Source organism: Salvia miltiorrhiza, chromosome 3 (genome assembly GCF_028751815.1).
Source record: "Salvia miltiorrhiza cultivar Shanhuang (shh) chromosome 3, IMPLAD_Smil_shh, whole genome shotgun sequence".
Lineage (NCBI taxonomy): Eukaryota > Viridiplantae > Streptophyta > Magnoliopsida > Lamiales > Lamiaceae > Salvia > Salvia miltiorrhiza.
Window position 1 is genome coordinate 16516784 of NC_080389.1, and position 138792 is coordinate 16655575.

At 39.9% G+C, this 138792-nt stretch overlaps 12 protein-coding genes, 1 non-coding gene and 1 pseudogene across 20 annotated transcripts; 5 read left to right on the forward strand and 9 right to left on the reverse strand.

The window, feature by feature from the left end:
* Nucleotides 1-9079: 9079 nt before the first annotated feature.
* Nucleotides 9080-9186, reverse strand: LOC131019263 (small nucleolar RNA R71). The gene has a single exon (XR_009100183.1). It is a non-coding gene; the product is annotated as a small nucleolar RNA R71 (small nucleolar RNA).
* Nucleotides 9187-22789: 13603 nt separating this feature from the next.
* LOC131017855 (uncharacterized) lies at nucleotides 22790-28487 on the forward strand. 2 transcript variants are annotated; one of them, XR_009099882.1, is made up of 3 exons: nucleotides 22790-24447; nucleotides 26647-26715; nucleotides 27518-28487. XR_009099882.1 is itself a non-coding variant. In XM_057946599.1 (2 exons), exons 1-2 carry the CDS (start codon nucleotides 23007-23009, stop codon nucleotides 26658-26660), a joined length of 1455 nt encoding a protein of 484 aa, XP_057802582.1. In that variant the 5' UTR covers nucleotides 22790-23006; the 3' UTR covers nucleotides 26661-27404. The 2 variants fall into 2 exon arrangements, 1 of the variants encoding a protein (XP_057802582.1); XM_057946599.1 differs by lacking the exon at nucleotides 27518-28487 and having other exon boundaries at nucleotides 26647-27404.
* Nucleotides 28488-28686: 199 nt separating this feature from the next.
* On the reverse strand, nucleotides 28687-30534 carry LOC131017853 (berberine bridge enzyme-like 18). The gene has a single exon (XM_057946596.1). The coding sequence runs from the start codon at nucleotides 30429-30431 to the stop codon at nucleotides 28812-28814; it is 1620 nt and encodes a 539-aa protein (XP_057802579.1). The 5' UTR covers nucleotides 30432-30534; the 3' UTR covers nucleotides 28687-28811.
* A 34524-nt stretch (nucleotides 30535-65058) lies between these two features.
* LOC131017842 (receptor kinase-like protein Xa21) lies at nucleotides 65059-72430 on the forward strand. 5 transcript variants are annotated; one of them, XM_057946582.1, is made up of 6 exons: nucleotides 65059-65709; nucleotides 66255-66649; nucleotides 67363-69381; nucleotides 69474-69875; nucleotides 70691-70885; nucleotides 72175-72430. In XM_057946582.1, the coding sequence occupies exons 2-5, from the start codon at nucleotides 66349-66351 to the stop codon at nucleotides 70834-70836; spliced, it is 2868 nt and encodes a 955-aa protein (XP_057802565.1). In that variant the 5' UTR covers nucleotides 65059-65709; nucleotides 66255-66348; the 3' UTR covers nucleotides 70837-70885; nucleotides 72175-72430. The 5 variants fall into 5 exon arrangements, with proteins under 5 accessions (XP_057802565.1, XP_057802566.1, XP_057802562.1 ...); XM_057946579.1 differs by lacking the exon at nucleotides 65059-65709 and having other exon boundaries at nucleotides 65994-66649; XM_057946580.1 differs by lacking the exons at nucleotides 65059-65709; nucleotides 72175-72430 and adding an exon at nucleotides 71157-71476 and having other exon boundaries at nucleotides 65994-66649.
* Nucleotides 72431-72552: 122 nt separating this feature from the next.
* LOC131017847 (putative late blight resistance protein homolog R1B-16) lies at nucleotides 72553-78454 on the forward strand. The gene is made up of 2 exons (XM_057946588.1): nucleotides 72553-75987; nucleotides 78180-78454. The coding sequence occupies exon 1, from the start codon at nucleotides 73396-73398 to the stop codon at nucleotides 75952-75954; it is 2559 nt and encodes an 852-aa protein (XP_057802571.1). The 5' UTR covers nucleotides 72553-73395; the 3' UTR covers nucleotides 75955-75987; nucleotides 78180-78454.
* A 6099-nt stretch (nucleotides 78455-84553) lies between these two features.
* On the forward strand, nucleotides 84554-87323 carry LOC131017852 (putative late blight resistance protein homolog R1B-16). Its single transcript, XM_057946595.1, has 2 exons — nucleotides 84554-86338; nucleotides 86749-87323. Exon 1 carries the CDS (start codon nucleotides 84601-84603, stop codon nucleotides 86329-86331), a length of 1731 nt encoding a protein of 576 aa, XP_057802578.1. The 5' UTR covers nucleotides 84554-84600; the 3' UTR covers nucleotides 86332-86338; nucleotides 86749-87323.
* Nucleotides 87324-87632: 309 nt separating this feature from the next.
* Nucleotides 87633-89578, reverse strand: LOC131017857 (putative late blight resistance protein homolog R1B-16). The gene is made up of 2 exons (XM_057946601.1): nucleotides 87986-89578; nucleotides 87633-87800 (listed from the first exon to the last, which is right to left on the reverse strand). Exon 1 carries the CDS (start codon nucleotides 89378-89380, stop codon nucleotides 88040-88042), a length of 1341 nt encoding a protein of 446 aa, XP_057802584.1. The 5' UTR covers nucleotides 89381-89578; the 3' UTR covers nucleotides 87633-87800; nucleotides 87986-88039.
* Nucleotides 89579-89913: 335 nt separating this feature from the next.
* On the forward strand, nucleotides 89914-92325 carry LOC131018464 (uncharacterized). The gene has a single exon (XM_057947183.1). It carries the CDS (start codon nucleotides 89914-89916, stop codon nucleotides 92323-92325), a length of 2412 nt encoding a protein of 803 aa, XP_057803166.1.
* A 2255-nt stretch (nucleotides 92326-94580) lies between these two features.
* On the reverse strand, nucleotides 94581-95442 carry LOC131018465 (putative late blight resistance protein homolog R1A-3). The gene is made up of 2 exons (XM_057947185.1): nucleotides 95286-95442; nucleotides 94581-95197 (listed from the first exon to the last, which is right to left on the reverse strand). The coding sequence occupies exons 1-2, from the start codon at nucleotides 95347-95349 to the stop codon at nucleotides 94581-94583; spliced, it is 681 nt and encodes a 226-aa protein (XP_057803168.1). The 5' UTR covers nucleotides 95350-95442.
* Nucleotides 95443-97432: 1990 nt separating this feature from the next.
* LOC131017856 (uncharacterized) lies at nucleotides 97433-99589 on the reverse strand. The gene is made up of 2 exons (XM_057946600.1): nucleotides 98270-99589; nucleotides 97433-98167 (listed from the first exon to the last, which is right to left on the reverse strand). Exons 1-2 carry the CDS (start codon nucleotides 99071-99073, stop codon nucleotides 97592-97594), a joined length of 1380 nt encoding a protein of 459 aa, XP_057802583.1. The 5' UTR covers nucleotides 99074-99589; the 3' UTR covers nucleotides 97433-97591.
* A 1060-nt stretch (nucleotides 99590-100649) lies between these two features.
* LOC131017854 (probable LRR receptor-like serine/threonine-protein kinase At3g47570) lies at nucleotides 100650-103835 on the reverse strand. 3 transcript variants are annotated; one of them, XM_057946598.1, is made up of 3 exons: nucleotides 103677-103835; nucleotides 101469-103509; nucleotides 100650-101366 (listed from the first exon to the last, which is right to left on the reverse strand). In XM_057946598.1, the coding sequence occupies exons 2-3, from the start codon at nucleotides 101569-101571 to the stop codon at nucleotides 100864-100866; spliced, it is 606 nt and encodes a 201-aa protein (XP_057802581.1). In that variant the 5' UTR covers nucleotides 101572-103509; nucleotides 103677-103835; the 3' UTR covers nucleotides 100650-100863. The 3 variants fall into 2 exon arrangements, 1 of the variants encoding a protein (XP_057802581.1); XR_009099881.1 differs by having other exon boundaries at nucleotides 100650-101333.
* Nucleotides 103836-104568: 733 nt separating this feature from the next.
* On the reverse strand, nucleotides 104569-106852 carry LOC131018466 (LRR receptor-like serine/threonine-protein kinase EFR). The gene is made up of 3 exons (XM_057947186.1): nucleotides 106840-106852; nucleotides 106517-106718; nucleotides 104569-104911 (listed from the first exon to the last, which is right to left on the reverse strand). Exons 1-3 carry the CDS (start codon nucleotides 106850-106852, stop codon nucleotides 104569-104571), a joined length of 558 nt encoding a protein of 185 aa, XP_057803169.1.
* Nucleotides 106853-118088: 11236 nt separating this feature from the next.
* Nucleotides 118089-121309, reverse strand: LOC131017863 (uncharacterized). Its single transcript, XM_057946610.1, has 8 exons — nucleotides 120696-121309; nucleotides 120531-120628; nucleotides 119915-120034; nucleotides 119810-119858; nucleotides 119485-119584; nucleotides 119318-119379; nucleotides 118853-119157; nucleotides 118089-118367 (listed from the first exon to the last, which is right to left on the reverse strand). The coding sequence occupies exons 3-7, from the start codon at nucleotides 119978-119980 to the stop codon at nucleotides 119048-119050; spliced, it is 387 nt and encodes a 128-aa protein (XP_057802593.1). The 5' UTR covers nucleotides 119981-120034; nucleotides 120531-120628; nucleotides 120696-121309; the 3' UTR covers nucleotides 118089-118367; nucleotides 118853-119047.
* A 15696-nt stretch (nucleotides 121310-137005) lies between these two features.
* Nucleotides 137006-137709, reverse strand: LOC131018467 (probable transcription factor At5g28040; annotated as a pseudogene).
* Nucleotides 137710-138792: the final 1083 nt, after the last annotated feature.

Consider the following 138792-nt stretch of genomic DNA (forward strand, 5'->3'; position numbering starts at 1 on the left):
AAATTTGTCATCTTTTCCTGATAAAAAAAAAAAAAAAGAAGTATTTTTTACATGAAAAAATTGAGATTCCAACTTCTAACCACTGCAAACATGATAATTTAGTAAAAAAAACATAAATTTAGCTTCTAATTTCAGGTCTCACAGCTTCTGCACAAATTTCAACCCTTTAAGAAAAGAGAATGTAGCATTTTTTATATTTTGTTGCCTTTTTTTTCCTTCATTTTCTTTTCTTTTTAACTTTTGTTTATTTTTTGTTTTTATTGTTTAATTATTTTTTAAAGAAATGGATAATTACATGAAAAAATACCAACTTTGATCAAAATCCAAATTTAATGCGAACTTAGGATTTTCCAATTTAATACACCAACTTTCGTTGTTGTCCAAATTTGACACGGCTCAATTCTTAAAAATTCAAAAAATAATCTCTTTTTGAAACTAATTGCACAAAGACCCACTTATGTTATAATTTGGGACATAAAACTCATTCTAAACCAAAGACTTATATTTCCTTATGATGTTTTCTTTTTATATAGATCTGCACCTAAAATGGTATCAGAGCAGGTTTTTATTGATGAATTATATTATATTTAATTTATTTAGTAATTAATCTTATTGCGAGGAGACTCCAAAGAAAATTATGGATCCGGACACTTGTCCGAGATGTATTATATACATGAATTCTCTGCAACAACTGGAGAGAGAAACTACTCGTCTACTAGACGACCTCAACTGGAACAATTGAGTCTTCATAACTAATATTCGTCGAGGAGAAGATGGAGAGATTATTTGTGATATCATCACGAGTATTCAGTTCTACCATGAACGCCTTATAGGAATCACCGAGACCAGAACGGCGATTGAACGAGCAAGAAATGGCGCCCATCAGTCACACAACTAATGGAACAGAAGGACAAGGCTGGAACAGCTTATCAAAAAATCGAGCTAAATTCTTACGACAATATCAACTTGCAGGAGATTCAAAGAACGGTGAAATATTATGGCAACAAGCGATATGATCTACCAATGGAGATAAGCCAAATGTCACTCAAACAAGAGGAAATCTTAAAACTCTTGCTTGATATTCAGAAAAAAGGTGGAGGATATCGAAAGGCGGAAACCATGTTCCTGAAAAATTCGGAATACATGGTCCAAAGACCCAACGTATCCGCTACCACTTGATGCAGCGCCCAAGGAACTGCAGCCAGAGGACATAATTCGAATCGTGAAGGGAAAAAACCATGAATAACCTTGATCGAATCGGATTAGAGGATCTACAAGAGTTAGCAGAATCATTTGCTAACCTAAATATGGTTGATCTAAAGATGAACCAAGAAGGTGAGATGCCCAAAGCAAAGCATCCACAAGAAGAATCATCCAGGAAAGGTGAGGCCAGAAGAAATGATGGTCGTGAAGGATCGAGTTCCTACCAACGAACCAGAAGACACCGACCCAAGATGCAGGATACTCTTGTAGGGAAGGTTATACTTGAGCCAATCCACCCATACGGATTGATTCTCAACCTTGACGAAGCCAGCTTTAAAGATTGGAAAATTTTCATCGATGACTAGGCTTCAGCTATGAAAGTCGTGATTGCCACGATGGAGTATGATAAAAATGAATTTATCAAAATCTTCGAGGCAAGTTTTGCGGGAATGGAAAAACAATTCTGGGACAAAGCATCAACAAAGGATAAGAATGAGTTGTTCACCAAAAAATCAGCTTTGGAAATCCTTGAAAATGCTACCCACCAGATTAAAATCCATTTTCTTGGAATGGATTTTTTCGAAGAATCAAGAGAAGAAAAGCGTCAAAAATATCGACAAGCACTTTACAATCTAAGATTGATAGTGCTCGAGCCAAAAGCCCTTGATGAATTTTTGCACTTGTATGCCCTATATGTCCATATGGGGTTAGTTGATGATAAAACACCCAGGGACCTCTTTTTTACAAAGTTTTCAAGTCCATGGAGGGAAATGCTCATCAACGAGTACGTGTCACCAGGGGAATATCCACTTGATAGTGCATCAAGAAGGATGTCACATGTTCACAAGAAGCTATCTGAATGGTGCCAGAAGGCGTCGGACCAGAGAAACCTCAAGAGATTGAGAAGGCTCAACAAAGGATCTCCATTGATATGCAACGATCTGGATATTCCAACAGAGATTGGAGCGGAATTGCTGTATCAACGGAGGAGAAAGAAGAAACATAGGTATCAACCCTATGAAAGAGAACCAAGAACAAGGCGAAGTTCTTGGAGGCCCAGAACAATGTGGACCAGACAGAAGGCACGATCCTACAAATCAGGCCAACGGAGCGGACCATCAAGGAGCCGATTTTCATCTAAAAAATGAACCCCGACAAGAAAAACTTTCAGGCGTACCCAAGCCAAAATAAATGAAAATTTCAAGGATTGCAACTTCTGGATATGCAGTGCAAAGGGGCACATTTCTACCAACTGCCCCGACAACGAGAAAAGAATGATGAAGAGATTCGAATTTACACCAGATATCGAAGATGCCATCTACAACCAGGAACTGATACCGGTATATCAGTTCACAGATATATCCTCTGATGAGAGTATATATGAACAAGAAGAAATTTTCAGTTCTGAAGATTCAGACATGACTGATGGATCTTCCGGAGACGAGTTAGACTGAGTTGGAAGAAGTTATCCACTTCTAAAAAGAAGATCAGGAGGGATATACTAGTCATTCCTTGATCCCGTAGCAAAAGATGGTGGATAAAATTAAGAACAAAACCCAGAATATACAATCATATCAGGGGTTCTCAAGAGGAAGGTTGGACCAAGTTACACAAAGCTTGAGTCCATTTAAAAGGAAGCATCATATTTATTTCGGCACAATTAGTCGAGAAATGTTGCTTCCAATAGAGTTGACTGGAAACCAACTGGAGATCCAATTAATTCCAACCGAAGACGTGCGGAGGGATCTCATGAAAATGAAGACAGAAGTCGCAGCAGCGATGAAATGGATTCATACCGGAGCAATCCAGCTGGTAATCAAATCCTCACTTTCAACGGGAATTGATTTACCAATTGATATTGCAATATGCGATAAGAGAATTACAAATCCAATAGATGCAGTGCTGGGAGCTTTCTCAGACAATCTCTATGCCAAGCAGATTATAACCGAATTATACCCACATATCGCTTATAATCTTCAAGATGCAGACTTCAGCAGAGCCCTGACACTCTATCAGGACTACAAGATGAAGGATCTGTTGACATGGGGAAATAGGCCGTACTCGATTACATATCAAGTATCGTATGCCCTATCAAATTCCATCATACGGATTTATTTGTGGAATTTTTTTTTATTGAGATACCAGAAATATTCAAAGAGGTGGCCAAGGCAATTAGCCCGGATCGAGTTGAAATCCCAGCAATTAGAGAAATCGACATCTAGGTCAGAGACAAACAGGTGCTGAAGCATAATCAAAGTCTCAGATTGGGAGCATCAAGGTTGTCATTCCAAGGAGAAGGGCTTATATCAAGGCCTTTAGAGAGAAGTTTCTCTCATTCCCACAAGAGAAAGACAATCCAGGAAGTACCGGCCCAAGGCATAAGGGTAAAACTCAAGTGCCCCGAAGATTGGAGAAGTGTCTCCACAAGATTTGATACAACTGAAAAGAAAAATCAGTTTCCTTGCAACACGTTGTATTATTTAAGAAATCCAAAGAGCAACCGATATATCGAATTTCTGGAGATTGGAGGCTTTGAGATCGAGATCGAAGGCAAAGCCGGACAAGAAGCTGACGTCCTAATCTTAAGACAAAATTTCCTTGACAAATATCAACCATGCTCAAGGAAAGGAAGATGAATGGAGATCACAATCGGTGAGAAAATGAGCAGAAATCTGTACAGCAAAATGGGGAGTCTTTCCAACAGACGTTGAAGAAGAACTGCCTCGGATTGCGGGAAGATTTTCTCAAAGAAGATTTTGCTCTTATCAAAAGGAGTAAAATAGACAGAAATTTTGATCGGCGGAGCAGGAAAATACCTTGGTACACGGTCAAGACTCCACCAATCTATTTCCATGATACGGGAGCGGATATATTGTTCGGGAATAATTTTCTGTAAATCTTCAAAAGGTATACACGGGATAATGAAGCGAGGAGGCTTGAAGGAGCTTTTAATCGCGCTATGCCAGTCAACTTTCACAATAAGCGTGGTGATGAAGGCAGACTCCGACGACCACAAATGAAGGATCAACGGAGGTTCAGAGATGTTCTGCTCAAATGCAGAGCCGAGGGATTTCCAGATCTATCCGAGGAAGAAACTCAAATCCTCAAAGTCTCCTTAATATCACACAAAGATATTAGGGAAGAAGAACAGGTGTCCATAGCCGATGTCAAAAGAAGAATCTAGAAATATTATCATGAGGATCATTTAGCATGGTGGGACAAGAACCAACTCAAAGCTACCTTGAAAGTTAAAACTGGAAATGAGCATGAGTTTGTGCAGTTCAGGCCAATCCTGATGAATGCTCAAGATCAGCAGGATATAAGGAGCATAATCAGGGAGCATCTTGATTTGCGATTGATCGAACCAGGGAATTCGCCTTACAATAGTCCAAGATTTATAGTAAGGAATCATGGGGAGATCAAACGAGGAAAACCAAGATTGGTTATTAATTACAAATGAATTAATGACATTATTGAGTTCGATAGATATTTCATCCCAAGCAGAGAACACCTTATCAACTGCATTAGAAGTGCAAAGGTATTCTCGAAATTCGATTGCAAATCAGGGTTTTACCAGATTCGCATGAAGGAATGGAGTAAGAAGTTTACAGCTTTCTCAACTCCACAGGGACATTATGTCTGGAATGTCATGCCAATGGGGCTAGCCAATGCACCCCAGATATTCCAAAGGAAAATGGATAATCTTTTTAAAGATTATTCTTCATTCATGTTTGTTTATATTGATGATATCCTTATTGCATCAAAGAACATTCATGAACATGTCAAGCATCTGGAGATCTTTGCAGATGTTTGCCAACATGAATGATTGGTACTGTCTGAAAAGAAGGCAGTCGTGGCAACCCAGAAGATGAAATTTCTAGGTATTGAGATAGATGAGACATGGATAATTCTGCAGGAACATATTGTTGAAAAGGTCCTAAATTTTCCAGAAGATCTCAAGGAGAAGAAGCAGCTTCAAAGCTTTCTTGGAATTGTCAACTTTGCAGGGATGTTCATTAAGAACCTTGCAGAACACAGGAAGATCTTTAGTCTTTTACTAAAGAAGGATGTTCCATTCATCTAGAAGGAGGAACATCGGGAGGGTATTAGGAAGCTGAAAGAGATTTGTAAGAATCTCCCAAAACTTTCAATACCACAAGATGATGACGATCTAGTCCTTTACACAAATGCGAGTGATTTTTGGTGGGCGGCCGTGCTTACTAAAATCACCCCCTATGGAGAGGAATCGTGCAGATACTGTAGTGGCCTCTTCTCTAACAGTGAAGCTGTGCGCTGGCACATCAACGAAAAAGAATTTTATGCAGTTACAAAGGAGTTCAAAAAATGGCCGTTATTTCTACTTGCCAAGAAATTTGTCTTGAAAGTCGATAACACTGACGTTAAGGCTTTCTTAACCAAGAAAACTGAATCTAAACCTGAAAAGGCTAGCTTACTAAGATGGCAAGTTGAATGTCAATATTATGATTTTGATATTGTCATTTTGAAATCTGATGATAACGTTCTTGCAGATTTCCTAACAAGGGATGCAGCCAACTGAGATTGACGCCATCATTATAAACCAGAGGCAGCTCCAGGAAAATATGGAGATGCTACAACAGGAATGGCAAGAGTGTATACTCCATGTCAAACAAGCAGGAAGGATACAGTCGGCTGATGAAGCCAAAGTGTCTGACCGCATACGAGAATGCCTTAAGAAGATGATAAATCTTCATAAAGCAACCCAATGACCGCTCATTCGCGCAATCAGAGAACCTCTAATTAAATAAGGCATTACCATACAGGGCGGATTACCTGTAGTAGGGGATTCAAGTACCCCTAGCGCAAGTCCTGAGGTTATGGCATCCGAGCCGGAAACTCAAGGAAAAAAGGATGTTAAGGATTCACACCCTGAAGCATCATGGCAACCCACCACCTCTGGGGTAAAAGATGGAGAGATTAGCCTTAGGCCAACGATAGGTAAATCTAAGGCTGATACTGACTTTCTTGAAGTATCTCCAAGTTGGCAGGTTTATTAGTCCAGATGGGAGAAACTCAACACAAGAAGGGGCATTAATCCGAGAAATAACCAAGTTGATGTCGAGGGAAAATATCCTCAAGTGTGGATGACTACTGGAGCCAATCCACAAGATGTCAAGGAATGGTATGAATTTGGGGTACTGGCCTTAGTTTATACTATTTCTCCGGCGTTCAACGAAATTAAGGGTCTACCGAGGTGGATCCAAAAACCAGTCTACGACGCCTAAGCACACAACGAGTCCCTCAAACGAGGGGATGTTTTGGAATTGTATTTCTTTAGTGCAGCACCAGAGCCTGCAGAAAAGAGCAACCATGAGGCTTTCCATTTCATAAAGTTTTGACGGCCCGACAATCAAGCCTTGAACCGGATCAAAGCTCCTGACCATCAGTCCTCTATTGTCGCCACATTTACGAAAGATCAGATTTCCACGAGGCGAGCATGGGGATTATGGGTCTGTCTCACGGAGATGGACAAAGTTAAGTCCAGATTGAAGTTCTCTCAGAATTCGAATTTGGGATCATTCCTGTTAAACACCATGACATGAACTACCACCAAGTATGTGATTTATGTTTAATTTACACTATTTTTAAGGGTTTGAATGTGCGTGTTTAAAGATAATCTTCTGGAATTTGGTGCGTTTATGGTGTATTTTATGCTTTGTAGGAGATTTAGGCTCTCGAGATGGAAGAATGCAGTTTTGGATGAATCTAGCGTTTTCCAGAGGAACCGACATCTCCAGAGCAGAGAAATCACCATTTCACTGGAGTCAGAGGAATCGAAGCGAGTGCGGAATCGCCAGAGAAATCAATCAGAGGAGTCGCTAGTCAGAGGAATAGAGAAACCAGAGCAGAGGAAGCTGCCAGAGAAGTCAAGACCTCAATTTCAGAGGAGTCACCATTCCTCTGAAGAAAGCCAGAGCGGAAAATGTCAGAGGAGTTGATTCCCCGCTGACCAGAGCTGACAAAGTACCAGAGAATTCACCGTTCCTCTGGCAAATGCAGAGAGATCATCATTCCGCTGGCGACCAAATTTCTCTGGCGAGGTCAGGGAAATCATCCATTCCTCTGGCGAGAGCTGCGAAGTCGGCGCAAGTGGGAGAGTTTCTTCGGAGTGCGCATCTAGCTGGAGAATTGCCTTAATTCATACGATTCTATTGCCATTAGAATTCTACTTTGCATGGCAACTTCTATGGTGATCCAAAGGAAATCTGAAGCTTATAAATAGGCCTTCATTTGACCTATTAAAAAAAGAACCCCGAACCCTAGTATTCATACTTTAGTTTTTAGCTTTAGAATTTTATTGCTCTCTAGTTTTCAAGGCTTGGATCAAGATTGAAGATTCAAGCCGCTACTTCAGTTTTTGTTTTATTCTGTTTTTACAATTGCGTTCAATTTAATTATGCTATTGTTTTCTTTTGCTATGTCTGTCTAGTTCCCTTTAGCTGATTCTAGGGTTTGTAAATAGTTGATTGAATTTATGTGATTTATTTGTTAATACCTTTGTGCCTTCCAGTTTATGATTCATAATTCCTGGTGCTTGATTTCTTGTGGATTATTTGGCCAATAGTTTGCATGTTTAGCTATTCGGTTTGAGACCTAGCGGAGATAACTGTCTAGCAGATTCAGGAATGTATGATATGATTTTAACCTTGAGACCTAGCGGAGATAGGTGGATCATAGGGAGCTATTCTTAGGAGCTATTGGGAGTTAGTAGATTTTCTTGAGACCTAACGGAGATAGATAATTTACTAATCTACGATCGTTGATGCTCTAGCGAGAGTGATTGATTAATTAAGTGATCTCTCATCATAACTGGATTAAACTGCTACATAGGATTAATAGATTTATTACGTAGATTTAATTGATGAATTTACTACCCTAGGATCAGTTGTCTTTTATACTTGATATTTCCTAAGTGATTTTAATTATTGTTATTTGCGTTTTAATTAATTAAACCGTCCTTCTTTTGTTTGCCTGAATATTACTAGAGTTCAATTAGGATTACTTAGAGTGATTCGTTGTAATAGTCCCTGTGGATACGATACTCGGTTACTTGTTATATGTGCTACAACTACACCGTGTTAGTTGCGGTAATTTGTTGCTAATAAATTAGTGATCAACTTTTTGGCGCCGTTGCCGGGTACTATTTAGAATTGACTTTAATATTTCTGATTAGACTTAAGCATTATTTCAGGCGTTATAAGTTTTTATTTTATTTTATTTTTAGTTTTTAAATTTCTGTTCTTGTTTGTTGTCTCAGGCGTGTATGATCACGAGATCCAAAGGAAAGGAACATCTAGTACCTTTGAACTTGGAAATCGAAAAGCAATACAAAAGAGACAACCGCGAAAAGAAGAAGCAAGCAATGGCAGAACAACAGAATAACATGGACTTTGAAACTCTTGTGCGAGCCGTGACACACCTTATGAGGCAGCTAGACGAAGAGAGAGAGCGCAACCGGGCTCCTCCACCAGAGCCACCACTGAATCATATGTATCAACCTCGGGTTGATCAATTTCAAGGAGGCAAATGGGGACCAACTGTGCAGGCCAACACATTCGAGCTGAAGCCGGGATTGATAAACATGGTGCAAGCTGAGCAGTTTAGTGGAGCGGCTTCTGAAAATCCGCATGCTCACATTACCCAGTTCCTAGATATCTGCGACACCATTAAGCAGAATGGAGTGCCACCTGATGCCATCAGAATGAAGATGTTTGGATTCTCTCTTAGAGACAGAGCGAAGGAGTGGTTCAAGAGTTTGGACAGAGGTGCCATTACTGGATGGGAGGATTTGTGTAGAGCTTTCCTAGCAAAATACTTTCCTGCCTCTAAAGCTCAGAAAATCATTGCAGAGATTTCTCACTTTTCCCAGCTAGGAGATGAGACCATTCATGATGCCTGGGAAAGATTTCGTGAGCTGCTCAGGAACTGTCCACAACATGGTTTCACGGAGGATCAACAAATCATTCACTTTTATAATGGTTTGACTGGTCTGACAAAAACTATGGTGGATGCTACTGCAGGTGGATGTCTTCTCCATAGAAATACAAAGGAGGCTTATCGTGTGATAGAAGAGATGGCCTCCAACAGTTATCAATGGCCGAATGACAGAAATTCCACGAGAAGAATTGCAGCTGTGAATGAGGAAAGAGATGATTTTAAGGATAAATATGAAGCTCTTCAAAAGCAGTATGAGTTGGAGAGAAAGGCACTGCTAGCTAAAATTCCTCAGCAGCCGAGTTTACCTGATGTGTCGCAGTTTGAAGATGCTAATTATGTCCAGCGGCAGTACCAATTCAATAGACCAAACTATCAAGGACATCAGGGCGGAAATCCACCGTATCATCCAAATAATAGGAATCATCCAAATTTTTCCTATTCAAATCCCAACAATGCTTTGCAGCCTCCACCTGGATTTTCTGTTTCTAGTGGGGGAGTCATCAATGAGCCAAAGAAAGATTCAATGGAGGAAATGATGAAGCAAGTATTGGTGAAGGTCACCGGGATGGAGACAAACTCAGCAACTTTGGGAACCAAAATGTTCAACATGGAGCAAAATGTGTCGGCACTTTCTAAACAGGTGCAGATGTTAGAAAATCAAGTTGGTCAGATGGCTAACCAAGCAACTGCACAGCACAAGCCGGGCCACTTTCCCAGCAACACTGAAATTAATCCCAAAAATCAGTGTAATGCAATTCACTTAAGAAGCGGGACCCAGTATCAGAATCATCCGGAGCAGCGGGATCAAGAAGGCCAGAGGGATCGACCAGAACAGAGGAATCAGCCAGAATAGAGGAATCACCATTCCTCTGCAGAGCAGCGGGACGGCAAGAATGGAAAGGAGACAAATGTCGAGATTGTTGAGGAGGATGACTTGGAGACGATTGTGCGCGAGTCACCGTCAACTTCTAAGGCATCGTCGAAAACCTCTGATGCTAAGAAGCCTAATCTTACTCCTACGTTTCCCAGGCCAGAGTATAAACCTGTAGCACCCTTCCCGAATAGCCTGGCAAAGCCGAAGATGGATCAGAAATTAGCCAAGTTCATGGAGATGTTTTCAAAGCTTCACATCAACATTCCTTTACTTGATGCTTTGAGAGATATGCCAGGCTATGCCAAGTTCCTCAAGGATGCAGTCTCCAACAAGCGGAAGTTGGGGAAATATGAGACGATCAATCTTTCCGAGGAATGCAGTGCAGTGCTACAAAGGAAACTACCATTGAAACAAAAGGATCCAGGGAGCTTCACTATCGCTTGTGTGATTGGAGGGCAGAACTTTTCCCGTGTTCTTTGTGACTTAGGGGCAATCATCAATCTGATGCCTCTCTCTATTTTCAACCGGTTGGAGATTGGAGATATCAAGCCTACCTCTATTGCATTGCAGATGGCAGATCGTTCCATAACATATCCCAAGGGAGTTGTGGAGGATGTTCTAGTGCAGGTCGAGCAGTTTATTTTTCCTGCAGATTTTGTAGTCTTGGACATGCCGGAGGACAAGAATACTCCATTGATTTTAGGACGTCCGTTCCTGGCTACGGGACGTGCGTTGATAGACGTTCAAGAGGGAGATCTTACTTTCCGCGTCAATGATGAAAAGATGACACTATCCATCTATGATGCAATGAAGAAGCCAGCTGAACTAAAAATCGAGGATTGCAACTTAATCGAGTCTGTAGTGGATTCCACTGCAACCGTGAAGGATCCTTTGGAGGAGTTCATCACACAGTCATTATACCCTTATTCCAATCTAGACGAGGCGTGTGATGAGATTTTAGATTATATTGCAGAGCTGGAGGCTGTAGAGAGACATCCCATCGATCATGTACCTTACATGGATATTCGCAAACCTGTGGATGGGGGAAGGAAGTTGGTGGAACAAGAATTCTCTGCGCCAGAAAGATCAGCCGGGCTAGAGGAATCAAGAAGGCCAGAGGAATCAGCCGGGCCAGAGGAATCAAGAAGGCCAGAGAAATGTGTCGGGCCAGAGGAATCAAGAAGGCCAGAGGAATCAGCCAGGTCAGAGGAACCAAGAAGGCCAGAGGGATTAGCCGGGCCAGCGGCCGCACCCAAAATTGAGCTGAAACAACTTCCAGAGCACTTGAAGTACCAATTTTTGGGTGAAAATGAAACTTTTCCTGTTATTGTGTCTGCCTATCTATCTCCGTTGGAATTGGAAAAGTTGATGCGAGTTTTGAGGAAATACAAGTCTGCTATAGGATGGTCTATTTCTGACATCAAATGAATTAGTCATTCTATTTGCATGCATCGTATTCTTTTAGAGCAGGAATACAAGCCTAAGGTGCAGCCGCAGAGGCGTCTGAATCCGGCTATGCAAGAAGTGGTGAGAAAAGAGGTGCTGAAGTGGTTGGATGCCGGCATTATCTATGCCATCTCTGATAGTGAGTGGGTGAGTCCCACTCAAGTTGTCTCCAAGAAGGGAGGCATGACAGTAGTTAAAGATGAAAAAGATGAGCTCATAGCTATGAGGCTGGTCACAGGATGACGCGTGTGCATTGACTACCGAGCATTGAATGCAGCCACACGAAAGGATCACTTCCCTTTGCCGTTTATTGATCAGATGCTTGACCGTTTGGCAGGGTATGAGTACTATTGTTTCTTGGATGGGTACTCGGGCTACAATCAAATCATGATAGCCCCGGAGGATCAGCATAAGACCGCGTTTACTTGTCCCTATGGCATCTTTGCTTTTAGGCGAATTTCTTTTGGTCTTTGCAATGCTCCTGCCACTTTCCAGCGTTGCATGATGGCAATTTTCCATGGGTTGATTGAAAATATCATGGAGGTATTCATGGAAGATTTCTCTGTCTTTGGATCTTCTTTCGATAATTGCTTGGACAATCTAGCTCAAGTGTTGCAGCGATGTGAAGAGACAGCACTCGTGCTCAATTGGGAAAAGTGCCACTTCATGGTCCGTGAGGGAATTGTTTTGGGGCATAGAGTCTCTGCCCAAGGATTGGAGGTGGATCGTGCTAAGATCGTGGCCATTGAAAAGTTACCGCCTCCTACTTCTGTGAAATCAGTGCGGAGCTTTCTTGGGCATGCAGGATTTTACAGGCGCTTCATCAAAGACTTCTCCAAACTGTCCAAGCCACTTTGTGCGTTACTAGAGAAGGATGTGAAGTTTGTCTTCACCGACGAATGCCGCGTATCCTTTGAGAAGTTGAAAGCCGCACTGATTTCTACGCCAGTGTTGATCACGCCGGATTGGAGTGCTCCGTTTGAATTGATGTGCGATGCTAGCGACTGGGCCGTGGGAGCTGTGTTGGGGCAAAAGAGGGATAAGATATTCAAGGTAATTTACTACACTAGTAAAACTTTGGATTCTGCTCAGAGGAATTACACAACCACGGAGAAGGAGCTGCTAGCTGTGGTGTATGCCTTTGATAAGTTCCGTTCTTATTTGATTGGAACTCATTCCATTGTGTACATTGATCATGCCGCCATCCGCTACTTGTTCACGAAGAAGGACTCCAAACCTCGATTGATTCGTTGGATTTTATTGCTGCAAGAATTTGATATGGAGATCCGAGATCGAAAGGGATGTGAGAATGTGGTGGCCGACCACTTGTCTCGCTTGGAGAATCCGATCGAAGGGGATGATCCAAAGATGGACATCAATGAATCTTTTCCCGATGAGCAAATATGGGCTCTGTTATTTAAGGATCCTTGGTATGCTAAGTATAGCAATTACTTGGTTATTGGAGCTCTTCCCGAAGGATTGTCGCACTATCAAAAGAAGAAGTTCCTCCATGATGTCAAGTTCTACTATTGGGAGGATCCTTACCTATACAAGAGATGCGCCGATGGTTTTATTCGGCGATGTGTTAGAGAGCATGAATGGCCCAAGATCATTGAAGAATGCCATAGCTCACCTAGTGGAGGCCACTTTGCTGCCAACCGCACTGCCATGAAGGTAAATCATAGTGGATTCTATTGGCCTTCAATTTTCGCAGACTGTCATGCTTTCGTGAAGTCTTGTGATCGATGCCAGCGCATGGGCAACATTACAAAGAGGGATGAGATGCCACAGAATGTCATTGTTGAGGTGGAGCTGTTTGATGTTTGGGGAATTGACTTCATGGGTCCTTTCCCTGCTTCTTGCGGTTTTTCCTATATATTGCTTGCTGTAGAGTATGTGTCTCGGTGGGTGGAGGCGATCCCAACTACCACCAATGATTCCAAGGTAGTCATTAAATTCTTGCAAAAGAATATTTTGACTCGGTTCGGAGCACCGAGAGCGTTGCTAAGTGATGGGGGGTCGCACTTCAACAACAAGCTACTAGCGAGCGTGTTGGCAAAGTACGGAGTAAAGCACAAGGTGACGACTCCATATCATCCTCAAGCTAATGGACAGGCGGAGTTGGCTAATCGGGAGATCAAGCAAATCTTGGAAAAAAGCGTGGCCAACAAGAAGGATTGGGCGAAACACTTGGATGATGCTCTTTGGGCTTATCGCACTGCCTACAAAACTCCGATTGGTATGTCTCCCTATCAACTCGTCTTCGGCAAGTCATGTCATTTACCTGTGGAGATTGAGCACAAGGCATATTGGGCGACGAGGAGAATCAATCTGGAGTTCAAGGAGGCTGGCCATACAAGGCGCGATTTATTGACAGAGCTTGATGAATGGAGGAATGAGGCCTATGAAAGTTCCCGCATCTACAAAGAGAGGGCCAAGAAATTCCATGATTTAAGCATCCGCACCAAGGAAATCAAGCCAGGAGATGAGGTACTCCTATACAACTCGAAATTACGTTTGTTTCCTGGCAAGCTACAATCAAGATGGACAGGGCCATATGTGGTGCATAAGAGCAATTGGAATAGGACGTATGAGTTGTTTGCCGCTGATGGCACTACCTTCACTGTCAATGGTCATCGTCTCAAACCATACTTCAAGTCAAACGTGGATCGTGATCTTGAAGTTGTCAAATTCAATGACCCATGAGTTTGAGGTATCGTCGAGCTCTAGACGTTAAATTAAGCACTTGTTGGGAGGTAACCCAATTATTTTTCTTTGTTCTGTTTTCCTTTCTTTTCGTTTTATTTCGTTTTGTTTCTCTTTGTTTTGTTGTTTTGTTTGGGGCAGGTATTTCTCTGCCAGATTTCTGGAGGTCTGCACATGTCCAGCGGAGCCACTCAATTCGCTGCCCCGTTAAGCGCTGCTCTGCCAGCGATACACTCACTTCGCTGCTCTGTCCAGTGCAGCCACTCTCTACTCTGACCAAGGCCGCAAAACCCACCTTTTCACCGCCACCCACGATGGTTCAGTGTTCCAATGCCAATAATCAGGGATGTTTTCTATACTCTTTGTATTTCTTTTATGCCCTGAGGACATGGCATACTTTAAGTGTGGGGGGGGGGTGTTTCTATGCTTATATTTTTCAAAAATTGTGCGAAATTGATTTTTCTATGCTTAGTTTTTGGTCTCGAATCTGGCTAATTTTTATGAATTTGTGGAAGAGAAGATGGTTTTCGATGTGAATTTCGGGTTTGTGAATGAATGGAGGATATTCTTGTTTTACCTTTGATATATGTTTCTTGATTGTGCAAAGAATTATGAGTTTTGTTGCAACACTTTTGTAAGTTAGTAAAACGTGATTTGTTCGGTAGATGCTAGAAGGAGTGTTGTCATTGTGATTGCCTACGATCGTATCTTATCTGTGAAAAATGTTGGATGAATTGCCAACTTCAAAATCGCCAGCTCTGAAACATCTGGCCTGTTCTAAAAACGTGATAGCTCTGAGTCTCTGCTCCTCTAGTTTAACTATGAGCATGAGAAACCACGTGAAAAGACTTTGGATTACATCCAAATAGTTTTATTTCATGAATTATGGCTCAACTGTCGAAAAAATCTCAAGCACACAAAGTGTGAAAAATGGTGATATTGATTATAAAGGTGATCACATTAGGGAAATCACTTCTAGCGGAGAATTGGGTCTGATCGAATTACTTGCATTACTCTTGTGTTGTTGCTTAAACTTTGAGTTACTTGCATGATCGAGAGATGTATGTTGATTGTAAAGTTTTGAATTGACTTTGTGAATGATTGAATGGGAATTTACATTGTTGAAATCAATTTCTTCCTAGGATTCATATAGATTTTGCTTGAGGACAAGCAAAAGACTAAGTGTGGGGGAGTTGATTTATGTTTAATTTACACTATTTTTAAGGGTTTGAATGTGCGTGTTTAAAGATAATCTTCTGGAATTTGGTGCGTTTATGGTGTATTTTATGCTTTGCAGGAGATTTAGGCTCTCGAGATGGAAGAATGCAGTTTTGGATGAATCTAGCGTTTTCCAGAGGAACCGACATCTCCAGAGCAGAGAAATCACCATTTCACTGGAGTCAGAGGAATCGAAGCGAGTGCGGAATCGCCAGAGAAATCAATCAGAGGAGTCGCTAGTCAGAGGAATAGAGAAGCCAGAGCAGAGGAAGCTGCCAGAGAAGTCAAGACCTCAATTTCAGAGGAGTCACCATTCCTCTGAAGAAAGCCAGAGCGGAAAATGTCAGAGGAGTTGATTCCCCGCTGACCAGAGCTGACAAAGTACCAGAGAATTCACCGTTCCTCTGGCAAATGCAGAGAGATCATCATTCCGCTGGCGACCCATTTCTCTGGCGAGGTCAGGGAAATCATCCATTCCTCTGGCGAGAGCTGCGAAGTCGGCGCAAGTGGGAGAGTTTCTTCGGAGTGCGCATCTAGTTGGAGAATTGCCTTAATTCACACGATTCTATTGCCATTAGAATTCTACTTTGCATGGCAACTTCTATGGTGATCCAAAGGAAATCTGAAGCTTATAAATAGGCCTTCATTTGACCTATTAAAAAAAGAACCCCGAACCCTAGTATTCATACTTTAGTTTTTAGCTTTAGAATTTTATTGCTTTCTAGTTTTCAAGGCTTGGATCAAGATTGAAGATTCAAGCCGCTACTTCAGTTTTTATTTAATTCGGTTTTTATTTTATTCTGTTTTTACAATTGCGTTCAATTTAATTATGCTATTGTTTTCTTTTGCTATGTCTGGGTAGTTCCCTTTAGCTGATTCTAGGGTTTGTAAATAGTTGATTGAATTTATGTGATTTATTTGTTAATACCTTTGTGCCTTCCAGTTTATGATTCATAATTCCTGGTGCTTGATTTCTTGTGGATTATTTGGCCAATAGTTTGCATGTTTAGCTATTCGGTTTGAGACCTAGCGGAGATAACTGTCTAGCAGATTCAGGAATGTATGATATGATTTTAACCTTGAGACCTAGCGGAGATAGGTGGATCATAGGGAGCTATTCTTAGGAGCTATTGGGAGTTAGTAGATTTTCTTGAGACCTAACGGAGATAGATAATTTACTAATCTACGATCATTGCTGCTCTAGCGAGAGTGATTGATTAATTAAGTGATCTCTCATCATAACTGGATTAAACTGGTACATAGGATTAATAGATTTATTACGTAGATTTAATTGATGAATTTACTACCCTAGGATCAGTTGTCTTTTATACTTGATATTTCCTAAGTGATTTTAATTATTGTTATTTGCGTTTTAATTAATTAAACCGTCCTTCTTTTGTTTGCCTGAATATTACTAGAGTTCAATTAGGATTACTTAGAGTGATTCGTTGTAATAGTCCCTGTGGATACGATACTCGGTTACTTGTTATATGTGCTACAACTACACCGTGTTAGTTGCGGTAATTTGTTGCTAATAAATTAGTGATCAGTATGTCGAGAAAGCCTTTGAAGAAAAAAGGCTAACACTTTGGCAAAACAAGATCGTGGGGAGCAAAGAGGTTCGTCGCAAGTTCTATAATATGGCTCACTTGGGCCATTGGAATAAGCACGTCTGCATGGAATGTTCCACGCAGAAAGAACCAGAGTTTTCCAAGGGTTTCCTTCTGAAACTCGATAAGAAAAAGTTCCGATCCGACGAGTATGAGGAGCACAAGACTCCGCGTGGAAAAGCACCTCGTGCACCAAAAAAGTAAGAGGCCCGGCAAAGTAAAGAGAACCATATGACTCGCAACAGGAGATCCACTCACTAAAAAGAAGACAACAAGGGTGGGTGGAAGATAAAGTAGACGGATCACCCCACTAAAAGAAAATGACAAAAGGGGGGTAAAACAACATGAAGACTACTCACCAAAAGCAAACAACAAAAGTAGGTAGAAGATAAAAGCAGTCGGCCCTACCAGCATTATCACAAGATGATAAAGGAAGGGATCAGCCCCATGTGAAGGTATCAATTGGTGTTGGCAATGATGGCCGACAAATAAAGATGGCAGTCACATTTAACAAGAGCTGGCCACCCAAGGCCAATAATGCAAGCATATAGAGGGTCTCAACCTCTATAAAACCAGAGCTCTGGAGAGGAAGAAATCAATCCGAAAATCCCACACCTCAAACACTACACCATCTTCTCTCCAAAACCTATTTTTGTAATATTTTCAGCTTTTTTAGTTTAGTTTTCATTTCCTGGTGTATTTAGTAAAAGCTGCTCAATGAGTAGCTAAACAAGTTTGTCTTCTCGCTACAGGAGATATTACTTAAATGTGTTAGATATTATATAATTCCTCAATAAACGCTTTGCTCTGGCTTAAACTTCCGGCTAAGTAGATATTTTCTTTCATTTACAAATCAAATATTATACGTTGGAACTCAGTGAAGGAGGAAGGTTGTAACCATCCCTTGCGAGCGCATGGTTGGACGGAGCCTTGGGGGCAGACGGTCCGTAAAACGCAACATGAACTGACTCTTAAAGAAGACCATTCGACTAAAGGTATGAAGTTGGTTTATGATTTTGTTAATATTGAAGTGATACGGAAGCATGCTGGGCCCGACAATTTGATTTGATTTTGACCTTAAAAACTCATAAGGATTATTTAGTCTAAAGAAAGAGACATTTGGGGGTATTTGTGATATTTTGTTTAAAGGAGGGGTAGGTTTATAATTAAAGAAAGATTGACGTGTCAAAAATGGACAAACCTATAAGTTCATGTATTTTATTGGACTTTCCTAAGTTCGCGTTAAAAATGAATTTTTTTCATAGTTGGTATATTTTCACGCAAATTTCCCTTAAAAAAAGTCTGTTATATTTTATTTTCTCTTTTGTTTTTGTGTATAATATAATTCTAATAATCAATACTACTTACTTCCTCCATTTCATTTATAATGACTCACTTGAATTGGGCACGAGAATTAAGGAAAAATTATTTAGAGTGTAAAGTAAGTAAGGTCTACTTGTAAGGATGAGATGTAAAGTAAGTTTATAATGTAAAATAAGTGTTATTTTTGGACTAGGTCATTATCAATGGGACGGACGGAAAAAGCAAGTGAGTCATTATCAATGGAACGGAGGGAGTATTTTTTTAAATAATTTACTTTTTATTTTTGTCCTTTGAATTATGTAATATTAAAATTTAATATTGAATTAAATTAAATAGATAAACAAATATTTTTAACATACGTATCTAACATTGAAAAATACTACCATACTAATATGGTGGGACCATTGTGTCAAACTGTGTGTGACATTATTAATTTTACTATTTTATTATTAATTATTATAAATTTAAAAACGTTAGTATTATACAATAAATTTTAATTAATATCTATCGTTAAAACTTAAAATTTAAAAAATTTATATACTCTAATTCTAAATTAATTAACCTTAATAATTTATTATTAATTAAAAAATAAATATAAATTTTATTTGGATTAGTTTAATAGTACTTGTTAATTATCTTAATATTATAACAAACTAAAATTAAATAAAAATTAGACAAAAATGAAAATTATCCAGAGAGATTGGGATTCTGTAGGATTTTAAAGGACTTTAAAAAGTCAAAGGATTTTAAAGGACTTCCGAAATTCATAGACTCCGCGTGGAGTTTAGAGGAATCTATTGAAAGCTCAAGTCTGAAGCTCGGATTTCGTCCTTTGTATTTTTTTTTTTGACAAATCCATCAGAATCCATGAATTGTTAAAATCCACGAAATGTTGAATACCACCTGATTTTAAAAGACTTTAAAAAGTCTGGTTTGAATACCTCTAGATTTTAAAAGACTTTAAAAAATCTGAATTGAATACCTCTGGATTTTAAAGGATTTTTAAAAGTTTGGATTGAATACACCCAGACTTTCGAAATCTTTTAAAATCCTACAGAATCTCAATTCAATACAGCCCCCTTATGAGGGTGTATTAGTTCAAGATTTATGTAGATTTTAAAAGTCCGTGGATTTTAAAAGTCTATAGAATTCTCACGGACTCTTCATGATTTTGAATGAATTCTTGGTCGGATTTGTAATGAATTAGCAAGAATTTGGCGTGATATTTTCGGACTTGAAATCCACAAACCCAGCGAGCGCGGGAATTGAACAAGCGATAGACCCACTTCCAGCGGCCGTTAGGGGTCCATGAGCGCTGGATACCCAACGAGCACTGGACACCCAGCGACCGCTGGCTTTGTTGTATATATATATATATATATATATATATATATATATATATATATATATATATATATATATATATATTTGAGCGGGTTGCTAGCCCTAATTTTCTTATTTCCTCCCACTCCAAGCGCCGCTGCCTCCCATTTCCTCCCTCTTTCCACCCAGCTCAGCGACCGCTTGCTTTCATTTCCTCCACCGCTTGGACGCTGCCACCCCACGCCTCTACCGCCGTCGCTCACCTCCAACGACCGCTGACAACATGGTTCGAACAAAAAATGCCAACATCAAGGGAGACGAAGATTGGGAAGATGAATATTCAGAGCAGGAAGATTCGGAGCAGGAGGAGGAGGAAGATCTCACGGAAAGGTACATGTGTCCCTTTCAATTGATTTCTGAATGGGAGGGCACAATATTTAAGAAATTTAACGAATCAGAGATTACTAGTCCTCATTATTTAGATTGAGATTTGATTAAGGATCTTCGAATTGAGGGTAGAGTAATGAGATTTTTGAAGAATGTGGGAATGGATACTTATGCTAAGAATATTAAATTTTTTGGATATGATCCTCTGTGTTATGAATTCTTGATTACTATGTCTGTGAGTGGTGATAAGAAGAGGATTAAAGTTAGGATGAATGGGAGGGATTATCAAGTTAGTTTAGCAAGAATGAAAGTTGTATTTGGATTTTCCTCTAGTGGGGTATCTGAGAGACCTCGGTCATTTAATGCTAATCAAGTTTGGACTGAATTGACGGGGTTTGATAATTGGAATTCATCTGGTATGCCGAATGGATACATTAAAGATCCGGCATTGGTCATTGTGCACAAATTTCTTGCATATAATGTGTCTGGAAAGGAACATTCAAATAAAGTGAATGCAAATGAAGTGTATCTGTTGTCTTGTACTTTAAATGGCACAAAAGTTTGCATTTCACACTTTATTTGGACGGCTATGACTTAGATGCAGAAACGGTCTTTTGCCCATGCTTATTTTTGTCTCATTGTCATTAGTTTGTCATATGCATTCGGTGTTTTAACTGACACAACGGGCGCTCAGGATGGTCATGAGGAACTCGGGCCTGAATTCATTGATTTTAGTGAGCTAAAATGAGCTCAGTTAATTTCTGATCGATTCACTATAGTTCCTCATACAAAAAGGCAGTGTGTTAGGTCGTTCATTCACTTCGAGATTGCAGCGGGCCGTCGTCCTCCCACTTTTAGTGATTCTAGGGCCGGCACATCATCCGCTGCTGGTGGCAATGAATAAGAGGATAACGAAGATGAAGATCAAGAGGAAGATGAATGGGGGAATGAAGATCAACAAGCTGGTGGTTCAATGTCGGGAGATTACTATCAGCGATTTCATAATGATTTGACTTCATTCCGTACTCACATTAACTCTTCATTAGGAGCATTCCAAAATCATTTCGACGCTTCAATTGGATCATTGAGGCAAGAGATGAATGCTCGATTTGATGCACATGACCAGCAGATGGCCGAGTTACAGCGTCAGTGGGAGACGTGGAGACCTCGTGGGTGATCTTTTTAAATTTTAAATTTGGATAAATGTTTGGATTGTTTTATTTGGATGATTTTTTTTTTTTAAATTTGGGTTTGTATTTGAATTTGGATTTCGACTAAGAATTTGTTTTATGAAGGAATCTGCTATTTGTTTTATGAATGTTTGTTTGGAGTTCATTGTACTGATAATATATTATTGTGATAGATGATATAGGATTGGGGAGATGTGTAGAAATTGAAATGAACAAACGCAGGCATTGCGGAGCATTCTGGACTGCTAGGACCAGCGATCGCTGAGTCCCAGCGAGCGCGACATCTGTATAACAATCCATCAAAACACCTCCCTAAACATTATCTTCGGTCTCATCATCTATGTTTCCATCATTTCCATACATTGACCTATTTTCCCACATAGCATTAGCAATACTTGCTCTCCATGCATTAGCTTCATTCATTTGAGACAGTTGGCTTTGAGAAAGATATTCCAAATTATCTGCATCGTTCTCAACATCTGGTGCAGCATTCTCTTCTTCATCTTCGACTGAAAATTCATCAGTACGACACTCCTTTCGAAGAAAGTTATGTAATCCAGCACAAGCCAATACTAACTCTGCTTATGTTTGAAATGAAAACGGAGGAGCCGTTTTAAAAATTGTGAATCGTGATTTGAAGATACCAAAAATTCGTTCAGTCACGTTTCGCAATAATGCATGTCGAAGATTGAACAACTCATCTGCATTTCTGGGGTGGCGACCTTGACCACCAAAATCTTTGAGATGATATCGAACACCATGTAACGGAGCCAAAAACTGACGGCGATAGCAAATCCATAATCCACTAGGAAATATTTACCTTGAGGCACATGAAGTCCATTTGGTCTCTATAATGCGTCACTTAAAAGTTTTGAATCATGGGCCGAGCCTTCCCATCCACTAAGCACATAGATGAATTGCAAATCAAAGTTGCATGCTGCCAAAACATTTTGCGATATATCCGCTCCCGTATCATGAAAATAGATTGGTGGAATAAAATCAAGAATCGAGCTGCTATTTATAAAAATCATCGCTGGGCCCAGCGACCGCTGGCTTTTTCGAGCGGCCGCGGCACCCCAACAATCGCTGGAATCTTTGGCAACGAGCGCTAGGGTCCAGCGGCCGCTGGCTTCTTGGCCGCGGACGCTGGCACCCAGTGAGCGCGGGGATTTTGCAGTATTTGTGAATTCTCGTGGTCTGTATGCGGATTTGTTCATGCCTATTTTCTCAACGAAATCAATGAAAGTCATTATAACTTTAAAGTCCATAGATTAACGAATACACCCAGATTTTCATAGATTTTTAAAAGTCTTGAACGAATACATCCAAATTTTTATAGACTTTTAAAAGTCTTAAACGAATACACCCAAATTTTCATAAACTTTTAAAAGTCTTGAACTAATACATCCAAACTTTAAAAATCTGCAGAAATCTATTAAAGTTTTGAACTAATACAGCTCCTATATAACCAACGGAGTTAGATCCGTCAAGACACAGACCCCCAACGATTAGGTGTCTGTCGGAAAGTTCCAAGCTGGCCACCCCCAACCAAACGGTGAGAAAGCGAAAATCAAAACCAGAGAGACTCCTTCTTCCGCGGGCCCCTCATCAATTGAAACATTCTTCACTCTTTCTCCGCCTAACAGTTGACTTAAAATTTGGAAGTGTTGGAAATCAGGGGAAGGATTGGTAATTCCAATCCAATCCGATAAGCATTCAGTTTGACAAAATTGTTTGCGTATACCTGATATGGCTTCTGAAGCTCTCGATTCTCTGCTACAAACTTTACGCCAAATCCTTAACCGCAAGGATGATATCATCACTCCTCGTGTAAAACAACGAATTATATCCATCCACGACAAAGCTGTTCTCTTGCAACTGAATCTCAAACATTTTCCAAAAGAAGCAACAATCAGGGAGGTAGTAAATACAACACAAGAGATTATTGAGTATATTTTCTCCCCAGAAAATATCTCAGATTGTGCGTCCACAGAGGCGAGTGTGAGACTTTCAATCCAGTTGGGGGAATTGGCAGAGGAGCTCGCCTCAACTGCCGGAGATGTGGTGGACTACTGCAAGAGTCCCGACGACCTAGTCAACAACGTAAGAAGGCGGAGTGACTCATCATCAAGATCTGCGATAGAGCTGATTGTTAACCTTATATACCTGTTGGTGAGAGTGGTGAGAATTATGTCGACTGCTAGATACTTTGTAGACTATTATTTCGGTCTTGATGATTTGGTGGCTGGTAGATACTTTGTAAACTACTCTCGTTTTGTTGGTTATTTTGATTACTCGAAGCATCTTAATGATTTGAAGGATTTTGATGTTGATTTGAGAGTAGCAACAGAGCTGACTGTCAGCATTTCAATCCGGTTTCTGAGCTTAGCGGAGAGAATTATGTCAACAACTAGTGACTCACTTGACAACGTAGGACGACTGAGTGATTCTCCCGCATCATCAAGATTTGAATTCAAGAGTGAAGATTTTGATGGTCTTGATGAAGATCTGATATTAGCAACAGCGCTGTTTGTCAGTTCAAACCGTTTGGCGAGATTAGGGGAGAGAATTAAGTGGACTGCTCGAGACTTAGTAGACAACTCTAACCCTGTTGATTCATCACCAACATCTGCTCTCAAGATTGAAGATTTTGATGGTTTTGGTGAAGATCTGGATTCAGTGAGCATGCGGACTCTCGACATTTCACACCTGTTGGGGAGATTTGTGGAGAGAATTATGTCAACTGCTAAAGATTCGGTTGCTAACACAGGAAGATTTAGTGATTCTCTAGCTGTTGCAACAGAGCTGATTGACAGCATTTCAAACCGGTTGGAGAGATTAGCGGAGAGAATTATGTCAACTGCTGAAGATTCAGTGAACAACTTAGGACGACTGAGTGATTCTCCAGCTGTTGATTCATCATCAAGATCTGCACTCAGGAGTGAAGATTTTGGTGGTTTTGATGAAGATCTCACTGTAGCAACAGAGTTGACTGTCAGCATTTCAAACCGGTTGGGGAGATTAGCGGAGAGAATTAAGTGGACTGCTGTTGGTTCATCATCAAGATCTTTACCGACAAGCAAGGATGTTGTGGTTGGTTTTGATGAAGATAGGTTGCAGATTATGTCATGGCTTACAAGCTATTCATCCGAGCTGCAAGTCCTCCCTATTGTGGGAATGGGAGGCATTGGTAAGTCCACACTCGCTAGAATTGTTTATGATGATACATTCATTACTTATCATTTTAATTTTCACGCTTGGGTCACAATATCGAAAGATTACAATGTAGAAATTATTCTTTCAAATCTGTTTGCTTCGATGAAAGGAAATGGAATCCAAGCAAAGAGTGATTTACAATGGGAGGAGAAGGAGTCTGAAATTTACAAATATTTAAAAGGTAGGAGGTATCTCATAGTAATGGACGATATGTGGAGTACGGTAGCTTGGGATCAGGTACAGAGGCTATTACCTGACGATAATAATGGAAGCCGGATCATATTAACAACAAGGCTAAAGAATGTGGCTACTTATGCTAGCTATATGAGCCCAATTCATATGATGCGTTTCTTGGATGACCAACAAAGTTGGTGTTTGTTCCAGAAGAAGGTCTTCGGAGATCAAGATTGTTCTGTTGAGCTACAAGATGTTGGGGGAAAATATGTAAAACGTTGCGAAGGACTGCCCCTTTCAATTGTTACTGTGGCAGGACTTTTATCCAAGATTGATAGAACTCCAAAGTCGTGGAAGCAAATTGGGGCAAATGATGGACAGTTGGAAACAATATTATTATCTTTGAGTTACAAACACTTGCCTCGACATTTGAGGGAGTGTTTCTTGTATATGGCAGGCTTCCCTGAAGATTATGAGATCCGTGTCTCAGAACTCATCAAACTTTGGGTAGCTGAGGGCTTTTTGGAAGGTCGGGATGAATCTAAAACGTTGGAAGAGGTGGCGGAAGATGTTTTGGAGGTGCTGGTCGAGCAAAGTCTAGTTTTGGTTACTAGCAAGAAGATTGATGGCAAAATCAAAAGTTGCAAGCTCCATAGTATGGTTCGGGACTTTTGTTCAAGACAGGCTGGGGAAGAGAAGTTCCTTCTACCTATTATGGATTACTTTCCTAATCCTATCTTGAGAAGGCATTTTCTTCCACAAGTGCTACAAAATCATCGACACATAAGTGTTAGTTGGTGTGATCTGGATCTTAAGGACTCTATGCATAGCTCATGCACCCGTTCTATTGTATGTATCCCACAGAGAGGGTATAGGCCCAAAGGCTCTGTAGAGAATTTTAGGTTTCTTGAGGTCCTTCATGTTTTACGTAGAAATGATCATGCAATTTGGGAGTTAGGTCAAGTGTTTGATTTGATTTTTCTCACTTACCTTGCTTCCAACATTCCTAGCAATATTGTTCCTTCAACTATATATAGCCTTTATAGACTTCAGACTTTAATTATTTATAGATCTGAGGTTAGCTTGCCTAGGGAGATTTGGTGGCTGCGGCAATTAAGGCATCTTATCGCCTTTTCATTTCTTCCTTTACCTCTTCCCGATCCAGATGATCGAATGAATCATCTAGAAAACTTCCAAACACTTTCTCTGGCAACAAACTTTGCATTTAGTGATAGTATCGTGGATAAAATTCCAAACATCAGAAAGTTGGAAATATTCTACTCGTTAGGGAAGTTAGGTTCAAACTATGCTTTTGTCAATCTTAGATGTCTGCATCGACTGGAGAAATTGAAGTTGGAGACTCTGCGTAGTTCATTTCAACCGTGTCTGAATTTTGATTTTCCTGGATCGCTGAAAAAGTTGGAATTGAGTGGATGGCGGCTTCCTTGGACAGATATGATGGTTTTTTGCCGGTTGCCTTCTCTTCAAGTGTTGAAACTAAAGAACCATGCTTGCTACGGGGAACACTGGAAAACTATTGAGGGGGGATTTGTGAATCTGAGACTTTTGCATATTGATGAATCAAATCTGCAGAACTGGACAACTGAATGTAGCCACTTTCCGAGGCTTCAGCGCCTAATGCTTCATCGTTGTCCATATTTGTCTGAGATCCCAGTTGATATTGGAAAAATTACAACACTTGAACTGATTGAGATCGATGATCTTAACCCATCTCTTCAGTACTCGGCGACAGAGATAAGAGAGAAACGGGATGCCCTACAAGTTAGTTTGAAGCATTTTTGATATGATCTTTCAAACTTGACTCTGTGCTTCATACCAGGTTAGAAATTTTTAAAAGTAGAATGATTTGACACCATTTTTAGCAGCCATGCTTTATAGAAATAAGATTAGTATGCTAATTGCATCTTCCTCTCTTTTGAACATTTCTCTGTTGGTAGAATGTCAGTTGATTCTTGTCACTTTTTCTTTTCTTTTTCAGATGCAGAGTATTGATGGAGCTAGCCAGCTTATAAGATATTCGACTTATGAATGAAGCAGAGAGTTAAAGGTGAAATGGTTGGTGATGTTTGTTTAAGCATGAATAGTTGATAAGCTCCTACTCTTTTGCATGCTAGCTAGTTTAAAATAAATCTAAATGCTATATACTGTGTTATCATGTATTTCTCAAAGTTGAATGTATGTGTGGATTGACATTCTTGTTTACATTATTTTACTTATAGTTGTCATTGTGGCAAAGTCAGCCTCTCAACAATCAATTCGGATATTCTATTGCAATATAGTGTGACATCTCTCCTATTACATTTATAGATGATTGACATGTTTGGGTTCTTGTACCCTTAAGATTGCCACATGTTGTTCATCTATATATGCAATAGATAATGCCACACAAATTTGCAATAGAAGATCTTAAATGCTCAATAATAAGCCCAAAGTGATAGAGTCTATTCACTTTCTCCCTTAACTATTTTAATGAATTGACTATGGGCTTATTTGGCCCATAGTTATTGCTGATGAGCCCAATTGGGTTTGGGCTTTCTATTTGCTCCAAAAGCTATTCTTCATAAGTCTGGGGCTGAGCCCACTTAGGTTTGGGCTTTTTGTTTGTACCAAATTGTACTTCTTAGTATTTACAAGCCTTGCACTCTTTTTTTAGCTCTGTAATTTTTTTTACGGCTTTCGTTTTTAGCTTCCGATATACACAGAAACTGTCTTCATCATATTATGCAATTGTGCACTTTTTTCCTTGAGCTCTATGTAGGCATAGAAAGATTATTACTTTGATAGATCAACTCATTCGTCAATTTGATTTTATAATATCTGAAGTAATAAGTTTTCCTATTAATATATAGATCACCCTGAAGAGACCGATTACAGTAATTGGAGAAAGTGTTCAAAATCTTGAAAGGCAAGAGGTATTTCCTTGTAATATATGATGTTTGATGTACAGAGGCTTCGGATGATGTAAGAAATATACTTCCCGATGATGGTAATGGAAGCCGAGTCATGTTAACGACAAGAGAAACTGATGTGGCTGCTTATGCTGATCGTTTGAGCGGTTTCCACAAGATGTGTTTGATGAATGAAGCTTAAAGTTGGAATCTATTTCAACAGAAGGTGTTTGCGCATCAAGATTGTCCTCCGAAATTCGAGAAGATTGGAAATGAGATTGCAAGAAGCTGCAAAGGGCTGCCCCTTGCATTCGTGGTGGTTGCAGGGCTTCTATCCGTGGTTAGCAACAATGTAGCTTCATGGAGCAAAATTGCACGAAACGTAAATTCAGTACTAAAAATATTTGATCGTCGGCGGCTACGCTGCCGCTGCTATTTATGCCGCACATTTAAAAAAAACGGGTCGACTACTCCACCGTCGGAGAGCCGCCGGGAATCGCCGTCGGCCATGCCGCCGGTGATTTTCGCTGGGAATCATGCGTTTTTTTGTAGTGTCAAATCTCACCCTTTTTTTAAAAGGTCAAATTATTATGCTCTCAAGATAGGCTATCTTCACGAGATAAGCACTTTTGGGGATGACCCAAAATTTTCCCGCGTGGTTTCCCATGCTCATGATGCACAACAGAAACATCAAAGGAGCATAGACCCATAACAATCAAAACCAATAGCCAACCAAACGATACAAACCAGAGAAAAGATATTAGGCAAAAGCATTGAAAACACTCCGCATAGCATCTACCGGACAAATCACGGCGAAAATTGCTCACCAAGGTGTTGCATCCAAAACATTAAGCAAATAACACAACCCGGGCAACATCGTATCAAGAAGAAACAAATAGCAGCCCGAAACAAACATAACCCAAGAAACAACTAGCAAAGCAACCTCAACGGGAGGGGAGCACCCGAAACCAGCATCCGAACAAGAAAGGAGGGTTAAAACCCCACAACACACCCAAACAAGCAAAAAGCAAAAACAAAAAAGGCAAAAAGAAAAGAAAAAGAGGAAGAGAACCACCCAGAAGAGAGGAGCGCCCAAGAGAAACGAAGGCGCCTAAGCCACAATCCGAACATAACAAATAAATGTATATCAAATATAAATATATAGTATAAAATATATTGCACAAAGGTAAAATAGGCAATTCAGAAGTTGTGCCTTAGGTTCCTTAGGCTTTTTTTCTATTAGTATATAGATAGATTATATCGATGAACTGTTGAATCTATTTTCTAAATACGATACCAAGGGTGGAATACTTTGCTCGTTTCTGAAAAAGTTTGAGGGGTCAATTTTGGTCTTCACACGAACTAATCTTCTGAAATTGTTCTTAAAATATTTGAGGCCCCAAACACTAGCCTGATCGTAACTGGTAATACTGCTGTCTTGAGTGTTGCTCCCAATATCAAGATCTCTGTAGTTGAAGTAAGCAGCCCTAGGATTTTGGGTGACATACCGTGCCATGAAGCTGTAGAAGCCTCTGATCCAATCAAGATGCGTTTGTGATTCTGATGGGTTGTCCCATACCACGACGTAGTAGATCATGAATATATTTCCGTTACGATGAGGGAACGGCGTTTCGGAGTCGGAGATTGTATTGAAAACTCCCCCGTAAGGACTGAACTGCAGCTGAGCCTGAGAACCTTCTTCTTCTAGAAGGAACCGCCATATCTCTCTCAGACCCTTAACCGGGATGGGAGCACTCACGTAGTCTGATTTCCCTTTGAAGTAGGATGGGCCGTAGATGCCCTGCGGCGTGCGGTCCAGCAAAACGTCTACTGTCCTATTCTCAAGTCCGGCGAAGAAGAGATGAGATTCTACCCACCTCATCTCGATGCAATCTTTCTCGGTTAATCCCAGCTCTGGAAACTGCTCCTCCATTATTGGCATGAGGTCGCCAATCCTTCCCAGATACAGCGTCGTGAACGAAGCTGAGATTGTACGAGAGTTGCTGGGAGCCAAGAAAAGCCTGAGCAGAAGATTCTCGTCGACCTTGTCGGCGATATATTGCCATTTATTTACTATATCAGTCGCGTTTTCTTCTAAAGTTCGTGTCACGTTGAAAACGGTGACCGTTTCCGGGACACTGACTAGCGTCACCTTGAATTCTAGAACAATCCCGAAGCTTGTGCCGCCGCCACCTCGGATGGCCCAAAACAGATCTTCTCCCATGCTGCTCCTGTCCAGGATTTCGCCGTCGGCGTTGATCAGTTTGGCGTCTACGATGTGGTCTGATGCGATGGAATGCTTGCGTGACATCATACTGTACCCTCCGCCACTGAAGTGGCCGCCCACGCCCACCGTCGGGCAAGCCCCGGCTGGGAAACCAAGAGTCTTGCTTTTAAGGGAGATTGTGTAGTAGAGTTCGCCGAGGGTTGCACCGGCCTGCACCCATGCTGTTTTCGCCTTGTCGTTGACGGTTACAGATCGGAAGTTTCTCATGTCGATGATCATGAAAGGCGTTGATGCAGAGGTGTAGGAAAGGCCTTCGTAGTCGTGGCCGCCACTCTTGACTCTGATCTGCAGGCCGAGTTTCCGGGAGCAGAAGACTGCTGCCTGGATTTCGGACACATAGAATGGAGTGACGATGAGATCAGGTTTCTCCGGTGAGGTGGTAGCTGCCCGTAGATTTTGGGTTAGCAGAAGAGATGCATATGTTGCATTTTGAGGGGTGTAGATTATATCAGTATCTAAGTTTGAGAGTTGAAATTCATGGATTAGACATTCCAGAAAATCATGATTGTTAGATGTAGAAGCTCCCACAAGTAACAAGTTTGCGAAAATTAACAAAAGGAATGTAAAAGTGGAATTAAGAGACGACATTATCACTACAAGAAATAGTAGTATTAATTGTGAGAAACTTATGTTTATATTTATAGTTTTTATGTGTGAGGAAATTTAATGTCTTGTGTGTGTTGTGTGATCCTAGGCTCCCCTGTTTTATTTGTTGCTTGGAGCTTCTTCTTTCGGGGCTTAGTCGGTAGGGCTTGGAAAGGCTCAAATCTTACAGTCAGTACTCTTTTTTTTTTATCGGTACTTTTCATTTTGGATTTTTGTTTTTTTTTTTACTTGGGGGAGTTGGGAGGGGGAGCAGTGGGGTTTGAACTCGGGACCTCATTGTTCACACACATGATATTATGATGAGGCTTGATTCTTAGAGCACTCCCAGCAGATCACCTAAATGCATCACTAACTCTAAATTTAGGCTAAAATAATTGAAAATGAGATAAAAAAAATGCATCCAGCAAATCCCCTAAATTAGATGGGGCCTACAAAAAATTTTACACCTACCTAAATTCAATTTTAAATTTACACTCATCCTAAATTTATTTTAAGCTTATAATTAGTAGGGCTCACACATAATTATTGTTTTTATGTAGAAAATAGGAGATCTGGTGTATGCATTTATAAAATCGAGATCCTAAAATTAAATAGGGAAACTTTAGGGAGGAATATAGGAGCATAATTTTGGAATTTTCGCTGAGAGTGCTCTTACTCTGTGTTCTTGTGCTTTCAAGGGTGATATTTTTGTTTTAACTAAAATTTCTATTTTAACAAGTAATAAAGCGAAAATAAAATAATGTTAGATAATACGCCTGCAAATCCTAATTTTAAGATTACATGATCTCAAGAAATGGGACCAATTTGCAAATTGGTTATGAAAAAATTGGTCCCAACCCCATGTGATGTGACATTTCGGTATGGACCATTTGATGAATTGAATATCAAAATTATGATTTTATATGATACCAAACACCAATTCCAATTAAAAATTGCACAATATAAACGTTGGTGAAATATATGGTGTTTAATGGATCCCAAAGCCAACTTGCATGAAAATGCCTTATCATAAGATCAAGAGGTGTCGAAACAAGGAGAAACCACCTCCATTCATTTCTGACAGAGAGTGGGCAAATTGGAAGGAGTATTGGGGTCGGGATGATGTGAAAGCAAAAGCAGAAAAGACGCGAAGTAATAGGATGTCTGAACCAAATAGAGTAGGAACATGAAACATAAAGCATAGAGGTGGCTCAAAATATACTTTGGATTACACCATGGAAATAATAAGGGCATGGCTGGTATAAAGGAATTGAATGAGAATGGAATGGTGATTACTGCATCCATTCCCAATCCTATGGCTGGTACTGTTTTTGTAATGGGAATCACCATTCCCGATGGATTGCCTATTCCCATGCATATGGGATTAGCCATTCCTCCCCTCCCCCATGGTATTATGTATTCTCACGGATATGAGATTACTATATAATAAAAGTTTATTTGTTTAATTAAATAATTAATAATAATAATTGCAAAAATAATATAATAATATAATAAAATTAATAATAATAATAATAATAGTAAAAATAATAAAATAATTTTAATAATAATAGTAATAAATAAATAATATTATTAATATAATAAATAATGATTGTAAAAATAATAAAACAACTTTAGTAATAATATAATATAATAAAATTATTAATAATAATAAATAATAATAGTAAAAATAATAAAATAATTTTAATAATAATAATAAATAATAATACTAATATTATTAATATAATAAATAATAATTGTAAAAATAATAAAACAAATTTAGTAATGTTAGGTCCGGAGGGTCTCGAATAGGTGTATGGGGGGATACACCTATAGGCTATTTTTCTTTCCTCTAAAAACAGAGGGATCTCAAGATAGAGATCAAAACGAAACTTTACACGCAAACTATGACACCTGTTGACTGAAAACAGTTTTGACCAAACAGGGTTGACGACTGATACTGAAAACTCTTCAGTAAGGAGTTATCAGTTAAGTTGCTGGAACTTAACTAGATGCACGTAAGGGCTTCAGTCTAGTTTGCTAAAACAGAGATGATATAAGTCTTCCTGACTATCAGAGAATAGATCAGTCAGACTGATATCACACGCAGCGGAAAATATCTTTGTTTCGTAATAGCCTCGGTTGAGCACGTTGTTAGTCTTAGGTTTCTCTTTGCAGTTATTCAGTATTCAGTTTATCAAAGATAAGAACACAGGTAAGTATGTAAAGACTGAAAGCTGTAAATAACACAAAGACTTTTACGTGGTTCGGAAAATACTTTCCTACTGTAACACCCCGTACTTTTATGAGTAGTAGTAGTGTCGAGACACTACAGAGAGTACTACGGTACTAAGATATGAGATTATAATTAAGATGAGATGGAGTTATGATGATAAATAGAGGTATTGAGAATTAGAGTTACATTATTTTGATGAGATAAGTTATTATTTTAGATGGAGATATGAGTCTGATAAAATCAATGATGAAGATAGAGAGTAAGCAGTTTGAGGAAACAAGTTGAGATAAAGATGCTAATTGAATTGAGGAAAGAGCATAATTTATTTTTCCCGATGACGGATACAAAAGTATCTGTGAGATTAATTGTCCGATCATAAAAGTCTCAAATACTTCTTTGAGCAAAAAGATCTAAACATGCGACAGAGAAGATGGTTAGAGTTAGTGAAGGATTACGATTGTGGAATAAATTATCACCCCGGAAAAGCTAACGTTGTCACTGATGTGTTGAGTAGAAAGAATCAAGGAGAGTTAAGATTTATCCTTACTCAAGAAGAAAACTTGACCAAAGAATTCGAGATATTGAGATTGGAGGTAGTGATACCACCTCAAATGATGGAAATAGTGATTGCTACACTGAACATTACATCTGACCTACGGTCAAGGATAATCACAGCTCAAAGAGAGGATGAAAAGATGGACAGGTTACGAATGAAGATTCGAACCGAGAAGATGGAGAATTATCAAGAAGCGGCAGACAATGCCATATTATTTGATGGAAGAATGTGTGTGCTTGATAGAGAAGAGCTGAAAAAAAATGAAAACATGAGTAAAGCTCATGACACCGCTTACACAGCACACCCAGGAGGTACGAGGAAGTACCAAGATTTAAAAACGAAATTTTGGTGGGAAGTAATGAAACGAGAAATAGCAGCCTTGTATGGACGAAAATGTAGATCCCCGCTTTTTTTGGGATGACGTTGGAGAGAGAAAAGTGCTTGGACCAGAAGCCTTTGAAGAAGATGATCGCCATTGTGCGACAGATTCGACAGAAAATTTAAAAGAAGCACAAGACGCCAAAAGTCTTATGCAGACACCAGGCGAACAGAGATTCATTTTGATGTAGGAGACAAAGTCTTTCTTAAAGTTTCCCCATCCAGGGGAATACATCGTTTTGGAGTTAGAGGAAAACTCAAACCGAGATATATTAGACCCTACAATATACTCGAGAAAGTAGGCCCGGTTGCCTATAGACTTGCGTTGCCTTCGAGCTTCGCGAACGTTCATAACGTTTTCCATGTTTCCCAATTAAGAAAATATGTGTTTGATCCAAAACAAGTCATTCATCGAGAAAAAGTGTCCCTAGAGCCGGACTTGAGCTACGAAGAGAGGTCCGATGCTATTCTGGACCGGAAGATCCAGCAATTGAGAAACAAGTCAATTCCTTTGGTGAAAATCCAATGGAGACATCATGGGCAAAATGAAGCAACATGGGAACTTGAAGAGAAGATGAAAGAGAAATATCCCGAGCTTTTTCCCGAAGGTGAATAACTCAAATTTTGGGACGAATTTTTTTTTAAGGGGGGTAGGATGTAACACCCCATACTTTTATGAGTAGTAGTAGTGTCGAGACACTACAGAGAGTACTACGGTACTAAGATATGAAATTGTAATTAAGATGAGATGGAGTTATGATGATAAATAGAGGTATTGAGAATTAGAGTTACATTATTTTGATGAGATAAGTTATTATTTTAGATGGAGATATGAGTCTGATAAAATCAATGATGAAGATAGAGAGTGAGCAGTTTGAGGAAAAGATGCTAATTGAATTGAGGAAAGAGCATAATTTATTTTTCCCGATGACGGATACAGAAGTATCTGTGAGATTAATTGTCCTATTATTAATAGGAACATCTGATTAAGAATAAAGTTGAGATAAGTGAGTGAGAAACCCTATAGAAGGGAGAGTCGATCCGAGAGATGATCTAATTGAGAGATGATTGTTGATTACTTTGATGTGTTATGTATCTGTGTTTTATCTGAGATTTGTTTGAGTGAGTGCGCTAATATTAGTGCTATATTTTTTTATTTTTTTTAGATCGCAAGAGTTTTATACTCTAGGATTTTAATTAATTGATGATTAGTCTTCCATGATTTTTTTTTATACATGGATTATCTACACCACACAATATTACACGTACATGATTTTTTTTAATCCAATTGTGCATGTGCTAATTACCTAGCCTTGCAAGTGGACGTGTGGATGAGTGAAGAAAGGGATTAGTATGTAAAGTTATGAGGGAACCATGCATTAAATGAGGAATAGTTATTTGTCCCTAATCATCCTTCCTAAGCAAGCCAAATTCATTTCACTCCCTCACACTTCATCACTCTCGGCACTCTCCAATTCCTCTCCCTCTCTACCGATGTTGCTCCAAAAGATCACCAAAGATGAATCACCAAATCTCCTAAGTTCACATCAAGAACAAAATCATCCACCAAATCAAGCTTAAACACTTCCAAATCTTTGAACTACAAGAGAACCGTGGAGCTTGATCACGAGGATTGAAATAGGAAAACTTTGTTCTTTGATTGATCTTGGGTAAGTGATCTTTAATTACATAAATCTAGCTTCTATGATGTTTTATATGTGTATAGAAAGATGATTGAAGCATGAGAAACTCCCCCTCCTCCTTTTTCTTCATTTTCGAAAATTAGGGTTCATGCCCTTTAAAAATCTTTCTGGTTCTTTTCTTAAATTGGGGTGAGAAATATGTTATATGTGATGATTTGAGGTGATTAAGGTGTGTTTTGCAAAGCTTAGTCTTGAGACATGATTTTTATAAAATTCAGTTTGATATATATAAAAATTTGGAAAATCCTGGAGGTTATATCTTGAATGATGATTTGATGATGAGCATGAGTATATGAAAGGATTAACGTGATGTTTGATGAATTTTGGGAATGAAAAGTTGATGAATTTTCGAGTTTGCTTTTGTCTGCAATGTTCTGTCTTGAGTCTGTCAGAGAGTTCTCCATTCCTCTGCTCTGGCAGCGAAGTCATTCCTATGCTCTGATATATGTTGATTCCTCTGACGAGTGATTCCTCTGACTATTGATTCCTCTGACGAGTGATTCCTCTGACGAGTGATTCCTCTGACTAGTGATTTCTCTGCTCTGATATGTTGATTTCTCTGGCTTCCCATTTCTCTGCTCTGACCGAGAATTCATTTCTCTGCCCTGACCCGAGAAGTCATTCCTCTGCTATGACAGAGAGTTCGTTAACTCTCTGTCTTAAACTAAAACGCAAATAACGATAATCAAAATCACATAGAAAAATCAAATATGAAAGACAACTGATCCTAGGGTAGTAAATTCATTAACTAAATCTACGTAATTAATCTATTAATCCTATGTACCAATTTAATCCAGTTATGATGAGAGATCACTTAATTAATCAATTACTCTCGCTAGAGCAGCAACGATCGTAGATTAGTAAATTCTCTATCTCCGTTAGGTCTCAAGAAAATCTACTAACTCCCAATAGATCCTAAGAATAGCTCCCTATGATCCACCTATCTCCGCTAGGTCTCAAGGTTAAAATCATATCATACATTCCTGAATCCGCTAAACAGTTATCTCCGCTAGGTCTCAAACCGAATAGCTAAACATGCAAACTATTGGCCAAATAATTCACAAGAAAATAAGCACCAGGAATTATGAATCATAAACTGGAAGGCACAAAGGTATTAACAAATAAATCACATAAATTCAATCAACTATTTACAAACCCTAGAATCAGCTAAAGGAAACTAGCTAGACATAGCAAAATAAAACAAAAGCATAATTAAAAAGAAAGCAATTATAAAAACTGAATTGTATAAAAATCGAATAAAAACTGAAGTAGCAACTTGAATCTTCAATCTTGATCCAAGCCTTGAAAACTGGAAAACAATAAAATTCTAAAGCTAGAAAATTGAATATATGAATGCTAGGGTTCGGGTTTTTTTTTAATAGGTCAAAAGAGGACCTATTTATAGATTTCAGATTTCCTTCGGATCACCATGGAAGTTGCCATGCAAAGTAGAATTCTAAAGATAATAGAATCGTGTGAAATAAGGCAACTCTCCAGCTGGATGCGCGCTCCGGAAAATACTCCTACTCTCGCCGAATTCGCAGCTCTCGCCAGAGGAATTGTGATTTCTCTGGTCTCGCCAGAGGAACGGCTATCGTCAGGGTAACGGCTATCGCGCTAGAGAAATGGGTCGCCAGCGGAATGGGTCGCCAGCGGAATGGTGATTTCTCTGCAATCTCAAGAGGAACGGTGATTTCTCTGACTTCTCGATTCCGCTGTAATGGACATTGCGATTCCGCTGTAATGGCTTCTCTCCCCTCTGCTCTGACTTATTTCTCTGCTCTGACTCTCACTTGGCTGCTCTGATTATTGACTCCTCTGGTGATGACTTCGCTACACTGGCTTCTTGATTTCGCTGACTCCAGAGAAATGGTGATTTCTCTGGCGATTGATTCTGCTGCACTGGAGACTTGAGGTCTTTGATTTCTCTGACTCCAGAGGAATGATGATTTCTCTGCTCTGGAGACTTCGGTTCGTCTGTTCTGGAGACCAGAACACCTAGAAAACGCCAAATTCATCCAAAATTCTCCAAACCTGCATTCTTCTATCTCGAAAGCCTAAATCTCCTGCAAAGCATAAAATACACCATAAACGTACCAATTTCCAGAAGATTATCTTAAAACATGCACAAACAAACCCTTAAAAATAGAGTAAATTAAGCATAAATCAACTCCCCCACACTTAGCCTTTTGCTTGTCCTCAAGCAAAATCTATATGAATCCTAGGAAGAGATTGATTTCAACAATGTTCATTTCCATCCAAACATTCACAAAGTCAATTCAACACTTTACAATCAACATACATCTCTCGGTCATGCAAGTAACTCAAAGTTTAAGAAGCAACAAAAGAGTAATGCAAGTAATTCGATCAGACCCAATTCTCCGCTAGAAGTGAATTCCCTAATGTGATCGCCTTTATAATCAATATCACCAATTTTCACACTTTGTGTGCTTGAGATTTTCGACAGTTGAGCCATAATTCATGAAATAAAACCATTTGGATGTAATCCAAAGTCTTTTCACGTGGTTTCCCATGCTCATAGTTAGACTAGAGGAGCAGAGACTCAGAGCTATCATATTTCAGAACAGGCCAGATGTTTCAGAGCTGGCAATTTTTTAAGTTGGCAATTCGTCCAATATTTTTCCACATTTCACAGATAAGATACGATCGTAGGCAATCACAATGACAACACTCCTTCTAGCATCTACCGGACAAATCACGTTTTACTTACTTACAAAAGTGTTGCAACAAAACTCATAATTCTTTGCACAAGAAACATATATTAAAAGTAAAATAAGAATAACCACCAAACAAACACAAACCCGAAATGCACATTGAAAACCATCTTCTCTTCCACAAATTCATAAAAATTAGCCAGATTTGAGACTAAAAACTAAGCATAGAAAAATCAATTTCGCCCATTTTTTGAAAAATATAAGCTCCAAAACACTCTCCAAAACACCCCCCACACTTAAAGCATGCCATGTCCTCAGGGCATAAAAGAAATAAGAAGAGTGTAGAAAACATCCCTGATTATTGGCATTGACAAACTGAATCATCGTGAAAGGCGGTGAAGAGGGGGATTTGCGGTCTGTTGCAGTGGGAGAGTGGCGGCGCTGGGTAGGGCAGCGAAGAGTAGAAAAGGCTGCGCTGGACAGGGCAGCGAAGCGAGCGGCTTCTCTGGACAGGAAGACCTCCAGAAATCTGGCAGAGAAACACCTGTTCCTCTGGCGGTGGTAAAGCGCGAGTTCTCGCGACTTCCAAACACCGCACTAAAAAAAAACCCAAACAAAACAAAGAAACAAAGAAAAACAAAACGAAACTGAAAGAAAAACAAAACAAAAACAAACAGTTGGGTTACCTCCCAACAAGTGCTTAATTTAACGTCTAGAGCTCGACGATACCTCAAACTCATGGGTCATTGAATTTGACAACTTCAAGACCACGATCCACGTTTGACTTGAAGTATGGTTTGAGACGATGACCATTGACAGTAAAGGTAGTGCCATCAGCGGCAAACAACTCATACGTCCCATTTCAATTGCTCTTATGCACCACATATGGCCCTGTCCATCTTGATTGCAGCTTGCCAGGAAACAAACGTAATTTCAAATTGTATAAAAGTACCTCATCTCCTGGCTTAATTTCCTTGGTGCAGATGCTCAGATCATGGAATTTCTTGGCCATCTCTTTGTAGATGCGGGAACTCTCATAGGCCTCATTCCTCCATTCATCTAACTCCGTCAATAAATCATGCCTTATATGACCAGTCTCCTTGAACTCCAAATTGATTCTCCTCGTCGCCCAATATGCCTTGTGCTCTATCTCAACAGGTAAATGACATGACTTGCCGAAGACAAGTTGATAGGGAGACATACCAATCGGAGTTTTGTAGGCAGTGCGATACGCCCAAAGAGCATAATTTAAGTGCTTTGCCCAATCTTTCTTGTTGGCCACACTTTTCTCCAAGATTTGCTTGATCTCTCGATTAGCCAACTCCGCCTGTCCATTAGCTTGAGGATGATATGGAGTCGTCACCTTGTGCTTTACTCCATACTTCGCCAACACGCTTGCTAGTAACTTGTTGTTGAAGTGCGACCCCCCATCACTAAGCAACGCTCTCGGTGCTCCGAACCGAGTCAAAATATTCTTTTGCAAGAATTTAATGACTACCTTGGAATCATTAGTGGTAGTTGGGATCGCCTCCACCCATCGAGACACATACTCCACAGCAAGCAATATGTAGGAAAACCCGCAAGAAGCAAGGAAAGGACCCATGAAGTCAATTCCCCAAACATCAAACAGCTCCACCTCAACAATGATATTCTGCGGCATCTCATCCTTCTTGGTGATATTGCCCATGCATTGACAACGATCACACGACTTCACAAAAGCATGGCAGTCTGCGAAAATTGAAGGCCAATAGAATCCACTATGATTTACCTTCATGGCAGTGCAGTTGGCAGCAAAGTGGCCTCCACTAGGTGAGCTATGGCACTCTTCAATGATCTTTGGCCATTCATGTTCTCTAACGCATCGCCGAATAAAGCCATCGGCGCACCTCCGATATAGGTAAGGATCCTCCCAATAATAAAACTTGACATCATGGAGGAACTTCTTCTTTTGATAGTGCGACAACCCCTCGGGAAGAGCTCCAATAACCAAGTAATTGCTATACTTTGCATACCAAGGATCCTTAAATAGCATAGCCCAAATCTGCTCATCGGGAAACGACTCATTGATGGCCATTTTTGGATCATCTCCTTCGATCGAATTCTCCAATCGAGATAAGTGGTCAGCTACCACATTCTCACATCCCTTTCGATCACGAATCTCCATATCAAATTCTTGAAGCAACAAGATCCATCGAATCAATCGGGGTTTGGAGTCCTTCTTCGTGAATAAGTAGCGGATGTCGGCATGATCAATGTAAACAATTGAATGAGTTCCAATCAAATAAGAACGGAACTTATCAAAGGCATACACCACTGCTAGCAGCTCCTTCTCCGTGGTTGTGTAATTCCTCTGAGCAGAATCCAAAGTTTTACTAGTGTAGTAAATTACCCTGAATAACTTATCTCGCTTTTGCCCCAACACAGCTCCCACGGCCCAATTGCTAGCATCGCACATCAACTCAAACGGAGCACTCCAATCCGGCGTGATCAACATTGGCGTAGAGATCAGCGCGGCTTTCAACTTCTCAAAGGAGACGCAACATTCATCGGTGAAGACAAACTTCACATCCTTCTCTAGTAAAGCACAAAGTGGCTTGGACAGCTTGGAGAAATATTTGATGAAACGCCTATAAAATCCTGCATGCCCAAGAAAGCTCCGCACTGATTTCACAAAAGTTGGCGGCGGCAACTTTTCAATGGCCACGATCTTAGCACGATCCACCTCCAAACCTTGGGCAGAGACCTTATGCCCCAAAACAATGCCCTCACGAACCATGAAGTGGCACATTTCCCAATTAAGCACTAGAGACGTCTCCTCACAACGCTGCAATACTTGCGACAAATTGTCCAAGCAATTATCAAAAGAAGATCCAAAGACAGAGAAATCGTCCATAAATACCTCCATGATATTTTCAATCATCCCATGAAAGATCGCCATCATGCAGCGCTGGAAAGTGACAGGAGCATTGCAAAGACCAAAAGAAATCCTCCTAAAAGCAAAGATGCCATAGGGACAAGTAAACGCGGTCTTATGCTGATCCTCCGGGGCTATCATGATTTGATTGTAGCCCGAGTACCCATACAGAAAGCAGTAGTACTCGTATCCTGCCAATCGGTCAAGCATCTGATCAATAAACGGCAAAGGAAAGTGATCCTTACGTGTGGCTGCATTCAAAGCTCGGTAATCAATGCACACGCGCCATCCTGTGACCAGCCTCGTAGCTATGAGCTCATCTCTCTCATCCTTAACCACAGTCATGCCTCCTTTCTTAGAGACAACTTGAGTTGGGCTCACCCACTCACTATCAGAGATGGCATAAATAATGTCGGCATCCAACCACTTAAGCACCTCCTTTCTCACAACTTCTTGCATCGCCGGATTCAACCGTCGCTGCGGCTGCACCTTAGGCTTGTATTCCTGCTCTAATAAGATACGATGCATGCAAATAGAAGAACTAATTCCTTTGATGTCGGAAATAGACCATCCTATAGCAGACTTGTATTTCCTTAAAACTCGCATCAACTTCTCCAACTCCAACGGAGATAAATAGGCAGATACAATAACAGGAAAAGTTTCATTTTTACCCAAAAATTGATACTTCAAGTGACCAGGAAGCGGTTTCAGCTCAAGTTTGGGTGCGGCTGCAGTTCTGGATGATTCCGCTGGCCCGAATGATTCCGCTGGCCTGGCTGATTCCGGTGGCGTGGCTGATTCCGTTGGCCCGGCTGATTCTGCTGGCGTGGCTGATTCCGCTGGCGCGGCTGATTCCGCTGGCGCAGGAAATTCTTTTTCTTTTTCATTTTCCACCGACTTCTTTTCCCCATCAACAGGTTTGTGAATATCCATGTAAGGCACAGGATCGATGGGATGTCTCTCTACGGCCTCCAGCTCTGCAATATAATCTAAGATCTCATCACACGCCTCGTCTAGATTGGAATATGGATATAAGGACCGTGTGATGCACTCCTGCAAGGGATCGTCTACAGCTTCAGGGAAATCTATCACAGATTCAATCATGTTGCACTCATCCATCTGCAGCTCGGCTAGTTTTCTCATAGCGTCATAGATAGATAGAGTCAGTTTTTCATCATTGACTCTAAATGTGAGATCTCCATCCTGTACATCAATAAGAGCACGGCCGGTAGCTAGGAATGGACGCCCCAAAATTAATGGAGTATTCTTATCCTCCGGCATGTCCAAGACCACAAAGTCCGCAGGAAAAATAAACTGCTCCACCTGCACAAGAACATCCTCCACAACTCCCTTGGGATATGTGATGGAACGATCTGCCATCTGCAAAGCAATAGAGGTAGGCTTGATTTCTCCAATCTCCAACCGGTTGAAAATAAAGAGAGGCATCAGATTGATGCTTGCCCCTAAGTCACAAAGAACGCGAGAGAAATTCTGCCCTCCAATCACACAAGCGATAGTAAAGCTGCCAGGATCCTTTTGCTTCAATGGTAGCTTCCTTTGTAGCACTGCACTGCATTCCTCGGAGAGATTAATCGTCTCATATTTCCCCAACTTCCTCTTGTTGGAGACTGCATCCTTGAGGAACTTGGCATAACCTGGCATATCTCTTAAAGCATCAAGTAAAGGAATGTTGATGTGAAGCTTTGAAAACATCTCCATGAACTTGGCTAACTTCTGATCCATCTTTGGCTTTGCCAGGCTATTCGGGAAGGGTGCTACAGGCTTGTACTCTGGCCTGGGAAACGTAGGAGTAGGAATAGGCTTCTTAACAGCAGAGGTTTTCGACGATCCCTTAGAAGTAGGCGGTGAATCGCACACAATCGTCTCCAGGTCATCCTCCTCCATAATCTCTACATTTTCTTCCTTTCCATTCTTGCCATCCCGCTGTTCTGGCTGATCTCGCTGCTCTGGCTGATCTCGCTGCTCTGCAGAGGAGTGGTGATTCCTCTGCTCTGTAAGATTTTGATATTGAGTTCCGCTCCTTAGATGAATCGCATTACACTGATTTTTAGGATTGATCTCAGTGTTGCTAGGAAACTTTCCTGGTGTGTGCTGCGTAGCTGCTTGGTTGGCAATCTGACCAACTTGAGTCTCCAAAATCTGTACTTGCTTCCACAGTGATGAAAAATTATTCCCAATGTTACCCACTTGAGACTCCAAGTTAGTCATCCTTGAATTAACAGTTGTCTTCATGCTAGACATCTCTGTTAACATCTGCTGCATCATATCCTCCATTGATGCTTTCTTCGGCTCATTTATAACTCCTCCGCTAGATACAGAGAATCCAGGTGGAGGCTGCAAAGCATTGCTCGGATTTCCGTAAGAAAGGTTAGGATGCGGACGTGCTCCTGGCTAGAACTGCTGCTGACCCTGCTGAAATTGTGGACCTCTGCCATACATTCCTGGCTGTCCTCACTGGAAATTCCCATAATTTCTGCCATTCACAAAATTGACATCTTCCATGCCTGACGGGTCTATCACAGCTTGCTCATGACGTCCACCATTCAATTCACCAATTTTTGTAGTCAGCTCTGCCAACTGAGTAGCCATCGCTGCGTGTTGAGTAACCATTGCTGCCATAGGATCAGAACTTGACGCAGCTGCAACCTTCTTCAATTGTACTCGCTCAGATGGCCATTGGTAGCTCGTAGAAGCCATACTATCAATAATGTTCCATGCGTCAGAACTGCTTTTCTGGAGTAGGGAGCCACCTGCAACTGTATCCATGTGCATCCTTGTACGCTCCCCGCAGGCATTATAGAACATTATCACGAGTGTGCCCTCATCAAATCCATGGCCTGGGCACTTTCTGAGCTTCTCCTGATACCGCTCCCAAGTTTCCGCTAGCTTTTCTCCTTTGTACTGTTGAAACTGCATGATGTCCATCTTCAATTTCAATGTAAGGCCAGGCGGATGAAACTTGCGTAGGAACGCATGAGCTAAGTCCTCCCACATAATATTTTCTCCCAGCTGTAGCGTATGATACCACGACTTCGCCTTATCCCGCAGTGAGAAGGGAAAAAGACGAAGACGGATAATGTCATTGGGGACACCATTCATCTTCACCATGCTACACAGCTCCAGGAAATGCGCCAGGTGCGCATTAGGGTCTTCGATCGCTTGTCCACCATATTGGCTCTGTTGGACCATCGCGATCAAGCCCATTTTCAGCTCAAAGTTGTTAGCATTCACTCGTGGAGGCTCCTGATACACATACTGTGGTATGAATGCTTCATTGATGGCTGGTTGCTTCTGACCCTCTTCAGCTTCCGATTTATCAATCAGCTTCTTCAATTGCTCTTGCAGAGCTCGCATTTGAATTTGGATTTGCTCAGGAGTAGCCATCGTATTTGTCTTAACTTGATTGTTCTGCTTCTTAAGATCGCGCAAAGTCTTGTTGATTTCAAGGTCCAACTCAAAAAGAGGATTTCCGTGAGATCTAGTGTTCATGCGCACCCTACGAAACCACACTAAAAAAAATAAAAACAGAAAAAAATAAAAACAAATAAAAGCCTGAAGTACTATAAAGTCCTATCGGAAATATTAAAGCAACTTCTTGACAATCCCCGGCAACGGCGCCAAAAAGTTGATCACTAAATTATTAGCAACAAATTACCGCAACTAACACGGTGCAATTGTAGCACACATTGGTAACCAAGTATCGTATCCACAGGGACTGACGCAACGAAACTACTTTAGCTATCTCCTAAACAAACTTAAGTAGTAGACAGGCAACAGAACGTAGAGATTGATTTACTTAAACTAAAACGCAAATAACGATAATCAAAATCACGTAGAAAAATCAAATATGAAAGATGTTAGGTCCGGGGGTCTCGAATAGGTGTATGGGGGGGGGAATACACCTATAGGCTATTTTTACAACAATCTACTGACCACAATCAGAGGGATCTCAGTCAGAGATCAAAATGAAACTTTACATGCAAACAAGGACTCCTGTTTTTCTGAAATCAGTTTTGACCAACAGGGTTGACGACTGATACTGAAAGCTCTTCAGTAATGAGTTATCAGTTAAGTTGCTGGAACTTAACTGATCCAAGTAAGGGCTTCAGTCGTGTTTGCTAAGATAGAGATGATATCACTCTTCCTTACTATCAGAGGATAGTTCAGTCAAATAGATATCATACGCAGCGGAAATTAAACTTCACTTTGTAATAGCCTCGGTGGAGCAGATAGTTGGATTAAGGTTTCTCTTTGCTATTAGTCAGTGTTCAGTTTTATCAATAGAAATAGCACAAGTAAGAATGTAAAACTGAAAGCTATAAACAACACAGAGACTTTTACGTGGTTCGGAAAAACCCTTTCCTACATCCACGGCTGGTTGATCAGACCAACAATCTACTCCGCAAGTGCTTCACTGGTGCACTGCAAACCGTACCCGTGTGCTTGCCTGGTGCACACAACCGTAAACTGAAGAAAACCCTTCTTCAGCACCCACACACCTCGCGCAGGATTTCCCTGCTAAGCACACCTCGTGCTCAGACTTTTCACTCAGAGTTCAGAGTACCTTCCTGAACTCCAAACCACTCAAACACTCTTATGGGGGAGAGGTTTGAACGAGTGCCAACTATACTTACAAAGAACAAGTTCTTTGAAGCAAGTTTGACCTTTGGCTTCTGGGTAAACAGATATATGCCTAGGGTCTAAGAGAATGTATGTAATCAGCAGTGACTGATTTTGGCTTTGGAATTCTCTTCTTCGATTCAAGCTTTGGGGCGGTTAAGCTTTAGGCTGAGTAGCAATTTCGGCAGAGCTTCAGCTTATGTTGTTGAATCGGTGAAGGTTGAAGTGATCCTCGAGCGCTATTTGTAGGAGAACTCTTGAATAGATCCGTTGGCGTAAATCGTCCTCAAGATTTCTTCCGTTGGAGAGCAATTCGAATTTGGGCTGAGGCTTCAATCTTCGAGGTTCCTTGTCTGTGTGGAAATGGCTCTCTTTGATGGACAGGAGATGTGACATCTCTGAAAAGTAACCACCAGATAGGAATGACCTCTGCAGAGATAAGATATTCTGAGATCTCTGCATTTAATGCGGCTGTACTTGTGCGTACGTGGCTTCCTCTGAACGTTGGAAGATCAGTCCTAGGAGGAATGTTCAACTGATACTTGACTTTAGTATCAGTGCTTTGCGCGCATTAAATAATCAGTCTTCAACTGATTCTTCAACTGATACTTCAGTTGGTAACTGCAGTCTTCAGTCTTCAGTCTTCGTTCTTCAGTCTTCCGTCTTCAGTCTTCGACACCGCAACTAAACTAGAAACGAACTCTAACACTTGAGTTGAAAACGATTCTAGTCTATTACATATAAGTCCTATGAATTTTGGTATCATCAAAACAAGGGTTAGGATATTCCACATGGTTCCCAACAATTTCCCCCTTTTTGATGATGCCAAAACCACACAGCAGTTCTAGACAGCAAAAAGACTGAACTCACAGTACAAGTTCTAAACAAGGGGTGAAAACAGTTCCCCCTTAACAATAGAACCTAAAAACTTGTACTTAGAGTAAGAACGAAAACAGTTCTAAAAACAGAACAAAAAGAAGACAGAAAAACCATAATCAGAGCCTGGACAAAGAGTCATTGTCTTCAGGTTGAGATCAATAAGAAGTTCATTTCATTAAAAAGGACTGATAAGCCATCAGTCGAGGTACAGAGCAAGACTTACATTGGAGTAAAAAGAAAACAAAAACAACATGGGAAACCCATGGACTCCAGCAGTCTGCTTGGCTGCGCCTTGAACTTCTTGATCTTCATCTTCTGTCTTCGTGTTCCTAAGCTTGTTCCACTCTCACTTGTGTTCCGTTGAATTGAGGTCTTTTCCTCTGGAACGTCATCCTTACAACTTCTGGTGATCCTTTGCTGTTCCATCATCACTCAAGATTTAGAGGACATGAGCTACCTTAGAGAAGGTTTCTCTCTGGCTTCCAACTTTCCCCCTTTTTGGCAACATCAAAAAGAGAGTTGACAATGGAGGCTATGATCAGACAGTACCCAACTCCTAGTCTCAGAACCTCGAAAGAAGATTTGAGAACAGGGTGAGTCCAGAGATTCAGAAGAGGAGGACGCCAGTGGGGAGGTGATGAGATGAGGAGACGGAGAAGTGGAGGAGGACAAGAAAACGTAGAAGGCGGAAGATAGAATAAGGCTGCCTTAGAATAAGGAGAGGGCTGCCTTAAGAGGAGAGGGATCAGGTTCGTGAATTGGAAAGAAAGAGAGAAGAGGGATGGGCGTGATAAGGAAGAATCGAAGCGGTGGCAGCTGAGAAGACTAACACCGTCGACTCGCCGACCCAGGGTCTGTGAAGAATAGACCCGGTGCGGCTGAAGATGCCGGCCAACAACAAGAGAGGTCTCGTTGTTTGTTGCAAGCCAGGGAGGAGCACGATATATGCGATAAGGAATATCTCCTCCAGAAGCGGTGAAGCTTCTTGGCGCCAGGCATGAGAATGGAAGACACTCGCTTCACTGGATACAAGTGAGGGTAGAGCAAACTTTGACGCCGGAGAGACGTTGAGATCCAGTGGAAGGGTCCGATGAAGACCAGGTATGTGAGCGTCATTCTTCCACTCCATGACTTTGCAGTCATAGATTTCTCCTTTAGTCGGAACAATTTTTCTCTACAACTTTTGAAACAATTGAAACTTTTTCTCACAGTGAAGGCTGTGGAGAGTTGTTAGTTGATGCAGAAAAATCGTGAAGACAACATGGTATAAATAGACAAGATTTGAACCATGAAGAAGATGAAAGGTTTTTCGAAAACTGTGCCTAAAATGCATTTGAAGAGAAAATTCGCGTCCGCCGTCACTGCGAGGGACTGCGTCTTCAAAAAGTTGTAAGGCATCATTACATACTGTCATGTCAATGAGCTTTTCAAGAAATTTTATTGCAGAGGCACAAAGGTTGGAAAGATTTTTGGCAAAAAAGATCAGGACAAGTTCAATCAAAACAGATTTTCACTTTATAAAAATCTTGTCCTTCTCGGATATTCCATTTTCCAACAATTTCCAACAATCAGTTAAAGTTTTTGAAAGAAACTGATCAGTTAGAGAAAAGATTTTGAACTAAAAACTTAAAGCTCATAACTGAAATAACTGATTTTGAAAGGTAAGCATTTAAAATACTTACTGATCAACTGAACATCGTAGTCAGTTGATACCACGTGATCCTGGTTAATTCATCAGGATGACTTCTTCTTTAGATTAGCATTCGGACTTCATTGCTTTCCACGTCGGCGAACGTAGAAGCAACAGTTGGTTGACCACCAGTCAGCATGACTGTTTGAGAAAATCTTCAAACACAACATCACTCTTCAGGGTTGATGAGGCCAATCTTTGCACATAGATCATTGAACCTCTCTTCTGGAAGAGCCTTGGTCAGCAGGTCCGCTCTCTGAATAGCAGTGGGAATCCATTTCACAGAGACATTCTTCTTTTCGATATGATCACGAATGAAGTGATGTCGAATTTCAATATGCTTTACTCTGGTGTGGTGAACTGGATTCTGGGAGATTGCAATAGCACTGGAGCTGTCGCAATAGATAGGAACTTTCTTTTCGTCGATCCCATAGTCCTTTAGTTGATGGACTAACCACAGGATTTGTGAGCAGCAGCTTCCGGCAGCAACATATTCAGCTTCAGTTGTAGAGGTGGCGACTGAAGTCTGCTTCTTTGAAAACCAAGAGATGAGCTTGTTGCCTAGGAATTGACATGTTCCGGAGGTTGATTTGCGATCAAGCTTGCATCCACTGAAGTCTGAATCTGAAAATCCGGTGAGCTTGATGTCGTCGTCTGCTGGATACCACAATCCTAAATTGGGCGTGCCTTTGAGATATCTCAGAATCCGCTTTGCTGTATCCAAATGAGCGTCCTTAGGATCTGATTGATATCTTGCACATACCCCGACTGCAAATGCGATATCTGGTCTGCTCGCAGTCAAATACAGCAAAGATCCAATGATTTCTCTGTACTTCTTCGAAGAAACAGAGTTTCCTTCTGAACCTGGATCAACTTTCCAGTTTGTGTTCATTGGGATCTTGACTGACTTCATGTGCTGAATACCGAACTTAGCTATCAGCTCCTTTGCGTACTTGGACTGGCTGATCAGTATTCCTTCGTTGGTCTGCTTGACTTGCAATCCGAGAAAGAAATTCATTTCTCTCATCATGGACGTTTGAAACTTGTTGGTCATGATGTCAGCAAACTTCTTGCACATGCGTTCGGATTTGGATCCGAAGATTATGTCATCGACATAAATCTGAACAAGCAAGAGATCTTCTCCTTCTTTGAGAGTGAACAAAGTTCTGTCCACAGATCCCTTTTTGAAGCCTTGTTCAACCAGATACTCCGAGAGAGTATCATACCACGCTCTTGGTGCTTGCTTCAACCCATAGAGCGCTTTCTTCAGCTTGTACACCTTTTCTGGTCCAGCAACCTCAAACCCTGGAGGTTGTTCTACATAGACTTCATCTGTGAGCACTCCATTGAGAAATGCACACTTGACATCCATTTGGTGTACCTTGAAACCTTTGTGAGCTGCGAAGGCTAAGAAGAGTCTGACTGCCTCCAATCTGGCAACTGGGGCGAACGTCTCGTCGTAGTCGATTCCTTCTTCTTGACTGTATCCTTTAGCCACTAGCCTTGCTTTGTTTCTCACAACGTTTCCTTCTTCATCTTCCTTGTTCTTTAAAATCCATTTCAAGCCAATCACATTTGCATCGTCTGGTCGATCCACAAGCTCCCAAACTGAATTCCGGTTGAATTCATTGAGTTCTTCTAGCATTGCGATGACCCATTGAGTAGACTTCAGAGCTTCTTCAATATCCTTGGGCTCTGTAGTTGATAAGAAACAGCTGAAATTCTTATCTTCATTGATGCAGTTCTGATTGATGTCGAAGACGAGGTTGCACATTGATCTCCGAGTCTTGACGCCATCTGATGGTTCTCCAATGATGTTTTCCTTTGAGTGGAGTTCAAACCATCTTCGATACTTCTTGATTTCTTCTGGAGATGGTGGGGTTTCTTCGGTCAAAATGGTTCTGAGGTGTTGAGCACCTTCTAGAGCAGGGGAGAGTTGAGCTGGGGCGGCTTCTGCGCGTTCAACTCGAACTTCAGCAACTGGAGTTCCCCCTTGACTGATGCCATCTGCATTGGCTCCAGTCTGAAATTCAGACCTTTGGTTGATCTTCTGATACTGAAGCATCTCAGCATCTTCATCTTTGCCAGGTCCCCACACCAAGACAGTAGAGGGCTCGATGTTGTGGATTTCAACTTTGGAACCTTCAGCGATCTGAACATACTTTTCAGCATCTTATTTCCTGAAACCATCTGTAGACTCATCAAAGATCACATGAGGTGTTTCTTCAACACAAAGAGTTTGAGTATTAAACACTCGATAGGCTTTGCTTGAACGATCTATTCCAGAGTATCCAAGGAAGACTCCTGGATCAGCCTTGCTATCAAAAGTGTTCAACCTCTTCTTATCATTGTTGTGTATGAAACACTTAGAACCGAAAGCATGAAAGTAGGCAATCGATGGCTTTCTGTTCTTCCATAACTCGTATGGAGTTCTTCCATGTCTCTGAGTGAGGAAGGAGCGATTCTGCGTGTAGCATGCGTTGTTGACTGCTTCGGCCCAAAACTTCAAGGGGAGTTTTGACTCGGCTAGCATCGTCCTTGCTGCTTCCTTTAGAGACCGATTTCTTCTTTCTGCAACTCCGTTCTGCTGTGGAGTTCTTGCTGCAGAAGTTTGATGATTGATTCCTTGTTCATCACAATACTTACGAATGACAGTATTGAGAAACTCAGTCCCACGATCTGATCTGATGCTGATGATGTTGACTTCCTTTTCAACGCTCAGTCTTCTCAGCAGCTTTGGCAATTCCTCCAGTGTCTCTTTCTTCTTGAAGAGAAAGATAACCCAAGTATATCGTGAATAATCATCCACAACTACTAAGGTGTACTTCCTACCGTTGTAGCTTCTTGGCTTCTGATGTTCCTTCCCTGATCTTTGACTGAAATCTGCTTTCCAATCTTCTCAGTAGAATGATCTGGTTGGGGGCCTCCTTAGCTCGTCTGAAGCTTCGTGGAGGAGGAACATTTGATCTAGCCATCAGTCTACGCTTGCGAACTTCATCCATATCATGATCTCTTGATTCTTCTAAGGTTGTGATTTCAGAAGAATCATCCTTTGAGATTATCATGATATCCTTTCCTTTGACAGCTGCAACCTTTCCTCCGATGCTGTTGACCAGTCCTTTCGATGGAAAGTTGCTCATCATGGAAGACTGCATCATGCAGTTCTTGACTGTTTCTTCCAGCTTGTGATTGAGCCTCTTGATTTCATGAGATGCTCTTTCACATTCTGAGTTGGAGATTCTGAGCTCTTCTACCAGTCGGCTGTTCTCCATGATTAGCTGATCAAGACAAGTTTCATCCGAAAAGTAGATGATTGTCTGATTCTTAGCTCGTTCATCATTGATCTCCTTGTCTATTTTCTGATTCTGCTTGAGGAGATCTTCGAACATTTTCCTCAGCTGACAGTGATCAGTCATGAGCTGATCAAACTCGTCAGTTTCATCGGATAAGCTATCTCCAGATTCTGAGTGGTCTCCTGAAAGCATCAGGAAGTTATCAGTAAATGGAGTTTTTGAGTGAGAGTTTACCTCTGAGCTATTCATTCCATTGTCGTAGCTGTTGTCAGCCACGCTTTCTGATTCATTGGCCATCAGGGCTCAGCTCTCATCATCTGAGCTGGAACTGTCGAAGTCGGATGATTCTGATGTGTCTTTGGAAGAGTCAGCATCGTCAGCAACCATCGCTTTCTTCTTCGAAAAGCTACGATCTTTCTTAGCTTTCAGTTCTCTGCGCTCAGCTGGAGTCAGATCAGGGCATTCATGTCGAAAGTGCCCTTTCTTTCTACATCCAAAGCATTCCATATCTTTGATGTCGTAAGCGGCTGACTTCCTTTCTCCGCTTCGATCTATGGAATGTCTGGAGTTCCCTTCTCTTTCTTTTCCTTTGTAGTGCTGCTTGTGGAACCTTCTGTACTTCCGGAACTTGGATTCCATCTTGTTGAATCTTTCAGTCAACAAGGCATATTGACTGAAGAAGTCCTCTGGGTTGAGTTCCGTTGGTTCCTTGATCTGCTTCTTGCCTTCTCTGGTTGAGGCCTTCAGTGCTACTCCTCTTGAGGTGGATGGACCATCTTCGTCTGATCCTCCAGCCTTCTTGTTACCAAGATTTCTCAGAAGGTCGAACTCATTTGCCATGAGATCGGAGAAAAGCTTATTTGTCGGGAGCTGACTGAATCCTGGCTTATGTTGATGAGCGACTGAGTAGATCTGCCATTCTCCACGTGGCAGTGCTCGAAGAATCTTCAGGTTGATTTCTCGTTGAGTGTATTTGTCTTTGGAAATGGATTGAACTTCATTCAAGATGAGATTGAATCTTTGTTCCATTTCCTCGACAGATTCATTCTTGAGCATGAGGAAGGAGTCGAACTTCTGGCAAGCTATCAATAGCTTATTCTCCTTGATTTCCTCGGAACCTACGCACATTCTTTCCAGAATGTCCCACATCTCCTTTGCAGTTCCGCACTTGATGATCTTCATGACATGCTTGTCGGGAACAGTGCCGGAGATGATGCTTTTGGCGAGGTTGTCTAACTCATCTTGCTTCCTTTCTTCTGTGGTGAAGTCTGCCTTTGACTTGGGCTGGACCTCATCGTAAGGACCCTGATGGAGATCATTAGGAATCCTTTTGACAGTTTCGGTGATGGTGATTGGTCCGCTGGTGATGACTTTCCACATTCGGCAATGTTGGGCGGTGAGGAAGCTTTCAAGCCGAAACTTCCATATGTCGTATTTTTCAATACTAAACATAGGTAGAGAAGACAATCTGCTGTGGTTAGTCTCCATCAAAAAAGAGAGAACAAATAACAGCAGATAGAGCAAATAGCAAGCACAAAAAGAAAGAGTAAAATTTTTTCGAGACCTTTAAGAAAAAGGATCTAGTTCAAATAGAACCTAGTCAGATGCAGATAGTTCTTGCGAACAACCTGCTCTGATGCCAATTGTTAGGTCCGGGGGGTCTCGAATAGGTGTATGGGGGGGGAATACACCTATAAGCTATTTTTACAACAATCTACTGACCTCAATCAGAGGGATCTCAGTCAGAGATCAAAACGAAACTTTACATGCAAACAAGGACTCCTGTTTTATTGAAATCAGTTTTGACCAACAGGGTTGACGACTGATACTGAAAGCTCTTCAGTAATGAGTTATCAGTTAAGTTGCTGGAACTTGAATGATCCAAGTAAGGGCTTCAGTCGTGTTTGCTAAGATAGAGATGATATCACTCTTCCTTACTATCAGAGGATAGTTCAGTCAGATAGATATCATACGCAGCGGAAATTAAACTTCGTTTTGTAATAGCCTCGGTGGAGCAGATAGTTGGATTAAGGTTTCTCTTTGCTATTTAGTCAGTGTTCAGTTTTATCAATAGAAATAGCACAAGTAAGAATGTAAAACTGAAAGCTGTAAACAACATAGAGACTTTTACGTGGTTCGGAAAAACCCTTTCCTACATCCATGGCTGGTTGATCAGACCAACAATCCACTCCGCAAGTGCTTCACTGGTGCACTGCAAACCGTACCCGTGTGCTTGCCTGGTGCACACAACCGTAAACTGAAGAAAACCCTTCTTCAGCACCCACACACCTCGCGTAGGATTTCCCTGCTAAGCACACCTCGTGCTCAGACTTTTCACTCAGAGTTCAGAGTACCTTCCTGAACTCCGAACCACTCAAACACTCTTATGGGGGGAGGTTTGAACGAGTGGCAACTATACTTACAAAGAACAAGTTCTTTGAAGCAAGTTTGACCTTTGGCTTCTGGGTAAACAGATATATGCCTAGGGTCTAAGAGAATGTATGTAATCAGCAGTGACTGATTTTGGCTTTGGAATTCTCTTCTTCGATTCAAGCTTTGGGGCGGTTAAGCTTTAGGCTGAGTAGCAATTTCGGCAGAGCTTCAGCTTATGTCGTTGAATCGGTGAAGGTTGAAGTGATCCTCGAGCGCTATTTGTAGGAGAACTCTTGAATAGATCCATTGGTGTAAATCATCCTCAAGATTTCTTCCGTTGGAGAGCAATTCGAATTTGGGCTGAGGCTTCAATCTTCAAGGTTCCTTGTCTGTGTGGAAACGGCTCTCTTTGATGGACAGGAGATGTGACATCTCTGAAAAGTAACCACCAGATAGGAATGACCTCTGCAGAGATAAGATATTCTGAGATCTCTGCATTTAATGCGGCTGTACTTGTGCGTACGTGGCTTCCTCTGAACGTTGGAAGATCAGTCCTAGGAGGAATGTTCAACTGATACTTGAGTTTAGTATCAGTCCTTTGCGCGCATTAAATAATCAGTCTTCAACTGATTCTTCAACTGATACTTTAGTTGGTAACTGCAGTCTTCAGTCTTCAGTCTTCGTTCTTCAGTCTTCAGTCTTCAGTCTTCGACACCGCAACTAAACTAGAAACGAACTCTAACACTTGAGTTCAAAACGATTCTAGTCTATTACATATAAGTCCTATGAATTTTGGTATCATCAAAACAAGGGTTAGGATATTCCACATGGTTCCCAACAAAAGACAACTGATCCTAGGGTAGTAAATTCATTAACTAAATCTACGTAATTAATCTATTAATCCTATGTACTAATTTAATCCAGTTATGATGTGAGATCACTTAATTAATCAATTACTCTCGCTAGAGCAGCAACGATCGTAGATTAGTAAATTCTCTATCTCCATTAGGTCTCAAGAAAATCTACTAACTCCCAATAGCTCCTAAGAATAGCTCCCTATGATCCACTTATCTCCGCTAGGTCTCAAGGTTAAAATCATATCATACATTCCTGAATCCGCTAAACAGTTATCTCCGCTAGGTCTCAAACCGAATAGCTAAACATGCAAACTATTGGCCAAATAATTCACAAGAAAATAAGCACCAGGAATTATGAATCATAAACTGGAAGGCACAAAGGTATTAACAAATAAATCACATAAATTCAATCAACTATTTACAAACCCTAGAATCAGCTAAAGGAAACTAGCTAGACATAGTAAAATAAAACAAAAGCATAATTAAAAAGAAAGCAATTATAAAAACTGAATTGTATAAAAACCGAATAAAAACTGAAGTAGCGACTTGAATCTTCAATCTTGATCCAAGCCTTGAAAACTGGAAAACAATAAAATTCTAAAGCTAGAAAACTGAAAATATGAATGCTAGGGTTCGGGTTTTTTTTTTTGAATAGGTCAAAAGAGGACCTATTTATAGATTTAAGATTTCCTTCGGATCACCATGGAAGTTGCCATGCAATGTAGAATTCTAAAGATAATAGAATCGTGTGAAATAAGGCAACTCTCCAGCTGGATGCGCGCTCCGGAAAATACTCCTACTCTCGCCGAATTCACAGCTCTCGCCAGAGGAATTGTGATTTCTCTGGTCTCGCCAGAGGAACGGCTATCGTCAGGGTAACGGCTATCGCGCCAGAGAAATGGGTCGCCAGCGGAATGGGTCACCAGCGGAATGGTGATTTCTCTACAATCTCAAGAGGAACGGTGATTTCTCTGACTTCTAGATTCCACTGTAATGGACATTGCGATTCCGCTGTAATGGCTTCTCTCCCCTCTGCTCTGACTTATTTCTCTGCTCTGACTCTCACTTGGCTGCTCTGATTATTGACTCCTCTGGTGATGACTTCGCTACACTGGCTTCTTGATTTCGCTGACTCCAGAGAAATGGTGATTTCTCTGGCGATTGATTCTGCTGCACTGGAGACTTGAGGTCTTTGATTTCTCTGACTCCAGAGGAATGATGATTTCTCTGCTCTGGAGACTTCGGTTCCTCTGCTCTGGAGACCAGAACACCTAGAAAACGCCAAATTCATCCAAAATTCTCCAAAACTGCATTCTTCTATCTCGAAAGCCTAAATCTCCTGCAAAGCATAAAATACACCATAAACGTAGCAATTTCCAGAAGATTATCTTAAAACATGCACAAACAAACCCTTAAAAATAGAGTAAATTAAGCATAAATCAGCTAGTCTGCTCTGCTCTGCTGAGTTTTTCCACTCTGACCACTGCGCATTTCTCTGCTCTGGTCACCGAGTCAAACTTATGTTTGCTTGTTTGTGATATGTTTATATGTGAGTTGTATGCTTATGTGTTTGTACATGCCTATGTGCTTGTTTGCTATGAGTATGGTCCGAGTTGAGAGTTAAATCGAGAGTAGGACGTGTGAATCCTTAGAAGTTGAGTATACCTAAGGATTTAGTTTTATTGGGTAAATAGACGTTGAGTGAGAAGTTATCGTTGAGACGAGATTGAATTTTAGTAATGAGTTCTAACTAAGGTTTGTTTTATCACATGAACTTTCGTGATGATGTTGATGATTTATGAAGACCCGAGCGAGACGAAGAACTAAGTCACCTATTCCTTTCCGAGCTTAAGCGAAGGACTACAGGTGGGCAATATTTTGAGTATACGTTTATCGTATGAGCTTTCTAAAATGATTGATGATGATATTTATGAGTTTATCAAATGATTGAGATAAATGATGTTTAAGAACTGTTTGACTTGCCAATTTTTGATGTTGAGCTTGTATGTTACCCTCTACTGATGAGACGAATTCGGTCCTGCCACAAGCGGGATTTTGTGCACAGAGGTGACTGTGAGCCGTCTTCGGGTCGGCCGGTCACGGTACTTGAGAGGGAGGCCTACTTCTCAGTACCTTTAATAATGATGAGTTGTAGACATGGTACATACATGATGAGTATTTTGATAGCGCTATCGTTTCTTTATGATGTTATGATTATTAAAACTGCATGCACAGATTCATTTACGCTAACTTATTTCTGTGTATTGCTGAGATGTGGCAAGTTCCAAACATATAGCTCTAAGAGCGCCTTTCATGTTTTTCGGCGTTTGCCCACTGAGTATTATATACTCACGCCCTGCATATATTTCTAAATGTGCAGGCTAAGCAATGGAGCGAGATTGGACTAGTGCTGGTGGGGATTGTTTCATTGATGATGTTCTTTGCTGCTTTCCTTTGATGTTAGAGTCTTAAGGATGATATACTTTGCTTTCCTTCTGATATTGATAAAACCTTAGCGAGATGATACTTTATTCCTTCCTAATCAAGCAATATACTCGCGGTTATATGTCTTCATACATATAATTGTTACCCCTTTTGTTGTGATACTCTTGATATTATGTTTCCTTATGGAAAATAAGCTGTACCTACTTTGCTTTTCTTCTTGAAATTCCTGATATTCAAGAAGTTATAACGATGTTGACGTATATACCCTTGAGCCGAATTATAATGCTTTGCCTTAGTATGTTTTGATGTGAGCTTTCGCCCGATGTTCAATTTAGTTTTATTGTTCTTTATTCATTTATTTTAGTCGTATCGATACTTGTACCCCGCTATCACTAGCGTTGGGAATTGGGCTGCGACAGAGTGGTATCAGAGCAGGTCGTCTGCTCTGAGTTAATTGCTTGATTGAGTTGAACCTTTGATTGCTTCTACTCTTTTTAGATTGAGTACTAGTCTAATTTGAATTCTTAGGCTAGTTTGAGAGAGAGTCATTTTGAAACGAAACCCCAGCACCCCATCTCCTCCGGCTCAACGAGGTCAGAGGTTGAGGTTGTTTCTTATTGCTTTTCTGTTGAGAGCTGAGTTTGATTCACTAATGAGTTATGTATTGTTTTGATGACGGAATTGTTTGAGATGATGAATCCTGATATGAGGTAGTCGATGTGGAATATGAGGAGAGATGTTGAGGCTAGTGTAGCCGATGCCCCACCGTACCAAACGAGAACGAGATGTAGAGTCGAGAAGAGGCAGCGATACAGAGACGATATAGCGAGGCAATGCGCTGTTGGTTCAGGACTACTGGACCGAGAGAGGGCGATACATTAGGAGAGTTTCTAGCACTTTACCACCGTCGTTGGTTGGAGGCTAGTATCCACGGGATTAACGAGGCTGAGGCCATCACTCACCTGATTCCACAGCTGCCACCCGAGTGGCAAGATTGGGTGGCTTCGCTGGTGCCGCAACATATCTTGAGGACTGAGTTCGGGCGTTTCGTGAGCGCCAATTTTCGTGGCTTCATCGCTACTTTGAGCCACCGCTACTTTGCTTATGGCGAGCCCCTTCACCGCCGTATGGAGAGCCTGAGGGACCAGCCTAGGGAGGAGAGCTAGTTGTTGTGCCCCCACTTTCCGAGGAGCCGTTTCCGATTGCACCTCTACCCCCAGCTGATTCGATTCCAGTTTCTCTTGAGTCTGATGTTTCACAGCCGAATGTTCCTACTGAGCCTCAGATTGAGCGAGTTCCCTTTGATCCTTATCCGAGGGTTGCCCCATTGCCTGAGCCAGGCACTTTGGCTTTTCAGATGTATGTGCACTCGATCCGTGTGCTTGCCAGGTGCACACAACTGTTTCACTGAAGAGTCCACTCTTCAGTACCCACACTTCACTCGTGTCGGATTTCTCACTCCTAGCACGACCTTGCACTAGGATCTCACGGAGTCAGAGTACCTTCCTGAACTCCTTTATCACTCAAACACTCGATTTCTTTCTCTCGAAAGGAGGTTTGAAAAACTTGTCAACTAGACTTCAAAGAACAAGTTCTTTGGAGTAAGTTTTGACCTGGGCTTCTGGGTAAACAGATATTTACCTAAGGTCTAAGAGAATGTGTGTAATCAGCAATGACTGATTTTGGCTTTGGAATTCTCTTCTTCGATTCAAGCTTTGGGGAGTTTAAGCTTTGAGCTGAGTAGCAATTTTGGCGGAGCTTCAGCTTTTGTCGTTGAATCGGTGAAGATTGAAGTTGATCCTCGAGCGCTACTTATAGGAGATATCCTGAATAGATCCGTTGGCGGAGAACGTCTTCAAGATTTCTTCCGTTGGAGAGCTTTTTGAATTTGGGCTGAGGCTTCAATCTTCGAGGTTCCTTGTTTGGTGGGAACGGCTATCTTGATGAACAGTAGATGCGACGTCTCTGATAAAGTAGCCACCAAATAGGAATGACCTCTGCAGAGAGAGATGATCCTGAGATCTCTGCATTTAATGCGGCTGTACTATGTGAGCACGTGGCTTCCTTTGAACGTTGGAAGTTCAGTCCGAGGAAGAATGTTTAACTGATTCTTGACTTTAGTATCAGTTCGCTGAGTCCACGGAGCACGCATTAAGTAATCAGTTCAGAACTGATTCTTCAACTGAAACTTCAGTTGGTAGCTTCAGTCTTCAGTCCTTCGTTATTCAGTCTTCAGTCTTCAATCTTCAGAACCGCAAACTAAACTAGAAACGAACTCTAACACTTGAGGTCAAAACAGTTCTAGTCTATTACAAATTAAACCTAAGGAGTTTGGTATCATCAAAACAAGACATGATATTCCATGGGGTTCCCAACAATTTCCCCCTTTTTGATGATGCCAAAACCTTACAACAGTTCTAAGCAAAACAAAGACTGAACTCAGAGCACAAGTTCTAAAACAGGGTGAATACAGTTCCCCCTTAACAATAGAACCTAATAACTTGTACTTAGAGTTAAGAATATAACAGTTCAAAACAAGAACGAATGAAAAGACATAAAACCGTAATCAGAGCCTAGACAAAAAGTTATTGTCTTCAGGTTGAGATCAATCAGAAGTTCTTTTCATTAAAATAGAAAACTGATAAGCCATCAGTTTGAATTACAGTTTATCTCAGAAAAGAACATCGCAGGTGAATAAAGACAATGAACAGACTCAAGGTTTCTGACCATACAATTTGAAGACGACTCTCTTTATCTCTTCTGCATCAGCTGGATGGGTTTCTGGAGACACATTCCAGATCCTGTAGATGGCTTCGATTTCTGTCTTGATTTTGTCCCTGTTGACTCCGTTCTTGATTCTTGGTGGAGTCACCATCTTCTTCATGGGATCAGGAATGCCGGTTCTGAGTTTTCTTTGAGCATCTTGCATCCTCAAGACTAGTGCTCGTTCAGGCCATTGCACCAGAAAGTATTTCCAGGCTTCATTCCGAAAATCCCTGTTTCCTTGGATGTTGGCAAAGACCATCCACTTGGTGTAGCATTCCTTCAATTTCTCCCACCAGTCATTTAGGTTGGGTGGTATCCATTGATCTTGGTGCTCAAAATTTTCTTTGTATGATACCAGCAGGCCTTCGCTAACATAGTGTTGAAGCTGTTGTCCTTCCTGAAGACTCTGTAAGAAGGGAATTGTCTTGTCTTCATCCAAATGAAGAGCCTTCTTGGCCTTTGGTTCTGAACCGCTTGAGGAGCCTTCTTCTCTGGATCTTTTTCTGCTGAAACCTTCTGTAACAGAGGGAGGAGCTTGAACAGAAGACTTGGCAATCTTTGATATAAGGTCTTTAGACTTTGCAAAGTCCTTTTTCAAAGATGCAGGGATGTCGAAACTCAACTCTCGCTCTCGCTTCTTGAAATCCTCTTCCCCCTTTTTGGCTTCATTAGGAGGGAGTCGGCTTTTGAGTTCTTAAAGATCATCAAACATCTTCTGAAGGAGCGCGGATTTAGGGGACTCTCTGGAAAGTTGAAGTTCGTGTTCCACCTCGGCAAGGTGACCAAGAAGAGGGCGCATCTCTTCTGCAACTAGAAACAGAATTTCTAAGTGTCATTTAACAATAAACGGAGAAAGTATATTTAATGACACATCAGCCTAAGATCAATATATCAGTCGAAATTATCACAAATGAGTTTGTTTGAGAGAAGCTTACACAGTGACTAGCACTAGATTAGTCTTTGACTGTAGTGGAAGTTCCCCCTTGAATGGATGACTGATTCTCCTTCAGTTGTACACCTGTTGACTGTTGCTGCACGTTCTTCTCCAGTTTCGTCATTCTTCTGAACTGAAGTGTTTCTTCATGAATCACTTCTTCAAATACTTCTGACGTCCTTTTGAATTCTGTCTCTGTTTCTTCAAGACGTGCCATAAGTTCTTGTCTCTGAGACTGAAGCAGTTTCAGTCTGTTGATCAGTCTGCGCTCTTGAACATTTCTTCTATCAGCTTCGTCTTCGTCTGATATGTAGCGCATGATGATCCTTCGAGCATCTAGCACATGATCGATCTCTCTGATGATCTGTCTGTGCTCCCTAAGGAAATTTTCAAATCTCGTTCTTAGGTTTTGATACTCTTGTCGAATTTGATCATATATGCTCGTTCCTTCTGACTGTGAGTGGATTGGACTCTGATTTTCTTCTGGAAAGATGAATCTGTCGTCGTGGTCAGAATCCAATGTCCCAATCTCAAGTCCGTTGACTCCTCAAAAGTATGTATAGACATAATCGCTGGAGGAGTCTTTCTTAATCCTGTTCATGATAACACGAAGAGAAGACACACAGGATACAAGAAGGTAACACCAAACATGCAGTCTCAAGAAGAATCTTGAGAGAAGATTTTGATCAAAGATAAATTACCCTCAGTAGGATCTAGTTCAGTTAGAACCTAGTCAGAGACAGACTGTTCTTGCGAACAACCAGCTCTGATACCAATTGTTAGGTCCGGAGGGTCTCGAATAGGTGTATGGGGGGGAATACACTTATGGGCTATTTTTCTTTCCTCTAAAAACAGAGGGATCTCAAGATAGAGATCAAAACGAAACTTTACACGAAAACTATGACACCTGTTGACTGAAAATAGTTTTGACCAAACAGGGTTGACGACTGATACTGAAAACTCTTCAGTAAGGAGTTATCAGTTAAGTTGTTGGAACTTAACTAGATGCACGTAAGGGCTTCAGTCGAGTTTGCTAAAACAGAGATGATATAAGTCTTCCTGACTATCAGAGAATAGATCAGTCAGACTGATATCACACGCAGCAGAAATATCTTTGTTTCGTAATAGCCTCGGTTGAGCACGTTGTTAGTCTTAGGTTTCTCTTTGCAGTTATTCAGTATTCAGTTTATCAAAGAGAAGAACACAGGTAAGTATGTAAAGACTGAAAGCTGTAAATAACACAAAGACTTTTACGTGGTTCGGAAAACACTTTCCTACATCCACGGTCGGTTGATCAAACCAACAATCCACTCTGCAAGTGCTTAACTGGTGCACTACAAATCGAACCGTGTGCTTGCCGGGTGCACACAACTGTTTCACTGAAGAGTCCACTCTTCAGTACCCACACTTCACTCGTGTCGGATTTCTCACTCCTAGCACGACCTTGCACTAGGATCTCACGGAGTCAGAGTACCTTCCTGAACTCCTTTATCACTCAAACACTCGATTTCTTTCTCTCGAAAGGAGGTTTGAAAAACTTGTCAACTAGACTTCAAAGAACAAGTTCTTTGGAGCAAGTTTTGACTTGGGCTTCTGGGTAAACAGATATTTGCCTAAGGTCTAAGAGAATGTGTGTAATCAGCAATGACTGATTTTGGCTTTGGAATTCTCTTCTTCGATTCAAGCTTTAGGGAGTTTAAGCTTTGAGCTAAGTAGCAATTTTGGTAGAGCTTCAGCTTTTGTCGTTGAATCGGTGAAGATTGAAGTTGATCCTCGAGCGCTACTTATAGGAGAGATCCTGAATAGATCCGTTGGCGGAGAACGTCTTCAAGATTTCTTCCGTTGGAGAGCTTTTTGAATTTGGGCTGAGGCTTCAATCTTCGAGGTTCCTTGTTTGGTGGGAACGGCTATCTTGATGAACAGGAGATGCGACGTCTCTGATAAAGTAGCCACCAAATATGAATGACCTCTGCAGAGAGGGATGATCCTGAGATCTCTGCATTTAATGCGGCTGTACTATGTGAGCACGTGGCTTCCTTTGAATGTTGGAAGTTCAGTCCGAGGAAAAATGTTTAACTGATACTTGACTTTAGTATCAGTCCGCTAAGTCCACGGAGCACGCATTAAGTAATCAGTTCAGAACTGATTCTTCAACTGATACTTCAGTTGGTAGCTTCAGTCTTCAGTCTTCAGTCCTTCGTTCTTCAGTCTTCGAAACCGCAAAGTAAACTAGAAACGAACTCTAACACTTGAATTCAAAACAGTTCTAGTCTATTACAAATTAAACCTAAGGATTTTGGTATCATCAAAGCAAGACATGATATTCCATGGGGTTCCCAACAAGTAATGATATAATATAATAAAATTAATAATAATAATAAATAATATTAGTAAAAATAATAAAATATTTTTAATAATAATAATAAATAAATAATATTATTAATATAATAAATAATAATTGTAAAAATAATAAAAAAAATAGTTATAATATATATAATATAATAAAATTAATAATAATAATAATAATAAATGAATAATCTTACATATAAAATAATAAATGATAATACTAGTAAACGATCTATGACTAATAATAATAATATAATACTTTATTATTAATAATAAATTATTATTATTATTATTATTATTATTATTATTATTATTATTATTATTATTATTATTATTATTATTATTATTGTGTTAATTTTATTTCATTTATATCCATTCATTCCTTGTAAATACCAACCATAGGAATCCTATATATCATTCCATTCCAAAATCCATTCCATTCCTTTCTAATTTCATTCCTACATATCAGCCATAACCTAATTACTTTCTAGTTTATTTAAATTATCTCATTTCATATTCACTTTTGAGTCAACTTATCAGATAGCTATATTGAGCAATCAAAATGAATATTTTGCCACTCATCTAAAAAAAAAAAAAATTTAGCCATTTTTTACATTTTAGGACTATTTTGCCCTTAGTAGGCGGGCCGGCGGATCGGGTTAGGCTTACGCGCGCGGGTTGCGCTTCGGATTCGGGTTGGGCTCACGGGTTATGATGGTACAGTTGGTACAATTAGTGACAATTGTGTCATTCATTAGGTACACTTGGCACAATTATGCCCATTTGTGCCAAGAGAAATGGCGCAAGAGAAGGGCGCAACCGCAGCAAGAGGTGTGGCCGCGAGGCAACGCGGCGTGAGCGAGAGCGGGAAAGAGAGGCAACATGGAGCGGGGCAGTGAGTGAGGGAGAGAAGGGGCGCGAGCAAGGGTATTTCGTTCGACAACTTCGTTATCGGTTACTCCTCGTGCCAATTCCTCCATGCGAGTACGGTGCAGGCCTTCTTGGTTGAAATCACGATCAAGATTGCGGTTGATGTCACAAAGCGCATTGAGGTTAGCGTTGGCGTTGGCATTGCTGTTATCGGTGGCATTGTCTTTCTCCATGGTACAGGGCGATAGAGGTCATTGAAAAACACAAACAAAAAAACAGGAAAATCGTCAAACGTCTAGCTCGGGTTCAGATTTCCCACAGACGGCGCCAGTTCTTGTGTCCAAAAATAACAGCTATAACGGAAAGTAGTAAAGAACGTGAGATTTACGTGGTTCGATCATAAAGATCTACGTCCACGGGGTTGCAAGGTGCTTTCACTATGTATCCGGAGAATCTAATAGCTTACAAAAAAAATCAAGCGCTAGATGATCTAACAATGAGGAGATACATCCCTATCTATAGGCAAACTAGTAGAAAATTTAATAGGAAAATGATTCTCTGACCTAATCCTACTCGGAGTAGACTTCTTTGTGTTTATCCGCGTACTAATCATCTTTATCTTGAACTCGAAACCTTCTTGGATTGGGATCCTCTTCATATTCTAATAAGATAAGATAATATCTCCATATTTCAGAGTTAATCGCAGACTAAATAGGTCTGTTCTGGGCTGAGTGTCGCCCTTCGAGTTAAGTCAACCTGTATTTGACTAAATCAACCATGTTCAGCCCGAAATCGAACCTGTTTCATTTACCATCATCCGATAAATAAGGAATGCATATTTTTATCCTCATCAGATATAAATTGAAGAACAAATTTAATTAAAGACTACAAAAAAATAGCTTATTAAAAAAAAAGAACACTTTAACTCAAGGCAATAAAATAATGCATGTCAAATAGTTAGTAAAAGATTAGTAAAAATAATCACAATACATTATCACTATCATTTTAGTCTTTTACACCACATTTTTCAACTTTCTTAATTTTCGTGTCGAACACCAAATAGGAAGTTGATTGGTGGACGGAGGGAGTAATAGAATGCAAAAGAAGAAAATTATTGAATAAAAGAGATGAAAACCCCTAAGACGTAAATTACACACAGAAGACTGCACAAAGATTTTTTTTGAATTCTCTTTGATTGAATATTGTAAATCATATTGAATGCAAACAAAATTCTCCTAGTAAAATTGTGAGAGGGGATTATTTTTAAGTTAAATTTCTGAGAATATGAATAAGTGTAATGCATATCTTTTTCTGTGCTTTCTTTTCCCTTGTACATTGATGGGGCTTTGAATTCTTTTTTTCCTCTGTTAATTAGGATTTCGGAGAGGAAAATATAGTATATCTGTTAATATTTTATTATTTTTTTAACATAAAGGGCTATAGAGAGAAAAAAAAAAAAATGGGCTATGAAAAACGTGTGGCAAAGCAGGCCTTTCTGCAATAAGCCCAGAGTCTACAAACTTTCCCCCTTGACTATTGCCCAGTTGGGTTTGGGCTTTTAGATTACTAGAAAATAATCTTTACAATATGGGTTGAGCCCACTAGAGTAAAAATTTATGCAATCACAGCTTTAGTAGATAAGGTGCTCGACGATTGGTCTCACAGAAATCCTCTCCATTTTCCAAGAACGGCGAACTTCTGCAGCTGAGCTGATAAAGACGCCACTAGGTAATTGTTCATGGTACCAAAATGTTTCTCATAAAAACTTCTGCATTACAAATTCTTTCGTGAATAGCTCCAAATGTTACAAATGTTTGAATGAGGAATAAACTGTGCTGCGGTTTGGACGATCATCAAAGTTGGTCCTCTGTTTCTTAGCTTTAAACTTCTCCTTTTTTTTTTTTTTTTTTTTTTTTACCAAGGATTAATTTGAATATGTTGATGATTGCTAATTCAATGATGTGAACGCAACATGTAGATACAAAACACTTTTTTGAATTTTGAGTGGGCAAATATTTATTGGACACTATCTGGTCCACTTTTAAGCATCAATTTGTCGTATTTGTCGATGCCATCATCATCATCATTATTTATCGACTGGGGCACTCTCTCTCATGATAAGAAATGGGGAAATCAGCCAAAATAGTAATGTTGCTGGGGATATTTTCCTTGAGAATCTGCTTTGCTGCATCTGCATTTATTAACATGTCTACTGTGGATGAGTTGTCTCTCCTGTCCATGAAAGCTAACATAAATTCCGACATCCTGGCTAGGAACTGGTCCAAGGAAACCTCGTTATGCACTTGGACCGGCGTCATTTGTGGCAAGAAGCATCCACGGAGAGTGACAGCTATCAATCTTGCAAATATGGGTTTGGAGGGAACCATCGCAAAGGAAATCGGCAACCTCTCATCTCTGAGATTCGTAGACATCAGCAACAACAGTATCAATGGCCAAATCCCAAGTGAAATTGGATTGTTGGGGAAGCTGCAGGGTTTGAACCTTTCACATAACTACTTGAGTGGAGATATTCCGACAAGTTTATCGCCGTGCGTACAACTGAAGATGTTGGATTTGTCTCATAACAATCTCACTGGAACTGTTCCAGCTGGGTTTGGCAACTGGTCACAACTTCAGGATCTCTCTTTGAGTAGGAATTATTTGACAGGTATGTTCTTGATAACCTGCCTTAATTTTTGCTCCATTCTGCTTCAGTTCCTTTTTGTTTGTCAAATAAGAGCATTAGAGAATTATGTGAAAGCTTTGTTTTCTGATAGAAGATCTTGGCGCATATAGTTCTGATGTTATTCAATGGACGTAGCATGTGGGCGTGCATCAATAGAATAAAAATGTAGTACAATACTATAAGGGGATGTTTACTTTGAGCCAGTGATAGATTAGATTGACAATGATACGAGTGGGCATTTGAAGGGTTAAATGATCAACAAGTCAAACTTATTCAATCCATCAAAGGATGTGGTTGATTTATCTAATCTATCTCCCAAAGTGAACACCTAATAATAGGATGTCTCGTACCTATCTACTGGGTAATGGTGGTTAGACTCTGTTTTTGGAGGAAATAGAGATTGCTGCAATAGAGGTTATGATTTATCTTGTTAGTGTTGTTTTAGCACTAGTTTATGTTATTTCATTAAAACAAAGTACATTTGCAGCCTAGCTTGAAAAGTTAGTTCTTCAAATTATTTGAAACACCATCCCCTTTCTTCTTCTTGTTTTTGTTGGGGGACTCCAACATGAGACCTAGGGCCTTAGGCATTAACTAGTCTACCACTTGGCCAACACACGCACACAACATCATCCCCTTTCACTTTGATGCGTTGTTGTTCTCTCAAAAAGACAGATTCTTGTTGGGATTTACAGGTACAGTTCCAACGACAATTGGCAATTTGTCGAATTTGGAGGTATTGGATTTCAGCAGGAACAGTTTTTATGGGACAGTTGTGTCCGCAATGGGACAACTATCCAGTTTGAGAATATTGAATCTTCAAGCAAACAATCTAAGTGGTGAAGTACCTCAAGCTATCTTCAATCTCTCCATGTTAGAATTCCTTTCCCTTAGAGAAAACAACCTATCCGGAAGTCTTCCATTTTCTATTGACATAGGCCTTCCAAACATTGAGCGTATTTTTCTTGGAAATATCCAACAGAGGTTTGATCTTCGAGCTAATCGCTTCCATGGAGAAATCCCGAGTTCAATCTCAAATCTCTCCAAACTTATCACACTGGATCTTTCTGATAACTCATTCAATCATGTGCCAATGAATCTTGGGAGTTTACATCAACTTCAGATGCTAAGCTTGGAAGCAAATCAGTTGACAAATAATTTGTCCAATCCTGAACAGGACTTTCTCTCTTCCTTGGCAGCTAGCAAGAATCTGAGGTTTATACAGATATCATTTAATCCTATAACTGGTGTTCTCCCAAAATCCTTAGGCTCGAGCAATCTCTCTGTGTCCCTTGAAACATTCAAAGCTTTCTCTTGCAAAATCTTAAGTCCGATCCCTGATGAGATAGGGAACTTAAGCAGCTTGTTGTGGTTAAACCTTGGGTATAATCACTTCACCGGAGCCATTCCCACGATGCTGGGAGGTTTAAGAAGCTTGAGGAATCTGGAAATCTACGGCAATAGATTTCATGGCTCCATCTCCACTTTCTTGTGCAATTTAAATTCTCTTCGCTTGTTAAATTTAGCAATAAACAATCTCTCTGGACTACTACCAAGTTGTTTAGGGAACCTCTCTTTGTTAAGAGAAATCTATATGTCACGCAATGAATTCAGCTTCAACATCGCATCAATTTTATGGTTTGATAAGGGTGCTATCAATGTGAAGAATCTGATAGCGTTGGATCTGTCGTATAATCAGCTCTCCGGGGAGATCCCAAGCACCATTTCACAGCTTGAGAATCTAGTTCGACTATCATTGTCTAGAAACAAACTGAAAGGCCGCATAGTTGAATCGTTTTCTCTTCTAAAGGATTTGGAACACTTGGATTTGTCCCACAACAATCTTTCTGGTCTGATTCCTAAGTCTTTGGAAGCACTTTCACATCTTAATTACTTTGATGTATCATTTAATGAGCTTAGAGGTGAAATTCCAGACACAGGGTGTTTTGTCAATTTCAATGCGGAGTTTTTCGTTGGTAACAAAGGTTTGTGTGGACCAATTCGATTTGAAGTGAAGAAATGTCAATCTTTAAGCATGAGAAAACGTTTACCATATTTATCATTTTTGATAGTTGTTGTGATTGGCCTTATTCTTGTCCTGAGATGGAAATTTTGTGCAAGAACGACATATCCTTTGTCTCATTATTTTCCATATGACATTTATAGGAGAATTTCATATCAAGAAATCCTTCGCGCCACAGGCAACTTTGATGAAGAAAACTTGATTGGCAGGGGTGGCATTGGCTCAGTATATCTGGGAACATTTTCTGATGGAATGAAGTGTGCTATTAAAGTATTTGATTTAGATGTACAAGATGCATTGAAGAGCTTCCAGACAGAGTGCGAAATATTAGGCGGATTACGCCACAGAAATCTTGTCAGGATTATCACTTGTTGTTCCCAGCCTGATTTTAAGGCCTTGTTGATGACATATATGCCCAACGGTGACCTAGAGAAACAGCTCCACTTTGCCAATTGTTCCTTAGACTTGTTTACAAGAATGAGAATAATGACAGAAGTGGCGGAAGTGATAGAGTATTTACATGAATACTGTAGAACGCCCATTGTCCATTGTGATTTAAACCCAAAAAACATCCTTCTTGATGAAGACATGGTTGCACATGTAGGTGACTTTGGCATTTCCAAGATCTTGAGTCAAGAAGAAAGAATGCTACGTTCTAGGACTTTGGGTACTATTGGATACATAGCACCAGGTAACAAATTCTTCAGAAAATTATTATTCCAAGAGTAAATTGAGGGTTATTAGCTAAGTACACTTATTTGTTCACTTACATAAACTTTTCAGAGTATGGATCACAGGGATTAATCTCGACCACAGTGGATGTTTATAGCTACGGGATTTTGCTGATGGAAACATTTTCAAGAAGAAAGCCAACAGATGAGATGTTTTCAGGAGAGTTAACCTTGAGGAGATGGGTCTCTGAATCATTCCCTGATTCAATATTGCAAATTTTGGACAATGAGCTTCTGGATACGGATGGTGAAGAAGCTAGAGCTGTCTTCATAACTTGCTTGACATCAGCTATTGGATTAGCATTAGAATGCACGTCAGCTTTGCCTGAGGAGAGGCCTAGTACGAGATATGTTCTAAAGAGGATGAGAGATGTTCAGAGCAGAATCAGAGAGATCGAAATCAAGTTGAACGACCTGAAAATGTCGTTCTTGCTTACTGATTCTGATCGGGAAGGTAACTATCTACTGTTGTATAGATTTTTACAAGGGATTTATGTTGATATATATATATATATATATATAACTGTTTATTATAATAGTTTTAACAATGGCAATAATAGATGAGTGGTATAGTACCAGCAGATCATAAAGGTTCAGTTGGATTTCACTGTTGATTGTTTCTTGATTTGAATTTGAAGTCTTAAGCAAACATCCTTTTTTTGCCCTAGCTACCTACAAAGTCTAAGGTAAAATGAACATAAAATTCATGTGTTAGGTTTGTAGTTTACTTCACTTCGTAGGATGTTTTGTTTAGTCACGAAAATTACATAACAAATGAATGTATATTAGTTTTCGTTTACCGGTTCAATGAAGGCAAATCTGACTGTTTATCAAAATACTACAAAAGAAAAAAAATAATGGTTAACTTCAAAAGAGTCACCAACTCTGACTTCATTTTGGTTTCAGACGTGCTTTATGAAAGTGTTAGGAAATTTGATTGAGAAACTAGGACAGCTTGGGAAAAAATTCACGCGGTCATTTTTTAAGTGGTAACTTTTTTTTGGGTCTGCAATTGCTACAAATAAAAAAGTGGAATCATTCTTGAGATTATACGTGAATCATGTCTAAAGGCAAAATCAGGCCAAAGTTCATGAATCGACCTAAAGAAAAATCCAAAAGTTCACGTTTTTGGTACATGATTATGGAGAGTTTTAGAGTGTGTTTGATTTTGATTATATATCTAAAATGGACTTTTGGACATTGGACCGAATATGCAAAAGTATTATTTGTTCGTTACATGCCTCACTCTTTTAATGAACTTATCTACAGAGATAAGAAAATCTGCGAGAAGATGGAGACAGATAAGATGGAAGGCAAAACAACGAGTACCCATTCTTGCACGCATACCCGAATCACAAGAAGTTGTAAATTTTGAACCAAGTGAAACAGAGTCATCAAATGGAACTACAAGCTAGATTACTTTCAAAAGGAAAATTTCCTCGTTTGCTGACTCTGATGTAGTAGGTAAGTAAATATATATTGTTTTATAATTGTTTACAAGGGTATTGGCTTTATACTAATATAAGTGGTGTAATACTTACAACATAGAGTCCTGATCAAAAGTTTTCAATTGGATTTAGCTCTTGATTGCTTTTTTATTTAAACACTAACTCGAGCATCCTTTTCCCCTAGCACATGTAAAATGCCCCTATTAATTTATTAATGACCTCCTCTAAATAGTAATTTTTAATTTTATATTAATATTGTTAAGACAATAAATCTAATACTGGGACAGCTGAGATACAGAAAATGTTGGGAGAGACTTGAGAGGGTCCAAACTGGAAGAATTTGTTTTTGGTGCTGTTCGGAATGGAAACCTGGCTTTACATCAAAATGCAAATGGAAATAAAGATATAATAATGCTGGATGTCCAGCCTTTCAGTACGTTTCTATGGAGATAATTAGATCTTGTTTTAAATGTCATGCATAAAATTCGGTCACCAAATGTTACTGCCTTGTCTGTTCAATATTCACACGTTCTTTCATATTGAGTACTAGGTTCAAGGTTGTATCTTGAATTATTGTTTATTATTGCAATAAATACTTTTTATTGTAGTTTTGGTTGATGGTGAGCTTCATATCTACATTCGTAGTCCAGCCTTGAGTATACTACATAATTTGAAATTCTCGACCCATCACCGAACATCTATGGATGAAGTAATGTTAAATTTTAATCAAGGGAGTCTTGTATCATATGAGGGGTCTGTAGAAGCTCAAGGCGGAAAGGTTTGTCTGTAAAATTTGCTCTCTTTTTTTGCCAGTTCGACAATAATAAGGTGTCCTTTTGCCACATATTTTTAAGTTTTCTTTTCTTTTTCTTTCATTTTCCATGTCTTTAATAATGTGGATTTTGGCATGCGAGTCAGGCTAGTCAGCTCTGAGCCATCAGAAAAAACCACAGAGTATATTTGAAGAAAAATTGGTACCCTGAGTATCGTGTTGTAAATATCCACATGTTGGGATAATATCAGTCAAAACGGCCAAAAAATAAAATAAAAATAGTATTTACCATTTTTGTTGAACATGGAAACATTGAAACATTATTGGAAAGATGTCAATGGTGTTACATTAATGAGATATCTGCCCATTTAAAAGTTCTGTTTCCAATAATCTCAGCAATAAAGTTATAAGTTATCCGTTTAGGAATAGTGTGCTATGCTTTTTCATTGTTATACAGTTTTTTGGTGAGAGATGTCGGATCAAAGTTGTACCAAATTCTTCCCCATCTTTTGTAAGAATTTTGTTCTTCACAGGGGAAAGATCAAATACAAATTCTCTACATCCAAGTGTTGGTGATTGTGTGTGACAACAATTCACGTTGTTTGGGGGCACTGATGGGTTCGTGCTGTGTTGGGTTGACGGTTTGTTTCGTAGAAATTCTTTCACCATTTTTGCAAGAAGGCGATACTATTGTACCACTAGGTAACTCTTTGGCATCAAAACAAGAAATACCAACTTGTACTTATAAAACTTGCTAAAAGTTCTATATAATTTTTTTTTGTGAACTAATATTATCTGATACTTACTACTAAAGTTGTGGAACCTATGTCACAAAACAAGAAAAAAAATAAAGAAGAAGTTGTGGAGCCTTCTTGAAATCTTCAGAAAGTAGCACTTAAGACTACTGTGTTGTTAGGATGTCTCAATTCACATTAGTTTTTTCTGAGTAATTAAAGTTGTTAAATATTGACTTACTATTTGATTGCAATTTGTTATTTCTTAGAAGAAATAATAAAATAAGAATTGTAGCTGTAACATACCTTGTTTTAGAATGAAATGAAATAATAAAAGAAATAGCTTACTGTTCATCATGTGGAAGAGGGCCCTCTGCTTTGGAATTTTTCACCTTTATTAAACAGTGCTGTACCCATCAAAGACAGGTATTGCTTTTCTTGGTATGTCCCAGTTTGGCTACATCACTATCAATCCCCCCTCTCTTTCTTCTTTTTTGAAAACCACTATATTATGTATTTTTGTACTGATCATATTGATTTAATTTCTTGTTATTATTTATTCTCTTTTCTTGTTTGATCTCAGGATTTATTCTCTTATTTTTGTTCTGTAGTGATTGGTTTTATCTAAATTCTATTGGAATTATTTCGTCTTGTTTTCATTCTGTGACATTTAGTTTTTCTTTTTTCCTTTTAACTGGTATCTGTATCTGAACAGTGAAATTAATATCACATCATGATTTATGAATATTGATAGCCATAAATGGTTGAAGGCCACAAAAGTTCCTTTTAAAGAATGAGTGGATGACTTTGTCATTTTGGCCCACCAGTTGTACAATTAAAAAGTAGACAAATTTCACTCGCTTTATTGTAAAAATATATGCTATCCTTGGCTAGTTGGCTTTATGTGATTCAATTATCAACAATTTCTTCTGAACTAGTCCTGCTCTCATTTTTCCAGCTTGGTTTACATTGATTTGCAAAAAAAAATTCATAGAAACTTCTTATTTGTGATCAGCAAATATGGCTTATGCTGCTCTTCTTTCCCTTGCCCAAACCACTGGAAAAATAATCTTAGATCAAGATAGATATCCCATTTCTCGTGATAAAAAACAGCAAATTCGATCTGTCTATGCACCATTTATTTTCTTGCAAGAGTTTCTTGAAGATTTTCCACAGAAAGCCAACATTTTAGATGGGCGTATCAGAGATTTAGCATATGAAGCAGAAAGTTTTATTGAGTCTCTCATGCTGGAGGAAGTTGCATCACATTGGTGGACAGCCTTAGCTTCCAAATCCAAGTTTAAACACCAAATGAGAAAGATAAGAGAAGAAACAGATTCAATCAGAAGGGAGGTTATGATCATGAAGAATAATAACGCAGATGCAGTGCAACTTGGTGTTTCTTCTTCTTCTTCTTCTGCAGTAGGCTCACCATCTAGACCTGCTACCGTTGGCAAGATTGACTATATGGTTGGTTTACTTGAAGATTTGGTCGCAATAAAGCCTCGACTTTGTGGAGGATCACCGAATTTAAAAGTTATCCCAATCGTTGGAATGGGAGGTATAGGAAAAACTACTCTTGCAAAGTGTGCTTACAACGACCCACTAACCGTGCAGCAGTTCGATATTCGTGCTTGGGTCACAGTATCACAGGACTACAATGCAGATGTAATTTTGTCAGGCCTCCTAGCATCCATGGAAGAATTTAACAAAGAGAGATCTGAGCAGAGCAGTGAATTAGTTGGGGAGAAAGTGTTCAAAATCTTGAAAGGCAGAAGGTATTTCATTGTAATGGATGATGTTTGGAGTACAGAGGCTTGGGATGATGTAAGAATTATACTTCCCGATGATGGTAACGGAAGCCGAGTCATGTTAACGACAAGAGAAACTGATGTGGCTGCTTATGCTGATTGTTTGAGCGGTCTCCACAAGATGCGTTTGATGGATGAGTCTCGAAGTTGGAATCTACTTCAACAGAAGGTGTTTGCACATAAAGATTGTCCTCCGGAACTGGAGAACATTGGAAATGAGATCGCAAGAAGCTGCAAAGGTCTGCCTCTTGCAATCGTCGTGGTTGCAGGACTCCTATCCGCGGTTAGCAACAATGTAGCTTCATGGAGCGAAATTGCACGAAATGTAAATTCAGTTACTATAGGAGAAGGACAATTTGAAAAGATATTGTCTTTGAGTTACACTCACTTGCCTCACTATCTGAGGCCTTGTTTCTTGTACATGGGAATGTTTCCAGAGGATTGTGAGGTCCGCGTCTCAAAACTCATCAAATTATGGGTAGCTGAGGGATTCTTGAGACGTCTGAACAGATCCAAAACCTTAGAAGAAGAGGCGGAAGAGTTTTTGGAGGATCTTGTGAAGAGAAATCTTGTTTTGGTTACCAAGAGGAAGTGTGATGGCAGGATCAAAAGTTGCAGCCTCCATGATCTGATGCGAGATTTGTGCATAAGAAAAGCGCATGAAGAGAAGTTTCTTGTGAGCTTTAGCAGTGGGCTTTCAGTAAAAGGCAGAAAAAATCAGCGGCGTGTAAGTGTTACTCCGTCGGGTTTACCATACTTCTCAGAATTTTATGGCTTAACCATTCATACGATTTTGTGCTTCAATGGCATTTCTGTAGCAAACATGTTTGAAAGATTTAGATTGCTGAGGGTATTGGATGCAGGAGATGTTTATGTATTATCACTACCAGATGAACTATTTGACCTATTTCATCTGGTATATCTTGCTATCTACTATCTTGGAACGATTCCTGCAGCCATTTCGAAACTTCATAATCTTCAAACTTTACACCTTCGTGCAAAGAATGAATGGAGGCTTTTTAGAGCCCATTCTGTCCATTTGCCACAGGAAATTTGGAGGATGCCACAATTAAGACATCTTGTCTTCTATGGCAGGTTACCTGATCCAGAAGGAAGAACAACTTCTAGTCTAGAAAACCTCCAAACACTTTCGATAGTGTCACATGTCATTTGTAGTGAAAGGATTTTGAGAATGATCCGAAACCTAAAGAAGTTAGAAATTGATTGCTCTGATTGTCGACCAGGTGAAGTTTGTCTGAACAATCTGGTACATCTGCGTCAACTTGAAGATTTGAAGTTACGTTCATCTTTTGGTAATTCATTTTGCCAGAAGGATCTCTTCACTTTTCCTAGGGCGCTGAAGAAGTTGACCTTAAGTCGTTTGCCTCTTCCTTGGGAGGAGATGACAATTGTTGGTTCATTGCCAAATCTTCGAGTGCTTAAACTGACTCATCAGGCTTGCAAAGGCAACACATGGGAAACAACCGAAGGAGAGTTCCCTCTTCTGGAATTTCTGTTGATAGAAAAGTCAGATCTCGAGCATTGGATAACTGAAAGTAGCCACTTCCCAATGCTCAAGCGCCTGGTACTCAATGACTGTTGGCAGCTCGTTGAAATACCCGTAGACATTGGAGAAATTCCGACACTTGAACTGATTGAGGTGAAGGGCAAGGCGGGAATGCCACTTGTGGAGTCGGCCAAGAGGATTCTAGCAGAACAACAGGAATGGGGAAATTCTCTTCAAGTTCGTTGCATGACTCATCGATGATATGCTCAATCCAAACTTACGTGGATCAGCCAGGTACTTTGTTGCACCTGGTTCATCGGGAAATATGACAGTTTTTGCTTCTATATGTTTCATCATTAAGACATGCATTTGGATATTTCTATAACCAAATGATATTGTGTGGTTGAGAGGAATTCTCTGAATAGAAAATGGCCATTTTCTATTCGTGTCAAATAAATTATATTGTGTGATTGAAGGGAACTCTCCGAATAGAAAATGGATTATGAGAGTGGGTGACTTGATTTATTGATTGGTCTGTGTAGATATATGTATGCCACATCGGAATTCACAATTAAATGTGTTGTTCCATTTCTCTTATGAGAATAAGTTCAATTCTTTGAAGAATGAAGGCACAAACTCTGACGATAGGTGTCACTATCCTTCGTCTTGGATTAACTACACTTGCCATCTGAAGTGGCCAAGAACCATCTTTTCACTCATAGTTTTCTTGAAGGATTCATTTCCAAGTTGTATGAGAGTTGCGCCTTCTTCATTGGTTTTGGATTACTTCTGTGATGCATAATTCCTTTCCTATGATAGCGATTCGAACCTTGTTCAGTTGCTTTTGGTCTTGCTTGTCTATTGTAAAGAGCTGGGCAACTTGTCGCTCTAAGGCAGAGTTGTGTCATGGTGCTTTGTGAATTCTACTTCGATATTATGTGTCCTGTTATGCTCTTTGATTCATCTGCACAATCAAATATGCCATATTAGGAATCCAATCCAATACAGCTTTGTTAAATGGGCCAATTTCAAAGAATCTGTTTTTTGTGAGTTTGATGGATTTTCATATTAGAACATGTCACGTTTGAACTTTTCTCAACGTTTGATTTTTTTTATATCAAATTTGTACATACACATCCTTGTGAAATGATGATCATGAGAATATAATGGTCCATGTGTCATTTAGAGCCATGTAGACATGCTGCAGAACTGGCGTACTGAAATGAAATGTTGAGTAGCAATTTGATAGTTACAAAAATTGTCCTCATCTCATTGTTGAAAAAAAAAGTGTGAATAAATTTTTTTATATCTATAGGCTTGAGATGCCTTCTTTTTTTACCCTCATTTTCTACAAAAGAGAAGTGCGCCATTTTTCCTTTCTTATTTTCATTTCAAGAAGAGATACACAAAAAATGGAGGGATAATATTATCCCTTCTTGAAGTGAAAATAAGAAAGAGAAAATGGTAAACTTATCTTTTGTAGAAAATGAAAGAAAAGAAATGTGGCATTTAAAGGCATAATTTTTTGTTATCCCTTGTTTTCCATGATAAATTTATCAATCAAAGAGAACACACTCTAAGTTGATAAAATTAAAATAATGTGATATTATTAAAAAAGGTCCTCATCCCCATTTCCTATTGTGATGATGATTTGAAGCCTCAATCTATTGATTAGAGATGAAGTGTTTTACCAATTGAGTTGTGCTTTATTGTCATTCTTTGAAGTTCGATATGTGAAGCATAATTAGAATTAGAAAAGTATTACTTGTATAAATTTATCAAAAAATAAATAAATAATAATTGTTACTTTGATTTGGGCTATAAATTAGTTTCTTGAGCTTCTTACACAATAGGAGCAATGAAACTAGAGAATCACATAAAGTTGTTCGGGTTAAGATGTACATTGTTGTAATGTGAAATTACATGATTTATATATATAATAATTTTCCACTAGGAACTACTGCAAGAATAAGAATTTCAGCATTTGTAATTACTCATGAACTAATTTTGGATGAATGAGAAATTAACGCCGAATTTTTAATCATAAAAATTTGTTCAATTTAATCAACTTTTTTTAGGGGTTCTAGAAAATAAGTAACTTTTTTGAAATTACAATTTTTGTGTGATTTTTGAACTCTGGTGAATTAAATCACCATTTTTATTATTTATTTTTTTGTCCCCAAGGGAACACCAAGCGGTGCGATCTCCTGTGTGTGAACAGTGAGGTCTCGGGTTCAAAGTTCAAACTCCACTGCTCCCCCCTCCCCAACTCCCCCAAAAAAAAAATCACAATTTTTCAATTTCTTCCCTCCAATTACAATTTCAAAATAATTTGTGATTTTATTTGTAACACCTTTTCTTTTTTTTCTTTTTTTGCATTCTTGTTTTATTTTCTGGGTGACCCACGATAATAATGATATGTATTCTTATCACTTCTTCTTGTTGTTTTCTAAGACGTTCTTCTTTCTTGATCTGATTTTTCCCAGGAAGGTCAAACGAAAGAAAAAAAAAAATTGTTCCTCAACGTAGCCACAGAGATGGCTTATGCTTCTCTTGTCTCCCTTGAAAACACCATAGATCGATTCCTGAATCACAATCTATTTTCCATATCTGTTGAAGAAACACAACAAATTACATCTCTCCTCGAGTATGTTACTCCCATTCGAGACTTTCTCGAAGAATTTCCAGAAGAATCCAAGAGTTGGGAAGAGCAAATGAGGGAACTGGCAAATCAAGCAGAAGATATTCTAGAATATCTTGTATTGGAGAAGGTTTTTTTGCCTTGTGATGTTGAATCTGAATCCTATCCAAGTGAAAACCACAAACTCGACCTGAAAAAAGTTGTCGAGCAGACTTGTTTGAAGCTGGAAAAAGTGATGGAGGAGTTTCCTGAAGATTTCCCAGACGAAGCGAAAGCTAACAGTTTGGAAGGCCGAATCAGGGAGGTAGAATATGAAGCTGGAGATATATGTGAGTTTTTCGAGTGGGAGGAAACTCACAGTCGTTTTAGAGAAAAATGGAGATTCTTACCAGCAGAGTTTACCAAGTTCAAGTCCAAACTCCAGTTCATACACCACTTGAACAAGACAAGAAATGAAATCGATTCGATCATGAAGGAGGTGATGGCCATTAAGAGCAACAGCGATGCAGCCGCTTCATCACCCACACTTGCACCAGTTGATGATATAGTTGGTTTCAATGAAGATGACGGTGATGAATCTAAATGCCATCGAAGTGCAAAACATGAGCTCCAGCTGGAGAAAGTTATCGAGGAGATTGCTTTGCTTGCTGCAAAAGTGAAGAACATAAAGGATAGTTCCACTTCCAGAAGCAAAAATATTCATTGTGGTGCTAATTCTTCTGCTCATTGTTTTTCAACAGCTGCTCCACCTATCTACAGAAACTCCATGGTTGGTTTTGAAGATCATGCGATGAACATCAAGGACCGGCTCTGTGGAGAGCCATCCCGACTCCAAGTCATCCCAATCTGTGGTATGGGTGGCATCGGCAAAACTACTCTTGCTAGAAACGTTTATGATGATCCATTAATTACAGGTCATTTTGTGATTCGTGTTTGGGTTACAATATCACAAGATTATAGCGCACAGAGAGTTCTTTCAAGCCTTCTGGAGTCCTTGAAAGAGTACAATACAGGTAGATTGGGACAAAGAGATGACGAAAAAGTGTACAAAATTTTAATGGGTAGGAGGTATTTAATTGTGATGGATGATATTTGGAGAAGTGAGGTATGGGATGTTGAGAATAAGATTCCAAAGTTAGTCAAAAGAAAAAGCAGCATGTAAAGTTAGTCAAAAGATAATCAAGGATCCCTTAATTATAGGGATCCTCATGATGTTGTAGGGATCCTCATGATGTTTTAGAATATCAGCTCCCTTCTTAATACTATAAAAGGGGATGATTGTATAAGCAAGAAATATCAAGAAAAAAAGAAATATACAATCTTCTTCTATCCTTCTTCTATCCTTCTTTGTTCTCGGTTCAATCCTAAAATGATAATACTATGTTTTAACATGGTATCAGAGCAGGATTAACCATGGAACTCAGTTTTTTTTTCATCATTGTTCCTATACCTTCTACAAACCTTTGTCTCGAATCAAGGCTGAACAGCCCCCCTTCCTGAAAAAAAAACAAGAACTCCCACAACATGTCAGAGGGTGAGAGTGAAACAACAACAACAAATCCAAATGAGTTAACGGTACAGATTGCAAATCTGGTACAAAACTCAAACAACGTCTCGCTGGGATTCAAGCTGGACGGCAACAACTATGCCGTATGGGCCCGTCTTATGAAGGTGGCCATAGGGAGCAGAGGCAAATCCAGTCACATAACCGGCAAACCACCACCACCAAAAACAACGGATTCCGACTACTACAAATGGGAAGAAGCAGATTTGTCCGTGTTTTCATGGCTGCTACAGAACATGGAAGGGAAGTTAGTACTCAATTTCGCCCAACACCAAACTGCTAAAGCCGTATGGGATAGCTTGGCCGTTACATATGGAAGTGGAACTACTGATCCACTCCAGATTTATGATCTGGAAGTAAGAGCAAACAAAGTAAATCAAGGGCAACTAACATTGGAGGATTATTGGAACAACTTACAGGCGATTTGGCTCAATATCGACAGAAGAGAACCTAATCCCATCGATTGTTGCGAAGAGGGAATCACAAAGTATCGGAAATTGATTGAAAGCCGGCGACTATTCCAATTCCTATCGGGATTAGATGCGAGATACGATAACATCCGGCGAGATATCCTCAAGGAATCTCCCTCTCCCTCAGCTGAATCGGCATTTTCTAAAGTAAGACGGGAGGCCGCCCGGCTACTGATTTTGCAACCGGCAACCAACCACGCCGACTTGGAGATCGCATCACAGGGAGGAATCGGTACGGGTCTTGCTGCTGCTCGACCCCTGTTCTCACGGTCAGAAGGACCGCCACCAATCAACCGCCACCAATCAACTGCTCGACCCCTGTTCTCCGGCGCCCCGTCGCAACGAAAGAAGGAGGACAAGTCGAAACTTTATTGCAGCCATTGTGGGATGCAGAGACACACAAAAGAGATGTGTTTTCAGATCGTGGGTTATCCCGAATGGTGGGATAAAAACCGAGGAACAGCTAAAGGGAAGGTAGCCGTGACCGTTGACAGCCAAGAAATCGCCGGCTCGGCAGTGGCGGTGGGCGGCAGCCATCATCCGATGGGCGAGAAAAGGGGAGCAGCGGCAGTGGCGGTGGGCGGCAGCCATCATCCGATGGGCGAGAAAAGGGGAGCAGCGGCTGTGAGGGAGGCGGCTCAAATGGGGAAAGAAGAAGGTATAGCGGCGCAAATGGGGGAAGAAGAAGGTATAGGGTTTGGTGGATATCCACTAAACCCTCCAACTTTTCGAAAATTCCAAAATAAACCCCATTTTATTCCCTTTCGGTCCACAAGTTCGAATAAATCACAAAATGCACCCCATTCAAATTATTTTGAGCCCCTAAATTCAGATAAATTACATAGAGAACCCCAAGTTTTCAACAAATCTGAAAATGACCCATATTTTTACATAAATTCCATAAATACCTCTCGTGCCTACCAAGTATCAAATAAAACAGGAGATAGGGATCAAGGATGGATTTTTGATTGTGGTGCCACAGATACAATGACATTTGATAAAACCGATATCGTTGAGTCATCACAACCCTTTAGAATCCATGTCCAAACTGCTAGTGGTGAATTGACTAAAGTTGAAGGAGCCGGAACTATAGAAATTACTCCCACTTTAAAATTATCTAATTGCCTATATGTTCCATCTCTTTCACACAAATTACTGTCTATCAGTCATGTTACAAAGGAACTAAACTGTACTATGCTCATGCATCCCCATTTCTGTCTTCTTCAGGATATCAGAACGGGAGAGATTATTGGGCGTGGCACTGAGCGGGATGGACTGTACTATGTGGATGAGATAGCTCAACAAGGCAAGGTGATGCTGGCTCACGGAACTGCAGACCGGGAAGCCTGGCTTTGGCACCGACGTTTAGGGCATCCTTCCACGGGTTATCTTAAGCTTTTATTTCCTAAACTTATGAAAACTGAGGGTTTATCTTGTGAGACTTGTATTTTGGCCAAAAGTCACAGACAATCTTTTAAGCCTAATAATACTCAAGTAAACTCGATTTTTTCACTTGTTCATTCCGATGTTTGGGGTCCGTCACCTATCATGGGGGGTCAAAGTTTTAGATATTTTTTGCTCTTTATTGATGATTGCACTAGGATGACGTGGGTATATTTTCTAAAACACAAATCTGAAGTTTTTGAAAAGTTTACTCATTTCTATACCATGGTGCAAACTCAATTTCAGAAAAATATTCAAACCCTTAGAACAGATAATGGGGGGGAGTTTATTAATCATTCCATGAAACATTTTTGTCACCAAAAAGGTTTAATCCATCAAACTACATGCCCCCATACTCCTGAACAAAATGGTGTTGCTGAAAGAAAAAATCGAATTTTACTTGAAATGACTCGAGCCATGATGATTGAGTCAAAAGTACCCACCTCATTTTGGCCAGAAGCAGTTGCAACCTCTGTTTACCTTATAAACCGTCTCCCCACCAGAACCCTCCAGCTTAAAACCCCTTTGCAAAAATTATCTACCCTTGCTGAGATACCTGAAACCCTTACTCTTCAACCTCGTATCTTTGGGAGTTCTGTATTCGTTCATATTCCTAAACATGAACGAACAAAGCTCTCTCCTTGTGCTCTTAAGTGTGTCTTTGTTGGTTACGGGGTCAATCAAAAAGGGTATCGGTGTTACAATCCTCAAACCCGTCAAATCCTAACCACCATGAACTGCAATTTTTTAGAAACAGAATACTTTTACAACAACCATCTTACCAGTCAGGGGGAGAGAGAGAAAGAGAGTATAATTGACCTGTTAAGCTGGTTGCCAAAGCCGGATCCGGAAGCAGATCCAACAGAGGAAGTTAACCTGGCCACCGAGCATACTTCATCTACATATGAACAATCCAATCCACTACATGAGTCGCCTAGATCTTCTCCTAATCTGATATCTGGGGTAAGAATGTCTGAACCCACCATCTTACCTTCCGAGCTTACTAATCCTATCTTTCAAGATGAAGAAGTGGAACAGGAAAATATGTGTACAGCAGAGGAAGATAGGGGGAGATATGTGCTACCGCCAAGGAGTACACGAGGTGTTCCTCCGAAACGATACACCCCCGAAAAAGCTGGGAGAAATTCTCGATATTCTATTGGGGGTATCGCCAAAGGGAACCTTTCCAAAACTGCAGCTGCCTATGAAGTAGCTTTGTATGACGAAGAGATCCCGAAAAATGCGGAACAGGCTTTAAAGATTCCACATTGGAGAGATGCCATGAAGAACGAAATAGGTGCACTAAATCGAAACCATACATGGGAGAAGTGTAGACTACCAAAGGGGAAGAAAACCTTATATGGGCTCAAACAGTCTCCCAGAGCTTGGTTTGGAAGATTCACCGCAGCCATGAAGAAGTTTGGGTACCAGCAAAGCAACTCAGATCACACCTTATTCTTAAAGAAACGAGGTGATTTGATCTCTTGTTTGGTCATTTATGTTGATGACATGATCATAACAGGGGATGACACAGAGGAGATTCAGAAGTTGAAAGAAAGCTTGTTCAAAGAGTTCGAAATGAAGGACTTAGGAAAACTAAAATACTTCCTCGGAATTGAAGTTCTCAGATCAAAGAAGGGGATCTTCATCAACCAGAAAAAGTATACTCTAGATCTCCTAGCTGAAACTGGAATGCTAGATTGCAAGCCAGCAGAAACTCCTATTATTATAAATCATGGGCTACAAATTGTGGAAGGAGCTCAGTTAGCCGATCGAGGACAATATCAGCGTCTGGTAGGGAAACTTATCTACCTATCTCATACTCGACCTGACATTGCTTATGCTGTTGGTGTTGTTAGTCAATTCATGCACCAACCACAGGCTGACCACATGGAAGCTGCGCTCAGAATTGTGAGATATTTGAAGAAGACCTTTGATTATGGAGTGCTGTTCAAAAAGACTGGACATCTTGAGATACAAGCTTACACCGATGCTGACTGGGCAGGAAACCCGAATGACAGAAAGTCAACTGCTGGATACTTTGCATCTGTGGGAGGAAATCTAGTCTCATGGAGAAGCAAGAAACAAAAGGTGGTTGCTCTCTCAAGTGCAGAATCAGAATTCAGAGGAATCAAGAGTGGGTTAACCGAAGTCCTTTGGCTAAGAAGATTGTTGATGGAATTAGGCCTACACCCAACAAAGACGTGCCAAATGTACTGCGACAACAAGGCTGCCATCAGCATATCTGAGAACCCAGTTCAACATGATAGAACTAAACATGTAGAAGTGGATAGGCACTTTATCAAGGAAAAGATTGAGGAAAAGATTGTGGAGCTCCCGTTTGTGAGGTCCGAAGATCAGCTAGCTGATATCTTAACTAAGGCTGTGGACTTCAAAAGTTTTTCAGAAGTTCTTTCCAAGTTGAGTATCGGAAATCCCGTCACTCAACTTGAGGGGGAGTGTTGAGAATAAGATTCCAAAGTTAGTCAAAAGAAAAAGCAGCATGTAAAGTTAGTCAAAAGATAATCAAGGATCCCTTAATTATAGGGATCCTCATGATGTTGTAGGGATCCTCATGATGTTTTAGAATATCAGCTCCCTTCTTAATACTATAAAAGGGGATGATTGTATAAGCAAGAAATATCAAGAAAAAAAGAAATATACAATCTTCTTCTATCCTTCTTCTATCCTTCTTTGTTCTCGGTTCAATCCTAAAATGATAATACTATGTTTTAACATGGGATATTGTTAGGAATGTGTTTCCTGATAATGTTAATGGAAGTCGTATCATGCTAACCACAAGGTTGAATAATGTGGCTTCTTATCCTGACCCTTCAAGCAAGTGTTACGAGTTGGGTTTATTGAATGCAGATCAGAGTTGGAATTTGCTTAAAGAGAAGGTGTTTACAAATCAAGATTGTCCTTCCAATTTAGAAGATATTGGGAAGGAGATTGCAAGAAGCTGCAAAGGATTGCCCCTAGCAATCGTGGTGATCGCGGGGCTTCTATCCACGGTGAGTAAGAATCCAGCTTCGTGGCATGAGATTGCGGAAAAGGTGAAGTCTACAAAAACTGCAGAGCAAGAGCAGATTGAAGAGATACTATCTTTGAGCTACGTCGAATTACCTCAATATTTGAGGCCATGTTTCTTGTACATGGCTTCCTTTCCGGAAGATCGCCAGATCCTTGCAAGGAACCTTATTAGACTATGGGTAGCTGAGGGCTTTGTGAAATATCCAAGCAACTCTGAAAGCTTTGAAAAGGTGGGAGAAGGGTGTTTAGATGAACTTGTTAAGAGAAATATTGTTTTGGTCACAAAGAGGAAGTTTGATGGAAGAATCAAAAGCTGCAGCCTCCATGATCTGATGAGGGAGTTGTGCATTAGAAAAGCTCATGAAAGCAAGTTTTTCTTGAATATGATGGATAGGCATATTGAAAAGGAGCATTTCATAGAAAGCATAGAGAATCATCGTCGTGTAAGTGTTGATACTTCTTATCTAAGTTACCTTTCAAGCAATGGTGGCTCAACTATCCGTTCCATCAGATGCTCGAAATATCATTTAGTGAAACTGGACTTTCTCGAGGGTGTTAGATTGCTGAGGGTGTTGGGTGCTGAACCTGCTGATGTGAAATCATTGCCAACTCAGCTATTTGAGCTATTTCATTTAAGATACCTTGGCGTTAGGTATAGTCAGCATATTCCTAGAATCTTATCAAACCTTCAAAATCTGCAAACCTTAATCATTCGCGAAGAGCAATCCAAGTTTGGAGTTGGAGAAGCTTGTGAAACCTTATTGGTGCCATGGTGCATGCCACAGTTAAGACATGTCTACTTTAGTGAGAAAATTTGTTTTGAAGATCCGATAGAAACAACTTGTTCTCTAGAGAATCTGCAGACAGTTTCGTATGTTGATAGTGCGTGTTGCAGTGAGGAGATCCTGAAAAAGATCCCAAACCTTAAAAAACTGAAGGTGGATTGCTCTGCTGGTCGAGATGTTGCCTGCTTGAACGATCTGGTACATCTGCATCGACTCGAGAATTTGGTAGTGTATGCTGGTCGTTGGGTTATACATCGGCCCAACTACTACAGTTTTACTTTTCCTGAGATGCTTAGAAAGCTGACTTTGAGGGATTTGCAACTCACTCGTAGGGACATGATTGTTGTTGGTTCGTTGCCAAATCTTCAAGTGCTTAAACTGAAAAGCTGTACTTGTGTTGGTGGAGACTGGGAAACAGGGCAAGGAGAATTTCCAGTGTTGGAAGTTCTTCTAATTAAACAATCGAGGTTGGAGAATTGGATAACTGAAAGTAGCCATTTCCCCATACTCAAACACTTGATGCTTTATTCTTGTTATGATCTCACTGGAATTCCAAATGATATTGGAGAAATCCCAACTCTTGAACTCATTGAGATTAAGGGTGATGTGAAAAAGTCTCTAACAGAGTCGGCTCAACTGATACGAGAGGAACAAGAAGATATGGGAAACACCACCCTTCAAGTTCTCTGCATTGCTAAGTAGAATGAAGGTATTTTCTGATCCCTTTTACCTATATACTCCCTCCGTCCCAATATTAATGTCACACTTTCCTTTTTGGGACGTCCCAATATAAATGTCCCATTCCCTTTTTGGCAATATATATTCTCTTTCTATACCTAATATTTAAATAATTTACATCAACTCACTTTATCTACTTTTCACACATTTCTTAATCTCTGTGTCCAAAAGTTATGAGACACTACTATTGGAACGGAGGGAGTATGACATTATGGGAGCTTTTTTTCTCTCGAAAGGAGTAAGCTACATGCATGCAGCCCCTACATTATCTCATGTGCTTGAAATTGACACGTATAGGAGACCTTGCTTTTTTATCTTCTTCTTCTTCTTCTTCTTCTTTTTTTATCTTTTTTTTTGGTTAACTGTGATTTGATCGTTTAGGAGTTGCATGTTCTTGCATTCAATGAAGACGATATGATGAAGAAGACTATGATGATGATGACAAAGATGAGTAAGAGGATGATGATGTACCTTGTTCATGATTCAAATCCAAAGAGGTTAGTGGAAGCAAGCTTTATCAAAGAGACTTTAGCGAAGAGTTTGCTTAAGTAATGTATGTTGTGGAATTGTTTCAATTTGTTAAATCCTTGTGTAATTGAATGTTAATATGGTGTGTTATTTCCTTACCGCTATAAGGTTCTTATGATTGCGTGGAAGTACCATACTACACTCTTTTCTAGAAGAGTGATGCTCATATTTGTATGAATAGATGGTGGTGTTTTATATTCCATCCGTCCATAAAATATTGTCATAAGGAGAAAAATACAAGTTTTAAGAAAAAATATATTATTTATTTATTGAGTGGAGAAAGAGACCCACAAATAAAAAAAATTGAAAAAATTAATTAGGTTGATGGGTGGAGAATGAGACCCATTTATTAGTGAGTACAGAAGGAGACCCAAAAATTATTACTAAAAATAGATTAAGACAACATTTGATGGACGAATCGAGTATTTAGTTTTCAGAATTGCATAAGAAAAGTGACCCACAAACACAATAGACTTGATGAAGTCAAAGAAAAGGTTTGAACTGATTCAACCAACAGAATAGAAAATCATCCATACATTCATTAAATAGCTGCAAGATTCAACATATACGATTCTGGTCTATTGGGCCAATATAAGTGGGCCAGCTCAACGCAAAGCCTATTGGGCCAGCTCAATGGAAGGGCTTCCTCATTCACTTTCTGAACAAATTTAGATTACATGAGCTTATAACTAACAACAATGTTTGGGAAGGTAGATGAATTAATCCCTTAGTTGATAGACCACCTATGAATCTGTTATTTATATATAAAAAGATTTAGTTCGAAGGAATTTGGAGTTACCTCATTAGAAGAGTATCATGATTAACGAGTCATAAAACGAACTTGAAGCCAAAACTGTCGTTGTGAGAATCTGAGGCCTACTTCATCACATTTGATTGCATATTTCCTGATGAACAAAAACATTAATCTTTATATGAGGCGTTTGGTTTGAATGATAAGGCATGATTGATAAAATAATCCAACTTAATCAAGTGTTTGATTTGCATGATTCGGCCCATCATCCAATTGAATGATTATTAATTTATCACCTCTAGTCCTATCAATCTTATCAATTTTGAGATGTGCAAGTACCTGATCTGCAACAAAATTAATCTTCTGTGTCGACAGAAGGTTGGAAAGAGCACATCATCGATGAGCCATGCAACGAACTTGAAGGGCATCATTTCCCCACTCTTGTTGTTTCTCTAGAATCCACTTGGCCGACTCCACGAGTGACGTTCGCGCTTTCCCCTTCACCTCAATCAGCTCGAGTGTTGGAATTTCCCCGATATCTTCTGTGATTTCAGCGAGCTGCCAGCACTCGTCGAGCACCAGGCCTTTGAGCATCGGGAAGTGGCTACTTTCAGCTATCCAATCCTCGAGATACGACTTCTCTATCACCAGAAATTCCAGCTTAGGAAACTCTCCATCACTTGTTTGCCATGTGCTGCCTTTGCAAGCCCAGTGAGTCAGTTTAAGCACTCGAAGATTTGGCAACGAGCCTACAATAGTCATCTCCTCCCAAGGAAGAGGCACACGGCTTAATGTCAACTTTCTCAGAGTCCTAGGAAAAGTGAAGATATCCTTATGGCAAAACACATTGGTAAAAGATGAACGTAACTTCACATCTTCAAGTTGACGCAGATGCACCAAATTGTTCAAGACGCCTGAATGATAATCAGAGCAATCAATTTCCAATTTCTTTAGGTTTGGGATCATTCTCAAGATCCATTCACTACACATAGAATGTGATACTATAGAGAGTGTTTGGAGGTTTTCTAGACTAGAAGATGTTATTCCTTCTGGATTTGGTAATCTTCCATAGAAGACAAGATGTCTTAATCTTGTCATCGTCCAAATCTCCTGCGGCAAACGGATTGAATGTAATCTAAAGTGCATCCATTCATTCTTTGCGTGCAGGCTTAAAATTTCAAGATTACGAAGCTTTGAAATGGCTGTAGGTATCCTTCCAAGATAGCAGATAGCAAGGTATGCTAGATAAAATAGGTCAAATAGTTGATCTGGTAGTGAACTCACATAAACATCTCCTGCATCCAATACCCTTAGCAATCTAAAACCTTCCAACATGTTTGCTACAGAGATGCCATGGAAGCACAAAATCGTTTGGATGGTTAAGCCATATAATTTCGAAAAGTATGGTAAACCCGAAGATGTAACACTTACACGAAGCTGGTTTCCTCTTTGTGTTGAAATGGCACGCCCGCGACTGAGATTCACAAGAAACTTGTCGTCATGCGCCTCTCTTATGCACAAGTCTCGCATCAGATCATGGAGGCTGCAGCTCTTGATTCTGCCATCACACTTTCTCTTGGTGACCAAAACAAGATTTCTCCTGACAAGATCTTCCAAACACTCCACCGCCGCGTCTTCTAAGCTTTTAAATTTGTTCCGACCTCTCAAGAATCCCTCAGCTACCCATAGTTTGATGAGTTTTGAGACACGGACCTCACAATCTTCCGGAAACATCCCAATGTACAAGTAACATGGCCTTAGATAATGAGGCAAGTGGGTGTAACTCAGAGAAAATATCTTTTCAAATTGTTTCTCAGTAGTAACTGAGTTTACATTTTGTGCAATTTCCCTCCATGAAGCTGGATTATTGCTGACCGTGGATAGGAGCCCTGCAACCACCACGATTGCGAGGGGCAGCCCTTTGCAGCTTCTTGTGATACAGACCGTCTACTAGTTAGGAGGAGCAGTCGGGCCATTAGACCCAACCCACGCTACCAAGATTATTAAGCTCTCTTATTTTCTTGCTTGTCTTTTGTTAGTACAGCCCACACTGTTCATATTGGGCCTTGGTTATGGTTTTTGCTGTCAAAAACCTAGTATATAAGCTAAGAGTGAAACTCTTTTGGGGACTACGCTTCTTATTGAATGAAATAGCTACTGCTACTTTGTGGTCTCTCTTGCGTCCCTTAAAGCAAGATTTCTTGATACGTATCAACTTGGTATCCAGAGCCAGGCTGCGATCATATCAAAACCTGTGTGAAATCAAGATGGCGACGAACAAAGAACGATTGGAGGGCTTAGAATCTTCAATGATTGAGATGAAAAACTCCATCCAACAATTGGTGGAGATCGTGACGTCTCGAGCAAGCCAACCAAAAAAACAGAGGAAGAAACACAACAGTCATGAATCAGCATCATCAGGTTCCAACTCTAGTGAGGAATCAGCGGACGACCAAAGCTCAGAGTCTGAGGGGTCCGTGAGAAGTTCAGCATCGACACAAAGGCAAGAAAAAGGGCGAAACATTCCGATTCGGATGGAATTCCCGCGATTTACAGGAACAGACCCCCATGTTTGGATTGATCGTGCAGAACAATACTTCGAGGTGCAACGTATAGAAAAATCAGAAAAGGTACGTGTTGCCTCATTTTACTTAGAAGGAGAGGCAAATCAATGGTGGAGGTGGTTTAAACACGTGAATCACCACAGAAAAGTATCATGGCGGAGTTTTAAAAAGGGATTGTTGGTTCGTTTTGAATCATCAGTTTATGAGGATCCCAACGAAGCCATCGGAAAACTAAAACAAACTGGGGCTTTCCGAAACTATCTAAGTGAGTTTGAGAGGCTTATGAATGCACTCCCGCACTGGCATCCTAGTGCATTGCTTGGTATATTCATGGCAGGACTTAAAGAGGAATTAGCGTGTGAGGTGCGGATGTGGAAACCCAGAAACTTACAAGCCGCCATCGAATTGGCTAAACGTAAGGAAGAGCAACTAATTCACTCGCGAAAATCCGTAATACAATCGATGAAACCTTCACCCAAACCAGCCTCGCACGGAGAAGAAACAACCACACCAGTGGGAGCTTCGAAAACAGCGACGGCAGTTCGCCGTTTATCTCGGGAAGAGGTTAGTAGACGTCGTGAGCTGAACTTATGTTTTAATTGCAATGAGAAATATGCTCCGGGACATGTATGTAAGGGAGGAAATGCATGGTCAATTGAAATTTATGTTGATGAAGGAGAAGATGATGATTTGGAGGAAAGTAAAAATGAACATATCTCTATTAATGCACTGACTGGTCAGACCAACTATCGAACAATGCGTTTTTCTGGAAAAATTGAAAATCATTCAATTCATTTTCTAGTGGATAGTGGAGCTAGCTTGAATTTCATTGGCCCACATATTGCAAAAAAGCTTCATCGAGCTGTGGTTGAACAAAATGCATTCAATGTTCGTGTTGCAAATGGCGAAAAATTGGAATGTCGGGAACGGTTTGATGATGTCCTTGTTACCATACAAGGATTGGAATTTCATGTAACCTTATATACTCTTCCAGTTATCGGCGCTGACATTGTCCTAGGAGTACCGTGGTTGGAACAATTGGGCCCTATTTTGACAGATTTCAAGAAGCTAACCATGGAATTTGGAGTTGAGGGAGATAGGAAAGTGTTAAGGGGGATTGTTTCCAATTCTCCCCAAGCGAGTGGGATAAATGTCTTGCTTAGAGAATGGAAAAGTGGGGCTGAATTGTATGTGGTGGCAGAGCAATGTGTCAAAGCTATCGGGAATGAGAGAATTGATGATTTCGTACCTAAGGAAATACAAAAACTACTCAACAACTTCCCAGAAGTTATGGCTGAACCTAAGGGCCTACCGCCACGTCGGGAGTTTGATCATCGGATTCGCTTGCTTGATGAGTCTCGACCTGTGAATGTTGCCCCGTATCGGTATGCTCATTTCCAAAAGGATGAGATTGAACGCCAAGTTGAAACAATGCTTCAAAATGGGCTCATAAAACGAAGCACAAGTCCCTTCTCATCACCCATCTTACTTGTAAAGAAGAAGGACGGTACATGGCGATTTTGTACGGACTACAGGGCTTTGAATGAGGTGACGATCAAGGATAGATTTCCAATTCCTACAATCGACGACATGCTCGACGAGTTACATGGGGCAACATATTTTAGCAAGTTAGACTTGCGTGCAGGGTACCATCAGATACGAGTTCATCCCGAAGATACAATGAAAACAGCCTTTCGGACTCATAGTGGACACTACGAGTATCTGGTAATGCCGTTTGGTCTATGTAATGCTCCATCGACGTTCCAAGCCACCATGAACCATCTTTTCAGACCCTACTTGCGGAAGTTTGTCTTGGTATTTTTCGATGATATCTTGGTTTATAGTAACGAGTGGAAGTCACACTTATCACATCTAAGAAAGGTTTTAGAGATTCTTCAAGTAAATCAGCTTGTGATCAAACCAAGCAAATGTTTTTTTGGACAAAAGGAAGTTGAATACTTAGGACATTTTATCTCCCGACATGGAGTTCGGGTAGATAATCGCAAAGTAGCAGCAATGGAAACGTGGCCGACTCCAAAATCAGTGACGGAATTGCGTGGATTTTTGGGATTAACGGGTACTATCGAAAATTTGTTAAAGGGTATGGAGAGATAGCACGACCCTTAACACAGTTGTTAAAGAAGGGTGGATTTCAATGGAGTCCAGAGGCAGAAGCTGCATTCAAATCCTTAAAAGCTGCTATGGCAACAACTCCCGTACTAGCATTGCCGAATTTCAGGGAAGAATTTGTGATTGAAACGGATGCCTCAGGAACGGGAATCGGAGCTGTTTTGACTCAAAGCGGGCGACCATTAGCTTTTATGAGTAAGGGGCTGAATGAACTACAAAAATCATGGTCTACATATGCTAAGGAGATGTTCGCCATCCTAGAGGCTGTCCGATGTTGGCGACCGTACCTTTTAGGTCGACGTTTTCAAATCAAAACAGATCATAAGAGCTTACGTCACCTTCTAGAGCAACGAATTACTACACCTGAGCAAGAGAAATGGATGACAAAATTGCTGGGGTTTGACTACAAAATTGTGTATAAACCAGGGACTGAGAATGGTGTTGCTGACGCATTGTCAAGGCGGGGCGATACCACAATTTCTATGGCGATTTCTAGCCCTATGACGCAACTGTGGGATGATATTGCAACAGCCACACAACAAGATGATGAGTTACGCATGAAAATGCAGGAGCTAATACTTCAAGAAAATGATGATGATGCGTGGAAGATATGCCGGGGCTGTGTTCTCCACTATGGACGGGTGATAATTCCTCCAGTATCCACCCTCCGGAGCAAAATTCTACAGGAGTTCCATGACTCAGTAACTGGCGGACATTCAGGTATTTTTCGCACCTACCAGAGAGTGAAACGCTTATTTGAATGGCAAGGAATGAAGCGTGACATTGAGAATTATGTGAAATCATGTGATGTGTGTCAAAGAAACAAAAGTGATAGTAGATCTCCGGCGGGACTCCTTGCTCCATTACCTATTCCGAACCAGATTTGGACAGATATATCAATGGATTTTATAAACGGGTTGCCACGCTCACATGGGAAGGATTCGATCATGGTTGTGGTGGATCGTATGTCAAAGTATGCGCATTTTATTCCATTATCGCACCCGTATTCGGCAAAAGAGGTGGCTGAAGCGTTTGTTCGGGGAGTGGTTAAATTGCATGGAATTCCAGAATCCATTGTCTCGGATAGGGATCGCATTTTTGTGAGTAACTTCTGGCAAGAATTGTTCAAATTGCAGGGTACCCAACTAAAGATGAGCTCTTCCTACCACCCTCAAACCGATGGGCAAACTGAGGTGGTAAATAGATGCCTGGAACAGTACCTACGATGTTACGTTTACCACCAGCCCCGACAATGGGAAAGATTTCTATCATGGGCTGAATATTGGTATAACACGACATACCATCAATCCATTGACATGACTCCGTTCGAAGCCGTCTACGGACGACCTGTACCACGGATTTTGAACCATGAGCATGGATCCACCGCGGTTAATGATGTTGAAGTTCAATTACGAGATCGGGATGCGTTGTTGCGTGAACTCAAGGTGAACTTGGAGGCTGCACAAAATCGGATGAAACAAAAGGCTGACAAGCGTCGTCGAGCTGAAGAGTTTGATGTAGGTGATTGGGTTTACTTGAAGCTGCAACCTTATCGTCAACATTCGGTCTTCAAGAGAGTGAATCAGAAATTGACGAGCAGATTTTTTGGGCCTTTTCAAGTGGAGGAGAGAATTGGACAGGTAGCGTACCGCCTTAAGCTACCTAGTGATGCAAAAATTCACCCAGTATTTCATGTCTCGTTGTTGCGACGACGAATTGGAGAAGGAAGAATAGTGCAATTAGCACTACCACCATATGCAGAGGATGGGTTACCAATCGTTGAGCCTGAAACAATATTAAACTATCGTTGGGTGCCTCGCGGTGATGGCAAGAGCAAGGAAGCATTAGTGAAATGGCAGGTGCTACCGATTGAAGATGCAACGTGGGAGCCAGTTGATGCACTAAAGCAACAATTTCCAAACTTAAACCTTGAGGACAAGGTTTGTCTTGAGGAGGGGAGTATTGATACAGACCGTCTACTAGTTAGGAGGAGCAGTCGGGCCATTAGACCCAACCCACGCTACCAAGATTATTAAGCTCTCTTATTTTCTTGCTTGTCTTTTGTTAGTACAGCCCACACTGTTCATATTGGGCCTTGGTTATGGTTTTTGCTGTCAAAAACCTAGTATATAAGCTAAGAGTGAAACTCTTTTGGGGACTACGCTTCTTATTGAATGAAATAGCTACTGCTACTTTGTGGTCTCTCTTGCGTCCCTTAAAGCAAGATTTCTTGATACGTATCATCTTGCGATCTCCTTTCCAACGTCCTCCAATTCCGGAGGGCAATCTTGATGTGCAAACACCTTCTGCTGAAGTAGATTCCAACTTTGAGCCTCATCCATGAAACGCATCTTGTGGGGACCGCTCAAACGATCAGCATAAGCAGCCACATCAGTTTCTCGTGTCGTTAACATGACTCGGCTTCCATTACCATCTTCGGGAAGTATAATTCTTACATCATCCCAAGCAACTGTGCTCCAAATATCATCCATTACAAGGAGATACCTCCTGCCTTTCAAGATCTTGAACACTTTTTCCCCAGCCAATTGATTGCTCTCCTCGGATCTATCTTTATCAAACTCTTCCATGGAAGCTAGGAGGGCCGAAAAAACTACATCTGTATTGTAGTCCTGTGATACTGTGACCCAAGCACGAATATCAAACTGCTGCACTGTTAGTGGGTCGTCGTAAACACACTTTGCAAGAGTAGTTTTTCCTATGCCCCCCATTCCAACGATTGGGATAACTTGTAAATTGGGCGATTCTCCACAGAGTCGAGATTTTATTGCTAGCAGATCTTCATGTAAACCAACCATATTGTCAATCTTTATGATGGGAGCAGGCCTGGATAGTGAAGCTGTTGCAGAAGAACAAAACCTACTCATCACAGTGGAAAATGAGGAACCATTATTGATTCTCTTTGTCCAAATAAAAAAAAAAAAAACCTGCTGCAGTGGAAGAGGAAGCACCAAGTTGCACTGCATCTGCACTGTTATTCTTGATGATCATCACCTCCCTTGTGATTGAATCTGTTTCTTCTCTTATCTTTCTTATTTGCCAATCTATATCTATATATGAAAACACAGTTTGTGGCAATTTTGTAATAAAATCATCAATTGAAGGCAATGATAGAAGTTAATAAAAATGGGAGATGAGAGATAGTATAACTAAATCCCACTATATATAGCCCAAATATAGGGAATAACCGAAAAAAGAGGGAGGAAAGAGAAAGGGGGAGAGAGGAGGGAGAATAAAAAGAAAATATTTAATATTTAAAAATTTTAATTAACATAACTTATTTGTTATAATTTATTTTTATCATGATTTTTAATTTAAAATGTATATTGAATATTGTTTTATGAATAAAAAAATATGTAATATAAAGATCATAACTTCCAAAAGAATGTTGTTTCACTCTTTATTTATTTATTAACAATAGTCAAATTTGTTTCATAATTTTTTTCAATATAAATCTTAATTAAAGCTTATGACAAAATATTTAATTTGAGAAAAAGATAATCAGGAAAATAAATTTGGAACAATTTATGATTATTTAAAGTTTCAGAGTAAAGAATTTTTTAATCTCAATTTTCCTCTCTCATTAATGTTAAACATATACTATATTATTTTTTCTTTTATTTCTTTTTATAATAATTTTATTTTGAAATTTTAAATAATTACTCCCTCCGTCCCATTAAAACTGGCCACATTTCCTTTTTAGTCTGTCCCACTATTTCTGTCTACTTTCTAAAATAAGTAAAAAACGCACTTTATTAACTCCCTAATTAACTCACTAATTAACTCTTAATTATAACCTATAACCTACACTTTTTACCACTCACTCTAACCCTACCCGCAATTGTATCGTCTCTCTCTCTCTCACCCCGCCGTCCCCTCGGTTCCTCTAGGGTTTTCAACGTTGAATCACCGGTGAATCACCGTCAATCGGCCTCTGTTCCGATCGTATCTCTCTCTCCAATCGTCTCTCTCTCTCTCGCTCACCCCGCCGACCCCTCTGTTCCAGCACGGTGGTCCGCCGCGATGAAGAAAAACGGGTCCTTTGAGGAAGATCTGACGTCTCTGAGCAGCGTCCTCCCACAGCCACCGTCCGCCGTTGATTCGCCGTCGATTCAGCACGGCTTTGGCAGCGATTGGCCATATTGTGATGAAGAAACTGACGGCGAGGGCTCCCCCTTTCATCCCGCCGTCTACACCGAATCTCCGTCGATTCGGCGGAGATTGCTGTTCAATCCACCATTTGTTGAGAAAAGCTCTCAGATCCAAAGCTCCCCGGGCGGATTTGAACCTGTCGCAACCTCCAAGGACCCCTCGGCCTCTCCAGAATCTCCACCGGACTCGACGGAGAGCGATGGGCATCTCTCCGGCCTTATTGCGGCCGACACACTGTCGCCGTGGTCCCTTGGAGTGTACGGCGCAGATGTACTCGACGATGCGGACTCCGGCGGGTGGACGCCCGTCTCGGAAACGGAGGACCAGCCTCCGATGAAGAAAAAGCTTACCATATTCCAAATTCTGAAGCAAATGTTTCCTTATTCGGTGAGAAGTTTCCTTTTATCACTTGTTCTCCGATTTTATATGTGCTTGCAGTGGGGATTGAAGCATGCGTTTTTGGTTGTTGGTAATAAACGTGCTGAAATGATGAATGCCTAATTTCGATGCAATTTCTATGATGAATTTTTTTGCTGGCTAATTTCTGAGAAATATTTTGAAAGTAGAGGATAGGTATTTGATTGCATTATGGTTTGGCCACCTGGTGCCATCTTTGATGTTGATGTATCGGGTTGTTTGATGCAATCTGGTGCCTTCATTGATGTTGTGTATCTGGTGTTTGATGGTTTGGGCCGCCTGGTGCCTTCTTTAATGTTGTGTATCTGGTGTTTGATGGTTTGGCCGCCTGGTGCCTTCTTTGATGTTGTGTACTGGTGTCTGATGGTTTGGCCGCCTGGTGCATTCTTTGATGTTGTGTATCTGGTGTTTGATGGTTTTGATTGATGCAAAATAGGCTGCATACATTCAGTCATTCAAAATAGGCAAAAATCAATCCTTTACAAAATACATCATCATTCATTCATTGATGCAAAATAGGCTGCATATATTCAGTCATTCAAAATAGGCAAAAAACAATCCTTTACAAAATACATCATCATTGATGTAGGCACTGATTTGCAAACTAAAACCTTTCCTTTACAAAATGCATCATCTGTTTTTTAACAAAAGAAATCTACCAGCCCTATATTCCTAACTGTAGGAATTCAGTTAGTAGCCCCTGCTGTGGAAATGGATATTGTAACTTCTCCACAAGCTCTTGCACCAAATGCATTCCCCCGTTTTCATTCATGTACTTCATGCACTCTTCCACCAATTCCTTAGGCACTTCCAAGTCCCTTGGCAGTTGGTTTGCTCTCATTAATGCATCCTTCCCCATGTGTGGGATCTTGTATGCATTATGGCCCCTCTGTTTCATAATCTCCACCATACATGATTGCAAACTTAGAAAAACTTTGTTTAGTGTATGAGGAGATAGCTGTGCAAACGATTCCTCAACTGCCTTGACAAGATCATCACAGTTGTAGCATGCAGATTCAGTTTGAATGCTTTGAATAGCTCGAAACCATCCCAAGTCGTTCACGTTTGTGTCTGGACTGTTTGGTGGTTGTTGAACTATTCTTATATCGAACCCTTGAGCAGTGGCTGCAGCCCTAAAATCGGGGTCTGAGTCCTTTATATGGGGTTTCGCGTTATCTTGCTGAATAAAGATCAGTTTACTTGCAAAGTTAGGCCATTTTGCAATTATGGCTGGAACTAGCTGTTTTTAAAAACAAAAAAAGAAAGAACAATTTCAATTTCACTTCAAAATAAAATACATAGGGCTGCCACATTGCATACATATTTTAGGTATCTTGCATACCTTGTTTATGAAGCACTCTTTCATCACCTGCATGGTGATGGACTGAATAGGTTTCGTTTCCATTGTGCCGGCGGGTCTGTTCTTGCTGTTCCTCTTGGCAGGAACTTGTTCCGTCAATGGGAAGATTCCAATCTTCCCATCAAATAAGCATTCCCCCGCATCTGAAAATATTGGCCTACAAACGGCACACACGAACATTACCTTCTTTATGAAACTCTTGCTCTTGCATGTGCGGTGAGGATCTCCCTCAGCCGGTGTTAGGTAGAATCGATGTGCTGTCTTTGTGATGTAGAACCACTTTTCATCTATGTGAATGGTGTTGTCCATAGCCTTAAACTTCAAAGCCAACATAATGCGATCAAATTCCAACGCCTCTAATGAAAAGCGTAGTCGCAGCAACTTGTTTGGGGCTGTGAGATCAGGCTTAATAGCGCTTGAATGCGCTCTGATCAGCCCCTTGTTTACCCACCTCCAAACGGTGCTTTTGCTTTGATTAATCCCCACTGCAAGTCGTCGAATAGTTGATCTTTTGTGTAGCTCTAGGCTTTGAATTAGCTCTATATCGACAGTAACTCTTTTTCTTCTAGCTGCTCCTGGTTTCGCACTTGATAGATATATTTGCTGACCACTTTCTTTTTGTTTCTTCGCAGCTGCCCAAAGACGAGTAATGTTGCGTTGGGAGGAATTGAAGATTGTGGCAGCCTCCTTCATGACTCCATAGCTAGGCTTGCCATTCTTCAAATTGGCTAAAAGAAACTGCACTATTTTGTTTCTATCTTGATTAGATAGGTTTTTGCTCACCATATTTTGGGAGTTTTTTGGTTTTTTTTGGAGATGCAGTTGATTTGATTCAACTGCCAAATGATGGCATATTTATAGACGAGAATTTGGTGGGAAACTGAAAATGTGTTGAAATGTTGTGAAATGAAATTATTTGGAGGCAATAATTTAGGCTGCCGCCTTTTTCTATTCCTTGTCTGTTTTGCACTTTTTTTTTTTTCATTAGATTGTGTTGAATTCTCATTATTTAAATGGAACAGCCGTCCACTCATTACTTCATTAATTTGAGTTTACCTTGATTAATGAAAAGGAATCACAAACTGCCACATATTTAATTTTTTGAGTAATCATAGAGTTTACAGTTTTTTTAAATTAATGATCTAAAATAAATTAATTGAAAATAAAAAAAAAGTAGTTGTAAAGTTGGTTGGGATTAAAATTTCAATTAAGTATCATGGAAAAGTCAAATGGAAAGGGACCCCACTAACTTAAACACTAACTACACATTTCTTAATCTCCGTGCCAAAAAGAATGTGGCCGGAAATAATGGGACGGAGGGAGTATAACTTAATCGTTCATAATTTATTTTAAATTATTTTTACACCAAATTAGAGATTTTGTCATTGTATTTAATTTAAGATGTATATTGAATATTTTTTTATGAAAAGAAAAATATAGTATAATATAATTTTTTATATATATAGAACCAAATAAGATCATCTCCCAACAAAATATTATTTCACCATTCATAAGTTTAAAAGTAAAATTTTCTCTCTTCCTCTTCCATAAATGTTGAACATTGTGTTATTTATTTATTTAGTTTTTATATTAATTTTATTGTATTTTCTATATTTTGTTAGATATCTATATATATAATACTCCCCCCGTCCCTCAAAAATTTGCCCCAATGGAAGCGACATGAGTTTTAAATGATTGTAATTGTAAAATTGATGGTATGACCATGTAGAAAAATAGAAAGTAAAGAGTTTGGGACAAACTTTTGAGGGACACCTCAAAAAGAAAATTATGGCAAACTTTTTAGGGACGAAGAGAGTAGTTTTTAACGAAACTAAAGAGAAGAAAATTATTTTGATTTAATTTAGATCTCTTTAATGTTAAAAAATATCTGCTTAAAAGTTCAATTTGTATTAATTCTAATATAAATTTGTAGATAAATAATTAGTTATCTGTATACGAATTTTAATATTTATTTACATAAACATATTCTTTTTATTTTGTTTTTCTCAATTATATTATGTATAGATATAGATTTGCTTATATTTTGTAACTATTTAATATTTATATTTATTTATTTAAATATATCGTTTAATTTTAATACTTGCCGTGCATCGCACGGGTGAACGTACTAGTTTAGCTTTGATTTGGCAGCTAAAACATTCCACCAATGTGATTGGGATTCCTCCAATATGAAAGACTCAATAATATGTTCTGCTTCATATGCTAAATCTCTAATTCGCCCATCCAAGATGTTGGCTTTCTCGGGATTCGGGAAAATCTTCAAGAAACACTTGCAAGAAAATAAATGGTTCATAGATAGATCGAATTTGTTGTTTTCAAATTTCGTAACATATAGTCCTCATTTTCAAATTCCGTAACATATTGTCCTCTTTCTGAAAAACACTGAAAGTTGCATGCCTATTTTAACAATTAGCTCGTAAACAGTGGCATATAACATGTCAAGATAAAGCTAGCTAACATGATGATGAACAGAATTTATGCAAATATAAATACAGAAAATGGATCAAATGAGAATACCTATCTTTTGTGATAAATGAGAACACATGAATAAGCACCTAAAATCTATATATGAATGCGAGATGAATAAATTCATGCAACACATGAACAACCACATTAGTTGAATGTGTTTGTTCATGTATAATTCTCGCTACACCCATCCCAATAAACGTAAATATGAAATTACCTGCTCGCTCCGGATCAACAATCGGGAGAGACATTTGCACATACTTGTACCGGATGGTTGTCATCCTGATTTGAACATCATTCATATTAGGCCTCTCCTCGGGCAAATCTGCCGTGCATTCTAATGCTAATCCGATAACCAATGTCAAGCAAGTTATGAAGGCGGCTCGAGCTCCGTCATCGCCCGTAACCAGTAGCTCATTGTCCACAATTTGCAACACTGAATCAGGGAATGATTCAGAGACCCATCCCCTCAAGGTTAACTCTCCTGAAAACATCTCATCTGTTGGCTTTCTTCTTGAAAGCATTTCCATCAGCAAAATCCCATAGCTATAAACATCCACTGCCGTCGAGATCAATCCTTGAGATCCATACTCTAGTTAAAAAGTTAGATGCAAGTGAACAAATTATGAACAAACATATGAGCTCAGTAGATTATTTGTGGATTGGAACAAGAGTTTTCTCAAGGATTTCTTACCTGGCGCGATGTATCCAACAGTACCCAAAGTTCTAGAATGTAGCATTCGCTCTCCAACGCTGAGGTGCTTGGCCAAGCCAAAGTCGGCTACATGTGCCACCATGTCTTCATCAAGAAGGATGTTTTTCGGGTTCAAGTCACAGTGGACAGTGGGGGCTCAAGAGAATTCATGTAAATACTCTATCGCGCTCGCCACTTCTGTCATTATTCTCAGTCTTGTAAATAAGCCTAAGGAACAAATAGCAGAGTGGAGACATTTTTCTAGGTCGCCGTTGGGCATGTATGCCATCACCAAGGCCTTAAAATCAGGCTGCCAACAACTAGTGATAATCCTGACAAGATTTCTGTGGCGTAATGCGCCTAATATTTCGCACTCTGTCTGGAAGCTCTTCAACGCATCTTGTACATCTAAATCAAATACTTTAATAGCACACTTCATTCCATCAGAAAATGTTCCCAGATATACATAGCCAATGCCACCCCTGCCAATCAAGTTTTCTTCATCAAAGTTGCCTGTGGCGCGAAGGATTTCTTGATGCGAAATACTTCTCGGATGAAAGCCAGTAAAGTTTATTTCATTTTCAGCAAACGAAGGAGATTGTTTCCTTGCAGGTTTTATGTGAAATTTCCATACCAGGATGAGAATAAGGCCAATAACAGGAACTATCATAAATGATATATATATTAAAGGTTTTCTCTTGCTTAAAGATTGGCATTTCTTCACTTTGAATTGAGGTGCTCCACACACACCTTTATTACCAGTGAAGAACTCAGCTTTGAAGTTGACAAAACACCCTCTGTCAGGGATTTTACCTGTAAGCTCATTAAACGATACATCAAAGTGATTGAGATGCGATAGTGCCTCCAAAGACTTAGGAATCGGGCTAGAGAGATTGTTGTGGGACAAATCCAAGTATTGCAGATCCTTCAGAAGACTAAAGGATTCAACTATGGGGCCTTTCAGTTTGTTTCGTGACAATGATAGTCTAACAAGACTCTGAAGCTGTGGAATGGTGCGTGGAATCTTCCCTGTGAGCTGATTCCAAGACAGGTCCAATGCTATCAGGTTCTTCACATTGCTAACACCCTTATCAAACCACAAAATTGATGCAATGTTGGAATTGAACTCATTGTGTGACATATAGATTTCTCTCAGCGAAGAAAGGTTTCCAAAACAGCTTGGTATTTGTACGGAGAGATTGTTCACTGCCACATTTAATGAGTAGAGATGATTGAGATTGCACAAGACAGAGGAGATGGAGCCGTGAAACCTATTGCCATAGATTTCCAAATTCCTCAAGCTTCTTAATCGTCCAAGTGTCGAGGGAACTGCTCCACTGAAGTGATTATACCCGAGGTTCAACCACAACAAGTTGCTTAAGTTCCCTATCTCATCAGGAATTGGATATGACAATCTGCAAGAGGAAGCTTTCAAGGTTTCAAGGGACAAAGATAGATTACTCGAGCCTAAGGATTTTGGGAGAACCCCAGTTATAGGGTTGAAAGATATCTGTATAGACTTCAGATTCTTGCAAGCTGCCAAGGAAGAGAGGAAGTCCTGTTCGGGGTTGGACAAATTATTTGTCAACTGATTTGCTTCCAAGTTTAGCATCTGAAGTTGATGTAAACTCCCAAGGTTCATTGGTACATGATTGAATGAGTTATCAGAAAGATCCAGTGTGATGAGTTTGGAGAGATTTGAGATTGAACTCGGGATTTCTCCATGGAAGCAATTAGCTCGAAGATCAAACCTCTGTTGGATATTTCCAAGAAAAATGTGCTCAATGTTTGGAAGGCCAGTGTCAATAGAAAATGGAAGAATGCCGTATAGGTTTGTTTTCTCTAAGGGAAAGGGATTGTAACATGGAGAGATTGAAGATAGCTTGAGGTACTTCACCACTTAGATTGTTTGCTTGAAGATTCAATATTCTCAAACTGAATACTTGTCCCATTTCAGACACAACTGTCCCATAAAAACTGTTCCCGCTGATATCAAATACCTCCAAATTCGAAAAATTGCCAATTGATGCTGGAATCTTACCTGTTTTTTTTTTTTTTAGAGAAATGATGTTTCAATTTTGAAATAACACAAACTAGTGATAAAACAACAGTAATTATAGCAAAGATGAATGATAATGTCTAAATTCTAATTATAGCAATCATTAAATGAACAATAAAAAGCAGGAGGTTATCAAGAACAGTATATACCTGTGATAGAATTCCTACTCAAAGAGATCTCCTGGAGTCGGGACCAGTTCCAAACTCCTGTGGGAAATTTTCCACTGAGATTGTTATCAGACAGATCAAACAACTTCAGTTCCACACAAGCTGATAAACTTGTCGGAATATCCCCGGTTAAGTAATTACTTGAAACTGCAGGGGCGGAGCTAGGGGTGGGGCAGGGGGGTCACTGGGCCCCCCTGGGATTTTCAAAAATAGTAGGAGTATTTTCGTAATTTTATATTAAAAATAAAAAATATATAATTTTATCTACATTATTATTATGTTGAGCTATTTTAAACTGTAATTGGTATGCAATATTTAGAGTTAAGACGTTTTGAAGAAGCAAACACATAATTAATTTATACATATCATGATTGGATTGGATTCTAGAGATTTATTTTTTTAATTTGATATTGAAAGTTATTTTGTCTTACAAAGTTTTATGAGATTTTTGCAAATAAAATCACAAACTATTTCAAATTTGTAATTTTAAAGTGACTTTTGACCGTGGCGAATTAAATCACTATTTTTTCAATTTTTTCAATTACGTCCCCTATTTTTTTTTTCCAATCGTCAGAGTGTTGAATTGCAGCTTACGTGGATTAGTAAAAATGACGTCGTTTTTGTGAGGCCTAAACGACGCCGTTTCGTACAATTTCAATTAATTTTTTTTTTCAAATTAGAAAGAGACTGTATCTTGTATTTGCACCATAATTTTCAATATGTAGTAATTTTATTGCAAAATACATCGTAATATGAAATATTACATGGAGAAATAATTCACACAAACTTCAAGTTAACAATTCGACAATCGAAAAATTTGGGGGATGAAATTGCAAAAAATAAAAAAGATAAGTGATTTACTTTGCCACACTTTTTACGTTAAAAATTTTTTGGACCCCCCTAAATCGAAAGTCTGGTTCACACCCTGCAGCTTCCTCAATGATCCAAGGCTCGGGGGAATGCCCCCACTGAGTTGATTGAACGCCATTCTCAGTACACGAAGACGTCTCAAGTTCCCAATCTCACCGGGAATTAGGCCGTTGATGCTGTTGTTGCTGATGTCAATGTATCTTAGAAATGAGAGGTTGCCGATTTCCTTTGCGATGTTCCCCTCCAAACCCATATTTGAAAGATTGATGGCTGCTACTCTGTCTGTATGCTTCTTGCCACAAGTGATGCCGGTCCAAATGCAGAAAGAGGTTGCCTCAGACCAGTTCCTAGCCAGAATGTCGGAATTTATGTTAGCTTTCATGGATAGAAGAGACAACTCATCCACAGTAGACCTGTTAAGAATTGCAGATGCAGCAAGGCAGATTCTCAGGGAAAATACTCCCAACAACATTAAAATTTTGCCTTTTTTTCCCATTTCTTATCATGAGAGAGATCTCCGGGGAGCCGGCCAGACTGCAGTGCAATAATAATCATAATCATAATAATACTCCCTCCGTCCTACTAAAGTTGGCTACATTTCCATTTTGGGCGTCCCACTAAAGTTGGCCATTTTCCTAAAATAGAAATATTTATCACATTCTATCTCCTACTTTATCACATTCTCTCTCCTATTTTATCACTTTATTACAATCTCTCTCATACTTTATCACATCCTCTCTCCTACTTTATCACTTTATTACCTTCTCTCTCTCACTTTATCACCTTCTATTTCTTACTTTATTACTTTTATACTTTATTAACTACACACTTAAAATACTAATCTACAACTCCTTAATTCCCGTGCCGAAACGAATGTAGCCAACTTTAGTGGGACGGAGGGAGTAATAATTATTCCCTCCATCCGCCAAAAGTATGTCATTTTTGCTATTTTTGGCGTCCGTGAAAAGTATGTCACTTTTCTTTTTGGAACATGATTCCACACCTTTTTCTTACTCCCTCCGTCCCATTAAAGTTGGCCACATTCGTTTCGGCACGGAGATTAAGAAATTGAGTGTTATATGTTTTAATAGAGTGTGGCCTACAATTGTTGACCAAATTAGTGAGTAATTGTTGACTTAATTAAAGTAATTTTGGCATTTTTAGAAAGTGGCCTACAATTGTTGACCAAATTAGTGAGTGATTGTTGACTTAATTAAAGTGAACTTTTGCCATTTTTAGAAAGTGACTTTAGTGGGACACCCAAAATAGAAATGTGGCCAACTTTAATGGGACGGAGGGAGTATCATTTTATCCTTACAAATATCATTTATTTACAAAAAAATACACCTTATTCAATCTCAACCACTCATTTCATACAATGGTGAGATCATTTCTCCACTACATAAAAATCAACAACCATTTATTAACATTACTTTTTAAATGAGACTCATTCTTCACTCGAAATACACAACTATTTTTATTAAAACCGTGTCATCCCCTTCTAGGACTATATTTTATGGATGGAGAGAGTAATAAAAAGAAAAGGACCACAGCCCACAGGGAAACTTTGTCTTCCACGTTAAACATGAAAAGGAAAAGGAAAAGGAAAAGGAAAAGAAAAAGAAAAAGAAAAAAGTTATGCTATCCAAAAGTTATTGTCCACTTAAAGAGGCGTGCCCTTGTCTTCATATTGCGTTCATATAATTGAGTTAGCAATCAATCATCTAATAATACAAACAAAACACAAAAGTTTGCTTGTGGTTTGACAGAACTTGCATAAAGACCGCTGAGGTGAAAGATATAACTGATTCATCGAATTCTTTCCTACCTTCTGTGGAAGCAGAAGATTAAATTTAATTCCTACCTTATAAGATTTCAGTTCCCTGTTCAAATATCTACATTATAAAGATGGTTTTGGTTCATCAGGAAATATGCATTCAAATGAAATAGACCTCAGATTCTCAAAAGCGGCTGCCCAGAATCCGAGCTGCAGCAGCCTCTCTCGGCAGCAGCAACCAGCTGCAGCTCGCAGACAGCAGCGACGGAGGCTCGTGGACGGCAAAGGCGCCCATTCTCTCTGTTTCTCGTAGTAGAAAATTTTAGAGAGGGATAGAAGAGAGCGAAAGGTCTCGACTCTCGAGTTCGAGCTCCGTACTAAGGTTTTTGAATTTAATTGTTAATGTTTTTATTTTATTTTTAGTAAAGAGGGAAATGAGATGGACTATATGGGCCATAGAGTGGTGGGCTGAGCCCAACAATTTGGGCCAATTCTGACTTGCAATTTCCATTACGGGTGATTTTATTCATAACCCCATTGTACATTTGTACTAATTAGAGCCCCTTATTTAAACTAAAAATAAAAATATTAATTAATATACAATTTCACCCCTAATATTCCAAAGTTAAATAATACACGCTCCGTCCACGAAAGAACTTCCTATCTTTCCTTTTTGGGACGTCCACAAAAAAACTTCCTACCTATTTTTGGACTATGCCCCACCACTTATAATTATTTACTTTTCACTTTTTCACAACTTCCAATATTAATTATAACATATTTTCACCACTGCGAATACACTCAACAACTTTTTCTCTACTCTCAATACACTCAACAAATTTTTTCTTAAAACTCGTGCCACTCCCTCCTAGGAAGTTCTTTGATGGACGGAGGGAGTACTAATTTTATCAGTATAATCTAAAAAAATTGAAATTCCATGAACGGTGTTGGGGGCTATACCGTATTCATTGTCTTCTTAATCCCAAAAAACTTCACCACTAATTCACCTACGCAGCTACGGTAACAGGGATTGCGAAGTACTCATATAAGCTTATCTTAAATTATTTTTGCCAGACTAGATTGTAGAACTATAATTTTAGTCAGGCAAAGGTATATTTTCCTTCGTTTTTATTTTCTTCACAATCTCTCTCCTCCATTTTCTCTATTTTCTTCCAAATTCCGTAGTGATAGGGCTCTTTCACCAAACGCCAAACCCTAACCCATAGCTACCATCACTTTTAGTTTCTCTTACATTGATTTTCCAAAGCCGATTGTCCACCGCATTAATCTAATCAAACCGTGCTGCGCCGTCCGATAGTGCTTCACATCCGCTCTTTAGTCTTTTTCTAGTCGTGCAGGACCGACGTTCACAAGATAACATCAGCATTATCATTGCTGATCTGAGGTAGATATTCATATGCTCTTCTCTTTTGTAAGATGTTGATTTCCATGATGATTATGTGTTGGTGTGCGCAGGCGAATAGAATGGCAAAATCTACCTGTGCAGTATTGAATTATGAGCTGGAGTGTAATTTCATGAGGGAAAAATCAAATTCTTCATTCCAGTATAGCTCTTATTTATAGAGCAAAGATTACATGTTGTGATTAAGTTACAAAGCGGTTACTATAGCTAACCTAAAGGCCACATCAGCAGCTAATCCTAACTAACCTGAGCTTAGTTAGTTAAAACAGAAAATATGATAAAATCCTATTTCTAATATGCAGAAGCAAAACATTGCGTTGGAATTGGCCCAAGCTGTAGCTACTATCACTTTAGTTTCTCTTGGTATATAGCCTCTTTCTGCATATTGTATTTCTCTCCATTCGAAGTTTAGTGTAAAATTTTTCAAGTTTCGTCTTGTCATAAATATTGGCCTAATTCTTGATCTAATTGATTGAGGCACAAGTTCTCGAAAGAGCTGTTTCCAGAAGCTTCGTGCTCAAATTGAGCTGCCCACTTCTTTGCTCTCTGTTATTAGAGGATAGGTTGTGCTATTGAAATTAAAAACTCTAGAGAGGTGCTAGGAAGAAAGTAAGAGCTAATAGATGAATGAGGTGTAAGACAATTTATGTATCAAGTGACTTTTTGGGCTAACTTACTAATTGGGCTTGTTGGAGCAATTAAATTCTCATAGCTGCTATTTGGTGGACATAGCATATTTAAGGGGATTAAAAAAAGCCCACTAAGTGAAACATATAACTAGGACCTCTTCCTGACATTAAAGGTGTGTTCTCAAAACAAAATCCACCATCTGAAGCAGAGAGCAGCATAGTATGGTTAAGGAAGAGAAACTCTAGTTTTGTTCATCAAGTAATACAAGTACAGCAATGGACAAAGGTATGTATATTCTTACAATGCATGTGAGAACTATTAATTTCAAGATCCTCTTTGTTTCTAGTATTGTAGAAACACAGTATTTGCTTGCATGTGGTATCAGAGCAACGTGGGTTGCGAAATCAAATAGTTCTCCGTGAATAATTTTCCCCAATTATCTGAACCTATGTTTGTGTAATTCTTAGAATTGCTTTGAATCAAAGTTTCAATTTAAGCAAACCCATTATTAATCCAGCGAGGGTTTGTGTGTGATGGCTATTGTGCCATATTGAAATTTGTGACTAAAATCAAAAGAATTAAAAATTTGACCTTGCTGTTGTGGGTGGGGAAACTAATGTGGCTCAGTAAGTATGCTCAACAGATCTCTCTCTGAAATTGATATGACCAGACAACTATTGCTGCTTCAATTAAGTGTACCTTTATAATGGGCATACAAGGTGTTTGATGAATTGCATGTACAGTTTTTATGCACAGTAGAGTTGTTTTCTTTTAACTAATATTTATTATGTTAGTGCTTGTTAGTTTGAGGTTTGATAATCTGATACTTTGCTATCCTATATGTGAAATCAAATATTATAAAAGTTTGTTAATCACCAAAGTGATCGAACTTGTATGGTTATTTGTTTCCAAATCAATGATACTTTATTTGATTATATATATAGGCAATGGATGTTGATATTGTAGTTATTGAAATTCATGAGTATAAGGCAATTATGAATCGCTCAAAGGTGATTGTTTGTCCTTATATTTTATGAATATGAGAGTTGGCAACTCACTTGTATTGTTAATTTATTTATATACCCAAAGGTAATAAATAAGGATTGTTGGTGCATGTTTATTGTCAAATAATATTATAATTCTACTAGCATTATTATGTTCATAAAGTATGTTGATATTACACCCAAAGGTGAATATTAATATACTTCAATTATTTCTTGAGAGTAATATATGTATATCATGAGTTTTATGAATCTCAAAACACTCATATGATATTTTACTCATATGCTAATTTATTATGCAGCACATGTTCCCAGTTCAATGAACACTCATGTATCATCTGTGCCAGTTTTTAATGGGCTTAATTTCTCTGACTGGAACGAGCAAGTTCAGTTTCATCTTGGTGTTATGGATCTTGACCTTGCCATTATGGAAGAAAAACCCGTTGCTATTACTGATACTAGCAGCGACGATGAGAAAGCCCATTATAAAACTTGGGAAAGATCTAACAGACTTAGTTTAATGTTCATGAGAATGACTGTAGCTGACAGCATTAAGACAGCTCTTCCCAAAACTGAAAACGCTAAAGAGTTCATGAAACTAGTGGAAGAGCGCTCCCAAACAGCTGACAAATCTCTTGCTGGTACATTGATGAGTACTCTAACCACCATGAAATTTGATGGTTCGCGTACTATGCATGAGCATGTCATAGAAATGACAAATATTGCAGCGAGACTTAAGTCTTTGGGTATGGCTGTGAATGAGAACTTCCTTGTACAGTTTGTTCTTAACTCATTACCAACTGAGTATGGCCCGTTTCAAATGAGCTATAACACCATGAAAGATAAATGGAATGTGCATGAATTGCACAGTATGTTAGTTCAGGAAGAAACGAGGCTTAAGAATCAAGGAAGTCACTCAATTCATTATATGAGCCACAGAGAAAATCAAGGAGCAGGCAAGAAGTTTGTGAAGAAACGTGGTAAAGTCAAAGGGCCATTAAAGATTAGTGATGCGTCTAAGCAAATCCAGAAGAAGGGGCCAAAAGAATACAAGTGTCACTTCTGTGGAAAGCCTGGACATTTCCGGAAGGATTGTCAGAAACGTAAGGCTTGGTTTGAAAAGAAGGGTAAGCTTAATGCTTATGTATGTTTCGAATCAAACTTAACTGAAGTTCCACATGACACATGGTGGATTGATTCTGGATGTACCACTCACGTTTCAAACACGATGCAGGGATTCCGTACGATCCAAACCACAAGCCAAAATGAAAAGTTCGTTTTCATGGGGAATAGAATGAAAGCACCAGTGGAAGCAGTTGGGACTTACCGTTTAGTTCTCGACACTGGACATCATCTAGACTTAATGGAAACCTTTTTTGTACCTAGTTTATCTAGAAACTTAGTTTCATTGTCTAAACTTGATGTAGCTGGATATGCTTTCCATTTTGGTAATGGTGGTTTCAGTCTATTTAAGCAAAATCGTCTCATTGGCACTGGTACTCTCTGTGATGGTTTATATAAGTTTAATCTGAATGGTTTATATTCTGAAACTGCTTTAACTCTGCATCATAGTGTTGGAACTAAACGTGGTTTAGTGAATGAACGTTCAGCCTTCCTGTGGCATAAACGTTTAGGTCATATTTCTAGAGAAAGAATTGAAAGACTTGTAAAGAATCAAGTACTTTCAGATCTAGATTTCTCAGACCTAAACATTTGTGTGGATTGTATTAAAGGGAAACAAACAAAGCACACAAAGAAGGGAGCCACAAGAAGCACACAACTTCTTGAAATTGTGCATACTGATATATGTGGGCCTTTCGACGTCACTTCTTTCGGAAAAGAAAAATATTTCATTACCTTTATTGATGACTATTCACGTTATGGTTATGTCTATCTGCTGCATGAGAAATCTCAAGCAGTGGATGCCTTGGAAATCTACTTGAATGAAGTAGAAAGGCAATTAGACAAAAGGGTGAAAGTTGTTAGGTCTGATAGAGGTGGTGAGTATTATGGAAGATATGATGAAAGTGGACAACACCCGGGTCCATTTGCTAAACTCCTCCAGAAACGTGGCATTTGTGCGCAATACACAATGCCTGGTACACCACAACAAAATGGTGTATCAGAAAGGCGTAATCGAACACTAATGGACATGGTTAGGAGCATGATTTGTAATTGTTCTTTACCCATTTATTTGTGGATGTATGCCTTAAAAACCGCCATGTACTTATTGAACAGGGTTCCTAGCAAAGCAGTTCCTAAGACACCTTTTGAACTGTGGACTGGTAGGAAACCCAGTTTAAGGCACCTTCATGTTTGGGGTTGCCCGGCGGAAATAAGAATTTACAATCCACAAGAAAAGAAACTGGATGCAAGGACCATAAGTGGTTACTTTATAGGTTATCCAGATAAATCAAAGGGGTACATATTTTATTGTCCTAACCATAGTATGAGAATTGTTGAGAGTGGAAATGCAAGGTTCATTGAGAGTGGTGAAACCAGTGGGAGTTCACTTCCACGAGAAGTGGAAATTAAAGAAATTAGGGTACAAGTTCCTTTGACTTGTATCTCTAATAATAAAGTTTGTGTTTCCCCAATTGTTGTGACCAACAATAATGAAAATGAGGAACAAAATAGTGAACCCACAACTCAAGATGAACCAATTGTAGAAGAGCCACATGAAATAGTGTTAAGAAGGTCTCAAAGAGAAAAAAGACCAGCTATTTCGGATGATTATGTGGTATATCTACATGAAGCAGAAACCGAATTAAGCATTAGTAAGAGTGATCCAGTCTCATTTTCACAAGCCATGAGTTGTAATAAATCTGAAGAGTGGTTAAACGCCTTGAAAGAAGAGATGAAATCAATGGAAAAGAATGATGTCAGAAGTCTTGTAGTGTTGCCGGAAGGGTACACGAGTATCAGTTGTAAGTGGATCTTTAAGACCAAACATGATGCTCGTGGGAATATTGAGCGCTACAGGGCTAGACTTGTTGCCAAAGGTTTTACTCAGAAAAGTGGGGTTGACTACAATGAGACATTTTCACCAGTCTCGCGAAAGGATTCTTTCAGAGTTATTATGGCTTTAGTAGCTCATTATGACCTTGAGCTACATCAAATGGATGTAAAAACCGCCTTTCTTAATGGAGACCTCGACGAGGATGTTTACATGGATCAACCCGAGGGTTTCGTGGTTAAAGGAAAGGAACATATGGTATGGAAACTGAAAAAATCATTATATGGTCTTAAACAAGCATCCCGACAATGGTATAAAAAATTTAACGATACCATTGTATCCTTTGGATTTAAGGAAAACGTCGTTGATCGATGTATATATGTAAAGGTCAGTGGGAGTAAGATCATATTTATGATTTTGTATGTTGATGACATCTTGCTTGCAACTAATGATCTTGGCCTTCTTCATGAGACTAAAGAATTTCTCTCCAGTAAATTTGAAATGAAAGATATGGGTGAGGCAAGTTTTGTGATTGGAATAGAAATATTTCGCAATAGATCACAAGGAGTGTTAGGCTTATCTCAGAAAGCATATATCAACAAAATACTGGAGAAATTTAAAATGGAGAAGTGCTCAGCATCACCTGTTCCAATTCAAAAGGGAGACAAATTTAGTCTTGTCCAATGTCCTAAAAATGAGTTGGAACGACAAAAGATGGAAACAATTCCATATGCATCTGTTGTTGGGAGTATTATGTATGCTCAGACTTGTACTAGACCAGATATAAGTTTTGCTGCTGGAATGTTGGGAAGATACCAGAGTAATCCGGGAATAGAACATTGGAAAGCTGCAAAGAAGGTTCTGAGATACCTACAGGGAACGAAAGATCACGTACTAAAGTATAGAAGGTCTGATAATCTTGAAGTGATTGGGTATTCGGATGCGGATTTTGCTGGATGTCTAGATACAAGAAAATCCACTCTTGGTTATGTATTTCTTCTAGCTGAAGGAGCAATATCATGGAAGAGTGCAAAACAATCAGTTGTTGCTGCGTCTACTATGGAAGCTGAATTTATAGCGTGCTTTGAAGCTACTGTTCAAGCTAATTGGCTGCGAAACTTTATTTCAGGGCTTAGAATTGTCGACAGTATTGCTAAGCCGCTGAAACTGTATTGTGATAATTCTGCAGCAATATTTTTCTCGAAAAACGACAAGTACTCAAAAGGGGCTAAGCATATGGAATTGAAGTACTTTGCCGTGAAGGATGAAGTTCAGAAAAATAGAGTGTCAATAGAACATATTAGCACGAAACTTATGATAGCTGATCCTTTAACTAAAGGATTGCCGCCTAAGATATTTACTGAACATATTGAAAACATGGGCATTATTGCTAATGATGTTTGATGTAACTGATGTTTATTTTGAGTTATGCTATGTGCTTACTGGTGACATGTTTATGGTTACCTGTCTCCATATTCGCATGCATTATTTATTGGAGTAATGTGAACAGGTACTGTTATGTATAAGAAAACATTATGATGAATCATTAGCGCTCCTTGTTAAGGGAAAGACTAATTTGTAGTACATGGAAGGGACTATATCAATTAAGTGATATACAACCGCCATGACTTGAATTAATCTATATCCTTAATTCTGGTATTTTGATAAACCCAATGAATAAATTGTGAGTTAGCCATTTAAATGCGCATTATAGTGAAGATAATTATTTATTCATTACACTCATATGTTCAGTACTGTCACATGATCCAAGTGGGAGATTGTAAGACAATTTATGTATCAAGTGACTTTTTGGGCTAACTTACTAATTGGGCTTGTTGGAGCAATTAAATTCTCATAGCTGCTATTTGGTGGACATAGCATATTTAAGGGGATTAAAAAAAGCCCACTAAGTGAAACATATAACTAGGACCTCTTCCTGACATTAAAGGTGTGTTCTCAAAACAAAATCCACCATCTGAAGCAGAGAGCAGCATAGTATGGTCAAGGAAGAGAAACTCTAGTTTTGTTCATCAAGTAATACAAGTACAGCAATGGACAAAGGTATGTATATTCTTACAATGCATGTGAGAACTATTAATTTCAAGATCCTCTTTGTTTCTAGTATTGTAGAAACACAGTATTTGCTTGCATGAGGATGAAGAGTAGGTCTCGAACTTAAGTACAAGGAAATAAGTTAAATTAAATCTTAAATAAAAAGTAGATCTGTGACTTTGCACTTGAAAGTTGAAATTACGATGTCATCAAGCATCAAGATTCAAGCAGCTTCACTGATAATAAATACTGAATTTGAACCAAATACCTATATTTGCAAGACACATGTATCCAAAGGTTCTGAATGTTCAGTTATGTCCTCAAATTTTTGTTTTGGTCATTTAGGTTGATTTATAAGTTATATGCAAATTTTTGGGTTTGTAGAATGACCTTTATTTAATTGTGAAAGTTAGGCTTTGATAAAATATAATGATTTAATTGTTTTGCTGCCATATCAATATGTTTATATTTATTTGATTAGAGTTATACTTATAATTATTATTAACATTCCTTTTTCTTGTTATTTTGTTTATTATTATTTATTATTATCGCGTTACAGATTAAATATTTATTTGCAGAATTTTAAAATTTATATACACTAATTATAAGCATGGAAGTTACATTGCGCAAAACAAGCTCATCTTCAGGTATTTTCTATAGCATGAGCGCACAAGCTTCTAAGTATTTACATTAAGGGATATATATCACACAACATGAGCACAAATCAAAATATTTTTTAATTAATATATTTATATTTATATATTGCAGCTAATGAGGTATATAGACAAAGAAAAAATCTACAAAGGCAAAAGAAACGTAAACGAAATGCAAGTGATTTGAACTGTAAGTATTACATTCTTATAAGATAAAAATACGTTTAATACATTATGATAAACTATCAATGTTTTTTTAATTATATTGTTTATCTATTTAGGTTCATTGCTACATGAATTGAAAAATGTGTCTGATTGCATTCATTGTGGTGCAAAAAGATTTAAATATGAACCTCTTACTTTTTGTTGTGACAATGGAAAAGTTAAACTTGCATTTTCTGAAGTTCCTTCGGAGTTGGATGAATTGTTTACAGCCCAGTTAGAAGAAGCTATTAATTTCAGAAGGAATATTCTAGTATATTCTCATTTACTTCGTTCGGTGTAAAATTGGACAAAGAATTGGCATCTGCAAGACGGGGAGTATATTATTTTCGAGCACAATGCATGGTTTATCATGATCTTCCTGGATTGATCCCACAATATACATCTCCAACGTTTTTTAAGCTATACTTTTATAACACACAAAGTGAGGTTGAGAACAGAATTAACATAATGCAAAATCAAGTTTTGTCAAAAGCACTTGTACAGATGCTCATGAAAATATTAGAGATCAACCCGTATGCAAAATTCTTTCGAAGATTGAAAGATTATCTTTCAATGGACAATGTTCAGCTTCATATTTCTAAAGATGTCAACTTAGATCAACGAGTATATAATTCTCCACATGCAGATCAAGTTGCAGCTACATGGGTTGAGGGAAATAATGAAAATATCCCATTGAAACGGGATATTGTAGTTCATGCTCATTCCGGCGATAAACATAGAATAAAGCATTATTATGGATGTTATGATCCATTGCAATATCCACTTCTTTTTCCAATGGGCGAAACAAGTTGGCATCAAAACATTAAAAAGATTGATCCAACATATTTGGTTCGTAACACAAATTCTGTTTCTACTTCTACTTCTACTTCTACTTCATTAGCAAGAACCATTGTTTCTACTTCATTAGCAAGAACGATAACTGCAAGCGATAGTATCTCCAATGAAGAACAAGGTATGTCTATTAACTTTTTATAAGTTGATTGATGATTAAATTAGTTAAGTATCATATTTTATATTTTTATAATGTTTATAATTGATTTTACTAATTTGATAAATTAATATTGTAGTATTAAACTTTTGGATAATTTTATTCTTCTAAAGTTATATTATTCCAATCATGACGTTATAATTCGCTATGAGTAGAGAACATTCTTTTCATTCCCACCCATTAACTTTAGCATACTAATCATATAAATAATAATATAAATTGATTCTCAGAAGAAAGAAAAAATCTATGATGCCAATTTCATTAATACAATTAATTGATAAAAATATTTTGAACTATAAAATAATATCTATATATTTAACTTTCAACATATAAAATGACATTAGTTAAACGTCCAACGCACGTTCTGTCAGCTAGTATATTAAAAAAGAGGTGGTTTTGGGTACACCTGGGTGTAGCGTACAACTGAGTTGCACATTCACTTAGACTTTGACCGGCATGCTAATTAGAACCCATATATTGATCCAAACCATATAATTAACACTATTATGGATATACAGATCAACCCGGTTGTACGGTATACCCGAGTGTACCCAAGATTTTGTGATTAAAAAAATACAAAAAATTAGTAACGCTTCATCTCCATCAATATTTTAGTTTATTCATATTGTTGAAAAACATTTTAAGATGATTTTGTCCTTTTTTTTAATCACAAACACAATTTCCATAACACTGGGGCACACATTCGATTGTGCATTGTTTGTCACTAGTTTCTGATCCTGATTGAAAGCGGCATTCGCATCCCGCAATATCCAACAGTACCTCTTTAGCGATACATTTTTGCGAGGCACACTCCGCATCGCTCCGACACGCAGGTCCTTCAACAACATATAATAAAAAAAAAAATTAGTATATAAATAGTTGAATACAACATCAATTTTTTTTTATTGAAATTACCATATTCGCTGAAGACATATCTTAGCTCGTCGAGACAAATGCAAACGCCATCCAAGCATAATGGATGTCCTTTATTGCATCTAATTTTACAATCCTCATGTAACACGCATTTTGCTAATGACATTTTAACTGCATTTATCCGAAGAAGAAAAACATCAATTATAGAAAACATAAAACAACAAGTTGAAGAATATATTTTCAAGATTGAAATCTATTTCTTAGAATACACACACACACTCACACACACACACAGACACACACATATAGGGTGCGGTTCTGGTGACACTACTAGAAAAACGCTCATAGATAACGGATTTTATCCGTAATCCGTTATCTATGAGCAAAAAAACCGTTGTGTATAGTGGTGTTATCTATTCTATACGTCATACACAACGGTTTCAAAACCGTTATGTATAGTAGCATAGATAACGGTACGATGCGTCATACATAACAGTACGCATCCGTTATCTATAAAGGGTATACATAACGGTTTTTCACCGTTATGTATTTAGATTTTTCTGTTATGTATTAATTTTTTTTTATCATAGTTAACAGTTTTTTGCACTTTTTATAACGGTTTTAACCGTTATCTTTGATAGAATACATAACGGTTTTTCACCGTTATGTATTAAGATTTTTCCGTTATGTATTAATTTTTTTTTTTTATCATAGTTAACAGTTTTTTGCACTTTTTATAACGGTTTTAACCGTTATCTTTGATAGAATACATAACGGTTTTTTGCACTTTTTATAACGATTTTTACAATTTTTATAACGATTTTAACCGTTATCTTTAATTAGAATACATAACGATTTTTTGCACCTTTTATAACAGTTTTTTGCACTTTATATAATTGTAGTATATTTTTAAATTTTGCAATTTTTATAAAACGACAAAATGATAAAATCAACGATAACAATATTATATATCATCCAAAAAATTCATACATTATTATACAAATGAACCAAATATCAAGTATACATCATCATTGCATATTCCGATTCAAAATTGAAAATACCAACTACCTTATAGCTAAAACAAAAATCTATCATACAATGTTTCTAGCACCAAGTCCTCAAGAACTAGTTAATCAACCTGCTATGATTCTCTGGTTGTCTTTTGACCTCAAGCCATATGCAATTGGTCTTTTACCAAATTTTTCCCATTTAAGTTTTGGATGGCCTGCACGAATAAAATCAAAGATATACCAATCATGTCCTGAAAAGCTTAATGATTATAGCAGAAATTTAGACAGCAGTTATGTCTGGGAGAATACCCTCGCAGAAAGTCTGCATGTTAATAATGACTTAAAGAGTTATAGTCATTTCTACCCTTTTTCCTAAATTCATATATGGCACAAATGTATTAGTTATGTGTATGACCCCAAGCGCCAGACTATCTTTTCCATCAAAATTTGTAACAAGCCTCCGAAGAATAATAGCAGCAGGCAATAATACATAGGTGTATTATTCATCATAAGAGCTGAACCTTATATATTTTAGGCAATCTCTATGTTATCAGTCTCGAATCTTTAACTTGCTCTTTCTTTATCACGGTTTCTTTAACTATAAAAATTAAAAATGACAAGCTATTTTCTATGCTAGACTTGCTAGTTGACCACATTACCAAATAGGAAATTCCATATCAAGTTTTTCAGTAAAACTTACTTTTTCTGCATCTTGCTTTGATGTGAATTTAATAAATGCGAATCCTTTGGATGACCTGTAAAAGGCAAATTGAAGCAAAGAATAAGTAGAACAATAGGTGCAGGTCAAGGGAAGAATAGCTCAAACAAAGAGACAAATGTACATAGGAAACTGGTTTTGCTATAACCTAAAGAAGGTTTTTGGAAACAGAATAAGCTACTCTTGATCATAAAAGCATATAAACAAGGATAAAATGTATAGCATTGCCCTGGTTGGGTCAAATCCAAATCCACCCATTTGCATCATGCGCTGTGTATCATCAGTTGCTGATGAAGATCAAGTAATTGTGTTAGTTTCCCAATAGAGTACTTTCTTCGTCATAGTAATAGATTTGCATCTTGTTGGTTATACAACTCTGTTCCCATTTGTTTAACTATCAACAAAGAAACAATATAGAGGATTGGCAAAAAGGTCAAGAATACTGACCATTGTCTTCTCCAAGAATAATACTAAAGAGACCTCTTAGCCCAAAAAGATTGAGAAAATACCTGCCAAGAAAAATATATTAATCACTATATACATCAGCCGTACAACCAACCGCAACTGTGGTTCACTTTTGCTAAGAGTTTTTCGTTCATGATTAGAGAAAATACCAGGAGCGACTGCTGACGTAACTGACATCGACAGTGCTCAAGTCTATGCCATTTTGCAGCATTGCCCTGAATCTCTGAGTAAGAGGAAATGGGATCTTTGCTGGTAATACAAGATGTGCAGCATTCATGTCAGACTAGAATAATTATATGCCGAAATTTCACCAGTGAAGCATGATATTTGATTTTAGTGACAAAAGTTCCAACAGTTGGACTTGAAAATCAATCTAAAGTGGTCTTAAATGAAGTACATTGAAATTCAGCATGTCAGGTTACTCATTCACAATATGTGAGGAAAGGATGAAAAGAAAAAGGAACAAAAACACACCTGCTACAAATCCAGAGAAGAAGAAGTTAACCCAGGCAAAAGTAAGCGTCTGATCAACGAAAAGGCAAACAAGGATCACAACAATGGAGTAGGCATCAACTTCACCTGTGGAATAATCATGGAGAGATTTTTTTTCATCATGTCCATAGCCATGTTTGGATCCGAAAACATTTGTGCTTGTGGGTTCTGAGCTTGGCCCTTGGGTACATGTAATAACCCATTCTCCTGCAATTTCAAATCCAGTGTTTAATCTTAAGAAAATTACATTGTAAGTCAGTCCTGGACGTTGGCATCAGATAACAAGAACATAAACATAAAAAGGCTACAGAAATATATATGACCAAATAACAAGTTTCTGCTAAAATTCACAGTCCACACACACTTGTAACTTCCACATCTCAGATGCAAACCCATGGTGTCCTCTTACAAAGAGCTTTATCATAAACATAGCTCCAATCTCTTACTTTTTCATGGTGAATGTGCTTGGAAGAATCACAGTGGTTGTTATATGCATTAACCCAGCCGTTGCAAAAAGTCTCTAAAGTCATCTATGAATGCAATGGCAGTAGATTTCACACAGCTACCTGGCAGTTTCTTAGTTACGTCAAGAATATATATACAGTAGCAAAGCGCTGCTTCAAGCGGCAACAATTAAAAATTATCACCCTATATACTTGCTTTAGTTGTTACAGATGCAAAACCAATTTCATTTAGTTGTTACCTGAAGAATGAGGGCGACTGTTGTCGGAGTCAGAGGCCAGGGGCAGTGGTGGTGCGATTGGAGCGGTGGTGGGCGCTGAGCCGACGACGGAGGTTGCTCTGCCCAAATTCAAAAATTACGCAAAGATAGAAATACATATAGAAAATGGAGAGAGAGAGAGTATACCGTGGTGGTGGAAGCGAAAGAGAGGTGATGGGGATGGGGGGCGACGCCAGGCTGGAGAAGGTGGCGGCTAGCGGCTGCTTGCCGGAGACAAAGGCGGCACAGAGAGGAGGTAGAGAGAGGGAGAAGGGGCAAAACTCTTGTTCAACGCCTAATTATCAACCTCATCCGCTCTCGATTGCAAATCGGAGAATTAGGGCTTTCCCCCTTTCCTGCCTCGATTATGTGGAGTTGAGAAGAGAACCGGCCGTAGAACACCATCGGCTCGCCGATCCTCGGACCACCAGCAACGATGGGCGGGCTCTAGGTCGCGTAGCTCGCCGGTCTCCCTGAGATGGCGACGGCTGAGTTGTACCGAACAGAGAAAAACTAGGGCTCGACCAATCGAACAGAGAAGAACTAGGGCGCGGGGCAGCAGCGAGGGTGGGCGGCGACGGGCCGGCGTGGGGCAGCGGCGCCGGCGGCGGAGTCGAGAGGGGAGAGAGAGAGAGTCGAGAGACAGGGAGGAGACAGGGAGGACGAACAAACTAGGGCTTGTAGTTTTGGGGTTAATTTCTAAATTTTCTAAATAAAATCTATTCCTTTTTTTTCTTTTTTCTTTTTTCTCTTTTTTCACTTTTAATATTCAATTTTTGGTATTTAGATTTCTAATTTAGATTTTATATAAGTGTTACTTAATGATAAAACAAAAAAAATGTTATGATTTTTTTAGTTTTTAAAATCTATATCTAAGAATAAATTCAAATTTTAGGATAAACAATTTATTTGTTATTTTTAATATAATATAATATAATATAATATAATTTTTAAAAAATTAATAAAAAAATTATACATAACAATTTTTATAGACGCTCATACATAACGGTTCAAAAACCGTTGTAAATGACTCTTATACATAACGGTTCTTTAACGTTATGAATAAATCGTTATAAAAGATGGTCATAGATAACGGTGGCACAACGGTTTTGTAATACCGTTATGTATGCAACTAATAGATAACGCAAAAACATAACGCATTTTTTCAAACCGCTATCTATACATATAGACAACACTACATAGATAACGGATTTTTCCAAAACCGTTATCTATTCCTAAAAGTGCGCTCATACATAACGGTGTTTGAAAAAAACCGTTATCTATGTACTGTTATGTATGTAAACTTTTGTAGTAGTGTGAGAATCACAATTTTTGTGTGAGAACATGAAAACCATTAAAATTACTGCATCTGCTATACAAATTAATGGATCCGCTATTAAATTTACTGCAATCGAAACAATTAATTTTTTTTTTGCTCCGTTCAGGATTCGAACCCAGGATTTGATTCATTCATCAAGATCATGCATCCACCGTAGATCTTGATGATCTGATGGCTTCAAATGGGTTCTCCGTTCTTATTTTATTTTGTAATTCTTATTTGAACCTCTCCCTATATAGATAGGGTTATGATCAATGGAGAATTCTATATTATTCGTTCTGAATAAGTCAATAATTTTATGAGAACCACATCTTTTCGTGAGAACGGAGAACCATGATCAAATACATAAGAGTAATTGGTAAATTAGCCAATTAATATACTTTTAGTTGAAATAAATACAACTTCATGCTTTCAGGTCGTTCCATAAAATACTAGAATTATAAAATAGAAAACAAATTATACAAAATTTATCTTTAAAGCCTTAGTACTATATTTATAAGTCTAATAAAATTTGCTACTTGAATAAAAAAGCAAGCTCAGAACACACTAGAGGAAGAGATGCTGACCATCAACTATCATAAACAAAAAGATGATCGCAAAAGTCGACTTTTGAGAAGCCATGTTAAATATTTTGATGATGCATGGATGCTTACAATGAAATTGTATATTGAATAGTCTTTTCTGCATATTTATATAGTGTTCCAAATACGAACTCCAAATATTTCATTAATTATTATAGTTAACTGTACATTCTATAATTTTCATATTGACATATAGTATTATTTAATCAAATATGGTGAATAAAGATTGTAATGGGCAAAATTCGCATAGCCCATTTAAATATTCGTAGTCCAAATAATCAGCCCAGTCCAAAAATCGAGTTAATTCCAATTAATTCGGCCCATACGCCAAGTTATTAAGGCCCAATCGCATCAAACCCTACAGAGGGCGGCGACTTGGAGGAGAAGGCAAGTCAAGGAGACGATCCCGAAAATATCGGAACAACTAGGGTTTCACGGACGTCCCGGAAAAACCCTAGCCGTCAAGACTCCATACTATATAAGAAAACCAACTAGGTCACTCGACCCAGGCAGTCATTCATACTCTCAGCTACTCCACCTATTCACGTTCTCAAGTCTCTTCACTTGCTCGATCTCTACGCCTCCGCGCTCTCACGTTCTGGATTAGGGCTTGCTCTGACCAGTCAGACAAACCAGCCAGACAGACCAGTCCGACCGACGAGATTCATTATCTCATCTTTACTCTGTTATTTAATCATCTTTACGCATTATATTCGTTTTTCTTATCAATTAATCCGAATTGTTTGACTGACTTGAGCGTCGGAGGCCCTTCCATCGACACCTCCACCGGTGCTCCTTGAAGGGCTCTAACGTATTCGTGGTTTCAGGTTGCTAGTGCCCGCCGATCCGGACGTGCCCGACGTCCTATTCAAGTGATTGTTGGATCTATCCCCAACAATTTGGCGCCCACCGTGGGGCCCTAGCAATCAAGCGAATCAACGCACTTTCCGTAGATCTCTTCGAGCAACAATCATGTCTGACGGTCGTGACGGACCTGAAACTCCTGACGCACCCCACGTGATTGCTCAAACCGATCAGGCTAACCTGGCCGCCCAGGTCGCCGCCCTGACTGAACAGATGAATCAGGAGCGGGAGAGATGCAAGAAGCTGGAAAAGGAGAACGCCAACTTGTATGACCGTCTCGAAGCTATGGAGCCCATCGAGATCATCGAACCTCTCAGCTTCCGAGCCCGAGTGTCTTCCATGCAGCCCTTGGGAGACACACCGATCAGTCGTAAGGACGGATCCAACCATCTCGTGATGGATCCGTCATCTTCGGTAAGAAGCCGTAATGTGGTAGGTAGTCAGACTGACCCTGGTCGTGCGACTTTGATTGCAGGTGTTAACACGACAACATCTGCGCTGGAGCAAGTACGGGAACTTGGTCAATTCAACCCAGACGCCAGAGCCGCAGGAACACTCCGACAAGATGGAACAACCACCACCGGAGGACAACATGCTCGAACCATCTTCACCACGCAGGGCGCAACAGTGAGCAATGCCGCCGGTGGAGGCATACAACCGGCCATACTGGGGCTCAACCAGACGGTCACGCCAACCCAAGTTAACCAACAGGCTGACGGACACGGTCCGAGGGAATTCACCCAGGACCAGTTGTTTACCAATGAATTCGCCCAACCAACCACAACTGGCCCATACGCAATCAGAGAGGAAGACTTGGCGAGAAAGTTGGCGGAAATGGAGGCCTTGATCCAGCGAATCCCCGGTGTCCCGGCACCCATCCACAAAAGTTCGGAGAACTACTATGCCGACTCGCCATTTGTGGATGAAATCGCCTTGGTGGAAATGCCCATCAAATTTAGCTTTCCGAGCATGCAAATGTTTGACGGCACGACGGATCCGACCGACCACATCGCTCAGTACAAGCAAAGGATGTTCACCGCCGCAATTCCTCGTGAATTAAGGCAGGCCTGCATGTGTAAGGGGTTCGGTTCTAGTCTGACAGGACCGGCCCTCCAGTGGTACACTAACCTTCCAAATTATTCTATTTCAAGTTTTGCTCAACTAACAGATATATTTGTGCAGCAATATGCTAGTAGCAGGAAACTTGAAAAGATATCGGAGGATCTATACGCCGTGGTGCAACAGCGTGGTGAATCTCTCCGAGACTATATCAGCCGATTCAACAAGGAGAAGGTGTCCATCACCAACTGCAACACCCAGACAGCGGTCACCGCCTTCCAAAAGGGTCTCCTGCCCGACTCAGACCTCTACAAAGACCTCACCAAATACCCTTGTAGAACAATGGAAGACGTGCTTGCCAAGGCATGGGCACAAATCAAGTGGGAGGAAGATCAATACAGCCACCACCGATCTTCACCAAGCAGAAACTCTAGAAGAGACTCCAGGGTGGAAAGGAGGACGAGTGATAGGCGGTCTGAGCCTTACCCGTCTCCACGACAAGAATACCGGAGGAGACAGTATGACCAACCCTACGAGACGCGACCACGTGAAAGGGCCAAGTTACCAGAGTACAACTTGTCCATCTCACCGGCTGAGGCAGTCCTTGCTCTCAAGAATCTAGGCAACAAAGTCAAATGGCCAGAAAAGATGAGGGCACCAGCCGACCAGAGAGATAGATCTAAATGGTGCGAGTTTCATGCCGACCATGGACACCGAACGGAGGATTGCATTGCATTATGATTGGAAGTGGCGCATTTACTCAAAGAAGGTCACCTAACTGAGTTCCTAACAGACAAGGGTCAACACACCCTCAAGCATGGAAGTGATAGACGAGACGAGCGCAGAGAAGTCACCCCATCCAACCCGCCAAACCATGAGAGAACAGTCAATGTCATTTCTGGCGGATCAGAGGTTAGCGGGATTACACACTCTGCTGCAAAGAGGCATACCAGGCAAGCCAGGTCTAGCAGAACGAGAGAAAGTATGACTGGTCAAGCTATGACAGACCAGCCAACCCAGATAATCAGCTTTCAAACTACGGGATCAGACAAGCTTCTTAACCCTCATCATGATGCTCTAGTTATTTCTATTTATATTGCAAATTGTTTAACGAAACGAGTACTGATCGATAACGGCAGCTCTGCCAATATCATGTTTATTAATGCTTTCAGGGAGATGGGTTTGAATGAGTCAAACATAACTAGGAAGACCGCTGTCCTCATAGGCTTCAGCGGTGAGAGCAAGACAACCATGGGGGAAATCGACCTTCCCGTCTACGCCGAAGGGGTCAATTTGTCAACTAAATTCCTGGTGATCGATGCCCCTTCCGCATTCAACGTCATCCTCGGTCGCCCATGGATCCACGATATGGAAGCAGTCCCTTCCACCTTTCATCAAGTGGTGAAATTTCCGACCAAGTGGGGCGTCAAGGAGATCAGGGGAGAACAAAAGGACTCCAGAGCCTGCTACCAGACTACCATGAAGACAAAACATGCTCAATAGCAATTACAGAAAGAGGGTTCGCCCAACACCAAGACGGAGCAGTCACCACAGCTAGAGCAACATGTGCAGCATGACCAACTAAACCAACCCGACAAGGCCGACAATCGAAAGCGATCTGCCAGCTTTGCTGAAGAAGAAGCTGTGGAGATAGACGAAATCCAAATCAATACAGACTATCCGGATCATAAAATTCGGATAGGGGCACAACTCGATCCCAAACTTAGAGAGAAGCTTATTTTATTCCTTACTGAACATTATGATTGTTTTGCTTGGTCCCATGAGGACATGACAGGGATTGATCCGAGCATTATTGTTCACAGGTTACAGGTAGACCCACATTATCCACCAAGGAAACAGAAACGAAGAAAATTTGCTCCCGAAAGAAACCAGATCATCAATGAAGAAGTCACAAAGCTTCTACGGAACGGACTCGTCCGGGAAGCACATTACCCCGAATGGCTAGCTAATGTGGTGGTAGTGAAGAAAAAGAATGGCAAGTGGCGCGTGTGTATCGACTTCACAGACCTCAACAAGGCGTGCCCGAAGGACTCGTTCCCTCTACCACATATTGACATGCTAGTAGATGCGACAGCTGGCCATGAGCTGTTGAGTTTCATGGATGCATACTCTGGATACCATCAAATACGGATGCACCCTGACGACGAGGAGAAGACGTCATTCATGACCAACATAGGGCTATGGTGCTACAAGTATATGCCATTCGGATTGAAGAATGCTGGAGCAACGTACCAACGCCTAGTCAACAAGATGTTCGGGAGATTAATTGGGAATACGATGAAGGTCTACATCGACGACATGCTCGTCAAGTCCATCCAGGCGAAGGATCATATTGATCATCTCAGACAAACATTCAGCATCCTAAGGAACTACAATATGAAATTAAACCCTACTAAGTGTTCATTTGGTGTAACTGCAGGAAAATTCCTAGGCTACATGGTGACACAAAGAGGGATAGAGGCCAACCCCGCTCAAATTGATTCAATCCAGAAGATCTCTTCACCGACGTGTGTGAAAGACGTCCAGAAGCTAACTGGGAGGATAGCCGCACTTAGTCGTTTTATATCAAAGTCATCCGAAAGATGCAACCCATTCTTCAACACCTTACGAAAAGCCAAATCGTTCGAGTGGACAGAGGAGTGCGAATCCGCCCTACAGGAACTCAAGCAGTACTTAGCTAGCCCACCTCTTCTAGCTAAACCCAAGGATCATGAATCCTTGCTGGTCTACTTGGCTGTGTCCGATACAGCCGTGAGTGCGGTGTTGGTCAGGGAGGATGATGGAAAGCAATCTCCAATTTACTATGTAAGCAAGTCTCTTTTGGATGCAGAAACACGGTATAGCCAGTTGGAGAAACTAGCTCTCGCATTAGTACACGCAGCTAGAAAGCTACGCCCTTATTTTCAGTGCCATCCAATCCAAGTCATAACCACCTATCCACTCAAGGCCATTCTCCACAAACCAGAACTCTCAGGACGACTGACCAAGTGGGCGGTGGAGTTGAGCGAGCATGACATAACATTCAAGCCACGCACGGCTCTTAAGTCTCAGGTACTAGCAGATTTCTTAGTTGATTTTACTCCTAACCTTACCATGCAGGCCGACAAGGAACTTTGCTGCATGACCGAGCAACCCGACCAAGTCAGAGCGTGGAGACTATATGTAGACGAGTCCAGTAATATGTGAGGAAGTGGACTAGGTCTTGTCCTCATCTCCCCACTAGGCGACGTGGTGGAGCAGTCCATCCGCTGTGAGTTCAAAGCCACCAATAATGAAGCAGAGTACGAAGCCATGCTGGCCGGACTCGGACTAGCAAGGGAAATGGGAGTTAAGCGAATCAGCGTGTTCAGTGACTCTCAGCTCGTGGTCAACCAAATACAAGGCGCTTACCAAGCCAAGGATGCTAAGATGGCCGCCTATCTGGGCAAAGTCAAAGAACTTCAGTCCAGCTTTGAGGAGTTCACCATAGCCCAAGTTCCGAGAGGAGACAACAGCCACGCAGATGCCCTCGCCAATCTTGGGTCGTCTATCCAAGCTGCAGAGCCCAAGACAATCCCGATCATCTGCCTCAAATGGTCTGCCATTCGGAAAGACAAGGAGGACCAGGTAGTGGAAGTATCACCCGAACAGACTTGGATGACCCCTATAATGGAGTACTTGGAGCATGACAAGCTACCCGACGATAGGAATGAAGCCCGCCGACTTAGGGCGCAGGCCGCCCGATTCTCCATTATTCAAGGTAAGTTATACAAACGTTCTTTTACCGGTCCATACTTAAAATGCATTAACCCTGCAGAGGCGAAATACGTCTTATCTGAGTTGCATGAAGGAGAGTGTGGAAACCACTCAGGTGGAAGAAGCTTAGCACACCGAGCATTAACCAACGGATATTATTGGCCTACCATGAAAGCCGACTCAGCCAACTACGTCAAAAGATGCGATAAATGCCAACGGTTCGCTCAAGTATCACACCTACCCCCGGAACCACTGACCTCCATCACATCACCATGGCCTTTTATGAAATGGGGGATGGATATCGTAGGCAAGCTACCTACAGCACCTGGACAGAAGGTATACATGCTAGCCATGACAGATTATTTTAGCAAGTGGATCGAGGCGGACTCATTCCACCAAATACGAGATAAGGAGGTCAAAAGCTTCATCTGGAAAAACTTGATTTGTCGATATGGGGTGCCAAAGGAGATCGTCACAGACAATGGATCACAATTCATCAGTGCAGAATTCCAAGACTTTTGTAAGTTTTGGAATATCAAGCTGAGCTTCTCTACCCCAAGGTATCCACAGGCAAACGGACAAGCAGAGTCTTCCAACAAGACCATCATGAACATTCTCAAGAAGAGATTGGAAAAGGCTAAGGGAAAGTGGGCAGACGAACTACCCGGCGTGCTCTGGTCATACCGAACGACCACAAGAACTTCGACAGGAGAAACTCCTTTCTCATTAGCCTACGGAATGGAAGCAGTCATACCCACCGAAAGTGAAGTGCCTACCGCCAGGTACGAGCTCACCACAGACATCGACAATCAAGAGGCTATGTGCCACGAGTTAGACCTACTCGATGAGAAAAGAAACAAGGCGAACATCAGACTTGCCTCATATCAACAAAGTGTTGCCAAACACTACAACAAGCACATTCGTACCCGAACATCCCAACCAGGTGATTGGGTACTCCGGAAAGTATTTCAGAACACCAAGGAAGCAGGAGCAGGCAAGCTCGCCCCAAATTGGGAAGGTCCTTACCTGATCACCAAGGTAGTCGGACACGGAGCATACAAGTTACAAACGATAGACGGACGCGACATCAACAATAGCTGGAATGCCATCCATCTCAAGCAGTATCACGTCTAACTCTACACTCATTTACTTTTTTAGGTCTTACGAGACCCACCCAACTTACTACGCGATTACTGACCTTTTCACGCAGGTCAGAACTACATTTGGGCTTGATCCCTTAAAAGGGTATGTAGGCAGCTCTACGGAGCGCAGCCCCCCCACCCCTACCAACCAGTCATCCCTACCATACATACTGCACATCGACTTAGAGTTTTTAGCTTAAGCAACAATTAGCCACACGCTACATTGAAGGGACAACCTCGTGTTACAACACATACCCCAACCAACTGAACCAGCCCTACGTGCACTTAGATAAAGTGGGGAATAAGCGTTACAGTCTGCACAACCAAATGGATCACAACTCGATTAAATATTAAGGGTAAAACCCCAGGAGGCCGGCCAAGTCGGAAAACTTCGAGTTACATAGTAGAGTAGACTAACTATAAGCTTGGCTATCAAACTAGCACAAGCTCATACTAGAAGAGAGAATACTAAGGAAAATCGTCCACATAGAGTAGACTCATAGGCACACAGGCCCGAAAGCTCTAAAAGTTAAGATATTATAAGTCTATTACAAAACCAAGTCAAGTTTGCAGATAATGAAGCACAATCATCAATCAGCAGAGGGGCCACCAGTACCCAAACCTCCAAGCGAAGCAGCAAGATCCGCAACCTCGGCAGCCTCCTCAGCTCTCCTCTCCATCAGCTCGGCATAAGCCTCAAACATCTTGGCCGTGTTCCAAGTCCCAGCCCGACCGTCCAAGTAATCTTGAGCCATTTGGGCCCTAGCCTGGACCTCCCCCTCAGTACCGACAAACTCAAGCTTCTCCGTCAAAAATGAAACCGTAGAGTTAACGGCCTCAAGCTGCTCCTCCAAAGTCTTCGCCCGATCACCTGCTAGGCGCCCAACATCAAGCTGAGTTTGCAGCTCTACCTTCAAACGTGCAATCTCCTCATCACGACCCTTCAACACGTCGTCCAAATCAACCCGCTCAGTTCGAAGTTTCTTCACACTCTTCTCCAGCTCTCGGATCCTCTCCGACAAATGAAGCACGCCCTGCAAACCCTACATAAGCAATAGAGATAACATGAATCAGCAACTAGTCACCCACACTTGAAACAAAAGAAAAAATGATTGAAACTAGTATAACTCCTACTCACCAGAAAGATATGGTCGACAGTGGCATCAGGGGCGCCAGACTTCAATCCAACCAAGGCATTGCGGTCCTCCGGCCAAAGTAACTTGCCCAACTCCTTGCGGAACGGGCGGACATCCGCATATGCAGAAGCATCAAATGGAAAGGTAAGACGAATAGAGTCACCAGCCCAATCAGCATAATCAACGTCGTCGCGCCTTCTTTCCTTGCCCTTTCGAACCGGCGAAGTAGAGACCGGAATAACAGGCGAAGAGCGGACCGGAATGACTGTCTCGCTGACCTCGAGATCACTAGAGACCTCGGTCACCTTCTTTTTCTTCCTTCCCGCACGCATCTTCTCCAATGCAGCATCGGGCCCCTTCATCTCAAACCGATAAGACTTCGACATGACACGTGCTGCAAAAGCCCGTTCCTTTACCGTCAGTTCAGGTATGATCTGAGAGCCTTGTCGTCCGTATAAAGTTTCCAAAGACGTAGACAAAAAGACCATACGAGGCGGAGGGCGAGTCGACAAGGAGACCGTACCTTCTGAAGTAAAGGAAGTGCCCCTCCACAGCGAACTTTGCCTCAAATTATCGTCAGACAAGATAACCCGCCAATCACGAGCCTCCTCGGGATAGCTCAAGATTTGCTTACGTCTCTCTTTGACACCCAACCGAATAGTAGGATAAGGAAAGTTTTTCAGATCTGCAAAACAATGAAAGAAATACTTATTAAGTCAATGATGGTAGACAAACATACAAATATAGTTCACTTCAACACTCACTAGCAGAACTCCAAGCATAAGGTATCTCAGACCCATCAACCAAACCCAAAGCTTCACAAGATACAAAGAAATACTTCTTTTTCCACCTTGCATGCAAGGTGTCAGCACCCAAGATCAAGGGTGACCTGTTACCCCTAACCTTCAACATATACCGACCGATATCACCTGGATTAGATGCCGGATGATAAGTTTCTAACACCTCAGCCAATGTAATATCAATGTTGTTAATTTCCCCAAACACCTGCAAAGCCATCAAAACACGCCATACAGTCGGCATCAACTGACTAGGAGGAATCTTATGGTAGTCGCACATCTCGACAATCAGTCTAGGAAGTGGAAGACGACACCCATCTTTAAACATCTGAACATACATGCAGGTCCACCCGGGCAAAACCCAATCAGCTCGCTCAGGGCCTGAAGGAGAATGCAAGCTCACCCAATCTGGTATGTCGTATGATGCCCGGATCTTTCGCAAGTCAGCCAACGTCACCAATGATGATTCATTCTTCTTAAGTATGATGTTGTTAGGGCGACCCCCATCAATCATGTAGTCAGGTTCCCCAGAGCAGTCAGCCATGCTCGGAGACCCACGACTACAAGGCACCCCAACAGGCACGTCATCACTATCTAAATCGACAACTCTACTCGACGACTCCATAGAAATTCCTCAAATACGAGACATGTCAACCAAGCTACCTAGAGCAAAGACGCCAACCAAGTTTACAATAGACACAAACAAGAATAGACAAAAATTGAACAAATAGAGATATCATATGTGACTAACTAAACATACCCTACACTACTAACATGATACGTATAATGGCATTGGCAACAATGAGAGCTATCATATAGCACCAACCCAACATGTCAAACATGACAATCACACATATACTCATACTTGAACAAAATAAGCATACTCTCAAGAAACAACTATATTACTATCTACTAGAGAGCCAACGGATCAAGGGAGAGTTACATAAACGACAAATCAATCAAAGAACGAAGCAAATAAATAAGCATGCTTGGAATATTCAGAAAGAACGTAGTAGAATATAGAGACAATAAACCAACCTTCTCAAAGCTTCCAAAAATCTTCTCTCTACGCTAAGCACTCCAAGCTCCACTCCAAAAGTCCAAGAACTCCAAACAAATTGTGTGAAAATGAGAGTCTTCCCTTCTTTGACTCATTATATAATACAATATATTTTAGTTTCGTGGTAATGTTTGTTGGGCAGGTGAAATATGATGGCTGCTAATAAGGAAAATAAATCCACAAACGAAAGTTGTCTGACAACATTATCACTAGCTCAACATTTGACACTTACATCAAAGTACAATATGAATGGACTGCACATCTACCTAAATCACCTAGCCACACAAACTAATAGGCATGTCAGCCAAACATTACACTAGTAAGGACAACAACAGTAAAACAGCTATGCTACCAGCCTGCCAAGATTGACAACACGCCATTCTTCTCCAAAAGATGGGCTGCCTGCAACCATCCAATCTTGTTGTACGAGAGGCCAACAAGCCATCCAGCCTTGTTGCCGCGCCTCCGCGCCTCGAGAAGGAACCAAACATCATCCGGGCAGCAACCCCTCCCAGCCAAACCAGCCAAACATCATCCACACATCAACTGGAGCCTTCAAAATGAGTTGGGCAGCTCCCAACCCTACCAGGCAAACACATGCTCAAGCAACAGCCATACTAGCTCAACAAATAATAATAATAAAAAAAAATATGAAAGCTCCAAAAACGCCAAAAAATTCCACAACCATTCTCCAGTTCTCGACGGACGTTCCCGCTTGGGCCACGACCGCCTCCGTCGACAAACTCTTCCTCAACCTACGATAATAGCTCCCCTGGATTTTCTCCCTCTTTTTCTGAAAACAGGGCATGAATACTGCCGCAACGAGTCGGGGCAAGAGGCAACCTCCTACAAATCCCACGATCAACGGCTCATCTCCGCTGTGAATGACCGGCGAATTTAATATCAGATCGGTTCCAGGGTCTAAGCAGAGTCCGCCCTCGCCTGGGAAGACAACACGATGCCTAAGCGGAGTCCGCCGCCGCCGTTGAATTTACACAGAAGCCGGCGAGAACCGCAAAGAAAATACCGTCTTTTCCTGGAACCACCGCGGTTCGCCGCGCCGCCTATCCACGGCCATAACTACTCCCTAACCATCAACCCACGCGACTTACATTGATAGAGGTCATCGGCGCCCCCTTATCGTGCGTCGAACCTCAATCGCCGCCTCTAAAAAAGCGGCGAGGCCGACAAAGATCCAGAACGTTATTCCCTGGGATCCTCCGCGGCGCGCCTCGTCTGGATCTGCTATCAAGCGGTCCGAAAATTGTAAAACGATACTCTCTTGCTCCGTCAAACGAACTAGCAAATGAACCGGCAGCTGCTCGCACCACCATCGGCCGTCTGACTGTCGGCCGCGCCGAACGCATGGCAGATAATCGCCGCCGCAACCCACCGCTCCTCCCAGAAAATACGCCTTAAGCCACAAGTGTATTCACTCGGCGCTAATTTGGCTCTGACTCTATCTACCATTCCAGCTATTTAGAGTACCTATTTTCTTTAATGGAATCAGACTGAGCATTTGACAAAAAGCACAAGCAATTGCTATAAATCTGTGGGCCCTTATCGAAAAAAAAAAAAGAAATAAGGCTGAAAGGCTGACTCCATCAGCTAATTCACGTGAATCACTGATTCATTTTTCAAATTAAAGCTTTTTGAATACTTACACTTTACATATATATATATATATATATATATATATATAATACACATTCCATTCGTTCCACCAAATCAATAGCATCATACAACTTTCAAAAAACATGAATTTGCTCATTATGATCTTTGTGTAAAATCGAGTTAGAAATTTGATGGGAATTAAGACCCAAAATTATTTTGCATTTTTACAGCTATACTCTTTAGTTGAGAAAACCTCAACTAGAGAGTGAGGGACAAACTGTAATGGGCAAAATTCGCATAGCCCATTTAAATATTCGTAGTCCAAATAATCAGCCCAGTCCAAAAATCGAGTTAATTCCAATTAATTCGGCCCATACGCCAAGTTATTAAGGCCCAATCGCATCAAACCCTACAGAGGGCGGCGACTTGGAGGAGAAGGCAAGTCAAGGAGACGATCCCGAAAATATCGGAACAACTAGGGTTTCACGGACGTCCCGGAAAAACCCTAGCCGTCAAGACTCCATACTATATAAGAAAACCAACTAGGTCACTCGACCCAGGCAGTCATTCATACTCTCAGCTACTCCACCTATTCACGTTCTCAAGTCTCTTCACTTGCTCGATCTCTACGCCTCCGCGCTCTCACGTTCTGGATTAGGGCTTGCTCTGACCAGTCAGACAAACCAGCCAGACAGACCAGTCCGACCGACGAGATTCATTATCTCATCTTTACTCTGTTATTTAATCATCTTTACGCATTATATTCGTTTTTCTTATCAATTAATCCGAATTGTTTGACTGACCTGAGCGTTGGAGGCCCTTCCATCGACACCCCCACCGGTGCTCCTTGAAGGGCTCTAACGTATTCGTGGTTTCAGGTTGCTAGTGCCCGCCGATCCAGACGTGCCCGACGTCCTATTCAAGTGATTGTTGGATCTACCCAACAAAGATCTTGTATAAAACAATACTGATTTACGAGATACATATTGATTCATTCTATTTATAAACATTTTCTTTATTTATGTTGTATAAAAACGCTTCAAATTATATTGAAGAAGAAGAAAAAAATCTATTATATAAAATTACAGTTTTTTTTTCCCCGGCAAAATTAGTAGTTATATTTAAAAAAATAGTTATTGATCACGTTGTATAACTAAAATACCACTATCAGCCCACGTTCTGCCCATTAATTCTTAGAACTCTGTTATAGTCTAGCATTCTTAGAACACTATCTCTCTCCATCCATTTTTAGTAAATATTTCAAATATGCTGCAAAAATAGGTACTCATTTGTTTAGACCATTTCAGATATTTGATTAGTTGTATGCGGAAAAAGAAATCCATGAATTTCTCCTCGCATCTTTGGAAGAAAAACTCCATTTTTTTCTACATATCCCTCTCTGGGTGCTTGGTGATTTGGTAGTATTTGTCAGGGTCCTTAGCAAATATGCAAAAGGAGGAGGGGCAAAAGTAAAACATGGATCTCTATATCCTGAGGAAGTGCTCGACCACTAAATTGGTCAATTCTCAACTTTTAATGGGGACAGTAGGGTGGTGAGGACAATTGGATGATGGGGACAATCTCAAGTTATTCTCTTGAAATAATATATGTACATTTTCTTTATGTTTTGCCTCTTACGATGATAGTTTTTTTGGTCTCATATTGTTGGTGTGGTGATCTAACCTAATCTACCTTTTTCACGAGGTATGATTTGTTACCACCTATGCAATTATTCAAAGTTAGAATCACAAAAATTTAGTTTGAAAAGATTTTGTTTCCAGTACTGACGATATGACAAAAAGACAGAGTCTCCTATTGACAATCTTCAAGTTTTCAATGACATTACCAAGTGCAACAAGAATGAAGGTAAGTTCTCGATGGTTTACATTGGAGATTTGACCATTGATTCATTTTAAAACTAACATTTTTTGTGATTAGTTTAGAACTATCATAAACCATGAGGTTACCACAAGTATTGCAGTCGCAATGCTTTCACGTACAAGAGAGAGTAAGACTTTTGTTTTCATTGAATTATAGAATGATGGTTAGGGTTCTAATAGTGTTGGTTCTCTGTCTTGGTTGACTTACTTTTAAAATGTGAATATATGTAAATATTATGTTTGTATGATGATGGTCAGTAACCCCCGTTTATATATAGGTAACCATGATTGATCTTACATCTTGTAATGAAACTTGAGTAAGGCACTGATCACCATTTTGAAGCTTGATAGGTGAATATATGAAAGAATATGGCATTAGTCTCTATTTGTATTATGCAATCAGGGATTTTGGGAAAAATTTAGCGAAGAGAAATGCTTTTGACCCACTAATTCAATAACATTGTGTTGGAGAATTTTGGCAGTTTCAAGCATAGAAAGGAGTTGTAAAAATTGGGAGGAAAGTAAGAGGATAAAGTAATTAATTGTGTATCTATGAAAGAAAGGGAAATTGTCATAAATATTGAGAATTGTGCAGAAAATATGAAGCAAGAAGATGTTTTAGATGAGTGTTCTTTTAAGGTGCCTATGAGTGTGGATGGTGAAAACTGAAAAGTTAGTAAGAAACGGTAAGGATGAGAAAAGTAGGAAGGATATGAGGTCTGCTAAAAAGCCTCCTCGGCCTTCGAGAGGTTTGTCGTTGGATGAGCTGATCAGAAGCTAATCAAGGAGATCTCTGAGCTTCTTATGATCAAACGCGATAGGATTTAACGAATGAAGGCCCCGAAGAAGACCAAAGCAGCAAAACGGATGTCTTCATTGCCTTCGTCTGCTGGCAACTTGATAGCTATGCTCTTCACACTTGTATTTTGCATTCTCATACATTTAAATTTTTGTGATTGATAATTTTGTCACTATTTTATTAAAGGGTTAAGTATCAAATAAGCCCCTACCATAGTGGCCCTTTTCACGTTTAGCTCCCTATAGTCGAAGTTGGGCCAACTAAACCCCTGAAGTCCTTAATTTCGAACAATCAGGCCCTCTGCCCTAACGGTAACTTAACACCGTTAACTATTTATTTTTATTTTTTAATTTACACATTAATTTTCGCCGGAAACTCTGCCAGCCTCGCCTTGAACCCCCAATTCCCCACCCCCACCCCCACCCTTAACCTAGCCGATGGCCTGCGCCGACGAGCCCGCCTCCGCCGCCGCTCCGGCACGGTTCCTCTTCCTGGAGCGCGGAGTTTTGGCATTTTTATCAATGCCGTTTGGGTTGGGGCTCTGGCAATCGACGAAATTATTGAAATTAGGGTTGTTGATGCCGTCCTCGTCCTCATCGATCGGCACGGGAGGCGCGCGGTAGGCGGCGTCGCCATTGACGGTGGCGTTGCCCCAAATTTTGGAGGAGATTTCGAAGGCGGCCTGCTCGTGGGGGCTCTTGAACGTATACTCCTTCCCAGTGCCGAATTTACTGATGACGTTGCGGTACTTCTTTTTTAGGCGACGCAGCTTCTGATAGAAATCGAGCTGGAATTTGCTCCTGATCTGGTCGTAGAAGGCGGTGGTGTCGTGGTGGTGCTGCGAGGAGTTGTGGGGGCCGCAGCGCTGGGTGGTGTAATCGAGGAACCCCTGCAGCAGTTCAATCTCGTCCTCGTCGGTCCAGAGGCGCTGGAACAGCTTCCGCGATTCATCGGGCGGCGGCGTCGGCTTCTTCGCGATCTCCAACTGAATTTGCTGTTGGTGGTGGGGATCGGGGAGGCCGGGGACGGCGATCGTGACCTGAGTGGCGGAGACGGGCCAGGGGAGGGGGGACGATCGACGGCGACGGGGGCGGAGGAGGCGGAATCGTTGTCGTTAACGGTGTTAAGTTTCCGTTAGGGCAGAGGGTCTGATTGTTCGAAATTAAGGACTTCAGGGGTTTAGTTGGCCCAACTTCGACTATAGGGAGCTAAACGTGAAAAGGGCCACTATGGTAGGGGCTTATTTGATACTTAACCCTTTATTAAATCATTACCATACCGTGCATCACATTAACAAGTAATATGAATTATAGTAATATTTTCTTTTATTCAAATTGTATGAAAATAGTTTTAACATACATTTTATAAGTTAAAATATTTAAAATCGATATTGGTGCAACTATTGAATGAAATATCGATTAAAAAGGACTATTTTTTTTGGTATAAAGTAAACTAACTCATAGATGATAATATTTTGATATACTTATATAATTTAAAAATTAAAAAATTATTATGTCTCCGCGAATTGCACGGGAGGATGTACTAGTTATATTGAAACAGAAAGTTGTTCACGCGCGCCACGAATCTGGATCGGTGATGCTTTAATTAAGCTCCCATTACGCACTTAATTTTTATTATACTCCAGACATTAACTAGCAGAGTTTAAGTACGTTGCACTTATTACATTTTGTATAACACAATTTATTTATTTAAAATAATAATATATTTAAAGATAAAAAAAATATTATAATACTATTAATTATTGATTATTGACTTTAATAAATGTTTGCAAGCAGATATACAAAAGTAAATAAAAAATAAAACAAAATCATATATGTGTGTACAATTTTGACCATCAAAATTTTATTGTAGTTATAATGATAATATATTACTTATAATATAATTAATTCCGTGAGACCGGTCTCAACCATCATCCATGAGATCGGTTCTCACCAGGAACGTATAAATAAAAGTATATGCAACTCTACAAATAATATGTGCTAGGTCAGTGGTACGATCATTTATCTATCATCTCTCAGGTGTTGGTTCAATTCTCAAAAGCATGCAACAATATTTTTTGCTTTTTTAGTATTATGATATATGTTGAAATATTATTTTTCTTCATATCAATGGTTACTTTTTGTTACCACAATAATTATTTGATCAAATAAAAGTAGAGGTTCTCGTAAGTAAAAATACAATTGTCGCAAAAAAAGA

Coding starts and splice junctions, on each gene's coding strand:
- LOC131017855 (XM_057946599.1), top strand. CDS start 23,007: ATGGCTTCTGAAGCTCTCGATTCTCTGCTACAAACTTTACGCCAAATC.
- LOC131017853 (XM_057946596.1), bottom strand. CDS start 30,431: ATGTCGTCTCTTAATTCCACTTTTACATTCCTTTTGTTAATTTTCGCA.
- LOC131017842 (XM_057946579.1), top strand. CDS start 66,106: ATGGGGAAATCAGCCAAAATAGTAATGTTGCTGGGGATATTTTCCTTG. Junction 66,650..67,362: donor GAGTAGGAATTATTTGACAG/GTATGTTCTTGA, acceptor TGGGATTTACAG/GTACAGTTCCAACGACAATT. Junction 69,382..69,473: donor TATTGGATACATAGCACCAG/GTAACAAATTCT, acceptor TAAACTTTTCAG/AGTATGGATCACAGGGATTA.
- LOC131017847 (XM_057946588.1), top strand. CDS start 73,396: ATGGCTTATGCTGCTCTTCTTTCCCTTGCCCAAACCACTGGAAAAATA.
- LOC131017852 (XM_057946595.1), top strand. CDS start 84,601: ATGCTAACCACAAGGTTGAATAATGTGGCTTCTTATCCTGACCCTTCA.
- LOC131017857 (XM_057946601.1), bottom strand. CDS start 89,380: ATGTTTCCGGAAGATTGTGAGGTCCGTGTCTCAAAACTCATCAAACTA.
- LOC131018464 (XM_057947183.1), top strand. CDS start 89,914: ATGGCGACGAACAAAGAACGATTGGAGGGCTTAGAATCTTCAATGATT.
- LOC131018465 (XM_057947185.1), bottom strand. CDS start 95,349: ATGATCATCAAGAATAACAGTGCAGATGCAGTGCAACTTGGTGCTTCC. Junction 95,198..95,285: donor TTCCTCTTCCACTGCAGCAG/GTTTTTTTTTTT, acceptor CTTCTGCAACAG/CTTCACTATCCAGGCCTGCT.
- LOC131017856 (XM_057946600.1), bottom strand. CDS start 99,073: ATGGTGAGCAAAAACCTATCTAATCAAGATAGAAACAAAATAGTGCAG. Junction 98,168..98,269: donor AAGAGTGCTTCATAAACAAG/GTATGCAAGATA, acceptor TTTTAAAAACAG/CTAGTTCCAGCCATAATTGC.
- LOC131017854 (XM_057946598.1), bottom strand. CDS start 101,571: ATGGTGGCACATGTAGCCGACTTTGGCTTGGCCAAGCACCTCAGCGTT. Junction 101,367..101,468: donor TGTTGGATACATCGCGCCAG/GTAAGAAATCCT, acceptor CTTTTTAACTAG/AGTATGGATCTCAAGGATTG.
- LOC131018466 (XM_057947186.1), bottom strand. Junction 104,912..106,516: donor GCCGCTTTTGAGAATCTGAG/GTCTATTTCATT, acceptor CATTCTGGCTAG/GAACTGGTCTGAGGCAACCT.
- LOC131017863 (XM_057946610.1), bottom strand. CDS start 119,980: ATGTTTTCGGATCCAAACATGGCTATGGACATGATGAAAAAAAATCTC. Junction 119,585..119,809: donor CTTCTCTGGATTTGTAGCAG/GTGTGTTTTTGT, acceptor TTGTATTACCAG/CAAAGATCCCATTTCCTCTT. Junction 119,158..119,317: donor TATTCTTGGAGAAGACAATG/GTCAGTATTCTT, acceptor GATCTTCATCAG/CAACTGATGATACACAGCGC.